This window comes from Triplophysa dalaica, chromosome 21 (assembly GCF_015846415.1).
Source record: "Triplophysa dalaica isolate WHDGS20190420 chromosome 21, ASM1584641v1, whole genome shotgun sequence".
NCBI classification, from domain to species: Eukaryota; Metazoa; Chordata; class Actinopteri; order Cypriniformes; family Nemacheilidae; genus Triplophysa; species Triplophysa dalaica.
In genome coordinates, this window is record NC_079562.1 from 13,511,423 (window position 1) to 13,644,419 (window position 132,997).

At 37.6% G+C, this 132,997-nt stretch overlaps 3 protein-coding genes across 3 annotated transcripts; 1 reads left to right on the forward strand and 2 right to left on the reverse strand.

The window, feature by feature from the left end:
* Positions 1-1,709: 1,709 nt before the first annotated feature.
* On the forward strand, positions 1,710-5,667 carry LOC130410390 (adenosine receptor A1). The gene is made up of 2 exons (XM_056735032.1): positions 1,710-2,534; positions 4,032-5,667. The coding sequence occupies exons 1-2, from the start codon at positions 2,206-2,208 to the stop codon at positions 4,699-4,701; spliced, it is 999 nt and encodes a 332-aa protein (XP_056591010.1). The 5' UTR covers positions 1,710-2,205; the 3' UTR covers positions 4,702-5,667.
* A 3,450-nt stretch (positions 5,668-9,117) lies between these two features.
* LOC130410392 (bcl-2-like protein 15) lies at positions 9,118-12,362 on the reverse strand. The gene is made up of 4 exons (XM_056735034.1): positions 12,033-12,362; positions 11,392-11,525; positions 10,824-11,042; positions 9,118-9,622 (listed from the first exon to the last, which is right to left on the reverse strand). Exons 1-4 carry the CDS (start codon positions 12,127-12,129, stop codon positions 9,593-9,595), a joined length of 480 nt encoding a protein of 159 aa, XP_056591012.1. The 5' UTR covers positions 12,130-12,362; the 3' UTR covers positions 9,118-9,592.
* Positions 12,363-15,580: 3,218 nt separating this feature from the next.
* cpne5b (copine Vb) lies at positions 15,581-121,314 on the reverse strand. Its single transcript, XM_056735150.1, has 20 exons — positions 120,915-121,314; positions 93,551-93,591; positions 92,929-92,975; positions 86,845-86,948; positions 86,112-86,151; positions 84,485-84,561; positions 65,834-65,897; positions 54,917-55,020; positions 53,571-53,675; positions 48,131-48,172; positions 47,732-47,807; positions 45,664-45,717; positions 42,998-43,059; positions 35,571-35,617; positions 33,781-33,962; positions 33,279-33,406; positions 31,132-31,234; positions 23,209-23,266; positions 21,171-21,244; positions 15,581-19,886 (listed from the first exon to the last, which is right to left on the reverse strand). The coding sequence occupies exons 1-20, from the start codon at positions 121,022-121,024 to the stop codon at positions 19,698-19,700; spliced, it is 1,707 nt and encodes a 568-aa protein (XP_056591128.1). The 5' UTR covers positions 121,025-121,314; the 3' UTR covers positions 15,581-19,697.
* Positions 121,315-132,997: the final 11,683 nt, after the last annotated feature.

The following is a 132,997-nucleotide window of genomic DNA, read 5'->3' on the forward strand; positions in this document are numbered from 1 at the left end:
CTGTGAAAATCGCCTTTCGCTCATATAATGAATTCCCTTCAAAATTCAAAAGACTGGCATATGCAGCAGACAAACATCATTTTGGGTTATTTTTTGGAGAGAAATGACTGGTATTATTGTAGTCTTTATAGATGGCACACACAACCAGGAATTCACAAATTGATCTGTGCTGTTGTCTCATTGCCTTCATTGAGTTCATTCCAACAGTCTTTTGCAAATGCACTGGGAATAAACATAAAATATAGGAGAGAAGTAAGATCACAAAAACAATGAGCTAAAGTTATTCCATCATGGACAATAAATTATAAATCCTAAAATGGTAGTAACACAGCTGCTATGACAATATGGCTAAATAGTATTAATATGCTCTTTAAAGTCCCCATGAAATCAAGCTGAGATTGTATGGCTTTAACATGAGTATAGTGTGCTTTAAACAATGATAACATTTACATATCGAAAGTAATGAGCATTCAAAACTTACAATGTTCCTTTGGTGACATCATTCACACTTTTCATCAAACCATTCCAATGAAATGCTCTCTAGAATCTAAAGTGTCCCCTTCATAATAACAGATGCTAAAGCTGCATCTGAAATCTGCCACTCTTTCATGAATTTACTACTTCCGATGATGAATGGCACACAGTGAATAGGGAATGAAATATGAATTTAAATATGCTTTCCATTAGGGTAAATGAAGTCTGGACTGCACACAGTGTTCTGCGGACCAAAGAACTGCTTTGAATGAATTGTATGCACAAATCAGTGCAAAATAAAAAACAACACAAATCCGATCCACTTAGAGAAGTGTCCACACAAAATGTTGACTTTTAATGCGCGACAGAGGAGACCAAACATTGCAAATGGTTAAGACAGCCTCGACATTATAAACATCACTGCAAGTGGAAGAGGAGACTAACACTGTGTCATGCTTACATCAACAGTCATTCTTGAGAGAATAATGCAGTCGGAGTTATAATACCACGTATCCTTTTCCTTCCAAGCAGTTGAATGGGAGTGAATGGGGGGCATTTTTGTAAGCTCCAAAAAGTGCATTCATCGATCAAAGAATGGCAAACTACAGCTCCGTGGTCTTAACAAAGGTCTTGTGAAGCGACATTATCGTTAAAAGCGTTGCCAATATAAACATTTCCCTTAAACAAACGCCTCGATTCACTTCAGAAGACCTTTGTCCAGACCAGAGAGCCGTGTTGAGCCGTGCATGCCCACTTTGGACATTGCAGAAAAAAAATGTGTTTTGACCTTGCATTTAAATGGTGATAAACAAAATAAGTTGAGCTGTCTGTACGATTTTGCAGATTTCAGTCAGTTTAAACTTTAATGTCTTTAAACTACATAACACAACCAACACAGATATTTAAAGTAATCTACAATTTTATGTTTCAGACTGGGATGGTGTTATAGAAACATAAAGGCTACGCAAAATTACGCATTGCACCTTTAACGTCAAACTTATTATACCTTTAAAATACTTTTAGATTTAACTTTTAAATGCATCCGTTTAAAAACGGCCGCATTCCCTCAAGTTAACAGTACTGTTTCCTCAATGTACAGAAAACGTGGCAAGTTCGCAAAAAGTGTCAGAATGCGACTCGTTGGTTGATAAGGTGTTAGTGCGCGCGCCCGTCGCTTCCTCTCACCTTCACTCCCAGTGCGCGCAGCATCTGTTGGTGAAACTAGCGTCGGACGCGGCTACATTAACACACACTGTTCATGTGGATCACTTCTTCAGAGGGATGCGATGCGTTATGGCGCTCTTTAAAAGTTAAAGCGAACGTAAACGCTCATTGCACTTATCGACTGACATTTTCATTGACTTAATTTGTATTCATCCGGACGTGTATTGATTACAACTCGTGCACAAGTGTTGAGGCACGCGCATACAGCTTCCGACAAACTGACAGCGTCGATGTGCGGAGGGTCCGAAGTGACTCATGCTGGTTCCTGTGGGCCACTAGACACGCGGACCTCACGATGGTGATGGTTGTCGACGATGCATTTCGGAGAGGGCGCGTGCATTCTCAAAACTTATGTGTACGTCCTGCTTAATGCAACTTTGCCACAGACATGTAAGGCAGAATAAAGGGCCACTTTGGGGCGGACACGTCGTCTTTTAAAGGATCATACAAGACTCGTTTCACAGGAGAATATTTTATCAAGCAGACCCGTTAGTAACCCGCGCAAGGATGACTGATGTACTGTCTGTGTACATTGGGATGGAGGTGCTCATTGCGCTTTCCTCTGTCACTGGGAATGTGATGGTGGTCTGGGCTGTGAGGATAAACCGAACACTACGGGACACGACCATCTATTTTATCGTCAGCCTGGCTCTGGCGGACATCGCGGTCGGGGCTCTTGTCATTCCTCTGGCTATAACCATAAGCATCGGACTGACGACTCATTTCTACAGCTGTCTGCTCGTGGCGTGTACAGTGCTGGTACTAACGCAAAGTTCAATACTCGCACTCCTGGCTATTGCTATTGACCGCTATCTGAGGGTCAAGATACCGATGAGGTAAAGTCAATATGTTTAGTCTTTTATTTTGTTGAATTTTGTCAAATGGATGACCTCCGTGTTTTCCTCTCATGGATGTGGATGCGTTATTAAAGTTGAAATGCTTAAAGGGACAGTTCACCCAAAATACAATTATTTCATCATTTACTCACCCTCATGTCATATGTCCAAAGCTGTATGACTTTCTTCTGAAGAAAACTGAAACAACATTTCCCCTTTGACACAAAACTTAGCCGTTTTTGTGTCATGCAAACGTTGTGAACGACATGAGGGTGAATAAGTGACGACAGAATTTTTATGTTTTTATATATTTTTAGGTACTAACCCTTTTAGAAAAACCTCATATTTCATGATAGAATAGAATCCTTTATTGTTACTGTATACACTTCAACGAAATCGGATGCAAATCCTTTGGTGAAACATAACATTATAATAATTAATAATTGGAAGTATTAAGTTACGAAAAAAGATGATTGTTGTGTTATCCTTGGATTTTTGGATTGAAATCACAAGAGAAATTTCCCACCACAATTTTCCCACATGACATGTTTAATGTGTCCATGAGAAATGTTGTAGTCTTATTTCTTTCAAAGTCACCTTCAAACCATGAAACTATGTCCCTAACTCTTGTCCTGCCTATGGTTTCTTTCATCTCATTTGTAGCATGCTAATGATCTTGCATGACAGTTTCAAAACATTTAAACAATAAACATGTTTAAACTTATATGAACATTATCCTTACAAGCAGATATGTTTTAGACGCCCCCTAATACTCAATGCATTATTAAATGATATCCCACCACAACAATATCAATACATTCCACTTCATTTTTTTTAATGATGCCATAAGAACCGAATTAAAACATTATTTGCTGAGTCTGAGTTCTTGTGAGGTGATTACATCAAACAAATACGTAGTTAGTTACTTGTTTGACTAGTGCCAATTTGCCAGCTGAGTGGATGGCATGCTTCGCTAGCCTCATTTGTGTTGTCTGAAAAGACCTGCTGCTTTCTACAGAGAAGGGATTGTGACTGAATCTCAATGTCATTCTTCCCAGCAGAGTTTGTGGACCGCTGCCCTTTCATTTTGATTTCTATACTATTCTCCGCGGGCACTTCTTTATTTTAGGTTAGCGGCGGTCAAACATGCATTTGAAGTTACGAAACAGATTCTTGAGTAAAGTCAGACCAATGACTTACTTTCCTCTGCAGAACACAAAAGGAGATATTTTGAAGAATGCTCGTGACCAAACAACACTGACCCCCATTGACTTCCATTGAATGGACACAAAACCATCGAGACATTGATCAAAATATCTTCTTTTCTGTTCCACTGAGTCAGGTTTTAAATGACTTGAGGGTGTATAAATGATGACCACATTGTATTTTGGGGTGAACTTTGTTTGTTGTTCCATACAAATAGACTTTATCTTAGTTTTTGTTAAATTTTTCAGCATTTCTAAATTGTCAGTTTTAAAAAGCATTTCTTTCCCACAGCTATAAAAGAGTGGTGACCCCGAGGCGTGCCGGCACTGCGGTGGTGCTGTGCTGGATGGTAGCCATCATAGTCGGCCTCACGCCCATGCTAGGTTGGAACAACCTCGAGAAGCTACGCAAAGCCAACGAGACCCTTGGCACCAATCTTCTCATAATCTGCAAGTTTGAGAACGTCATCAGTATGGAGTACATGGTCTACTTCAACTTCTTCGGCTGGGTGCTGCCACCCCTGGTCTTCATGTTGCTCATCTACGCCGAGATCTTCTACATGATTCACAGGCAGCTCAATAAGAAGGTCACGGCCAACCAGAGAGACCCCACGCGATATTACGGAAAGGAGCTGAAGCTGGCCAAATCCCTGGCGCTGGTGCTTTTCTTGTTCGCCGTTGGCTGGCTGCCTCTGCATGTGCTGAACTGCATCACTCTCTTCTGCCCGACCTGTGGCCAATCAACACATTTGCTCTATATTGCTATCCTGCTCAGTCACGGCAACTCCGTCGTCAATCCCATCGTTTACGCGTTCCGAATTGAGAAGTTCAGGAACGCTTTCGTTAAGATCTGGAAACAGTACTTGTGCTGTGCCGAGAGGTCGCATCTAAAGGATCGGCCCGGCCTTCAGCGAGATAGCAAAGAGAAAAGAGTCAAAAGACTGAGGCACAATGACACCTGACGTAGCTTTTTAAAAACTCGTTTTAAAAATATTATTTTAGACGAAGTCGTTGATCGTCTGTTAGACGTCAGAAGACGTACGCCACTGAAATGGATTAGATCGGGTTTAACGTGAAAGTGTTTCTGTGAACTGGATCAATGGTGCATTGGATGAGTTGCGCCACCATTAAATAAATGAAAAGAGCCTCTTGTAGAGGAATAGCCACACTGTTCAACTGGCATTAACATCTGTGGGAAAATATGTATCAGTATTTACCATTGTGCCATGATTTGCACATTTTAAAGTGGTCACCACAGAAGGGCTTTGTGCAGAAGTGTTAAATACTGCTTTTGGTTAAACTAAGTAACTTAACCACACTTGCTGCTTAGTTTTTAAATTGAAAGAGGGTGGTAAGATTGTGTCGTGAGAAAAGTTTGCTGATAAGTTCCTCTTTTAAGAAAGAAGAGATATGGTAGATTTGTTTGTCCTTTGAATTCCATTTGTTTATATTCACAGCAAGCGAAAGTTGTCAAATGTACAGAAGGGCAGCTAGGTCCATTTGGTTTTAGACAATACATTGTTAGCACGAGAAACGTGACAGGGCTGTTTTTGGTAATATTTGATTTCTTTGTTTTGCTATAAATAGTTGCTGTCATATATACTACACATAGTTGTAACACAATAACAGCTGGCGACTTTGCGAATACATGTCTTTGTTTGTTTGCATGCAGCCGTCCATCCACGTAGCTGCAGACATTTGCATTTGAAGTCACGAAAAGCAGGAAGGAACTGTGAATAAATCTAGATTGAATGATACTGCCGGAGGTCTGATGTGTTTTTCTCCTTAATATTGAGGTCCATCATAACATAAATGATGCATAACCAGTTGAATAGCTCAAATGTTCAGGCCTCTTTCAATTTTAATATGGGAAATAACATTGTGAGATTTTTCTGAAACTGTCACACAAACTGCACTGTTACTCTTGATTGTGAATCACTCCATTTCACTGTCATTTTGCGACTGATGTCCTTGAAATAAGGTGACGGTGCACTAAACGTGTATCCTGAACCACATTGTTTTAATCTATTAAATGAGTTGAGAAGCAAGGACAGAGAAGCAAGGACAAGTCAATCTTTCAGGGTACGCAAAACCAAATCAATTCACTATAGAAAGACGATGTCTTGTGCGGCACTTCCTGGTAAATGACTATTCACAAACTTCCTGGATAGGTCTTGAGGAAGCCATCAAAGAGTACAAGGACTCTGTGTTTAGTATAATAGTATTCAAACCTGACAGCTGACCCCTGTTTCCCCTTAACTTGTGCCAACCTGTCCGGAGCATTTCTCTTTGTAACAAAACTCCACTGAACACCAACGTAAGGGCATTAAAACGTTAAAGAAACTTTTCACCCAAAAGATTAAATTACTCCTATACACCTAAGATGGCTTGAGAGTAAGTAAGATTGAGAGTAAGGTAATATTTTTTTTCCAATGGACAATTCCATCAAAATAAATCATTCAGGAGTTTCATGCCATCCTTTATAACGCGAGATTATAATTTAAATGAATTATTTTTTTCTCTCGCTTTCTAGATTAAATAAACATTTATTTTTCATCCTGCTAAGAGATAATGACCAGATTTACTAATGCAAAAACTGCAATATAATCACTCAATATAAACAGTTTGTCTGCCTATAAAAATACGACATGTAAAACTATTTTAATGTATACTCATAATTACAATACCAAAATGTACTGCTATATACATATGGGAATCACTGGGGTTGAGTTCTTGTTTGTGTCTTTTTATCATTTATGTTTAATGTATAATTTGCACTTTAAATGAAATTCATCTTACATTATGTGACATTGGTGTAAATATGGCACATTTATGTAAGGGATAATGAACAGGCAGCCGGATGTTATTGCAGAAATAAGCCCCGACAGTTATATCACACTGAAGGGGCTTATTTCGGCGGGAACAACTGGCTGCCTGTTCATTATCCCTTACTTAATGCTCAAATGTGCCTTATTTACACCAATATTACAGCTATATTTTTTAATCATTTCAAAATATGTCACATGTTATTAAGATATATTTAAATTGTAAAAACAACCTGTCAATAGTTTTTTAGAGTTGTTATCTGGGAATAAGGAACCTGCCAATGTCGCAACTGGCCAATCAGAATCAAGAATTCCAACGAGCCGTGTAATAAACAGTAATAAACCATGCATCTGCTGTTTAATGGCTTTGTTGATAACATTTTACTGTCTACAGTTTGTCATTATTATTATTGATTAAATATAAGTATTTGACGACAATGCCTTTAAAATACAATGCACATTTAATGCTTTACCTCAACTTTGGCTACCTACAACTTAGAAAAGTATGCCCACTAGAGATCTCAGCTATGCTAAGATTCTATCTCTCAAAGCAGAGCACTCCTGTTAACATTTCAGTAATGCTATACACACACAGCTGGTCAAACATGGTCAGGACAATTTCAACAATCCTGCAGCTGTATGATACATGTACATTGAGCACTGCTTGTTTGAGGCCAAATTTCTTTTTTTTTTACATAATTTAACATAAAGCTATTTATTTTATTTAAATTCTTTTTTCTTTCTTTTATCAGATTTTTTTATTTGTGCAGGTCAATTATTACAATAGTAAAATTGAACTGCTAGAAAACCTTGAGAGAATTTGGTGGGGCTGAGGGGCGGCTGCTGAAACTTTGAGTGGCTCCTCTCCTAACAGATTTGATCTCACTCCAATCATTTTATTAAACTTAAGAGCCCTGGTTAATGTGAGTTTACTTTCTATACGTGAAAAGAGCCAATAACAACCAGTCACCAGACAGTGGTTGTGATAATAGAAGAAACAGAAGTGTATCCAGCAAAATTGTTATCATAATGGCTTGTACACACCGGTACGATAATCGATCGCATGTAACGCCTCGTGACTAAACAAAGGCCGTTTTGTTTGCCACGCCGCATTAAAAACTGGCTGACCAATGAGATCGGCGCTTTTGTTCACGTGTCTTGAGCTGCATAGGTTACAGTAAAACACGACTTGGTGGCGCTCAAGCACACAAACTAACGAAGAGGAAGCTAGATGAATTCTTCTTCTGTGTGACAAAGGAGTGTCAGAAGCATGAAGCTGCGCACCGGGGTATTTCTGTTTTTCATTGACCTTCATCTATGTCAGGGAGTGAATTTGTACGTTCACTTGGCTCATATGCGAATATCGTCACGTGTGGACAGACCTGAGATCAATATAATTTGTTTATACATCAGTTCTCTCTGGTTCACTGACTGTTTGTATCACTCCGCCACTAAAACAATTTGGACTAAACTGTCCTCACAACTGTGCTCCTCTAAAGAAGTAAGATTGCTAGCGAACAAACACACTAAGCAGTTTATTCTTTCTAGAATGTTTTTTTGTTGTAAAACTGGTATACAATAAACAAGATATGAAATTACTAACTGCACATTAATTGGTTTGGGCGATAGGATTTTCTTTCGTTATCATTATATCGATCACAGTTTAACTTCCAAGAATCAATATGATGTTAGCACATAATATGAACGCTAACAGATAGTAAATAAACTTACAGGCATACCTTTCTCCAAGCAAAGATTGTTCACGTTGTGAACCGAGACTAGGCTACTACTGTACGATGAATGAGATCTAAATCTCAACACTGCGCAAACTTCAATACTGATAAATGACCACTAGGTGGAGCACATACACCGTGATAATTGGAACGTTGTCAATTTTAGCGGTGTCCCTAGCAATTTATTCACAGTGCTCTGCACTCATTGTTTAAAAATGTTACAGCGTGGGACCCGAGGGTCTCGATCAAGATAATAGAAATGGGATTAACACATTCTCGGTGAGTTGTCCTTTAAAAGTCTCTCTCAGACAGCGCAAATTTAAAAGAAGTGATTGTTTGGACTCGGTAGCAGAGGTATGCTGGGCTTGGATTCGTGGCAGAAGAAAGTAGTTCCCCATTTCCTTTAAAACCGGAGGGGTTTAAAGACACTCCGACATTGTTTCTAGTTCTTATCATTTTTCTTATTGTTTAGACATTCTTATCTACACACTTGTGCCATCGAATTTATGCATATATGCAATATCGCTCTTGTAGTCGTGTATGGAGTGTTCTTATATCTGCATGACTGCAATTGCCTCGTGTCTCTGGCCTTATTACAGCCATGAAGATATAAGAACACTACATACACTCCTATTAAAGCAAAAGTGCATTATTAATATACAATAACTAAAGGAACTTTTTTCATTGGTTGGGTTTTATGAGGTCACAAATTAGTGACCTGTAACACTATTGATGTGGGAATTTACAGAGGGTAAGAACAAAAAATAGCTTCTTCCTCTTTTTAATGCAAATTAATTTGATATTTTAATTAACCACAATCTGGTGCTTCACAATTTTTTTATTTCCAATAGTGTCTAGTATATAAAGATCTCCAAATGATTGTTTACTATCACACATAATGTAAAGTTGTTCACAGAGGCTTAATTTAATGGGTTTGACAAAGCTTTTCAGCATATGGTTATTCTATACAGGCCATAATTTAGAATTACACATTTATGTAAATGACATAACCAGATCACATAACAAGAAAAAGAAATCATTCTATGGCTAAGACTTAAAAAATGCACCATTGGCTGTGATTCCCTGAAACAATTGAATATTGACGCTAACTAACTAAATAAGATGTTTAGAGTAAACGTGCATAACAGGCAGCTGATAAATGGCTGAATAAATAGCTCCTTAGTTTGCTGGTCATGTGATTGTCTGTAAAAGAGCTTCTTGGCACCTTAGATGTTCAGCCTGCATTTCAAATCAAAAGTCCAGAGAAACAGTCTCACGTTATGATCTCCAGTCATTTACAATGTGCTGCTTTTAGTAACTGACACCTGGAAAAGAACAAAAAATATTGGTTAGTTAATACTCAAACACAGATCAGTCCTTATACACAGACATGATGGAGTCATGTTGCTTTTATGCAACAAACACAATATCAACATTGTACACTGTAAAGGTTCTCATAGTATTGTGTTAATAGATAATCTGATGGAATAATAGGAAACAGTAACATCCAAGTTTACGTGTAGCATAATTTGCAACAAGTTTAGTGTTGCTTCTTTAAACTTGATAATTGTACAATAATTATACTAATGCTTATAGTTACTTCTGGAGTAAAGGTCGGAATAAAATGCATCACATTGATAAAAAAAGTGGTGCAAAGTACGTGAGATTTTAATTAAATAAGATGGTGACATTTAAACATGCTTAAATTGTACAAGAACAGCACAAAACATTTTTTTTGTCAACACCTCTACAACAACATCAAAATCTAAAAGTGAAATAAAATTTCTAGTTTACTGCATAGTTTAACAGTTAAACAATAATATTTAGACACTATATATCAGCCAATATATCGATTATCGGTTTGCAGTGTTAAATAATTATCGGCCAAAATTTACATATCTGTACATCCCTATTTAACACCATACAAACAGGCGGCATTGCTCATTAAACGCTTTTTGTCCAATTATAGTCTGCATTTTTATATAATTCTCTGCTGCCCTTCTAAAACCTTGTATCTCCAGATTTCATAATTCTTTATTTTTGACCAAGGTCATTATTATTAGTCACCCTTTATGTTCGTCACTAGGTTTTGCAAATATCTAACATAAAAAGTTTTATAAAGGGACAGTGTTTTTTCCATTTCCAGAAAAATTTGCACAATGTTTCAGAAAGAAAGTGACGATATCAAAGATAACAGAAAATCTACAATTTAAAGTAGATTTTTTACCTTTTTTGAAAGTGTCAAATACAAAAAACAAATACAAGATTATAACTACAGTTTTATATTTCTTAGGAAATAAGTCTCCATCACTATGATGCTACACTGGGATGCCAATACCACTTTCACTAAGTGTACAAAGAATTTCTTGAATACAGCAGGTATGTATTGTACTTAACCACATCAACATACCTGCTTCATTCCTGAAATTCCTTGTACACATTATGTTGGTGTGGTAAAAGAACAGAATGAAAAAAGTTCATTTGATCAAAGGAAACTTAATCAGACAAAAAGAGTACTGTTCTTACCCAACCACCCTGCTGAGCAATCCAGCTGGTTAGACGGTTGTTGACAAATCTCGCCATGGCTGCCTCGATGACGATGGTCATATCAGGGCAATTCTTCTTAAAAGCAAGTCCCACTGTGACAGCAGCCTTGAGGAGCTGCTTCTCTGAAGCCACTTCTGCTCGCTCTACAACCCACATCTTACACAGACTGTCCACGCTATCAGAGAACACGCTCACCATCTAGAGGATACGCAGAGTGTGCACTTGTCAGTATTATGCCCTTGAACTTTGACTTGGAAATATTCTATGTTGGCTTAGTCTAGTCACGTGTTTACCATGAAATTCGTTGCAAGAATATCAATCAGGTTCAAACAGGAATTTCTGCATGCATGTGCATGTTTATCAAGTTTCACTTTTGCCAGGAAATGAAACGAATAACAACAGCAATGACACACACTTGTACAGGTCTTCGTAATTATGGTTCATTCGGGAACAATATAACATTGATTGTATGAGTCACTGTTCATTTGATTGTTTAGCTGGAAACATGACATATTTAGCACATATTCAGTTTCTATAGGAGTCTCACCTGATCAGCTGCCGCCCTCTGCACATTTTTGATCAGGGGCTGAATGAATTTCTCATCATAATCGTCACCCAGTTTCCTCAGTTTAGAGGCAATCTTCACTGCGTCAAAGTCATTTTCTGCGTCAAAGTCATTTTCTGGGGAGAAAGTTAGTTGGAGCAAAATTAATAGAAAGTATGACACATATGAGGGGAAGAATATTAGGAAAAGTGAAGGTCCTGTATAAGTTTAATTTTCATTTTTTCTACCTTTTTTTAACATTTTGTGAGATTTTATATCACCAATTCACAATATTGCGAGTCCAAAAGTGAGTATTTAGGAAAGAATACTCATAATAAGTAGAAATGTTAAATAGAAAATGATTTTGCCTTACAAAAATGAACAATGTTTTACGACAGTAACCACAGTTTACATTTAGCAGACGCTTTTATCAAATACGACTTACAATGTATTATTAACTATCATATGTTAAGGAAAACCCTGGCAACCACAAATTTGACCGTGATTGAACTGATAACTTTGTAGAAAAACTATCCACCAAATAATTGGTTTACTACAGTGTTTCCTGTAATAAATCCTCGTAGATTTTCTTTAGGGTGGAAAACAGCTGTATGACAATGAGATCACAGAGATCGGGCACTTACCATCCTCTCTATCACCATCTACATCAATCAAATTGTCTTCATTTAAGAGGCAGTGCACGATAGTGAACGTTTCATTACGAATATCTGTGGGCGCCATCACCGGTCAACAGGACAACGTTATTGTCACAGAAACGTAAACGTCGAGGCCGCGTCTTTGAGCGACGGAGTCAGAGTGAATGTAAACGTCAAATAACCAGTGAGTGTCTGGCTTCCTGAATCTAAAGTCATAAAATTATGCGTTTTTTCCTTCGAGGACGCTTGTCAGTCTGTCATTACAGCTACTACTGACTTTCGGTTTCATAAATGGCGTCTATCCGCCCATAAAAACGTGTAACTTTACCGACGTAACGAGACGCTTGTTTCTCACAGCGCTGCGCAGACAAACAATATTGAAGTCCCGCGAGAGCTATTTGAAAGCTGTGCTTTGTAGTCGTTCTCGCGGTGCTCTGATATCATGCGCCAATCGGTCTGCGCAGCTCTGCATGTAATCGAACGCACCTATTATTGCGACTGTGTCTCAAACGTCCAGCAGATAGCGCTGTTGTATTAAACTAGACATACATCAGAACATATCGTGCGGTATCAGGGCCACCACGCCCATCTGAAATGCAGAGAATACATTTGAAATGGGAGACTGCATTCATTCATTTATTTATTTATAAATTAGATATTATTTATTAGAATGATCTTACTCGTTGTATAAACACCATGCACTGTGCTGTGTTCTAACTTATCTGTTTTTCCTGTTTGCCCCTGTAAAGCTGCTTTGAAACAATACACATTGTGAAAAGCGCTATATAAATAAACTTGAATTGAAATTGAATTGAATTGAATACATGAATTTGTGGCGTACATAGTAGTTTACACATAAAACAAGCAATGCTGTGCAATGAGCACGTGTGCAGCATTTGAGAAAGGCTGCTCTGGTTTTCATTATTCTTTCTCTCAATATTTTTGGGTACCATCTTACATATTTATGTATGTATAAGACTGGATATTCAGTGAATATGAAGAGTTTGGTTCCAAAATGAGAGAACTTATTTAAAATAGATAAAACAATCACGTTATTTATTATGTTGTCTTGTTTTTATTGTTTAAATTAGCTGTATTTTTTATTATGGCTTAAATAAAAACAAACCAACTGCATTATGATTGATATTAATTGGAATGCGCAATAAAAAAACGGAGTTATCTCATCTCCCATAAGTCACTGCGGCACGTCCATCCAAGTTCGTTCTTTCGAGGCTGCGTCGCAAGATGTGTGTCCACAAGAACACAAGTCTGTTCTTTGCGTGCTTAGAATTGAGAAATGGCCTTTATGTTTTATAACGTGTTTTGTAGTCACATGACATTTCATGTAGTCACAAAATCTCAAAAATAATGCAACACGAAACGAATCACGTAAAAAGGTAATGGCAGATGGTTTTGGGTAAACTGTTTTTTTATGACACAATAACCGCGCTGATTATCTTTTATCTTATCTTTAATCATCTTTTTTACTTCTGTTTCACAGCATAACATGCTTTTTAAGGAAATGAGACACTGCCAGGTTTTCACAACATGCTTTTTCAGCATCAATGTGTGCCCTGCTTTGATGTACTGCATAAAAGCCAAAGATCAAAATAACAGCAAATAAATGCCCATTGACAGCAGAGGTAAATTCTTCGAAAGCGATGGCGAGACACATTTTGCTTGGCTTCTTTAGAAACTTCAAAACAAAGCTCTTTCATCTGACTGTGGAGCTATGATGTCTTCAATGCAGCTATCATCATTTACCACACACCATACCAGAGAGAGACATTTCTCAGCTTTAATTTAGCCTACCCCTCAGTTACATCACAGGACGAGTCCCAGGGGTCCCCATGCAGCTTTGCAAGAAAGAGAACTCTATGTATAATCACAACCTGGATTAATTAGAGGATGACAAAAATAGATCAACTGCACTACAGTATATCTGCAGTGAGGTAAGAGAAACTCATGCAGGCCTCATGAGCAAACATGCGCTTATTGCAGCAGTGGTCTGGATACACGTGTCAGCTCTGACACAACCCCATGCCACCAAGCTTAAGTTCAGTGCGATGTCTTATAAGAATGTGTTTCTAATTGTGTGGGTGCAGAATAGGCCACCAGGTGCCTGGTCTCAGATCAGATTTGAGGCACTGACAGCTGCTCGACTCCCCCAGATGGCACGAAGGCAAAGCCTCTCATTAAAGACAGTATACGTGCGTGCGCACGAGACCGAGAAGAGATATGACAACGCGTTCATTGCGAGCCCGTTGCCTCATTGATTGAGACGTCAATTATGAGCCGGGTCATGGTTTGTATTCAAATTGTGATGCTGACCTTTAACTTTAATCAGTGCCAATAACGTTGAAGGCTGTGATCCTCACATGGGAGTGAGTCTAATATCTAACAGTTAAATTCTCCATTGAAATTGGGAAGAAATGAAACAATACAAGAGTGGTGTTAGGACAATGCATTTCAAAGTTCCGCCCGACTACATACAATCAGATCATGGGCCTCATTTATAAAGCGTGCGTCAAGCACTTTTCCACTTCAAAGATTGTTTCTATAAAAATGAACGTTGCAGTGGATTTTTGCTCACGCAGACTCTACGATCAAATTCGTGCGGATGCACGTACCGTAACGTTCATATTTATAAAACGACCTTTGAAAACGAGACTTTTTCTATTCGTAAAGTGAAATTTATTGTGGTTTCTACGCAACATTTTATAAATGAGGCCCCCTAGACCCCTTATTTCATGGGGCCAATTAATTTATGTGTCTTTTTAGCTTTGTAGATTAAAGACATTATATGTTCTTCAACCGGTACCACTTGTCAATAGTAATGTAAAGGTTGCAAGAAACACATGATTTGATGAAGCATGTATAGAGTGATACAAAACACAGGCTATAGCTTGAATGTACTTTGCTTTAGAAACCAACCTACTTGTATTGTTAAATTGAATAAATACGAGTTTCATGGACGTTGTTGTGTTAGCCTATATGTTTTGTATAAAATTATGGCTTTTTTCTGTTCTTGGGACATACATGCAAGAAATATTTTCAGTATTTCTGAATTAGCATGAACTGAATATTCCATTCAAAACAACACATTCTGTTGATACCTAATTATTAAATTATCTTTTGTTGCTTCACTTTTTCACTCCAGCCTCAATATCTCTTTTTAATTAAAGTCATTCACCAAATAAAAAGAAACATGGAAATATTATTCACTCATTATATTCTCAAAACAGAGTCTGATGGTTATCAGTAGTCATGAATGTGGCTCTTGTTGCCTCCTGAAAGTCTTATTTACCTTGTTCTGCTCATTATCATTGAAGCAGTGAATATGTCACAGGTTTCCGGTATGAGTCAACGGCGGTGCAGTGCAGCGGGTCTTCACATTGGGGAGCGTAGTCTACCATAGAGCATGTGATAATGGTCTGTTGTTGACCTATTCAATACACAATCCACGGCATACCTCACCATCTGTGCTATATATACACTCCGGAGAAAACAAGAGGTTGTAAAAGACTGGAATTTATTAATATTTAGTTAAGGCAGTTCAATACAAAGCATTTCACAACCCACCGTATGACAAAGATCATTTACAATAGAATTTATTGGGAGCAAACATGCAAAAGAAATCATAATAACAACAACCATAAAAGTAAAACAAAAAATACAAATGTTATAAGAAATAAAACATAATCCCAAGAAAACATTCATAATTTGTATTTTATAATTGTGTTATTTTTTTAATAATAAGTGTATTATTACTATTCATAGAATTATTATTATTATTGACAATTATTACATATTACTATAAATAATAGAGACAACTAATAATGATACTAACATTATTATTATTATTATTAAAAAACAATAACTAAATAATAATAATATTATTATTAAAAGCTCTGGCCATGATATGCTGGTTATATTCCAATTTCCCATCTGACCATAAATAACAAAAATTAAACCAATAAGGGAGAAAAGTCCCAACAGAACCACAAAAACAGCAAGAGCAAAACAAACTCAATCAATCCACTAAACATCAGGCCATACATGCACAATTATTCCAACAAAATCATTCTCTACAGTATATGTTACACGTGGACAATGCTCATTATATGCAGTACAGAGCATGTGTCATACACTTCCTGTGATACAGGTATCATTCTCATGAAGTGATTCAGTCCTCCTGGATGCTGGTCATCTTGTTTTCTATGCCGAGGACTGTATTAATGGCTTATCGTACATTCCAGACAGAAATAAAAATAAATATATATTCTCATAACATCATCTCAAGGAGGGAAAACATTAATATATACTACAAGTACGCCTATGACTTCCTTGTAGTAGAGTGCTCCCTTAAAACATCTCGGAGGAATGGTAATTGCTCATCGAATTAGTAGACTGTAAACTCTTGACGCTATATTAAAGATGAAAGACATCAAACCAGTATAGTTTCCAGAAGTTATTTTATACTCTGAGTAAACACTTTTTCAATATATATATATATATATATATAATATTTAGCACTGCAGTGATCAGTATCTAAGGTAAATGGTGAAACATTTGTTGTTGTTATTGTTTATGGTCCTTTACACCAACACAGTGATGATGCTTACAATGATGTCAGGGAGGAATATGTAAACAGCTTGTTTCTACCTAATGTTTTTTGGTGGAAATTTCGTCTGTGCTAATTCTTTATAACCATGATTATAGAATTAGCATGGCTAATGATATTACACACAATGGCTACCCTGCTAGTTAAAGCCATCAATGTCTCTCACTTTGCAAATAACAAAGAACCGATGAACAGCGTTTGAATAGCGTGAGGTTGTTACTGAATCAAGGTCATTAATTTGAAGGCATCGAAATGGACAAACAGAATAACTGTTTTAACTGGTGACTGGATTGGAGAAAGCGCATACCAATCGCTTCCCAGATCCTCAATATCCGTATAAACATTGTAGCTTTTGATTGTAAATCATTCCGGTTGTGCACAACAACAACAACAGGCAGATAAACTCTGTATTATATTTGTTTAACAGTTTTGTAATTACAAAGTTTGTGTCTGCTTTAAAATATTCTAGAAGAATAGATAGGAAATCTTCAGCCCAGATTGGATTGATCTCACCTGCTTGGTTTCTGTGTTATGAAAGCTTATCGAGCTTTTGCGTATTAAATTATTAGATGATATGCATAGTTAAATTGGTTTTAATTATCTCACTGGCATTTACATTTAATAATTTGGGATAAAGGTTTAGCAGCTGGTTTTTGTATTTCATTAAAAGTATAAGTTGATTATCGTAACGGCAGGATATAGTATTCACACAAGTGGCAGTTAATGGTTTTGTGTTCGATATAAAGAAAAAACAACAACAAGTAAACTGTGCCCCACATGAACGTGTATGTATAAAAAATAATTGTAAGTTTAATTAAAAAATAATTAATCTCGCTGCCTAAAAATTTTGAATAAAGTCAATTTAAAGAATAGTTAAAGGCGCAGTTTGTAATAATTTTGCAGTAAAATATAAAAAAACCACTAGGCTATTTTGTTCAGCTGAGTACTTACAATATCTCAAATGTTTCCAAATACTTGTAAATCGTGAGAAAATCGCCATTCTAAACAATGACATGGGGCTGTGCAGTCGCCTGTCAATGGCGTCATATCCACGTTCTCCTTTGTTACCGTCTTTAATGAAGTAGAAACCGCACGACGTCTTGCATCTAGGAACACTAGCTTGTTTCGAGCAGTCACTTATTTATGGACCACAATAATTCACAACATTCATAAATCTTAACCTCATCCGCTAACATGATTTCTCGTTCCCGTCTGATTGATGACCATCAGCGGTGGATTTGAAGTCAACAGAACCCATCATTCCACGCTCCTTCACACTGCCATCAAGCTACGGCACTGTTGTTGGTTTGATCGTGCGCCCTAGCGGCGGTTTTTACAAATACATAACGAGTTTGCATTACATTTATTAGTAAACCAATTTTTTTAAGTTGAATGAACTCAACATAAGGCAGCCAGGTTACTAATTTTTAAGTATTTTTTTTTCTATAATATGCAATCCGAAGAACGAATCAGAAGCAAAAGAGGACATTTAAAAACACTAGACTTACGTTATCTGAAGAAACAACAAAAATACACAAACAGGAACGTAAAATTATCAAAAAAAACCTATTTTTTATATTATCAAAAATCAACTTTTTTATGGTGGATTCCAATCAATCAAACTGCAAACAAAATACAAATACAGCTAACTAACACAATAAAACACACTAAAACTTAACTTAATTAACAGTTATCTTTTTCTGCAAATAAACTCTTCAAGCACACAAACAGTAGAATCAAAAAACATTGTATTAAAAAAAACACCTTTTTATAAAATATGTAATCCGAACAAACAATCAGAACAAAGTGAAGAAATCTAAAAACAAAATAACATTTGGATTTTGGCTGATAAACGTAACAATTTCAATGCATTGTTATGTTATGAGCTAATGCATCATAATGCTTTTCATTCTTCATGTGAGCGAACACTTTATATAGCACAAAGCCTCATGGGTTGGCGGCAGCACATCTCACCTTTTAGCGGCCTGGGTAGGTAATTAATGCCCCATACACAATCACAGGGATAAATGCTGATGGTTATTATACTCGGACAGGACAGTAATGTGCTCCATTACAAGAGCTCCTCCATTCAGCCCTGTACTGGCAGTGTGCAGATACATCAGACACTCTAATTTGATTAAAAGCCTCTTGACAAAATTGAATTGGTGAATGAACTGAGAGCGCTCTGAGCACACTCCATTATTGCCCAAGAGAGAGAGGGAGACTTATTTAGGATCGACTGATGCAGAACGACCCTTCTGCATTTCCACAGATATATGTACGTGTGAAGATCATGAGTAAAAAATCTGAAATCAGGCAAGTTGGTTTGGCGATCATATTCGGCATGCTGATTTTTGAAGCACTGAAGACCAAAAACATGCTTCCTGTAACTGTGTCCTGTGTGGAACTGTTGGAAAAAATCTGCACTCCTCATTCTCTCAACACTCACCCATGCTTTCATAAACCATAATGGAATTGAAAAACTATTTTTTAGACATAATTAAAGGAATTCACACTTGAAACAAAGTGTTACAGATCTAAAAGTATCACTGTAACAAAAACACACACACTCACACACACACACACACACAAACTAGTATACTGATGTGAAATAAGGTCAAATGTCAGAATAGGGCACATGTGTCCGGTATGACACAGTCACAGACAGGCACAAGTTGAAACCACAAACATCTCCTCCAGGTTCTTGTCCCCTCGTCAATCCATCCAAGAAATAAGAAACAGTCACAGGCCAAAATATTTATATATTATATTTTCCAAATAAAACAAAACAAAAAGCTGCCCTTGGGTCACATTCTTGGATCACACTGTCCTACCCAAGGAAAACAGGCATAAATATATATTAAAAAGAAACACAAAAAGAAACGCCACTGTACCTCGGAGTGTCTTGGAGAGTTCAAACACACGGAAACCTCGGGAGCTAAAGCTCCAAAGGTCCTGTATAGCTACCCCATAATTCCAGGGAGAAGAGGGCTGCTGTTTCAGACTAGCTTTCAAAGCCCAGGGTGTGCTCAGATCTGTGTGTGGTGCGTGTGTCCTGGGGGTGTGTAAGGGGGCGGTGCTGGATTGGGTTTGATTCCCCGGCTCTTCATGTAGGAAATGAACTGGTCAGGAATCTCAGCCAAAACGTCTTTGGCCAGACGGGCCATACTCAACACGTGGTTACCCGTCCGGTCCATGTAATCCCGAAACGGCACAAACTGTGAGGAGGGGAAAACATCTGTTCAGTTACTGATTGGTTCAGATACTCATTCCCCCATTCATTCGGAATCCATCCATCTAACATCCATTATCCTCAATCATTCAATTTTAACCACATTTACCGATCTAGTCACCGCTACTAATTCAGTAATTCATTCTTTCCACTTTTTCAGCATTTGTTCGTTCATTCATTCATTTACTTCTTTCTCACCACATTTATTCACCCATATTTATTGATAACATATTTTCTCTTTCTTTCGTTCATTTATTCATTGCTTGCCTTACTTATTCATTCTTTCATTTTCCTTCAATTCACTTGGATATATTAATCGATTCATTCTTCTATTTTTACATCATTCATTTATAAATACATCTACTGTTTGTTTGTTCATTCATTGTTCCATTGTTCATTCATTCATCCATCCATAGACACATCCATTCATTTCTCACTTGTTTGTTCATTCTTTCATTCCATCCTTACCCCATTTATCCATCTAGTCCTCTATATATTCATTGATTCATTTTTACATAATTCATTCATTCAAAAATGCATCTTTTATTTCTTCAGTAGTTTTTCCACTATTCATTCATTCATCCATCCATCCATCCATTCATTCATAAATGCATCCATCATTTATTCATCCATTTCTCCCTTCTCATTTGCAAGCAACTATCTCATCATCTAGTTACACCTAATCATTACTGATTCACTGAATCACTGATTCATTCTTCCATTTTTGCATCATCTGTTTTTACGTTCATTCATTCATTCCATCCTCACCACATTAATCCACCCAGTCACCCATATTTATTGCTTCTCTCATCCAAACTAAATTGATTCTTTCATTCATTCTTCACACATCATTCATTCATTTATACCACATTTACGATTTATGCATTCGATAATTTGTATACATCCACCAAACAAACCATTCTTTTCCTGCATAAAAAGAGATAACCTTTGCTCACAGGTTAATTAAGGCTGTGACTCATTAGCCTTAGATATTCTTATTATTACTAATGACAGGTTGCAGTCACAGGGGACCTGCATAATGAATTGCTTATAATAGTGTGGATTACTGCGTAAAGCTGCTACATGAGAGCTCAGCTCAGTGATTGTAATAATTAAAAATGTCCTGCTTAATGGATTTGATTGCTAAAGAAGGAGACTCGGGGCACAAGTCACAGCTGCTTAAAACCAAAAGGTTAACATAACATGCATGCATGCATTTCAGACAAGATGGGTACTGATTAAAAAAAAAGGAGAAGACTCCTGGTGTCACCTGGACAATGTCTCGCTCTGCAAGTTTCCCTCGTGAAGAGATTCTTATGTCATCACCATCCAACTCAACCATAGCTTTGAGAAAAGACAAGGAGGAAAATTGAGGAACATTTAATGCGTCTACTGTTGCTTACATCAGCAATTTTCATTCCAAAGCTACATGTTTCATATGTTTTTACGTGTGGCTTTTCTGTAAGGGCTCATACCTGATTTCTCTTTCCACCGAACGCGATTGAAGCGTTAAGTGCAAGGGATTTACATGTTAAGTCAATCTAAAAACATGATAGGACATCCTGCGGTGCGATTCGCGCGAATGAGGCAGCGCGAATTGAGCGTTTCGGACGCTTAATGACACGTGAACCGCGCAAGTTGAAAAATCGTAACTTTTGCGAAAATTCGCTGCACTAGCCAATCAGGAGTTTGTTCTAGTAGTGACGTGATAGCGAGCGGAGGCAGAAATCCAAAGCAAAAATGGAGGACAAAATCATCTTTGCTGTATGTATATACCCAGAGCTGTACGATACATCTTACTTTTATCGAAACAGGAATAAAACTGATCTTGCTTGGAAGAAAGTGAGTGAGGAGGTTGGACAATCTGGTAAATTGTAAAAACGCTATTTACACAATTTAATCTATATATATGTACGAGATGGGAGCCGCCTGGTAGGAGTCCCTCCCATGATGCGAATTCGCGTCTGTAGTGAAGAGAATTTCACGCGGGAATGAAGCGAGTAAACTCAAAATGTTCAAGCATCAAACTACGCGTCAAAAGTGTGATGCACTCGTGCAAGTCGCTTTCATTGGGAACTCTCTATTACACATTTCAACAAAAAGTTCACCCAAAATGAAAATTCTTTCATCATTTACTCATGGTCATGTAATTCCATACCTGTAGAAATTACATGAGCGTGAGTAAATAAAACTTTGTTCCGATGAACACAAAGAAAGATATTTGGAAGAATTTTTGTAATTTTAAATTGCGGGACCTCATTGTGTACCACAGTAGGAAGAAATAAATGGTAGTCAAAGGTGCCCGAGAACTCTTTGTTTTCCTAAATTCTTCAAAATATCTCATTATGTGTTCAACAGAACAAACACCTACACTATTCTTTTCCTACTATGGTACTGGATGATGTCAAAGAACTGAAAATTGCTAACATTCTTCCAAATATCTTTCTCTGTGTTCCTTGGAACAAAGAAATTCATACAGATTTGAAACAACCTGAGGGTGAGTAAATGATTACAGTTTTTTCATTTTTGGATGAACTATCCCTTTTAATACCCTACCATAATGCACACTTCTTTAATTGTATTCCTAGTGATGAAGTCATTTACAAAAGTCTACCTAAGGCTGTCATTTCCCTAATCATCTCTTACAGCCTTGGCACCAGTCATAAGTAACCTGTAATTGGTGTCTGAATCAGGAGTGCTCACAGTAAATTTTATTATTGAGTCTTCAAATAACAAGCCCTCTCCACATGACCTGCTAACCATTTAATAGGAGCTCATCATCCACCTCCACGTGTGGAGGATGTGTTGTTATTCTTGGACTCTTTATTCAAATATTGATTGAGGTCTCTCTTGACCTGGCTCGACCTCCCGGTCTGATCTACTGCTTACAACTGTGCATGCCGTGACATGACGGTATGTACTTGTTACCCAACACAGTTTGCTGATAATTACATCTCGCTCTGTGATTAGCCCAGACCAAGCCTTTAAAAATGATCCATGGAATTGTGACCATGAAAAACAACCTTTATACAGTATTTCTAATAAAATATTAGTATTGTAATAAAAAGTCACTGTTATAAATAGCTCAATTAAAAATAAAGAAATGTGTTCCATATGTTTTGGTGGCTGTCTGTTAATGATGCATGATGTATTATGTCAAATCTTTACTCAGAATAGTAATTTTGAGATGTGCTGGGTTGGGAGTTGATCAGCAATCGAATTAATGTTTTTATTAACAAAGCACTAGAATGTGTTACGTGCTTTTTTTCATTTAGATTGCAGTTATTGAAAAGGGTTGAAACACTTACCATCAAATTCAGCCTGGCCGACTCCAACAATAATGATGGACATGGGCAGCTTGGCAGCCTAATGGCAAAGCAAGAGCATTTATATTTTTAATGTAAAACCATCAACAAGTTTTCTAAGGTAAAGAATGAATCTTAAGGTTCTGATGAACAACAACTCAAGTACAGTCTCAGCAATAAAACAAACAAGTCTCATATCAGCTTGTAGGTTGTCAAACAGAACGCTTTTCAAGTGGTTGAGAATATAAATATTTAAGGGAACTCTGTGAAGATGTTGATGAGCGAATGTGTATGTGAATGATTCAGACAATCTTTTCAGACAAAATACTGACTCATACATTCACCTAAAAACATACTTAAAGAGAATTTTTCATCACTTATTGACTCTTATGCCATTCTTAACCTGCATGACTGTTTTCTGCAGAACACCAAAGATTTTGAAAGATGTTGGCAACCAAACAACATTGATCCCCATTGACTTCCATTGAATGGACTCAAAATATTGTCTTATGGTTCCAGAAGAAAGAGTCATATGAGTGTTTTCAATGGCGTGAGGACAGTAATATTTTATGTCATGTTGTGAATGACAATTGATTTTTCCTAAGTGTCAAGGTCTTGTTCAAATAATGGATACATTGACATTGTGTTTATCAATGTGGCTGTCCTGTTACTTGATAGAAACCAAATGTTCTACTGTAAAGGCTTCTGCTCTTGTAAGTTCCTCTTACGGTTGGGTTTTACTCAAAATGCTAAACATTTACAATGACAAATGTCAGGAACTACCAAAATACAATGTCAATGAATGCTCAACATCACATGTGAACACATATTACGTGTCTAGAACAGAGGTGTATAACACTTTGCAATGGCATAACGGCTTGATTTTGAAAGTTCTAGAGGGTGTGCTGAAGGAGAGAGAGATAGGGCCAGTATTATCATCACAGAACCTGTATCTTCAACCCACTCAGCAACTCACCCTCCAGACACTTAACCCCAGATCGGCCTATTTAAGACAATGAAAACAACTCAACGTTCCTCACATAGCACTCATAGCATTCTCACTCATTTACCACAAATGGGTATTTTGCATCATGTAGGGTATCTATTCAATAATGGTTAATAGGCCTCTGGTTAAAGATAGGTGTATAAATAGCACTGGCCACACATCCCACCTATTTGCATTAGTTGGCCGTAATAGCTTTGCACAAACAACATTTTAATGCAGTTGAGTGTGTAAAATTGGACAAGTAGACAAACTTTTCAAGGCACTTATGGTGGTGACACTATGACTAATTACTGAGTTAAGCATGCGTTAGCTAACATTAGCAAGAAGAGATATTAGCTAGTTAATATGTGCTGACTGGAGTTCGCTATTGTGAAGTAAAGCTAGCGTGCTAATGCTGATGTCTTTTGGGTGCAAACAACTTGAATTAATGTTTACACCTGTGTGAATACATGTATTTTTACTACAGTTAAAAGGAGGACAGACAGCTGAATACACACAAATGCACATATGCTACATTGACTATACACCAGGGTGCAACTAGCATAAGTCCAATACTTTCAACATTCATAAATTTGTGTAAGTGGCATTTAATAGCATGGACTGTAGTGAATACTAAATGAATCAGGACTAAACTTTATGTCCCGTCAGCAGAGTAAAATTTAAAGGTCCAGTGTATGATTTTTTGGAGGATATATTCACAGAAATGTAATAAAATATGTGTTCAGAGGTGTATAAAGACCTTACAAAACGAGACGTAATGTTTTTATTACCTCAGAATGAGCTATTTCTATCTACACCGTGGGTCGCCTTATATGGAATTCTCCATGTTGTTTCTTCATTAGCCCTCAACGAACAAACTGCTTTACAGAGCATGCTTCATAAATACGTTATCTCCTCCTGCAAAGACGTGAAAACGTGACGACATCGAATGGGAGGGGTGGAATGAGCTGGCTGCAGTTTGCAACCCTGCGATAGATGTTGCTAAATTTCATACACTGGACCTTTAAAGTCGACAAACAACATTGTAAAAACAAACAACTTATCAATGGAAGCAATTTTTTTGGTGTAAGTGTAAATAAATGAAGCACACACAAACTCATGTTCATCACTTCACTTTCTCTACACCTTTTAACAAGCTTTGGTCTTTTTGTGATGGAAGCCCACAATATTAACACCACCTCCTCCTTTCGTGATCTCCTACAATAGAGTTTAAGAAAGCGAACCATTTTTATGGTCAAAGAATATAACAGCACGTAGATTTCTACCGACGGGGATTGTAAGTCATATCCACCTCAAACCTCAATCCTGAACTATCAGTACACAGCCGCATCCATGACAGTCCATGTCACAAGAGAGAGGCAGGGCACCATGAATAATTGATGCCGGTTGTCCAATTTGTGCCATCATAACCTGTCAATGATTGACATCCGATATTGAAAGTAACGAGAAAACCAAAGTCTGTTAGTTCAACACTGTTTCCTTGACAACAATTGAAAAACAGCTCTTTAACCATACTCATATATGAATGCAGACGCATTCACGCAAAAAACAACTCAATTCTGGGAACCCAAAGTACCAGCATTTGTTACAAACGCCACAGGATCACATGCTGGCTGGGTAATTATTTGGTCTGAAGAGAACATTAATGTAATGTCTTCCGTAGCCAGCTGCCGATTCTGAAGAATTAAATTGGCTTTTGGACAACAAGCAGAGCTTTTGAGCTTAATGTATGAATCTACAAGCACAAGTAATGAAAACACACGGCACTATTTCTTTAAACGAGGGTAAAAAGCATGATGGAGGCGAAAACAACACGCAATGCTGTCAGGGTGTGACTGAGGACAGGAACTTCTATTACAGCTATCATCAGTCACGCAGCGAGCAGTCGCAGCGAGTCAGTTAAGCTGACAAAGAGCTGTCTTATTGATTACGCCTGTCGCATGTCATCTCTGATTGGCTGATGACGGACCACTGCGACCATTCCAGCACCCTGACTGGCTTATCTTTTGAGGTCCGCCCACGTCCAACATGACAAATGAATGCGCTCCCAATGTTGTTGTTTCTCATTATCATTCTCAGATTAGCCCTTACCCGTGACTATTGTTATTCGCAATTACCATGTCAAATAAAAATGCTGCGTGTCTTTTTGTGATGGATGGGAGGATTCGAACCTTCACTGCTAATTATCTAAGACAGAAAATGAATATGCATGCTTCATTAGAGTCTGTCAGAGACCAACAACTGCACTTTATTAGATTTAAAGCAATAGTTCACCCAAAAATGAGCATTCTGTCATTTTCCACTCGATTTGGCTTGGACTGCTCCTATATAAACACGTTGTAGTTGCACACAGCCAATATAAGTAACTTGGAAAAGCCATATTCTATTGTGAAAACCTCTGAATATATCTGCCATGTGACATATGCACATTTCGCCTCAACAACTCCTTTATAAATATATTTCTATACACATGTATATACACTATATACACGCCACATGTCTACATTCACATATCCGTTGAAACGTAATGAGACAGGTAAGCGGTAGGATGTTGTCAGCGGTTGTGGGAAGTGAAGGGATGTTGTCGAAACACCCTCAGATCAAGATGGCCCTCTGTGGGCGAATGTCCGTTCCCCTATGACCTGTTTTTAACCGACAGCATCAAGAATGAGGATGAGATGCAAACCGTTGCTTGGTGGAACAGCTTTTCTCATGAATGATACATGCTTCTGTCCAACTGAATCAGAGGAGAGAAGTGGGTCAGTGTTCCTCTAAGGTTTTCCGTGAAAGGTCCATGCTGCTTTGAAACAGTATTTGAACATAATGCATGTGGCCCCCTCAGGACCTTCCAACAGGGAGGAGATTTGGTTAGAAAAATGACTTAGTTAGTGGTCCATCTGGATGTGCTCATGGAATGTCTGAGTTATATAATAATGAGGTGATTTGCATAAGAAGATGTTTTGATTCTATACGACCGTATAGGTTGTTTTTTACTTCTCTCAAATACAACCCACAGGTGGGTTTAAAAAATCAATGTATGTACCGGCAGCGGTTTTGTGGGGTTTAATCGGAAATTCCCATAGCTTAGTTGGTAAAGCCTCATGTGAGCAGCACGATAATAACTGTTTAAGGGAGCACACACAATAATAAAATCTCTGTCTTGAATGCATAATAAGTTCATCCAAAGCGTCTGCCAAATGTGAACGAATATATGTGAACATATTATGTATAAACAAACCCGCATTTGACTATGATTTTGTTAATGCAAATTGTTAATACATGAGCACATTGTCTACGCTGTAGATTTAACAGCAAAGTACTGTAAAACTTACTGTTTAATATCACATTTCTACTTTACAGTAAGAAAACTTGTGTTGCACTCTGGGTAATTTTGATTGAGCCAGTGTAAACATATATCAACAATATCTTTAAATGAAATGGAGTGATGGACCTATACCTCTATGCCCTCAACAAATATCACAAATCTAAGTGAAATTTACTAATTTTGGAGAATTAGGCCCTTTACACACGAACATGGGCAATTTCAAAACCACAGTTTATTCTATGCGGATTGGCCATTTGTCCAAATGCATACAAAGTACTCGTACAAAGAAACCAAACCTTTTTTGAAAACTCCTGCCAGGGTGAAGATTTTTAGAAACTTTACGTTTTGTAGTGTAGATGGTGAAACCCGAGATTTGGTGTATGATATTGGAATGCATGCCGCTATCTCCTTTGTGTGACATCAGATTCCAGGCTTCTGATAGGCCAACACGCCTCGCCTTTTTAAGGAAGTGTTTGCAACGTTAAATCTGGCTGTATTAGTTAGCATTAATAGTTCTTTAGCAAACTGAGTGGTTCCATCGAGTTTTAAACATGCAGTGGTCCACCCTCTGCTGAAGAAACCTAATCTAGACCCTTCTATTCTCAGTAATTTAAGACCCATTTCGAAGCTGCCTTTTATCTCCGAACTTTAGAGTGAGTCGTCTTTTCCCAGTTAAATCCTGTCAACTTGTCTAATACGTTACATACTTTTCATTCGGGTTTTAGATCGATGCACAGTGCAGAAACCGCATTGTTGAAAGTCAGTAATGATCTTTTGCAACTTCTCGATACTGGCTCATGTGTGGTGCTAGTACTATTGGACTTAAGCGCTGACTTCAATACAATCGACTATAGCATTTTGTTACATAGGCTTGAAAAGGTGGTGGGATGCAGGCAATCGCGTTGCGGTTGTTGGCGCCTTTCTGAAGGATATAACCATCTCAATGAAGTTGGGAAGTTCTCTTCTCGGCCAGTTCCATTGTCATGCGGTGTTCCCCAAGGGTCGATTTTAGTCCCTTTACTCTTCTCACTGTACATGTTGCCCCAGTGTGCCATTTTTAAGAAATTTAAGAACTCGTACCACTGCTATGCAGACCATATGCAGTTTTATATTCCAGGAATGATCAATAATAGCGACTCCTGGGACAAGCTCTCTGACTGTTTTGAAGAGATAGAATGCTGGATGGCTAATCATTTCTTGCAATTAAATGAAGGCAAAAGAGTAATTCAGATTTTAGGCCAAGCTAGGCCTATAACCGTTTCTGGTTTAGGTTCTCCCTCTGCTAGTGTTCAAACTCATGTAAGAAATCTCAGGATTGTATTTGATTCATTGTTGAATTTTGAGAAACAGATTAGCAATGTAGTGAATGGAAGATTCTTACATTTTAGATCAATTGCGAAATTAAAACAGCTCCTGTCCCATAAAGATTCAAAGACTGTAATCCGCGCATTCATAACATCGCGTTTGGACTACTGCAACTCCCTTTATAACGGCTTTATAAAATCTTGCCTAAAATTGCCATCAATCTACCGTTTGCAAATTGTTCAAAATGCTGCAGCGAGGCTTCTCAGTGTTACAAAAAAGAAGGATCATATCACTCCAATTGTAGCACCCTTACATCGGCTCCCAGTACAGTTCAGGATCGGTTTCAAAATTACTGCTCTTGTATACAAGGCTTTGTCGGGTAAGGCACCAAAATATATCTGTGATCTTCTGATTCCATCCTCTCCTCAAAGGGCTCTCAGATCTGGTAATCGGTCTCTTTCAAATGTCCCTCGTTGTAGCTGCAAAACAAAAGGTGGTCGTGCCTTCTCTGCTACAGCTCCCAGGCTCTGGAATAGCTTGCTTATTAATTTGAAGCCAGTCCCTTCCCTAGCAAGTTTTAAATCTGCTCTTTCATTTTATTTATTTTATTTAGCATTTGATTAAGATCTGTTGTTGTGATGTTAGATATGCTGTATGCTCTGTTTTAAATGCACTGCACTTTGGCGCAACTCTGTTGCTTTTAAATGTGCTATAGAAATAAAAGTGTCTTGACTGAATGTTTAGGGTTATATCACTACCTGTTGGTTTGGTATTCTTTTGACAGTGCTTTATAGCGTGTTTTTTCGTTTTGGTGTAAAGTTTTTTTTTTAACGAAAATACCCGTGTGACTAGTCCTAGATTGTTTGGAAGTCACATGACATCTTTGAGTGAAGAATAGACTAACATTAAATGCGGCAGTTGGAAAAAATCTAACGTACCAAATTTGAATGATACCTTGATTTTTATGGTGTCTTAAAAAGAATTTGGACACCTCCGTTTGCCATGTATGGTAGTTATTGGAATGTTACAGATCGCATGGCTAATCACATACCAAGATCCTGATATGACCTTTTCACTTTATTAAGAGATGCACAGCCCTTCTAGATAACAGTAATCTTTTCTGTTCCAGATTCAACACCTTCAGAAATTATTCATTAGATCGTGCGATGCTCTACATTTAACATAGCGGAATGAAATTCATCTTCTTCAATTTTTCAATCACATTTTGATGCAAACACCATGTTTCAAATTCAAACATGTATTTGTAATCACTTAGATAAAAATGAGGAGTATGCTAGGATGTGCAAACACCTTCAAAAAGACAAACAAAAACGTTGTGCAGTGTAATCCTCTGTTTTTACCTTCTGTTCAATGTCATACTGTGGAAATGTGGCAGAAATGTGGATCTTCTTGGCAGGTGCAGGCCGTGGGGAAAGAGCAGCAGGCAAGATCTTAAAAGGAAGGTGTGGCTGTTCTACAAATCAGTCGCAAACAGTCGCAAATTCCCTTTAAATCCAGTCTGCTGGGATATCAGGCCTGTTCATTGGGTAGATAAAAGACATGCTCCGCTGGAGACGAAATTGAGCTTTTGTACTGAAATAGTGACCTCAATACAATGCGTGTCACCCATGTTGCATATTTCAATAATGTAGAAAGATCATACAAACTCAGATCAACTAAATTGAGTTGATGTTCAGCCCATGCTTGAATTGATGTTTGAAAGAGAAGACGGTAGTCAGTGTTTAAAGGCACCGTGGGCGTTCATCTAACACAAAGGCTAATTATAACTATGCAACCTCTTGAAAAACCTCATTTTGGACGAATTCTTAGGCAAAATTACATGTACCCTTTTCAATGAAAGCTATTCCAGAATGCACTGCAACCAGCTCTATCTTATTTATTCTGTTAATTACTATCCTGTCCACATTTTTATGCCTGACTCGCACACATTTTATTTCATGCATATATCACATGCAGTATAGTCGCCACTGATGTAGGTCGCTCCAAATCAGTCCCTTATGAGGTTCTATTTGAGTTAGTATGCTTCCTTAGTATGCAGTTGACAGTGCATTAGAAAAGAGCAGCAGTCTGCACCCTCTTCATCTTAACGTAATGAGACACATCTCTTTTTATAGTGGTCCCTTCTGCTCACTCAACAAGCTGGTTGTTTTAACCCTTAAATCAGTCATTCATAATAACAAAGGGAGCTGGTGAACTTGAAAGAACAAGCTATCAATATGATGATGCCCATTGTATGCATTTTTCTTCTGTGATATAAACTCATACTCACATTCACAATGGCCTCTTTGGTCTGTGACATGTCTGATATGACACCATCTGTGATGATGAGGAGGATGAAGTACTGGGAGCCATCCTGGACGGCAGCTGCGTAACTTCAGGAAGAAGAAAAATACAACACAACAGTTAAATGTGTAGTTTTGTTGTGGTTTTATTCATGTTTTAAAACTTATTTTTTTGTCAAAAGATAAACTCATCTTACTTAAGTTTATTCACTTAAATATAAGGCAATTTTGTTATGCATTTTTTTTGCTTATTATTTATTTGTATGTATTAATTTATTTTTTATTTATGAATTTTTTTTAGTTTCTGTTCTGATAATTTAAGTGTCTCAACTTATTTTACTTTATTGCTAAGGCAACATTTTAGTTTCTGTTAATAATTAAAGTGTCTCAACGAACATTTTCTGATATTTATTTAAGATTTGCCAAAAATATTTAGCCAATTTATTTGATTTCAATTACCAGAAATGTTTTTATAGTTTGGGTTTTACTATTATTTTCCTGCAGACAATTACTGAATAGATCATGATTTTGTTTTCAGTCCAGGAGTAGAAAATTGAATTGGTAAAGCCCAATGGGATGTTGAATTGGAATTTGGAAAGAAGGAACTTACTGGATTTAGGAATTTAGGAATTGTGTAGAGAACTTAAAAAAATACATTAATATGTCAATTTCATGACGTTCTCATGCAATCCAAATTAAAGGAAAATTGTATCATTATATACACATGCCCTCTTGTCATTTCAGACCTGTATGACTTTCTTTCTTCTTCAGAACACAGCAAAAAAATGTTGGTGGCAGAAAATCGTTGGTCCCCATTGACTTTCATTGGATTTGGGTCCATACGATAGAAGTCAATGGAGACCAGTGGTTTTTGGCGAACTATTTTTTTTCTAGATATCCTCTAGTGTTTTGTAGGTTTAAAATGACAAGAGGTTGAGTGAAAGAATTTTCATGAAGGTGAACTATTTCTTTAAATGTAGTCAGACAGTTACTACACAGTACTGTGTATCTTTCTATTTTCCTGTATGATCAAATGTCTCAAATTTATTCTACCCACGTTCTTTTGTGCTTGCTTAATATTTCTTTGTCCGCATCAGCTCTGAGCCCGAGGAGCTGTATTGTGCTTCAATTTAGAAAGTCTAATTCAGATCTGTGGAGATGACATTTTTAATTACAACAGTGGATGCTGTGTAATCAGATGGAAAATGACTTGGTTGTGATGCTGATATATGAGGAAGGGGGTGGAGATCTCTTCACACGACTACTTTGTCTTTTTCCTTTTCTGGAAACACACCCACTCCCCTTGATCACATGACAATTAAAAACTAGCTGCAGTCAGTACTGTTTCAGTCTGGCATGACACCTACTGTATGTTGTGAGCTTTACAAGGATAACAAGCCTGCTTCGTGTAAGCAGCGCACGTCAGAAGCTTTGTGTTCCAAACTTTGCATTCAAACTTGAACTTTTCACTTTCATGGACAGATAAAGATGGAACATCAGAGAGTCAGAGCAATCTGAAGCCAAGGTAATTATTTCAAGTGTTTTGAGCGCATGGGCGGCAAAAACAAAAGAACTCAGCCAGTTATTAAGAATCCGACCTAATTCTGATTCATAAAGCATTGTTCGTAAACGCTATGCACAAATACTCAAACATCTCAACAAAGATCGATTTCGCTATTCATGCAGGAAATGGCATTTACGTCGCACTCCGTGACAAATCTCGGCAATCTATCATTTGTATGCAAAGTGCAAATGTGCTGACATTTTACACGTCAACGAAAACAAGAGAAGTCTCTTTAAATGGCAAATTAAAGGGGGGCAAATTTTTAAATGATGCACAAACAGTCAAAGTCAAGGTTAGCTAGAGAAACAGCTCCAAATAAATATCAGTATTATAAAAATATGCAGCACTGAAGATGAAACATCTAACACAATTTAAATTTGAACGTTTTCACAAAATTTCCAATTGGTGATGTAAATTATTTCTTAATGAATATTTTATTATTGGCAAATATTTAAACAAACAATAACGTCAGGCTTATTTGAAAGCATAAAAAATATTTGTAAGAATGTTGTGAAAATCTTGTCTTTTTATACAGACAATCTTAAAAAAGTGTTTTTTCCGAAGACCCACCTGGCCACATGATTTACAACAGGGGCAAAGTTGGTGGGTCCGTAGAGCTGGACGGTCTTTAAACTTTGATGGTATGCCTCCAATATCCCCTCAATGCCGTTACAGTATGGATTTTCAATATTGCCGTTCTGAAAGACAGAAATCGAAGGTTACATATGCACCACCATTTTAGCCAACTGCATTCTAGTGTAACGACAATGCCGAAGCAAGAACATGGATTATGTCAATCAATATGACAGCGGGCATTTCCTCTCCCATGGAGTCTCTCCTCAGCAGCACTGAACTGCTTTCACAGCACCAATAAAACAAAAGCAAAGCAATCTAGCCAGGTTTCGGAAACTGTTGTATTTCTAACTCGGCTCCCAGATCTATCAAGGCATGTGGAGGCTATAATGTTGTCCCAATGTATCATACAGAGAGCAAAAACACATTTCCTCTGTTTAGAGGGAGCATAACAGAAGGATAGAGGCTCAGGGATCAACAAACTCTCCTGCTGACTCACTAGAGGAAATTCATGAGACACCCGTCCATCAGGGGGCAGTTTGGCTCCGAAGCCCAGTGCTGGAAACATCTTGTCACTGTCATAGTCCTGGATGATTTCGCCCACAGCCTTCAGCGCCAGAGCGTAGGCGTTCATCTGGTAGGGGTTCATGTAATGGAGAGATGTGGATTGGGATGGGTTACCTGGAATAGAAACAGCAAACCTGGATAATTTAGTGATATAGTTCAACTATACATCTTGGTAGACTTTGCATACATGAAAAAAATTGATTTCATCAGCACTCTTAAAGGGACAGTTCACCGAAAACAGAAATTCTGTCATAATTGACTCGCCCACGAGTAAACAAATTGATTAAAAAAATGCTTGTTGCCAAACCTTTCCAGGCCACCGTTGACTACCATAGTAAGAAAAATGACAATGGTTGTTAAAAGTGCAGAACGAAGACAATTATAAAGCTAGTTTTCTTACTTCCATTACAATGCCATGAGAGTGGAGTCAAACTTAGTTTTAGAGATATAGGATAGAAAGAGAGAAAATAAATGGATGGTTTACCAAAAAAAATCATTTATTCAGCCTGATGTTGTTCCAAACCCGTTTCTTTCTTCCATGGAATGCATTCTGTAAGGCATGATGAGTGCAGCCTTAGTTCACATTTACTTTTATACAGAAAAAAGAAAAGACATTGTTCGAAATGTCTCTTCTTATGTTCCAGATGACTGATCAAAATAGTTTGAAATACCATAAGCTTTAAATAACAAGCCGTTTGGTGGACTGTCCCTTATCTCGAGGCTACCATCAGATGCTGTAATGGCTTTGAAGGGTCACCCCAAAATTTCATTTCTGTCATCATTTACTCCAAACCTGTGTACTTTTTTTGTTCTGATGAACACAAAGGAAGATATTCGGAAGAATGTTTGTAACCGACTAGATCTCATCCCCCATTTACTGCCATAGTAGGGAAATAAATACTATGGGAGTGTAAGAGGGATCAGATTTTTAGGTTACTGACATTCTTCCAAATATCATTCTTTGTGTTCATAATAACAAAGAAATGTATACAATCTTATGCAATGTTTGGAACAATCTGAGGGTGAGTAAATATTTTCAGAATTTTCATATTTGGGTGAACTGTACCTTTCATGAAAAAAACTTGTGTGCTAATTATTCTCTAAAGTCTTTATCTGGAACACGTTGTGTCCGCCAAGCATACACAAACTAGAGCTCTGTTGTCAAGCTATTGATGTTTTTTGGGGCTTGAAGCATTTGGGATCTAAACAGTCTGTGAGAGATGGCAAAACTCACAGTTAATGCTGCAATTCAGTTCTTTTTCTCCACAGACAGCCACAATAAATCTCTCAAAACCCAGACACATGTAGTTTTTTTTCCAACCTCTCGCTATACTCTGTTCTGAACAAATCCTACTAATATACTGAATAATTCAAAGAACTTTGCAAGCATTTATTCGTAAAAGAACAGTGATTATTTGAACTAGGCAGCAAGTGCTGAAAACAACGTGGCGTCCTATTCACAAGTGGATGAAGTGGCCAGGTCATTTTAAACCATTACATGCGACCGGCTCACCTCTCAGCATGGACTGAACCCCTACGTAGTTCTCCAGTCTGCGCAAAGCACAGGGGGCCGCCCATTGACCGCTAATAGGGATGTATCGAGCGACAAAGCCATTGGCCCTAAACATTCAAGCCTCACTCTCAAAGAAAGATGAATGATTTGGTTCGGATTTCCCAACCTTTTCAGAGGTCACACTGCGTTTTCTTCACTTAATTACTTACCATTAGAAGCAGTGAAATCAATGGCCACAGTGAAATTGATCTGGGTCCTGGGAAAAGAAGCAGAAATGAGAAAACAAAGAGTAAGCAAAAACAATCTCCGCAGCGGTTTCAAAGCAATCAAGTTGACAGGTAGATACAGTAAATGTGTGTGTTAAAACATGTGCAAGTACACACAGGTACAGTACATTTTGATGGCTGTGTGTAGTGAACCCCAGCCGCACAGTTTAATTGGCAAAATCAAATTGCAACATATCTCTGCGTTCCCATGATCAGTTTTACATCAGGCCACCGTGGTTTCTACAGGTTTATCTGTAGGTTCATGATCTCTGCAGGTCTCTCATCGGAAAATCATTTTAAAAGCCACTGAAACAATGTAGCTCGCCCGCTAAACGAGTCTCACACAGCCCATAAAAGATTTGTAAAGTTTAAAATGGTTTGATGAGCACAGTTTTCTTTCTGTGTCGAAATATTTAGAAATGACAAGCAATATGTTTATATGAGGCCAATGTTATTTATTACGTCTCAACCATGAACTATAGACCACTTTGGGAAACCTAAGCAATGCTGATTCAATGCTGATCCAACGCTGGTCCAGAAGAATTTCTGTAACACTTTAGTACAGGAACCAAGTCTCACTAACTAGTTGCTTATTAGATGCCTATTTTAGCATAATGGCTGTTTATTAGTACTTATAAAGCACATATTTAACATATTTTCGAAAATATGAGATTCAGTCTTTTATGTAAGATGAAACCAGAAGTGCTTCTGGATCAGTGTAACATTTTTGGAGAATTGGTCTATAATTTGCTATTTGGTTGGATATGTGCAGTGCAATATGAGTCATTGATATTTTTTATAATTCACAAAAGAGACCTTACATTTGAAATGTGTTTATCTGCTAAAATTGTCAGAAAGTACAAATTATAGGAAAGGAAAAAGGAACGGACTAAAAGCCACAAAACTCTCATTTGGATTTAATGGGCTCAAGTAGCTAATAAACAGATAATAGAAGCATATACAGCCAATTGACCACACATAAGCTATTATTGTCAGATCTGTCTCCAGATTTAATGCATAATGACATTAGCATAACACAAAAATTCAGACATGCACAGAAGCCAAATTATAATTTTAATTGAGCACTTCAAAATGTTTTTTCTTCAATTACATGAAAACGCGTGCCACAGTCAACAGTCTATCAGACCGCATCCAACCTCTGGGAAAAAAGACAGAGTGTCATTGGGGATTTAGTTTAGAAAGAGGGAAAATTATCAAACTATGAAAAAGAGAGAAAATGACATTAACCTTTAGAGTCCCAGGCTAATATGTCACGCCTCTGTGTAGCTCAGAGAGCAGTTATCCTCTTTATTAATTCATTAAAAGCCATTTACTCTCGCCTCCCATTATGCATCCAAAAAAGTATTTTTTTTGTAATCTAAGTGACTGTTGACCAGAACGAACCTTCTGTAAGGCTGAATAAATTTTCCATGAACACGCTATCACATTTTAATGAAATTATCACTGTTTAATTTTACATCCATGAGGAGCAAAATGAAACCAACAAGTTTTCATTTTGATTTTTTTTCATGAGCGTGACATTTCAAATGGTAGTGGTGTGTGTGGAATCTTAAGCTACTCACAGCAGTGCATTTGTGCCAAATCAGCATGTGGCACTACTGGGCATTTCCACGTCCCAGAAACTTAATGGGCTGTAGAAAGGATCCCCTGCATTTGGGGTTAGTGCAGAGCGCTACACTGGAGGTCTCTTGGGAGGAGGTAAACACAGGGACAAAAATCGATCTTAGGCAATGGCCTTGTCACTTTGTGTCACCCTCTCATTTGTCAGGTGTAGTGCTGACAGCTCTGTGGCGCTAAGGAAGGCAGGAAAGCCCTGCATAGTAAAAGAAAATGCCCTGGCAGTGCTGGAGAAGCTAATAGATCCCTCTATTTTATGCAAAACAACATATCATCCTTTAAAAAACTGGAGGCCCAAGATGGATCCAGGGGGGGCACAGATTTTGATGCATTATATGAAATTGACCATACGTTTTATGCAATCAAACATACAAGACCACCAACCAAAGGTATTGACGTTCCAGCATTGTATTACAGAATTTGTTTTGGGTTTAATAAAAATTATAAGTTTAAGATGATACGTTTTTTTTAGGGGTCCACAAAGTGATGCACTCTACACAAAGGGGGCCTTACAACGAACCAATGCTTTAAATAAAGTTAATCTTTTCGGTCAATCCCACAATCCATAAATCAGTTTGGCCAAACATATCCAGTATTTTCCAATGTTATTTCCTACACAAGGCTGGTTGTAGCACTAGGTGGTCTTATTCACATAATAACTCAAATCAATATTTCACATGCATTTATTTAGTTATTTTGAAGCCGCATAATAAGCTGAATGTACAGTCATCTGGCTATTACTGTAAAATATAACCCTTAAGGATGATTAGGAATCACTCAGGGTTTCATTTTGTGATAATCACTGCTGACTGTACATTGTTCTTTTCTGATGATCAACCGTAATCTGAAAAACAGCTTCTGAATGCCACCGCATGTACATCGCTCCACTTTATTGATACTGTGTTCGATGCGCACACCTGATGTATTCCCTTTAAACGCTTCCAACACTGTAATTACTTTGTGTATTTGTCAGAGGCTGTGTTCATCACCTATTGTGGTTTCTGCTAATGTTACGGTACATTAATTCAGGGCACTTACCCGTAATAGATTTGACCGCAATGTGATGCCTGGTCAGTTGTATATATGTGTTCTTCTATGATCTATTTCTTAGATGATAAACCTTACAAGCATAATGGGCTTCACAACTGAACAGCAGTGATGATGCTAAAGGGGTCATGCCTTATGTTGTATAACCCATTATGATCCATTATATATTTCAACTTTTAAACCTTCATGGTTTGCGATTTAATTAATTGCCAACATTCGCAGGTCTAGTGGATGCATTATACTATTGTCACAATAGAAATGCTGTTATTCCTACACATTCGAAATGTGAAAATTGTAAGCAAAGATGTTAGCATTTTGAGGTATAAGGTTTTGCAGACTCATATCATGTATTGAGAAATCAAGTGACACATTCTAAGATAACCAACGGTCAAATAACAGCTTCAATGACGTTAACAGCGGCTGTGAAAGCTGTTCTGTGTAACACACTGATATTGTGTGTGTGTGCGTGCATACCTCTAAAACACCACTAAACCTCCTTTGAAGTCCTGCTTACAAATGTCTCCTGGTCAATCTGCTTGTTTTATTATCCAACTCAGGTCCAATATAAAACAGCAAAACTAACGCTTCTGTTATTTGTGTCAATTAATATACCCAATCTGACGCCCTTCGGTCTGGTGTCATTTCCCTCACCATAGTAGGAAAAAAGACTAGTGATCTATAGACAAAGATTGACGTTTGCACATGCACTAGGAGACCTCCGTTACACTTCGATCAATCCGCATGTTTTTAATTCTAATTTAAAATATTAATAAAACTAAATTAAACCTATATATCAAAATTATGACTGCGTCTACAATACAATCATAACGATGTAAAAATACTTTTCACAATTTATTTACCATATCAAAATTACAACCAACACAAATGCATAAAAAAGGTGCAATTCATTTTCTTAAATCATTTTTTTTGGGGGGGGTAAACATGTTTTACTCAAATAACTGTAAAAAAGTGTGTAGTAGAGTAGGCGGGGCGAGACCGTGGTTCGAGTCCGGTGAGTAATTGTGAATGAGCGCCAGTAGTGCGCACACCGGGCTCGAATCACGTAGGAGATAGGGAGCATATAAAAGGAACGAGCGACCGGACCGTCGAGGAGAGAGGACCGGGCCCGAACATGTTTTACGTTTGTAGTTATGTTCTTGTGTTTAGTATTTATGTTTTGTTCCCGGGCAGTCGTCCGTGAGGGGCCGCCGGCTGTTATATTACTTTATTAAATGTTTAAAATGTCTTCCGGTTCCCGACTCCTTCCTTCCTTTTAATGAATCGTATTACAAAGTGTAAGGATGAAAAATTGAATAATCAACCAATTTGTAAATCAACATTTTTATAAACAGGTCCCACTGACCCAAACACCAAACAATGGTTTAAAAAAAAAAAATCCTGACTCTATACTACTCATATATACATATTGCCCCCAAAATAGCATTTGTGAAACCTTCAAAATTCATCTTTCTTACACATATACGATAGTCTCTCACCCTGGTGGAGCGCAATCTCATTTTCTTTAATAGAACTCTCAAAAATGTCCTCTGCGTGGGATGCACAGGCGGGCCGGAGACTCAAAGCACATTATAACAGGTTATCTGCCACTCAGCCATGAGAGCGTCCACACAGGTAAAGGTCAGCGCTTAATAAGTACGCACACTCTCTGCGATGAAGACCAAACCAATATGCTCTCTATCGAATGGGGCCAAATAAGTATCACCAACGCTCTTATGATTAATAGACTACCATTTTCTGATCTTTCATCCTTTTCTGCTTGACTTCTGAATGGGCTTTAATGGAATACTATCATTGGTCAGTTTAGGAAGCTTGGCCAGGGCCTGTAATTTGATTGGTTCTCTTCACAGCAGCCCTGAGCTGCTTGGTTGGGTTTGATGTTCTGCACTTCACTTCATCCTCAACACTTCATCTCTATTGCAGCTTCATACTCGCTCACTTAGGCAGTAATATTTGTCAATAATGAGGTGTGCTGCTTCTTCTAAGTGGCAATTTCATGTTTTAATTTAAGTGAGCACTTAATCAATTTATAATCTGTCAGACCACCGAAGAATCCAACATGCTGGATGCCATGTACACTCTGAAACATTGCAGTTCTCTGAATATGCATGCACACACAAATATGCTTAATACATATTTCACTGTGTTCTCTGTGCTGAGTATGAACCTGCGGGAGGTCTGAAGATGTTTACGTTACCCAAAGAATCTAAACCTTCTAACCCTATCAGGATTGAGCTTGTTTGGGCACTGAAGTCATGAGAACAAGAACATCTCTCTTTGTGACGCATCTCTCATCACCTTTATCTTGTTCAGTATGGACAAACAAATTGACTATCGCAGGAACCTTATCGCATCGTTTGGTTAGGATGCGGATGTGGTGTTAGGCTCTAAACAATCGATAATGTTTTATTTATCTGAAACCTTGTATCTCCATATTTAATTTATTTTTCCATAAACCGTTATTATTAGTCACCATTCATATTTTTCTTTGGGTTTTGCAAATATCTATAACTTATAAAAAGTATTAAAAAGTGCCTGTCAACTTTGATGACACATTATGTAATCATTTAAAAACTACAGTGTTTTTTTCATTTCTGAAATAAAACAGCCAATTTAGACAAGGTTTCCGAAGGACAGTGACGATATATTTTTTACTCTTAGGTGAATAAAAGAAGTCAATGCCTAGACCATCTGCGGAAAGTGTCAGGCACAAAGCCGTGAAATGAGAATGCTTTAAAGAACAGCATGCACTTATGTCAGTCAAACTAAATGAAAGGCAACATTTTTGAAAGAAAAGTCTGTTCATACGAACATACTATTTAAGAAACAGTTCACCCAAAAAGGAAGTTTCTGTCATCATTTAATACATTCCTACTTTAGTAGTAAATAGTGGCCACTGTATATGGGAACTGTTTGGTTACAAGCATTCATCCAAATATCTTTCACTGTTTTCATCAGAACTAAGACATTTCTACAGATTTGTATGACTGAATTATTCGTTTCGGGTGAACTGTCATTTCAAGGCCAAGTAAAACAAGCTCCCATCCACTTTATATAACTGTACATGACTTAAACAAAATAACTACAATAATTCAGTAGCAAGCAAATGGTAACTATTATTATTATGAGTCACCTTCATTTGAACCATTTATCATTACATCCCTTATAAACATAACAAAGGTCATACTCGCTGAAAAACGACTGACTCACAACATTTTGATTCCTACATGTCTGAAAGGTATTTTATTCTCTGTATTGTACATTATTAAGCAGTGCTGCCTCCTTCGCCGCCTCTTTATAAAGAGCCCTGATGTGTGTTACACTTTTACATGTACAGTAATAAATTACAGTATTACTCATATGACGCATTAAAGTTTATTACAGTGTGTATATAGAAGGTAAACAACAAATCCATATACCGTTAAGCGTCGAAAAAGGAAAACATTAATAAGGCCTAATGGCCTGCAGAATGTATTGCTTTAAATATATATTTATATAGTGAAACATGCTCACATTAGTCTTGGCTGATATTACAGAAACATTTTTCTAAGGGTAAAAGTCGAGCATGAGCGAGAGTTCCCGCTGTAGTGACTGACAGCATAGCTACAGCAGTATTTGGAAAAACCCACCATCATTTCAAACATACAACCGCCAAGGTCGAGAAGGTTCTTCACATATAAATCTCATTTCGATTGGAAGTGTGACATTCAGTCAAACTAATTTGGATAGCTTTAAGCAGATTGATGCGAAGACATGACCCCCGTCCTTTAAGTGAAATGTCAGAAAGTTTAACCAAACAGCCAATCACTACACGCAGTCGTGTGTTAGAGCAATGCTCTGATCGTCATATCATCCGAGAAATAATGAGAAAATATATATGCACATTGTAATATAATTAAAATAAATGAGGAAATTACAAAATTATGCATATGGCATTTTCAGACAAAACTTGAAATATAGATTCTATTAAATGTATTTATTACTAATATATTGCACCACCTATTTATATGTTACTAATCCTCTGATGATAGAGTCCAGACATCAGAAAAGTATCGGTTTATACACTAGTTTTATATTTTAAAATAGAGAAAAATTGTCATATGGATGTCAAAAAGGGAGAGACTAAGTAGGATTTCTGTGAAATGTGCAAATTGTGCAAACCAGATGGAAAAATACCCAACAAATTGAGAAGGGATGCCTTTTCACACAAAAACATTAAAATGTTATTTTATTAAAATGTTCATGTGTCCATTGATCAGGAATATGGACCGTTGTGGATGTGACAATTGAGTTATGGATGTGACAAAACTATGCTTTAATAACAAAAAATGCTTTTCAAACTTAAAGAGAGACTGGGTATGAGTATTTAAACCATCAAATATTGACATCTGACCTATCAGTATGTAAAAACTTTAGTAAAAATGTTTTTTCATCTTAAGCTTGACATTTGCATGAAATTGGCCTTTAAATTTCCGAACCCCCACAAACATCACTCTACGGTCCTCCATCCAGACCATCATTCGGATGATTCCATAAAGCCCTCTTTACAATCTTTCTTTTTATGCATTTTTATTGCATTTTTATTGCAAACTACCGAATATGAAATTACTGTGATAAAAGAGATGGACATGCACGTCACCTGTGAGAGCGATTTTCTCTCTACTCACCCTCCTTTGATGTAATCGAGGAAAGTCGACTCAGATTCCACGGAAAATGAGAGCAGTGTCACCTGCGTGAAAAACAGATCGAAAGAGACAACTGATTTACTGCAACACAAAAGTATGAGCACATTCTTTATTGCACATGTCACGTGATGCTGGAAGTCGACAATTCTGTTATGTCAGTAATTGTCTTAATATAAGTCTCCGTTGCTGGTGGTACTGATGAGGCAGTGAAGGATGGGAGCGCTGGACCCTCGGGGAGGCGATGTTTTCAGCCTGATCTTGTAATACGGTGCAATAAAGCAAGGTTTGGCACAGACATCAATCAAAGCGGGATGTTGATATCACTTTATCGCTGTTGCACTACAAATTCCTGCATTCATATTCTCTTCCCACCCACTTACGCGCCTACAGTATACAAACCCAGAGAACATTTTTATTGCTCAGATGTTACTCTTTCATTGCTAAGGAGAATTAATGGAGTTTATGGTTATGTTTAATTTTAAATCAACAACGTTGTCTCTCGCGCTTCTCATAAAATAGGCTGATTGTTAACGCGCTGCAGGATAAGGTCATTAGAGAAATACTTTTGATAGCGGACATCAGTACAAAGCTGAGTTTTGAGACATTCCCTTACAAAATATGCTGTAAGTTTACCTTAAGTATAATTTAGGTATATTCATTTTATTTTTATATTTGAAAGTATAGTTGGGTGAAGAATATTTTTACACTTTCTAGAAAATTCAGTATACTAATATTAATGTAGTAGTATGCATGTAAGTGTACTAGCTCGATAACACTTTGGACTAAATTGCCACCCATTTCACTTCGTACTGCAAGTATACTGAAGGTGAATTTAATAAACTCATAGTTTACGAGTTTAATAGCATATCTTTTAGTTTATGAACACTTTAAGTACACTTTGACGTATACTCTCAGTATACTACTAGTTCTACTAGAACTACTAATTTATTCAATATGTCACCCAAAAAACGATCCCTGTTGACTTTCCACAATACGAATGAGAATGTCTATGGTCAAGTCAATGGGGCTCATTTGGGATGAACCAAAAAGTAGATTTGAAGTAGGAGATCAGCTTTAGGTTCACACAGGTTTTATTTCTTAGACTCCACTAAAAGTGTTGTTTTACGTATATTTCAGACTAAAAGTGTACTTTCTTGCTTTTAGATTAAAGTTGTGTTCACATATGGCTTGTTTGGTTCGATTAAAACTAACTCTGGTGTGTTTGCTCTATTATTGTGGTTTATTTTAGGAAATGTGAAGGCTGCCATCCAAACCCTGGTGCGCACCAAACAAGCGGATCGAGACCTCTAAAAAGTTCTCGGTCCACTTCGAAAAGAACTTTGTTACAGTATGGTTCGATTAAAATGTGAACACAACATGGACCAGAGGCATCTAAACGAACGAAAAACAGGAAGAGGTAACAAGACGTGAACCTGAAAATCAAGTGATTTAGTAATGTAAAAAATTGTGTTTAGTAGATCTGTGTTTTTGTGTTTAACAAGGAATTCATGGCGCTGTTTGGACCGCTTTAAACACTTCACGAGGTCTTCGCAAGTGTAGGCTTGGTAAAATTTAAAATCATTGAAACCAAATAAATACTGACTTAAAAATGATTGGAAAAACTTAACTCAATGATAAATTTAAACGTTGGCTCAAAATTAAACGGAAGTAGGTTTAAAGCAGTACAATTATAATAATAAACAAAAACTAATATAAAACTAAAATAAAAATTAATTAATCATATATAGCAACATTAAAAATCAACCATAAATTATAAAATGACCAAAACATACACCAAAATTGCTAAAACTTTAACTAAAATGAACACAAAAACTAATCATCTAAAAATAACAGCGAATTTGAAATATTAATAAAACCAAACAAAACTAAAATCAAAACTGTAATGACTCTGCCCATCACACAGCATTGTTTTGGATGTCCAATAAGTCCAGAAACAAAATATACAACATACAAGCTGTCCAGTCACGTTGGGACATTATTCTCATGCTCTTGGGTTCGGTATCTTTAGGTTCGCTGCTAAATTGCCAGTGTAAACGCTAACCAAACCAGGACTGAGTCGTTCTTTTTTTTGTCCGAACCGAAACGACCAAGAGAATCAAACTACACATTTGGACACAAATAGCACTTTATTTTTGTAGGGATGGTTGAGCTGAAACTGTACAGCAGACCAACATATTCAAATCTAGTTTCTCTGTAGGAATTTCTGCGATGCAAAAGACTATTGGAATGTTCGCAGCTGCGCTACTTCTGGTTAACGTTTGCGCCTTGGCTGGGTTATTTTCCCAATTTAAACGTCAAGCTCTGTTATTTCTTGATTACAATGAGCACGAGGGCTTAAACACAAGGTTTATAAAGACCTGTCAAAGGAAACCAGTGTGTCCGAGCAGCTACAAAGAATAGCTCTCTCTTGTGTTTTTAGCACATGTTTTAATTAGCAAGTGTATAAGAGGAGATACTCATCACTGCAGGAAGACAGCTGAAAGCCACTGTGCATGTCTTCGCTTTACCCATCACATAATTAAACACAGGAAACAAGTGTAATTAAAGCTTCTGCATGCATGCGAGCGCATTCTCAGATACACGCTCACATCTGTAAAGCATGTTTACAAAGCTTATCTTCCACTCACCGTGCCTGAATTGACGTATTTCTTCTTCTTCATCTTCTTCTTCGGATTCACCACCTAAAAAACAGGCGAGGAAAGCCCCAGAAAATTGTATCACAATGTCCAAATAAACATGATTGTTATATTTAATGTGCTTGCCCTTTGCTTTTCTCTGCCCCAACACATGTCGGGCGATACATTGCTTCAAGTGACATTTTTCACACTGCACATGAGTCTGGTTTGGTTTTTAACTTTGATCTTTATTCGATGTGTGTACAGTAGTTGGTATAGTAATAATATGAGCATCCTCACAATGCTAGGAGACTTACTCATATAGCGGCTGTCAGAGTGAAATGGGCGGACAGGAAACTCTGAATTTTGCCTCGGCTCACGTCTATCATGACTCGATCCAACTCGATGGATGAGAGAACATAAGCCAAGCAGACACGTCATGCACTCATGCGTATATTGCGTCCAAAACCACTGACTCTCATTCACTACTCACAATGAAGTGAATGTCACACAGTTCACTAGGAGGCATTCTGACAGCTACATTCTGACAGTTCAGATTTTATCAGATTTTAATCCCCTATATCAGATTTTAATACTGAATGGATGTGGTTTGTGTTGTTTAGTGATTTGGCATGCATTTGAATTTTTGCCGTCACAGTCTATTACATCCTAATGCATATAGCTCGGGTCCCTTCTTGAATCCATTTCATCATCCGCCAGGCAAAAATAATAAATTGGTCAGAAAACGAATCTGTCTCACACGATTGAAAGTATCACTCATGCACGGTGTGGTAACAGATATGCATTTAATATTCAGGATCCGAGGTTACTGTTTAAATGTATAACCCAGTGTATGAGAAGGTAAAATGGATGTTTGCCTAAGCAAACCATTCGGATGGGAGCTGGGTAGAGAGATGCGGTCAAGATCATTGGCTCTATGATACAGAACAACAGTGGGAGAGTATCCGCACGAGGAAGAGAAAGACAGATAATGATGCTTAGATCAACTCAAATGAAAGTGGACCCATTCAGATGACCCCGTAATTCTACAGGGTGAAGTACAGAAGAAAGAGACAGCAGACCCCTGGTCGCCCCCATTCATCTCCAAACACAAAGCAATCAATGACTCAAATAGACCCTTGCTGCTGAGATGGATGCAGGGATCTGGAGATGAAAGAGTTTGAGAAAACATTCAGTGTGGTCTCAAGACCAACCACCCCAGGTTGTAAAAGAGTAAGAATGTATAAGATGTAAATGTCAGAGCTGTTTAAAGTATTTTAAAGGTCATGTACTGTAATAAAACGTTTATTACACTGTAATTACACTATTTCCGACAAACACTAAGAACTCAACTGCATGTTTTTTCCGGAAACATCTTCAAACTAAATTTCATCCAAGGTCACTTAACAGGCTTGGTGTTTTTGAAGCATCTACTACCGTATCCTTCCATAGAGACAAAATGAATGTATCATCAGCCCTGAACGCACAGCTCCCAACAAACATCATTGTGCTACGCTACATCTGCTAATTTGTTGGTGAACATCAACACGTTCATAATAGGAGCCGAAGGAAAATCAGTGTAAATATTCGCATTCCTACAAATGCTCTTAAAGTAATCCCTATTTGCATGTCCAACTTTACTGTCAAGACAATTTCTTTGTGAGAAAACAAAGAGATGTTTGTATACCAATAACACTGCATGGGGATTGGAGCGAATGTTGGCAGCAAGATTACAGACTTGTAATAAGCAATAAAAAGAATCTTAAAGAAACAATAGAATCTTTAATACAAAGAGGATTTTTAAGGCATCTGAATGATAAATCACTTTTATGTTGAACGAAAACACTGAAGGTGGAAAAGATTGTGCATCGTGGTTCATGTTTTAGCAGAAAAACAAAATATGGCATATGTCACATAGTGCCTTTTTGTTCAATTTGGAGCTTGGAAGCCTTTGCTACTCTTTACTTACATTATGTTTAAAAGCAGGCAGGAGATTCTGTAAAATAACTTCATATGTGAGTTAAGGAGAGAATTTTTTACCGCAGTGAGGATACAGGAAAAACATGTAGCATTATCTCACCTCGTATATATTGAACTGGCTCTGACCTCGGGCAAGTTCTCTGTAGCTGGTGGTGAATTCACCGATGAAATCGTGGCTAAAAGATGAGAAGATTCACAGGTGAGACAATACCTTCTTCATTTTTTTATATTAAAATGACAATCTGTCCAAAAATGAGAAGTCTGTCATCATTTACTCACCCTCAAGTTGTTCCAAAAGAATAAATATCTTTGTTCTGATGAACACAGTGAAAGATTCTTGGAAGAATGCTTGAAACCAAACAGTTCCTGGACCCCACTGACTACTATATATACAGATTTGGAACAACTGGGGGGTGAGTAAATGATGACAGATTTTTTATTTTGGGGGAACTGTCCCTTCCACATTTAGACAAATCATTTAAAGAACCGGTTGTCTTACCTGCCATCACGGTCCCAATCGTACACTTCCACTTTGATTGTTCTGCAAAAGAGCAACAAAGAAACGGGGTGTGTTTGACTAACCATTTTAGTATTTAGCATTTTGAAACACAGTAACTTTGACTCAATAAATCAAATTGGTTTAACTTTTATTGAACGTTGTTTTTTGTTGATTCAGAGGAATTTCTTCAGCTATTTGTTTAAAACATTGAAGCTTGTTCGACTGGCTTTGATTGGTCTCTTGCTGCTAGCGGTTTAATTGAGTCATCAGTCACAATTAAAACAGAAGCAGTGCCGGTCGGTGAGCGCGTCCTGTGGCAGGTGTTTGCTCAACGGCTTAAAACAACAAAATTGAGGGAAAAATGCTTGCTACTGCCCATATTAATGAGGATGAAGCGCACGCTCCTGAAGCTAACTCATTAGCACAACTTGTGTTTGTGCACTGAGACGCATTTCAGAAAGCTATGCAGTTCTGCTAGCACAAATGTGTTCGTGTATCCACCCATCTAGAACTCCCACACAAATCATTACAGCAATTTATGAGAAAAAGTCAATAATTCTTATGACAGCCAGAGTGTTTCCAGAATAAAAGTACAATAAATGTTCTGGAGTGCCCGCATTGGTATTGCTGAGCTGTCTTCGTGTTGACTAATGGAGAAGCTAAACACTGGGCTAAGTTATCCCATGATACCATTCATTTGTGCAGTAAGATGTTGAAACCATTTCACTGAATCAGCAAAACAAACCCTTTTTTAAATGCAAATAATAAAGTGTGATAAAACAATTCACAATTTTGCATTGTTGCAGAGGAGCTTTGAATGTATTTTAATAGAGAACGCGGTGACAGGCAGTTATGTGTATAATACACAAATTAAAAGTGCAAATTCTTTCAATAAGATCTACATTGTTTTACAACCCTATGTTTTTTTGTTGTCGTTTGTTTGTTTGTTTTGTGTTTCTTTTCTATCTCTTTTGTTTAGGTCTGTCAGTGGTGTGTCCAGCAGGTGATTGGCTCCTGGCAGATGATCGGTATTGTGTCCTGATTGGTGCAGCCCAACCCAACAAGGTTATTAAAGGCGTGTCATCATTTCCTTCAGAGAGAGATCTTGGCGGTTTGAGAAAGCTTTGCATGTGTTGTTTGCAACTGTTGATTTCGGGTTAAGATTTGAGAAAAGGGTTTGTGCTTGACCTGTTATTCTGACACTGAGTTTGGATTGCCCTGGTAAAGTAACACATAACTTTGTAAATACAATTATTTATATCTCAGCCAATAGACACCAACCCAAAACTAGAGCTGAAAGGGACACAGAGAGACAAGAGAGCGAGAAACAATACAATGTACCCAAAACATACACGGAACGTAACATTGTTGTTCAAACTTCAATATTGGGAAAGTCTTCAATATCTCTTTATTGTAAACACTTTGCTGAACTCTGTTTGGGTTTTCTGCTTTTGAATTTCTTGTTTTCCGTAGTCTTACATGTTACTTTCTGTACAATTGATCAAACTAACTGAAACAATGTTCTATATATTTATAAGGACTGTTATCTTTTCTGTGTATAAATTGTTTCTCTAAATATAAATTAGCAATATTAAGGATGTACAATATTTATCTGTAACATTACAATCATTTTATTAATTAAAAAGATGGGTTTAGCTTAGAAAACCCGACTCATTATTTCCTATGAGTCATTTTATAATAAGGGGTACATGTCATGTCCATGGACTCTACTATCAGTTTTACTGATTTGGCATTTATACGTCAGGCAATGGTCACTTTTATATTCAGGGATATTTTGAATTATTTTAATACAAAAATCCAACAAATGCCCATCTTTAATCATGCAAAAAGGGTATATTCTATACCAGAATTTGCAGTTTTTGTGCTGTCAGGTCAATATGAGATTCTGCTCTTCAGATTAACTCTGTATACATGTCTCTTTATATATTTCTTATAATCGTTTGTCCAAAATAATCATCAAGTTATGAGAAAGGTGTTTAAAAAATATTTTAATCATGCATATAAATCCCCCATTCTGTGTATTAAAGTGAAATCATTTTCAACCGTGTTACTCCCTATTAAACCCACTATAAATCGCCGATGGTTTATTAGACAGTCACATTTCCAACTTCACTCGATGTTATTTCGTTTTCGTTTGGAGGGAAATTTGATGACAGTGTGGTAAGTCATAACTTCTCTTTAATAATTTATCCATATTATTGTCTGCACATATAGTAGATTAATTGACCGTCAACTGTGTTATACTTATAAATATGTAGAGAAATAATATGAAAACATCAAGGTCAGGTACTTGGCTGACCTTAAATGTGTCCCTAAATATAGAATTACTCATGTAAGGAAATGTTTTATGATATATATTTGCATTTTCAACACAAATTTAACCCCCTGTCCAATTCACCTATACTGAATGGGAAGCAACTCCTTTAAAATTTTGTAAAAGTAAGAAGTAAGAAACTTTAATTCCCCACAAAATCCCCACAGCTCAACTTACAAATCATTTTCATAAGCGTATAATTGTGAATTGGGTTATGGTAAGAAAACATTTTGGTGTACTTTCTCAATAACATTTTTTGGGGTTGTTTAATTGGGCCTTTTTAAAAGGTAGCCTTGTTAATAAATGCTTTTAAAATATCATCACTATGTGAGTGCCTGGACGTTGAATCTTTTTTCATTTACTAGGAAAAATCCACTATTTCTGGACTCTTATCCCTTCTGGGGCACACACAGTTATTCCAAAAAACTATTTGAGTACCAAATGTGCTCTCTAAATGGTTTCCTTTTCTCAAAAATACTAAAGGATACAGTACAATGAGCATAAGCGCAGCATTGTTACAGCAAAACCTGACCCATTTGTCAACGCTTTGAAGCCGGCACAAAAAGTGCTGGTTGTTTCTAGAACTTTCTTTCACCAACACACACTCCTAGGCAAAAAGTTCAGATAACCTCACCAGTTAAAATGCACACCCTTCTACAAAATATCACACAATCTCCTGTAGTTGAGGAAGTAAGGCATCATTCCGCACTCTCTTCACGGGATTGTAGGCGGTTGCGTCTTCTGACGTTCGTTATCTTCAAAGAATTGAGTCAGAACCTCTCCGTGCGTCTATCACCTGTGTGTCATGTTCTTTGACGGTAAGAGAGTGCATCTGCCGCAACGGATCCCTAGGCATCTGTCTATCAAACCTCACAACAGAAGAGAAGAAAATAGATTGCGCTCTGAGCCCAAACAGCGAGGAGATGCAGGCTGGAGATTCAATCCAGGGCTGTTTTTTTATTCCCATGCACTGACCTCAAACCAGACTGTTGATTTTGAGTTTCTGCTTGCTGCGGGCGCTAACATTTGAGGGCGTGAAAAACCAGTTGTGTGGGATTGGAAATCCACGGCAAATGTCAACATCGCCGTTTATTGCAAAACTGTTGCAGACTCTTGGTGAAATATTCATATATTTCGACTTCTGCTCTTCAAGTCTGCATGGCAGCCGGCGTATGACGGAGAAAGATTTCAAGCGAAAATCTGAATCCTCTTGCAATTTCGAAACTTTTGCCGTACGTTTTACTAAGATAAAACAAAGCATGTTGCTTCCCTGCAGTTTATTCTTAGTCTAAAAGAAGTACATCTGTGATTCATTTCATTAGTCACACATATTAATAGAGATGAAAATAAAGCCACAGCGATGCTTGGGGGAGTGTTGCCTATCTTTCCTCTTTAGTCTTGGAATGAAATGGATGCACGCTGACATCTATTTTAATGGCCTCGGGAGCTGTAATTTGTCACCCTCTTAATAAAAGACACGGGCGATGAATTAAGGGTGTTCTCTTTGGAAACTTTGACATGAGGTATTGCCCTGATCTCTTTGTATAAAGTCCACATCCACCTGCAGTGCTATCACAGCTTATAACATTCAATCAGAATGTATCCTGTATATACCCAAACTATCCTGTTATTTAGTCCCTGCTGATGCCTCGTGATGCATCTGGTCTATCAAAAGTATTGCCCCATTTGACAGGCAGAGTAGGAGGAGCCAGAAAAGAGAATAAGAAGAGCTTACAGCATTTGAATGTTTATAAGCACAATGGTCTGTCTAAAGGTATGGAGTTTCAGAATGCTATTCTAGTTTAAAAGTCAAATTTGTCACTTGTGAAAAACGAATGGGTTGCTTAAACCAACAGAACAATGTTTGACTGAGCTATATGCACAGAGCCGTATGCATTCCTTATTCATATCTATACATTAAACAGCACACCGCCTCTTTAAGAATCCGCCCTAGAATACAAGACAAAAATAGGGTAAATTGCAGATGTAGTCCACGTCTCTTGAATGCAGGCACCATGAAATGTTGTCAAAGGCTTCATGCTTCTTGATTTTGCATGGCATGCACCGCATCTCTGTAGCGTATTGCAGCGTGGTGCCTGTCATGAAAGATTAACCCTGGAGATCAGCCGGAGCGCACATAGGCAGGACTATTCCAAGAATAAAAAAATGTTGAAACGCGGTTCTGGTTCCCCAAGCTGACTGGTAACGACAGGGAGGCGAATCATGCTATCAGATGTGAGAGGGGATGGGCAGATCACACATACAGTCCCCTACAAAATTGAAAACGTTTACATGCACCTTCCTAATGCGGTTAGAATGAGATATTGGCAATATTGCCTTCAAACTTGATTTAAACTTGACCCATGTTTCCGTCTAAATAATGTGATTAACCTAGGAAGAATAATCGTAGTGGCGCATCCCGATTTTAATCGATGTAAAAAGGCACGTAAACACGTTAAATGCATCTCTTTGATTCTGATCAAAGTGCGTATGTGTTTGTATCTCGCGCCTTGAGCGAAAATTCATAGAGAACATGACATTTTGATATAAGTTTACTGTATTATTTTATACATTTACTTGCAGAAAATGAAAACAGGTCAAGTAACTCAAATACTGCAAAAAAATTACTTTATGCAATGCAAGTAGTGTTTCTACATTAGAAAGGTTAAAATATTTTTTTATGTTATTACCAGGATTTTTATCAGTTTTCATGTGTTTTCTTTCAGGCTGTCCGTCTATTGTATTGCTGTTATATGACTTTATGTCACATCTTAGGGTTGATTTTATCGAAATTTAACAGCCAGTTGACCTGAATGGAAACAATACATCTAGAAATACAGAGTAAATTAAATTCAGAATGGTCTTCCACGGCTGTACACGTAGAAGACATTCAAGTATCTAAATAATTAGAGGAAGAGAATGAAAAACGGTTTTAATTTCACATTAAAAAAAACTAAGTTTTAAAATCTGGGCCAACATCCCTGGGACATACCTAGACGTGCCTATATGTACAAATACACCCATATAGAAATAATGTGTTCAGAGCCCTAAAGCGGTTTAATTTAAGAATGACAGGTGGTACAGTATGTGCGTGGTATGTGTTACCTGTCAAAGTCGCCGTTGCAGAGAGCTCTGACTGGGATGGTAAATGGCTGCCAAACAGGGTTTAATGTGTTCTTCACCACTTCTGTCTTATGGCAGATTGTAAACCTTCACGTTGAGAGAAGAAAGACACACAGGGAAGACGTGAAGATGAGACACAACTCAGATCAGACACAACTGACTTCAGCCACCTGTTCCGCTCATCACATGACTGTCAAACTGACTGACAACTCATATGGACTGTACATTCAAAGCGCTCTTTTATTATCTGCCTGGTTAGTTAAGTATAAGATAGTTTATTACTAAACTGTCAGTAATTTTTTAAAATCACATTGGCTTTCTATTTATATGCCACTGTTATATGCTGTACAGTACAGAACTCTCTCGACTTTGTCCTGAGTTGTAAAAACTTTTAAAACAAAATAAACCCACAGCGTTTCGCCCACGGAGGAGCAAAAGTCTACAGATCTTTCGAAGTTTAAAATTGCATTTAAGCTTAATTATCTCACTACAAACAGTAACATCCTTCCCTTTTACAAACACAAATTATTTAACGTCTGCTAATGAGCGCCTTCATCGGAGCCTGAGAGCATCATTAAAGCACTCCAAACCTGTTTTTAAGCAACATCTGACTCATCCGAAGCCTATACAGAGACTTTTCAGCTGCTGAGTATTTTTACTCTCGAAAATGGAAAAAAGTACATCACAGCTCTTGAGAGCATGAATCCATGGTCACTTAAGTAAAGAAGCTTTCATGGGGTATTCTGGGTAATACCAAGATAAAAGGTATTTTTCCGTTCCTCTGGACACACACACAGAACCATAAGTTTCCTTCTCATGAAGAGCCAATCGGAGCACAGCAATTGATAACGCTTATGGAAAACAGATTATGACTAAAAGAAAAACAATGTGATTTTGTATTTACGTGAAAATCTAAGTGATTTAATTATCACTGCAATTTTTTTGCTATTTATGGCTTGTTTTCCGGTAGCTACAAAGGCATTAAAATTCTAAAAACATCTTATGTCAAATAGTATCTTGATTTAAGTCAGGTTTAGTGAGTTTATGTTTAAACAAAAAAAAGATTTTAGAGAAACAAAAAACTGAATTAAGTACTTACGTTTTCTTACCATATTCTCATACTTTTTTCTTGTTTTAACCATCCACTCAATAAACTCAGATTTTTTAGCAAACAACCTAATATGTTTTGCTTTCCAAGTAAATATATCTAAATAAATAAAAAAGATATTTGTACTGGAAAACAAGACAAAAAAATAGAAAACAATCATGTTTCGCGGTGAACGCAATACTATATTTCACATTATTTACATAAGACACGAGACACTTACGTGCCGTCTTCATTACTCCTGTAGAAGACCATGAATGGATCGGATTTCCCGAAAAAGTCCTTTTTGTCCAGTTTATTGGCACAAAACTGCATTGTCGCACTGTCCTACAAAGAAACAACAAAAAGTCATGAATCTTTTTTGGGGGGATGAACACAAAAACTGCAATGCATGGAGCATTTTAATAACAATGCAGAGAGAGAACAGATCCAAACACTTTCATCTAATTCGTTGGGGAAAACAGGAGGCTCATTAAAACTAGATCTTGTAGATACAAAACCGCAAAAAAAAAGAAAACAAGTAATGAAGTCTGCACAAAGACTCGAGGATTAGATTTCTGTTCAGAGCAGCAGCTGAAAAAAGCCGATGTAGGAAAATGTCAAGAATCAATCTGAACCTCAAAGGTTATATCTTTGAGATAACTTTGAATGAGAGTGCTGGCCTGAGATCAGCTCCTGCAAAACTGTCATGATGGGTATACGAAGCAATTGTAGATCAGACGTTTCATGCTGTATGTGATTGTCATTTTGGACATGAATCAGATTCACTCCTGTACATTCAGTTTGGAAAATGTGCTAAATTCACCCATGCAGGATTTTAGATTTTTATTATGTAATGACTTTTTTTATTAGATTTGAACGCTATGTAAGTTATACAGTGCATTGCAAAGATATTTATAATGGTTAGTCATGTAGACACTGGCTGGAAATATAAGGGCTGTTATTTAGACTCAGTACAAGCCGCTGGTGCAACAGTTCAGTTTCTAAATGCTCCTGTGAGTACAACAAGCTCCAGATATAAATTTCTGTTCTCCTCATCACAGTGGTGTTGCAAGTTGTGCCCCAGAGGTGTGGCAATGCAGTTTGATGTGTTACTCACTGACAGTCACATGCTTGCACGCTTTAAATGCTCATGCATTTCTAGAAGAGACAGCTGAAAGTCATTGCAACCATGAAATGCAGAAAAGGTGAACAAACATAACATAAAGGTTCCTAACAGGTTCTTTGATGCACTGTATTTTTTGTATATGACAACACATACTGTACGTTTCCTCAGGAGAGAGCTTCTCTTCTCTTTCATTACACCAATTGTCGCATCATCATTGTAAGCAACCAATGGCCCCTTTAATTGATTCTGTCTGTATTTCAGCCAATCACATGCAGTTTAAGAACAGTTCACCCAAAACTGAAAACTCATCAAACCTGTATGACTTTCTTTCTTCTGCAGAACACAAAAGAAGACATTAAGAAGAATGTACAATGGAGGTACCATGCATTGGTTTTTTGTCCATAAAAATGAATTTTCGTTTTTGGATAAACCACTCCTTTAAGTTTCCCTTCCATTTAAATAACACACTAAAGCCTCTTGGTTTGACAGCATCTGTGAGCTTCTCTGTTCTACCTGTGATGATTGACACTCTGCAAATGAAGACATTTCAGTTCTCTTATACTCTCCGGCTATCCGTTCGAAGTGCTCCCTGGAAATCAATTGTTCCTTCCCTTGGTAAAAATATTCCCTGTACTCTTCCTCTGCCAAAATATTAATGTTTTTTCCTTGTCTTCATAGTGTCGATTTAAGAGCACAATTTGTCATTGTTTCTTACATATGCCAGTTTTATGAAACATTGTGACTAGAGGGCGGATTAGCATCAAATGTTTGCAAAGGCGAAGAAGAGACCTACACCACATTATGTGAGCTTCATGCACACTCACAAATGAGACAAATAACTAAAGAACTCCTGGACGCCCACAGCGAGTGGACTCAAGAGAGATAGCGGTCAATAAGGCAATACAGCAAAGATCAAGAAAGCACAACAAACAAACATTTTTTTTACTGCTTTCAAACAGTTCGAACAGTAAAAACAGTGAAATTATTCAGTGGGAATACGTGTGGATGGGGTTTTTATATTACCCAGCAGGATTTGATTGGATGTTATATGAAGTAATGTCATGGGTTACAATTATTGTTCTTATTCTGTGGTTTTATCCATAGGAAAGTAATTTCAGGGGTGCAGGAAGTTATTGCATTTTGATAAAGGATTAAAAAGACAAACATCCTTTATTCTTCAGAAAAATGTGTGCTGATAAATAAGCTGCAATAAGACCAGGAATTTCCCAATAAGACTGAATTGAATGTGTGTAGAGGTTTTTGCATAAATCCTTCTCAGATTGTTCTCCTGAGAATTAAATCCCAGCTCGTTTAAATCAGAAAAAAAATTGTTAGAATTTTAATCATTTTGCGTGCATAATATAAACGGAGTGTCTATTTACACTGAGTACAAATAGGCCGGCTTTTTTGCAGAGACTATTTGTACTAGCTCCGCCCACCAATATGTGAGTGGAATGGAGAAAGTGTTAGAACGAAATCATTATAAATAGCGACCCAATTGGTATAAGGTGTAAAGTTTGTATAGGTTGGCATTTGAGACCAGAGTTCTTATCCATCTCTCACTGAAAGCGCTCTTTTACCTCATTCTATCACATAACTGATCATAAAGACATTTGTTAATGGATTTAAGACAAAAAAGTAAATTTAGGTTTATGGTAAGGTTAGGGGTAGCTGTAGGGCATTAATATCTCAAAAAGTTACCATCATTTTAATACCATTTCATAAATATTAAGATTTACACTGTTATTATTGCATAATGTTTCATGCACAACAATACTGAGGTACAAATATAATGTTATCTGCCACTATTTATAAGTAGCCCAACAATAACATCTTACTACTATTTAATTAAAAGAAAATACAGTTATTTTCAGTTAGTGTAGATAGCATATTTACTTGGCGTAAACAGAACCTATACTGCTATTTTCACTAAATGCAAAGAGCCGCTGCCTAATTTAAAATATCAAATTTATAAGTGATTACAACTCAATTTTATCATCTACAACTAACTTAAATTTTAAACTATAAAAATATGTTTTTTGTGTAAACAAATTTTTGTTGTTGATATGTTAAAAGATGATAAATTAAAATCAAACACACTCCATGCAAACCCCATTAAGTCGCTGTGCAATAACTTCTGAGCAACAACAATTCCTTCTGCTTCTGTAGACAGTCAACATGTTTAAAAAGTGTTCGACAAAAATCCTAATCAAGTTCTTTAAAGTACAGTTGTGATTACATCATCTGAAATGGCCGGACTCACGCATGTCTAATCTAACCCCACATGTTCATGGGTCCTGTTATCTGTAGAGCTCTGGTGTCCATAGATATCTCTCTTAGTAAACACACTTTGCTGTTGAAGTCCTGCGGCCCTCTGAATTCTGATGACATGCTAATACACTTCTACTGCTGATGAATACGCTTTTACATTTATTATACCTAAAAATGCTATGCACTGCTGTTAAATCTTATTTTCCGCCATATCAACAAATTCAGAGCTTGGAAAGACTGACATTTCCTCGTGTGCTTTGAACTATCATCTAAAGTCAACCATTTTGGTAACTGTACCCCCACCTAATTCAACCAGAGGTTAAGATGTGGTGTGGCATGGCAGATGAGAGCTATCTAGTCCTCTTTTATACCCTCCCGGTGGCGAATGACGCCCTGGTGACTTCTCGTGACAGCTTTGTAGCAGGGTTATCTGCCATGCAGCTTTCTAGAGATCATCCCTGACACCAGTTTAAATGAGGTGGTTGAATATCCGCCCGAGGTGTGCATTCTCTAATTGGACACACTTTACGAGAACCGCATATGGGTGGAAGGTTCAAGATGTGCAAGGATTAAAATGCGAATGTTACCCACACACAACACCACAGCTGCAAAATTATGCAGCTCAATCTCTAGAATTCCCTAAAGCCTCATAAACACACATGTTCCTAGATATTAACGCTGTAAAGGAAACAAGAGCCAGACATTTCATCTCTCCCTCACTATGTGAAACTACATTCCTGGATATTTTTGGTTTACATTTACATTTTGGATTAAGGCTACAATCTTTAACTTTTAACTCTATATCGCTATCTCTGTTTTAGATGTTTAAAATTGAGCTGCGTGAGCGGTTATTTTAAAGGGGTGAAAACGACTGATACGAATGTACTTAGTTGATAACCAAACCACAACTGAGGGAAATTGTCCTACAGTGATGACAAAAAGATCATGTGAGGCAATACAGCATCTGGAGAGCATCAGCTTTCACGGGATGTAAAACACCCTCTGGTTTCAGTGTCAGAAATTCAATGAACCAACATTGGGAAGTAAAATCTCTAAAATAGAGGTCATAGTAGCTAAAACACAAACAAAGGATAAAATAAGCACTGAAACACAAAAAAAAACTAATTTAAGACTGAGACACCAACTCCTTAAAGTATGGGTAAAACTTAGAATCATTCATAAGCAAGTGATATAATTGAATTCAACTATCATATGTCAGCAGATGGCTTTGAAGGGTCAGTCAGATAATAAGGTTATCTACTTATATGTCAAACTAGATCTTCAACCTATTATTTGCAGATTCTCAATAGAGACCATCACCATATGCTTACGCTTAAAAGAGGCAGATCAATATCATCAGTGTCCAATCAATTTCTCTATTTAACATCTTGTGTGGTAGCATATCATAATCTGTGATACTTCATATTGATAAATATTGACAAATAAATGCCAAATGTGTTGTTAAATTTTCCATCTACCGCTCTTCAGCGACTCACATTAACAGATGGTACAGATGTGTAGGGGGACGGATGCTGTTATCCTGTTGGCACAGCCTCAACGTTACAGTGGAACACATCTCATTTAGCTTGCTTCAAATCAGTTTTTTTTACTTGTTTGTTCTTGATAATGATTCTACAAAACCTATAGGGGAATTAGCAAAAGAGTCATTAGCAGGAAACAGAATTTAAGATTGATTTTCCCAAGCTTACTCATACTGTGCTGATCAATCATTACAGGAACTTTTTCTCACGGTTGCTACGGTACATCACACAAGAAACAATGCTGAGTGTGTCCTTGCTTCTCAGGAGCAGTGTCTCAGTTACATACTCAACTAAAAAAGGTCAGTTTGGGAGTGAAATGATAGTAGTGCAGAGTTTGTCATGATTCTGTCTTCCTTGTCATGAGTTTTCTAGTTCTGTGGACAGAGTCGCGTCAGTAACATGTCGTTGGTGCTTCTTGTGTTCTGTGTGGAGACACGTGGCCTTTGTTATGACTTTGCGCCATGTGTCCTCCGGTTGCGTCTTTTAGCCACGCCCCGCCCCGTTATTTCCCCGTTTATCTCACCCTTACTGTTGATTCCCGTCACCTGCCCGTCACCTGCCCTATGTTATAATACTTTGATAGTTTCCACTACTTAAAGCTCTCTTGTTTTTTGTCCCGTGCTGGTTCGTTTTGTTAGTTATCTTCCCCAATCACCTTGTTTGTCAATTTCCTGCCCAGTCCCTGAAAATAAGCCTTGTTCCTTTCAGTTTTTGGTTCTTGTTTTTCCTCCTTGCAGGGAAGTGTTTGTTTTGCTGTTAAATGCTACCTTTGGTTCCTTGTTTATTTTCCAGTTTGCCCCCTCGTGGGTTTTTGTTTTAATTTTAGTTTTAAATAATATTTTAAATTAGCTTTTATTTTTAGCTTTTAATTTTTATGTTAATTTTAGTTAAATATTTAGCAACTTTGTTATATGCTTTTGATATTTCATTACTTATTTGTTTATTTTTTATGTTGCTATATAAGATTCATCAGTTTTGGTTTTGTTTATTATAATTTTAGTGCTTTAAACTTATTTCAGTTAATTACTGAGGCTACATTTCGTTACATTTTTGTTAGTTTCGTTTTTTTTAGGCCAATATATCATTTTATTTCAATAAAAAAAACTTTCAAGCTTTTAATTATAGAAAACTAAAATATTCTTGGTGCAATAATGATAGTTAAAAATGCAGCGCAAAAGTAACTCTGATTTCAGATATTTGTGTGGTCTTGACAACTTTTCCACCATGTACTAAAATAAATATTCAAACAATAATTAAAATCCCAACACTCTAATAATATAATTTGAAGTGAGTGCAGTATGTCATTTTAGTGCTACTATTGACACCAAACTGAACTCCAAAATTCTGTTAACCAAAAAATGTCCTAACACTCTAACTGCTTTCTTTCCTCCGCCCCCTCTCGTCTACTGTTAGCGCTTGCCTTACATATTAATTTTATATTGAATATATTTTTACAACATGTTTTCAAAATGGCTGGTAAAACTATTTTACACCAAAGAACTGTGAAAGATTTACAACTATCCCTATAGATGCACACCTTTGTTCAATGCGATGACAGTTTCCACTGAATCCAGGACATATTGATTGGGCCCAACCCTTTTTAAAATATACAAAACTACTTTAGTTTTTCACGTTTGGTTTCTTTTTCGACTGGAACATCAGCTAACACTTTACAATAAGATGCTATTAGTTAACTGGTAAATGCATTAGCTAGCTAACAATGAACAATTTAGTTTTTTACCATTTATTAATCCTTGTTAATGTGTATACTATAAAGCAATAAAGTGAATTTTTCATTGTGCTTTAACTAATGTTAATGTTTATTTTAATAGTGTATTTGTAAATGCTGAAATTAACATGAAATTAATGCTGTAGAAGTATATTGTTCATTGTTAGTTTATGTTAGCCAAACCATAAACTAATTGTGAAAAAATAGCACCTTATTGTAAAGTGTTACTGAACATCCTTAAACAAGATTAACTTAATATGAGATTTATTTTATTTACTTGAAAAGCGAAATGATTCTATGTCTTGGTTTTTGTGATGTTTATGCTTAAGAAATGTTTGCTTGATGCAGTTTGCCAGTGGGTTAATACAAATAATCCAATTCAAAAGGTGAAACAAGATTATTTTTCTTATCCCATTGGCAAACAGCTTTTTCTTGTTTTAAGCAAAAACATCACAAATGTTTTAAGGCCTTAATGATTTCTCAAGTGAATATATCTGTTTTCCAAGACAATTATCTAAACCTCAGTAAACCAAGACCAAAAACTTCCAATCCACTTCTCAACTAAAAAATGATAAAATGATAAAAATACACGGTTTTACCTTCTGTACAAAGTACATTACAACAGGAGCAGAAAAACAATTTCAACATTGAAATAATAAGACACTTCAACGTAACCGTTGCACTTTGAGGTCTAAACCCAGGGGGCAAAGATGGGTTTTAGTTACAACAAGACCTTGCTGAAATGTAGCCCTCTTATCAATTTTACGTTTTCAGAGGGCTTGTAAACATTAAAAGCTTCATTTTAATACCACCTTACACTTTTTCTTTAATGAGGAAGGAAGGACCTGAAATGGATTAGGTTTTGAAAGGCTCTTGACTTAGAGCCCACAGGAGAGATCTAGGCTGGAGGCATGACAACAAGAGTCCACCCTGTCGTGATAATGTTACCTTGAGCGCAAACGAAAGCTTTGGTGTGTAAAATACGGGCAGCGGTGCAAAAAGAACTACAAATGAACCCTTCCATTGATCCAGAGAGGGACAGCGATAGAAAATCCTTTTGAAATTGTAATGAAGGTGCTTCACAGAACACAGTCGGGTCACCGTCCTAACAAGAGAGCAGTGTGCGTGATGCAGAACGCACACAAATGCTTCACAATGAACTCTCATATTGCTCATATCGCAAGACACTTACTCCTCCAATGGTTCTATTGTAATGAAGGTGAAATACGCTCTTTCGTATTGACAATATGCCATGCTCTGCAAAATCACACTGTGAATTGATCTCTGTAAAAGAAGACATTCTTCAGTGGCCCGATGTAGGATTATGTTTTGGTTGTTTAGTTTAAAGGTTATAATCAGGGAACTGAAAGGGCATGGACAGATATACAGCCATGAAAACAATGAAAATAAATTATTTAATTTACTATTTATAAGTAGGTCCTCCATAGGTCTTCAGGTAAAATGATTCGCATTGTTTCATTTTGTGAACTACAACCAATGTTTCTCCCAAATGTCAAATTAAAATGAAAATGAACATTTTCAGAAAATGAAAACTGGAGAAACAGGTCAAAGTAACAAAATTTGCTCTGTAATTCTTTCAGACCTCAGATACTGCTAAGAACACAAGTTCACCTAATTCTTATCACAGTTTTCATGTGTCTTGTCGTGTTGTATTTCACATTGCTGTTTGATGACTTTATGTTACCCCGAGGTTGAAATTCAAAAGACACCGGACAGAAATAGTCACAATACATCTGGAAATGACGATAAAATGAACATTTAGAATGGTTATTTCAGTTATTTGGAATGGTTAATGCTTACATTATTTTTCCCGCAGGACTTGCACTAGGCTAAAAAGATTCTGAGCAGTTATGCACAGCACAGTGAGATATGCAATTTGAATAACTGGAAGAATGTAATAATCAAGGGCGTCAATTTGGGTAGAGACGGTATGGACGTGTCGATACCAATAATCAAGGAACTCTAAATTTCGACCAAATTAATCTATATTTTTACATAACACTTATTACTTATTTTATTCAACATTTATTTCTCCAGTAATCTTTTAATTGAAATTAAAAAAATATTTTACAACCACGTTAAGAAAAAGTAGCGCAGTTTGTGGTACCCAAATGGTTAAGTTTCGCTTTCTGCAATGAGTCACGCCTCTGTAGTTCACGTCGCTTATAGGGTTGGCTTTGCCTTTCTTGAGTCCAGACCTCTCTAACCCATGTCGCTTTATGAATGGTTTTGCCTTCTCTCACTAATATGTGACATAGGCTGCACCAAAGCTGAACTCAACTCACTTTTATTGTCAAATCACCACGTGTGGCGAGTGAAAGTCTAGGACGCGTAATCCATACAAAGTAGAATGCAGTTGGACAGACAATTCTATGACTTTACAGACTTAAGTGACAGTATGTAGTGCAGACAAACAGTGCAAAGTATAAATAGACAGACTGTGCAAAAAAGACAATATACATTATACACGTATGGACACTATATACACATGATATGCACATTAGACATTGAAGATACACATTAAATATGCAGGTTTACACATGAACGTGTATGTATAATGGATCTATCATATAGTGCACAGAGTACAAATATAGGTATGTAAGTTTGGTAATGGATGGTTATTCCATTATGTGCAAAGCATGATGCATTATAGTCCATGATACTGTAGTGCATGGTAAAAAAAAATGTCAGCTTGTGGAGTGTTTCAACAAGCTATATGTCAACAAGTCGTGATGAGCATGATTATGCAGGTTACCAAGTAGGAAAACATTCTTACCATGAGTTTATTGACAAAAATACGGGACAAGTTGCGTCACATAATGATTCAGGAACAGTGTCAGTGTCACGTAAACGTTAGTTTGTGTCTGTGCTTATTTATATCTACGAGGTTAACAACATATAGTTGAATATCATGACACTCGTTTCGTATGCATTTATTTGCTAAAATGCTTATTTTTAATAAGCATTTTTCCAAATTATGATCCAAATTATGTTTCTGTCTATCTGTTAGTGACTCGTTTTTCTGTGTGAGGGTTATGTTTTGGGCAGTATAAAATGTATATCATGAACTTCATATTAATATAAAACAAACCAAAGTAAGCCACTTAAACTTTTTTTAATTGCTTTTGTTTATGGCATTTGTAATGATTATAGAAAGCTATAGATATCTAAGCCATAAATGTGCTATTTTGTCAGGTCAGGTGACAGAAACAGTCCAGTCATGTTGTGGAGAGGCCGGGTCACAGGTGAGGTCAAATAATGACATAGTAGTATGTTAGTTGTGAAATTCGGTACAGTGACAAATGTTAGGTTGACAATCAATCTACAGTTTTAAAAACTATAAAAACTAATTAAACTATTATAAGCATTGTTCAATTATTATATTGTTTAAATAAGTCAAGTAAACGGCTCTAAACTTTAGTGACAATGTGGCTCTGCAGACCAATTGCATATCCCTACCAGTCAAAATCAAACTTACGCCCTTGGTAATTATGAATAAATAAATATAATGAGGAAACAATTTGTCAATAAAGCAGTCAATTAAAACAAAACTGCATGAACACATATTCATCAGTGACTATTTAAAGAAGTTAAAGTTTATTTTAAAGACCTTCACAGACAAGAGCTTTAATGTGACAAACTCTTTTTAATCACAGGTCAGAGAAAAAATGCTGGCATCTGTTTTAAACACGTTTTGCCTTTTCTAAAGCGTCCGTGCAACGGTGTTTCATGCATTCTGACTTCTTTACAATATTAAACGTGCTGTCTTCTCATGCTTAACATACGTATTACGTAGTATTTCTGTGCTCGATACACTCCCCCAGTGATTGTACAGGTTAAGGAAAGTTTTTTTTGAACATATAAAACTGTTTTGCAAAAACTTTTCCAAGTCCCTTATTGGACATTTCTGCCAGAAAAGCACAAGACACGACCGCAGGAGAACAGGAGAAGGAGCATGCGCAGACGTCACTTTCATTTGTGTGCAGGAGAGAGAGAGAGAGAGAGAGAGAGAGAGAGAGCATACGTTTGGGAAGTTCTGGTGTTTGTTTGTTCACTGCATTTGGGTGATGACTGTTATATAAACTGTGGATATAACGCTGGATTTGGAGATCGTTTGAAACTTATATATAGAGCCGTCCCAGCACTTAAAGATGCCGGACATACGGTGAGTGAAACTGATGTCTGTGTTTTGTTGACAATGGGTGCCCACGTGCTTTGGTTCAGCCTACCCCTCCCCCCCGCACGCGCCGTTTGTTTTTGTTAAAAAAAGGGAAAAGCTGTCTCTATATTTATAAATGTGATCAAACTAAATACTCTTCGAAGATACAAAGTATGCAATACTACTCTATAGGTATTCAAGATTAATATGAGATTGGCAGAAACCCTGTTTGTTACGCCCGCTTTAACCTTTTCAGAATGAGATAAAACACATTAGCAGTACTTCTCGAGATACACTTTAGACAGACTCACCCTGCAGTTCCCAAGTTCCTCAGCAGTTAAGATGATAGTACCGCAGCTCTTCCCAGCTATTCCCCTAAAAACAGAAATGAGATGAAATCACACAATTGTCGTTTATATTTACACTATATTAATTCATTTGCAGATCCAATCATTTTGCATTTGTTTATTTTGGTCTTCATAGCAAAACACATCTAAACCATAATATGTGTAGGCTGAAGCCTTGCCTTAAAGGACTAGACTGTGATTTATAGCGGCCATTAGCGGTGAGTTTGAGAATTGCAACCAATCTCTCAGTTCTCCGCTGACCCCTTCCTTTTTGAAACACGATGGTGGACACCACAGTACAAAAAAAGATGTCGTCGGGTGAGACAGCGCGTCTTTTCATGTTGACGCAGGGAAGAGATCATGCGGGCATTAGAAAGACTGTAGAAAGAGCGATTACATGAATTACATGAAATTAAAGGTCTGTGGATTTTAAGTTTAAATAGAAGGATAAAAGTCAGGCTAGGACCCGCGCTAATTTTATATAGACTTTTCAGCAGACACATGTTAGGACCCGCGGTACTAAGGCTTTTAGTGGAGATACTCATAGATATCTATGGAGATACTTTCCAGCAGAGAGACGTTGGAGAGAAAGACCGTCTAAAAATCACCCCCGAGGAGGTTGCTTTGATTCGGATCGGTATGTGAGTAACATTGGTTTGTTTGTAGAGCCAAGATATGTTGTTGTTATAATATAGCTGTGTAACGGAGCAGTTTTGAGTGTCATTGTTTATCTGGAACCAGTGTGCTGCTTATTCTCATGTTGCCTTCGCATATTTTATTCATTTGCATTTTTATTTGCATGGTCTGAGCTATGATAAAGCTAAGCATTGAATGCTTGCATTGCACAGCACGTTTGAGGGCAGAGCTAGCTAACAGTTAATAGCAACGCTGTAAAGGTGTTTGATCTGAAATCAAGATAGCATTTAGGATTAAGTTAGTAGACGTTTTTCCCACCTTTGTAAAGTCAGGTAGAGGCAGGGTAGAGGGAGAGGAAGTGGAAACTCGTTCTGTATAGCTGTTTGTCCGTTTAGGGCTACTGTAAAAACGTGGCGGAGAATTCAATGTATTTAGGCCGCTCTGGATGAAGATATAAATAGTTTGTTCTAAGGTAATACAAACATAATGGTTCATTACGTAAGGTCTATATACACCTCTAAAGAAATAGTTTTGTATATTATATTGCCTCCCAATAGATTCTGCTAAAAATCCCACATTGCTCATTTAAAAAAATCAAGGCTTTTTAAAGAGATATAGCCCATGTAAAGGGACAGATCACCAAAAATAAATAAATTAAATCATGATGTTCAAGACATAGGTTTGGTATTTTGGTTCAAGAAGATATTTTGAGAAATGTGTTTGTTTTGTGTCCACACATTGGAAGTCAAGTGGTCAGATTTTAACATTCTTTAAAATATCTTCTTTGGTACGACGGCGTTTTAGTGCCATGTTAAAAATAAAGAAAATCCAAGATTTTGAGAATAAAGTCTAAATGTTAGAGAATAAAGTAGGAGCAGTACGAGAATTAAGTCTAAATGTTATGAGAATTAAGTCGAAATGTTCTGAGAATAAACTCGATTTTGATTTTATTCTCGTAACATTCCGACTTTATTCTCGTAACATTTCAACTTTGTTCTCGTAACATTTCGACTTTATTCTCGTAACATTTCAACTTTATTCTCGTAACATTTTGACTTTATTCTCGAAAAACATTTCGACTTTATTCTCGTAACATTTCAACTTTATTCTCGTAACATTTCAACTTTATTCTCGTAACATTTTGACTTTATTCTCGAAAAACATTTCGACTTTATTCTCGTAACATTTCGACTTTATTTTCGTAACATTTTGACTTTATTCTCGAAACATTTTTACTTTATTCTCGAAACATTTCGACTTTATTCTCGTAACATTTTGACTTTATTCTCGAAACATTTTTACTTTATTCTCGAAACATTTCGACTTTATTCTCGTAACATTTTGACTTTATTCTCGAAACATTTTTACTTTATTCTTGAAACATTTCGACTTTATTCTCGTAACATTTCGACATTATTCTCGTGACATTCCGACTTTATTCTCGTTACATTTCGACTTTATTCTCGTAACATTTCTACTTTATTCTCAAAACATTTCAACTTTTTTCTCATAATCTTGGATTTTTTTTATTTTAACGTGGCACTACAACGCCGTTGTATCTTTGGTGTTTCTGCAGAAGAAAGAAAGTGAATGAGTGATGCAAGAATTTTCCTTGTAGTTAGATCATTTTTGCCAACACAGCTTGTACTTCTGGTGTACTTGTATTTACAGGCAGAAATTATATTTATAGCCTAAAATACATCAACCCTGAAAAGAAGGTTGTTTAATCTGTCTTTCATCAAATGAAGCTCTATCACAATAGATGCACATCCACTTGAGGCCACTTCAATTAGGAAATCAAAAACACTTCCTGAAGGGCCTTAACTGAATCTCATTAGCATTGCTGTTGTCCACATGGTTAAATTCTCCTGTAGGATTCATCATTTGCAATAGAGACAGATGTAGGCAATCTGTGTTCGCTCATTGGACATGTGTTCACTATTGAAAAGCATTTTGTTGACTTCTTTTTCTAGCTGTGAACCATAATGGCTCAACATGAGTACTGTCGACAAACATCCCGCACACTGGGACTGGATTGTTGTACAACAAAGTTCTGTTCTCACCAGATGGACAGTCTGCTTTTGTCTCGAGGGCTGGGACTTATGCCATGAGAGGAAGACAAAACAATCTACCACAACATCCGTCTCTACTCATGAAATGGACATCACAGTGCTGTAGGCGATCACTTATATTACAACTTTTTGTTTCGGCTGAAATTGGCACTATTTATTGGCACACTTCCTTCAATTGTTCATGTTATATTTTATTAATCTATGAGTTATGTATTATTCATTAATATTATTTAATGTGTTTTAAAACAATCAAAAAGCGGTGTAGAAAATCAATCCCTCTAATACTGCAATGTGCATATCTGAGAGCAAGATTTGTTTGGCAATATCTCCAGAATTTTAATATCATTCCATCAAAAAAATGTGCAAACTGAATTGCATTTTATTATCCTTTTAAAGTGCAGGCTGCATGAGGTGAGAAAATGCCATTTCATCTCTTCTGTTTGGACAGGGGTCCCACAGGTGCTTGCTCAAACTCAAGTGTTTGTTAATTGGTTCATTACTCAGTCTTAATCCTCCCACTGGAACAGCAAGAGTCTCCGTTTATGCTGTTGTATGATTTCAAAAGAACAGGAAAATATGTCTTGATGACAACATCCAGTAAAGTAACCTTAAGGCGGGGTAACCGATTTCCGAATTACGCTTAAGACAACTCGGGCCGAGTACCAAAACAACCTTGTAGCAAATCAGCAGTAAGGTGCAAAGTGCACAGGACGGACTTTAACCGAGCCGAGATCTGACGAAAGGCAAAGATGTGGGTAGGGGTTTGTTTGTTTTGGTTTTGGACCAACAACGGAAATCGAACACACTGCCTTTAATATTGTAGCTCCAACCTGTTCTGTTGAATATTCATAACCATTATACTAAGTGGCTAATTCGTATGATTTCGTACAATGTAAATTAAAAAAAAATTATACTGAAGCCCCTCCCCTTAGCTCACCCCTAAACCTATCATCATTGTCGAGCAGGCAAATCGTATTAAAATATACAAATAAGTACAAATTCATATGAATTAGACACCTCGTAACACAGTCACAAATTCCAGTGATAGTTTGTTTGTCAGTTCTCGGTTGTGTTTTATTTAAGTGGGCTATAAACTTTGCCTCAGATGTTTCTCCTTAAATAGCTTAAGAGACAAAGAAGCCAACAGTTAATATAAGGGGTGAGGGTTAGGATGATTTTAAGGGCCCAAACACTTTTGGGGGTGTACCCTGAAATATGATCATTCTTTTCATGAAACCGGAACGTGATTGCGAACAGACAAAGGAGGAACTCCCCAGAACGGGATCTCGGACTGATTAAATGGGAACCTCTTCTAAACATGAACGTGAATAGACGGTGGTCCAATCTAAATATCATTCTAAAAATGAAATAAATTAAAAGTGTGGAACAGTAAAATGAATGTAGAATTGTATTGGTAAATTGTTCACAAATCATTTATATTGACTTGTAAACTTGGCACATTTCAGATCAGTTTCTGAAATTGAGATCCTATTGCCAGGAGAAAATATGAGAAGCTTGAGACTTAAGAAAAAGTTTCCATTTGTTGAGGAATTGAGAATAAAAAGAACTGATCCTGAGATTTTTCTTATGAAAAAAGTCATATTTGGTGTCAAAATGTTTCCTCTACTGGCAAACTCTTGAACTCTTAAATCGCAGGCAGCTAATAGTGTGCATTTCTCATGAAGAGTTCAAAAGAAAAGAAGCCTAATGGAATCTTTCAAAAGGAAAAACAATTCAACTGATAAAGCCAGCAAACCCTATTATATACGGTAGGCAGGAAGCCATTTAGCAGATGTTTTATCCAAAGTGACTTTTAGCGCAGGGATAATCCCCCAGGAGCAACCTGAGGCTAAGTGGCCCTCTCAACAGGAGCGTGTTAATGCCACATGTTTCTTTTCTCATGGTGCTCGAACCAGAACATCCTTTTCAGGATTTTGAAATGCATATTAACCCAACAGTCTAAAAAATAAGGGTGCCTTAATGCTTCTTCACACGGATGCCATAACAGGACCATTTTTGGATCCACTAAGAACCATTCTTTACCACAAAGAACATTTTTGTGAAACAAACATCGTCTATAACAATGTGAAGCATCTTTATTTTTAAGAGTGTATAGATCCTTGAATGAAACATTACTACAAAAATCCAGCTGTCCTTTTTGTAATCTAGAGCAACACACTAGAAGTAGAGGATTGTTAAATGAACATGTTTTAGTGCTTCAGACAGCCCATAAAGGCAAATCTATAAAATGAGAATCCAATCTATCAACAGTGTGCTTCTGAATGCATATATGGTATTACACCACCCGGAGACTAAAGAGAGCAAGCAGATAATATAAGTAAGCGAGTTTGCCTAATTAAAGTTTTCAAACACATAATGAAGCCAACTCAAATTGTAATGCTTCTGATGGTTGAATAAAGTGCATTTACTTCCCCCCCTTAACACAGCGAGTTTAAAGTAATACAGCTTATTACACGGCTCATTGCAATGCTTGATTCTGATTGGCCAGTCGTGACATTTGCAGGTTCGTTATTCCCAGATAACAACCGCTCAAAACATGCGGTAACCCAGATGCAGCTAAACTTTTTGACAGGTTTTTTTGATCAAATGAAATATAAATATGTCTTTTAATAACATGTGACTTATACTTACAATTGATTAAACCGAATAGCTTGATCGTGACTTTTGAACGTCATTTCTTACCTTAAAACCAAATCCTCACGGAAGGTCTGCATTCGCTAAAAATGAGCTAATCAAACATTTCCAATTCACATTTCATATCCAGTTTTCTCATGTGGCCATGTAATAAGCGGGATAATGTACAAGCAGCCGGCTGTTATCGCGAAATAAGCCCCATCAGTCTGAAACAAGACCCTCTCCCCTCTCACTCAAGATCACACTGTCGGGGGTTATTTATGCGTTAACAACCGGTCGTACATTATCCCTAACATATATTTATATCTTCTCCTTCAAGTTCTACAAGAAGCTGAAAGCAGATCCATTTTCTGCGCGATTTGTCACCTTGAACTGACATACATTTCATGACGGAATAAATGACGAATGATTTTGTGATTCATGGCAAGAAAATGTAAGCTCTCTTATATGTCAGCCCAGTTTATTTAAAAAGCAAGTCATATTTCAAAACGATCAATAACTTGACTCTCATTTAACACAAAGCGCATCGGGATTGTAGATTTGTTGATCGTTCGGTTTGACTGCAGAACACCTTGATCTTCTAAAGCTCCATGTAGTGGAAGATTTTATTGTAAATCTTCCACTACATCAGGTTCCAGTGTGTCCTATTATAAGTACCATGCCATTTAAATACATTCATGGTTACAAAGATATAAAAGGGGTTTTGATGGAACAATGTCATTATTAACACACTAACATTGCAATCTGTATTCAGTTGCAAACCTTTTTAGTTTAGTTTTAAAGCTCGACTAAGTCTGATCATAAACTTGTGTGGCATCAAAAAAGTCACACTTAAAAAAGCAAAAAAAAACATTTTCCACAGGGAAAACAACAGCATACAAGTTTGAAATGACATGAGGGTGATTAAATAATGAAAGAATATCCTTTTAATTGCAACGTGCCGTGTATCCCGCACATTCATCTCCTGGCTCCCAGAGGAGCAGAGATGCTCTGTGCACACCATCCATTTTCAAACTTGACTTCTATATTCGTGAAGCTGCGCTCTGGGATGGGAAGCGAGTTCTAATCAAATAGACGTGGACTTCTGTACTCGCCCGAAAGCCCAAAGCATTCACATTTGCCGACTGGATCATGACTCCCTGGTTTCCTGCCTTTGTTCTCTGCGGCAACCAGAGCTGGTAATTACAAACCCAACAGAGAGAAAACTAACAAAAGGAGAAATGTAATAATGGAGGCAGCACTTTACATATTCATCTCATATTTGCCTTGGGAACCGCAGAGATTTGTGTGGGGGTGAATGCGCCGAAACTTTCTCCAGGCAGCACGAGAGAGAGAGGTAATTTGAATTTCCTGTAGTTATCCGAGCATTTCATCAGATTTTTTCCGGGACGTGCATATGGCGCAATGAAGAAGATGGCAGTTGATGATGTAGTGGAGACAGTTAGCTGTGTCACAATCGTGTTTTCATCACAGCGGGTAAAATCAGGGAGGGGGTTTCCAGTGCTGCTCCATGGAAATACTGAAAAGCTTGCATTTCCTTTGGTAATAAGTGTAGTTTTAAAGGGATGCTTTAGCAAAAATTCAAATTGTGTGATCATTTTTTTCACCCTCACATTATTCAAAACAGTATACGACTTTTAAGAAGATATTTCGAGAAATGTATCCGTGGTCTTGTGTCCATACATGGAAGTCAATGGAGGGCAGTGTTGTTTGGTTACCAACATTCTTCAAAATACATTTTTTGTTGTTCTGCTGAAGAAAGTCATACAGTACATGTTTGGAAGGACATGAAGGTGAATAAATGATGATAGAATTGTGACATATTAAAGCCTTGCTACCACTATTATCTTGTACCAATCTCAGACTAGTTTAAGTTTACAAAAGGACAGCTGTTGCATCTTCATTTCCTCACCGTTCAGTATATCAAGCTCCATCATACAAACAGCTGCCTTCTGTTTATCAGTTCGCACTTCTCAGCAGTGGCTACAGCCTCTAAAGGCATCCAAATGTACAATAAGTCACAGTAATGGGTTTCTAATGTTGTGCCGTGGCCGCTCTGTCGGCAAGCTTGCTACGAATGAAGCGAATAATGCCAAAGGCTACTTCTGTTGGCAGTAACGCGACAGAGTTAACAGCTGTAATCTGGGTTTTACGGAAGACTTCTGCGGTCCTCGGTCTGACAAATAAGCCCCCGGCATCTCTCAGCACCCCGCCGGTCGAATATCTACACAGCCGGCCCGCGTCCAACCCGAAAGGCTCGTAAAAAACAGCAATGACTTTTATAAACTCACAGGAGTAGATCATGCATCATTCCACACACCGCAAAAAGAAACAGCGGAGGTCTGGAAGCGCCATACATTTACGGATGTAAAGGATGGATGATGCTTGAAACAGCAGGTGCTGTAGCCCTTCAAGTCGGACACTAATGTCTGTGAAAAACGATGAGGGAGAGCTGTAACGTACTCACGGCGGTATCTGATCGGGATGCTGTGATTCATTTTTGGAACTCGCTCTCGGCGAGCGCACCTGTGCAAGACAAGCATATGCGTGTGGGTTCTCGCAGCTGAGCAGAAAAAAAACAATGGAGGGGGAAACGGTACTTCCCACACAAATAGATTATCAACCTGGGATTTTGGCGACAAATGCGGCCCGGCGCAATTAAGACGGCACGGCGGAGAACGTGGCTGCATGAGAGAGGGTGCGAGGAAGGATTTGAGATTCATCCACTGAGTGAGGCGATGGGAGATTATCATCCCTGTGTCCCCGACGGCCAAGAGGAAACATGGTTGTGAGCCTGTAATTTCATGGGTGTTTGCGAAATGATTCGCGCTGATGCACACTCTCTCTGACATGATTAGATTAGCCAGTACATATAACATATAATGAGATGTCTTGGCAGTGGTCGTAGAGTCACCAGTTATTTCTATTGACGGCAATTATTTGATTCGAGCACAGTGATGACCGTCCATCCCTTCAAAACGAATTAGCAAGATAACCCGTAGCATTCCAAGCAGATTTGGAGGTTGAAATCTTTGAGTGTTATCTCTCATACTTACTGTGTGAATAGCATTGTTAAATTTCTTATTTATTGCATTGAATTAAAGTGATAGTTGACCCCAAAATGAAATTTCTGTCATTATTTACTCAGCCTCTTGTCGTCTCAAACCTTTATGAATTTCTTTCTTCCGCAGAACACAAAAGAAGATGTTTTGAAGAATGTCGGTTAAATGAACAGCACTGGCCCCCATTCACTTCTATTGTATGGACATAAAACCAATGCAAGTGAATGGGGGCAAGTTAAAAACATTCTTCAAAATATCTTCTTTTGTGCTATGCAGTTAACATCAAACTATTTTTGCAACATATTTGTGGAGTATTAAATGGTGCATCGGAAAGCTTTTCGTTTTTTATTGTTGTATGAAGGATGTCTTTTTTGATGTGACACAAATACAGCACTCCCAGTTTAGCATCTCGGCAGCTACATTTTGTTGCTTATGTGACAAACGCTTATGTGACAAATCTATTAATGACGCTATAAAGAAAAAGTTTACTTTTCTAATTAGCAGGGTGTGGAGAGTGAGTTTCTGTGCAGTCATCTATAATGAAGACAGGAGGTCTCAGAACTGCCGTGCCATCGTTCAAACGCCAGGATTAATGAGTTGCGGCTGAATTAGGCTGTCGAGAGAATCTGCCTAAAACCTGCGCTCGTAAGTGCCAGGTTCCAAGAGAAACACCTTCACATCTCACCAGGAAGTCCAACCTTCTGTTTACACACTTACTTAAGTGCTTTTTTTGCACGCAATAGACAGTCAAAGTCAGAATTCCATTACAGAACATTACAAATTCTCCTGGGTGTACCAGTTATCATGTGTATCTGAAAGTATCGACCCAGCGTTGAGTGCTGGTTTGGTAAAAGTAAATGGGATGCAGGTATTTCATGGGTAGTGGGTAAAAAACAATTCTACATAACTGCAACTTTCAAATTTTTCATTCTGATTGATCAAAGTCATCGTGATGTATTAAATACAGTTCAATTACATAGTATCTGCACAAATCTGACAACAAATAACTGCAAAAACATTTTGTGTGCGTGAGCTCCAGTTCTATTGACAATTGAAATGTATGGCGTAAATGCATTGTGAATTGCAGTGTATGTAAATTGAAGATTGTTTTAGATCAATTTCATGCTTGTCGTCCAGTGTGCGAAACTCACCTTAAAGGTCTTAGGGATACACAATAAATTATCGCCCAATACTGATAACATTAAAAATGACCATTTATCGGCCGATACCGATATGGCCAGTAATTTATATAACGGCTCCACCGTACATTCATAAGGATCAGTTGGCTTACCCTAAATTGTGTCTAAGCATCCAATTCTATGATAATTTTGGTATCGCACATCAGCTTTATTTCAGCCGACATGTGGAAGAAACAGATAAGGTGGCTTTCATGCGCAAAACAAACATTTTGATGAAACTATTCTTGCTGCAACACTCTCGTGGCAAGCTGACTCATTGGCACAGCTGGGGGAAAAACTCTTTCATCTTCCATGTTTCATCTTCCTTGATTATCCAATTTTTCCCGCAAAAAGTCTTACGAAATCTCACAGCTGAAGGTTTAATATATTTCTGTCCACAGAATTTTCGACAACGTAGAGACTGTATTAATACTAGGAATCAGAGTTCCATTCTGACAATGCATTCTTCAACTTACGTTATGTGTTTATTCATGTCACACACCTAACCAAGGCCGCAAGTATACTACACTAAAATGTTTTGCTACTAATGGGAAAATATAAATCACAGACACCACTCTTCTTTATTGTGTTCATTGCAAGGTGACAGTGTGTTGTTTTTATTCTGTTAAATTGATGTTTGCACCCTGTAGTGCACCTACAACAGCTAGCTATTAGTACATAATATTGATACTATATACATTTGTTTATAACTTAAAGTTTGTCTATTGTTAGCGCTCTGTTTTCAGCTAACTACATTAATGTTCTGTTTTAGCTTTAATCTAGTGAACAAAAAGGATTATGGATTTTTAAACTCATGGCTGAAAGTTTTTGCATCTCTACAGTTCTAGTGACCTGATCTTGGGGGAATTCGCAACTTTTTTCCAAAATTAGCCACGTTGGGAAATCTTTACGATTTTACTTCATATATCTATACTTAAATGATACATAATAGGTTTTTTTAAACTGAAGCCCCATGCAGACCTAACCCCGCCCCTAAATCTGATGTTACTGGCGAGAAAGCAAATCATACTAAACTTTAAGAATGAGATTGTACGAATTGATACGAATTTTCCACGTTGGGAAATAGTTACGATTTTGCCGAGTTGGTTCTGGACATGTACCTTAAATGTGTCATGTCTCTAAATTGCTGCATCTCAACAGTTTTTTTTTTAAACACTGCAATGTATTTGAAGAGATGTTTGCGTAAATCAATCTTCAGAAACACCAGCAACATTAGCAGCATCTCACAGAAAACAATCAAGCAAATAAACTGAGAGCGTTTACCGTTCCAACACTAACCAACCCATTGCCCATGTGTGACCATTTATTACACTGTCACTTAATGGTGTTAGTGCTGAAAGAGATGTGTTTGTTTAAGAAATAAAAGCGCGCTGAAAAAAGAATTACTGCATATGTGCGGTCATTATTCTTCAGCGGCACTGCAGAGCAACAGAACAACCATCACACTTGGCCTTTATGTCCATGGATCTTTCTTCCTTACATGTTGAGTCTGTCATCAGTACCTTAACAGCAGAACAATCAAAGAGCCACAGGTGATAAAAATCATATCTTTCATCAGACGCCTGAAAATAGCTCGCCCCCTCGCTCCCAGAGGGCCGATGGATAAATGGGAACTGAAGTTAACTCGACTCTAACAGTGCGGATCTCTAGTTAGAAGAGTCTGGAAAACAAGAAATAAGGAGTGCAGGGGAATGTGCGATGTCTTAATGAAGACACGTTAAAGAAGGTCACATGACCAGTGTCTCAGCTGTTAACAACCAAGTGCCAGCGGGAGGGATGACTGTTATCTATAGGGGGACATTGCAGGTGTGCAGGAAAACTGTCACTTTTGCTGTTTTTTTCTGTCTGTACTGTAAAGCTGGCCAGCTTATTTTGTATATGGGAAAATAACAGCATTTAACAGCATAGGGAGGAAAAGTTAAAGTCAAAATAATGTCATATTAATGTAGCCGTGTTTCCGGAGGATTGTTAACTCGCCACACTGTCAGATTTCTTTTTACAATCGCTGTCACTGGTGCGGTACCCTTTCAAAAAGTATAGCTTTGCATCTAAAGAATGCATATGAGTACCTCAAATATACTTTATATTGATACGGCGTAAAAAATGTTTTTACAAAATTTTACTGTTTGATTTAAATGTGAAACAAAACTATAAGCTGGGTGTAAAATAACATGGGAAACATGCAAACACAAACAAGGTATAGGTTGGAATATAAATGATTTTTTACTCCACATATCTATACTTAAATGATACACATTAGGGTTTTTTAAAAGGTTCGCTCCAGTGACAGATTTTGGACACAATTGCATCAACATGCAGGAGTAACAAGTAATAAAATGAATAAATTGGTTTGGAAAAAAAGATGATAGAGAGTTCATAATATCTACAGATATGCACAGATTAAGATCACACAGTTAAGATTCAGAATCAGTTTTGATTCGTTAATATATACAGGAAAACACATCATATATTTTCAACAGCAGAACCAAAAAAACAAGCTCCAAACAAACTGTCATTTCTAAAAATATTCTGCTTATCAAACCCAAACGGCAGGCTGGTAACATAACATGCATTTTCCTTTGAGAACATCTGCAATTTTCAGATTCACAGTAACAAACTCAAACGACTCATGCTGTAGGTGAGCTTCTAAAATAGGTGGTCACCATACCAACAACCATAAGATGTAGTTTGGTGACAGTAAGACAATTTTGATCGAAAGTAGGGAAGTTATGTACATTGCACATTTTGTTTATCTCCCTTATGTTACACACCCTGTTCAGTTTTGCTAACAAGCTGATAATTCGAATGAGATGTAATAAATAAGAGAGAAATACACAATGTGCACTGCTGTGGGTCTGCAAGACCTGTGAATAACTGTTGTAAATGCTGAAATAACTGCTTCACCCAGAGAAAGAAGCAAAGCTTCAAATACCACACCTAATGGCACTTTAAAAAAGATCATTCCAAATCTTACGTTTGTATGCTTTCATTCAAACTGCTTGGAAATGCAAAGCAGAAATGAAAAAGGCTTCTACGGATATTACTTTGCGCTGACGAAAGCCAAATCAGACGGCTAATTTCAGATAAAGGTCTTTTCTTATTTCCGCATGCCTGGACTATTTGCTCGGCTTATTATGTAAGGGATAATGTACAGGCAGCCAGTTGTTATCGCAGAAATAAGCACCGACAGTACAATCAGGACCCAGCGCGAACCGGAGGGTCTTGTGTAACACTGTTTGTACATTATCCTGCTTATTACATGGCTACTTGCCACATGAGAAAAACTGGACGTGAAATGTGTGCTCATCGCACTCATAGTGATTGGTGTAACGTGTAACGTCTCTTACCTTATGTGGAACATCAGGTTCCGAAGCAATTGTACTGACAGGTACGCCCACCTTACTTGGTTATACATTTGGGCAGTCTTAGTCACATCATACCACGGCACGAACTGACGAGAGATTTGTGGGGGTGTGGGGGGCGTTTCAGTCAGGTCGGGGTGAGCATTCGCTTTAAGATAGAGTGCATCTTTTGTTCTGACACTTTAATTTTTGCAATTTTACGAGTCTAATACATGCATGGGCAGCATATTACACACTAAAGAAACAGAAAAACACGTGTTCACGCCATATGACCCCTTTAAGAAATACATTTTCAAAAATATTGCCTGCCAATGCTGTTTCATAATGGCCTGAGACATTCATGTCTGATATCATTAGAAAACATGGTCATAAACAGTTTTCATAGAAATTAAGGATGTGGCAAAGCAAACACGAATTCAGTATCTAAACACAAAGCTGAAAAGAGTGAGATATTATAGCAGAAAGCTTGCAGTTACATATCACAAATGACCTCCAGCTATAGAGAAGAGAACAAGTGTAAAGGGATGAGATTGAAAAGCCAACCAATAGCATGTGAAGCCTTATATTCAACTCGAGAGAAGAACATTCACATCCACAATTGCTGCAGTGATATAAAGCAATTGAATTTCCCTAAGTATTCAACACTTTTAGGGGAATTTGATATTCCAAAAAGAAACACAATGTTAAGAGTGGTGAACACTCCTGCCCTACTGCAGTGCACTCATTTTAACTGTACATTTGATAGATTTACGCCTGAACTAAGCTAGATTCAGGTCGAGAGATGTTAATTGCTCTCATATTACTGCAGATTAATACTCAACTCAGTCCTCTGCACTTGTGAATTTCAATCAGTGGTTTGTATGTACGGGATGTGCACCATTATAGGTCACATATAAGACGCACAATTGCTAAAATACATTTTTATTATACTGTAAGTATGTTATCAATTTGGAAAATGAAAGGTGCTATGTGTAATATTTAGGAGGATCTAAAGACAGAAATGCAATATAATGACACAACTTGTCTTCATAGATGCATAAAGTCCTTAAAAAATGAAGCTTTACGTATTTATTACATCAGCTGAGTTACTTCTATCTACATACATTGCGAGTCCCCATACATGGAATTGACGATGTTGTTTCTACAGTAGGCCTAAACCGACAGACTGCTCTACACAGTGTGTTTCATAAATACGTTATCTCCTTCAGCAAAGAAGCAAAAACGTGACGGAATCTAATCCTGTGTCATCAACCGTAGTGCTTCGAAAGGGAGGGGTGGAGTGAGCCATTGGTTGCAATTCGCAACTTCACCACTAGATGCCGCTAAAATCTCCCAATTCACATTAACATTGCTCCTTTAAGATTGCTGAACCATCTACTTATAGAAAGCCCCCATTTAAGGAATAAAAGAGAGAAGACAAACATTCGGGGTCCGACTCTCAGATAAGAGCCTCGGTTATAACAGCATTTCAATAGTGTGTTGTCGGTGGATCTCAATCTGACTGTCTACACATCTCATTTTCTCCTTATCTAAAGAGACCTTGATCTTTCTTGTATAAGAGCAGATTAAAGTGCATCGACTCACTTCAGTTTCTCTATAGCCATTTAAAGTTAGAGCGTTTTAAGATACTTCGTGCCACACACAACTTAAGGGACAGTTCACCCAAAAACCCTCATGTCACCCTTGTATGACGTTGCTTTGTTCTACAGAAGTCAAAAGAAGATATGTCAAAGAATGTTGGAAACCAAACAACATTGACTTCCATTGTACATATATACAAACTCACTGAGGCATTACACAAAATATCTTCAATGGTGTTCTACGGGTTTTGAATGAGAGATTTTTATATCCTTTTAAATTGAGCCATTTACATAATTTCCTGAAACCTATCTTTTTGCATGAAACTGTTAAACTGTTTTCAATCGATCTCTAATAGATGTACAAGAAAGAAACATCCAGCAGGCTGTAATGCAGATATTTTTGTGAAGAAAAGCTCACGTTGTGTTCTGTTCATCTAATATTTACTCAATAGCTGACAAAACCGATGAAATTCTAAAAATCATCAAACAAATCCAGTGACTTGAGGTGCTTAATGTGGTGCAACCACAGAATTGTCGCCTTCTCATTGCTTGTTACTTTTACACTAGCTCATTATTCATCTTCCAGACAAGCGCTCAAACACACACACACATACACTTAGTCCGTGGTGCTTTTTCCATTAAATATGCTCAGTGTTTTCCTCGCCTTTCCTCTCACAGATGCCTCTTTCATCATCAAAACCAGACCTGTTCCTCATAATTAATGTGAATTTCCTGAAGATTAAAGGCAAAACAATTAAACGCAGAAGACACAGGGGTTGGAAATGGAAGACAAAATGCAGATAGAGGCTTTTGTTTGCCTGTTTGGAGAAGTGCATTGAGGTGGTCTTGAAAAATATGTCCTCAAAAACAAGAGACAGTGGAAATGAAGTGCTTTATTTTTGGAAAGATATGTGACAGGTCGCCTGTGCTGGTTCCACACTTCTAAGGGGTGGTTGCTAATGAGTTTAAAGAAATAAAATTCTGTCATTATTTCTCACCCACAAGTTGTTCCAAACCTGTATACATTTCTTAGTTTTGTCAAACACAGAAGTAGATACTTCTTAGTTAGATAGTTCTGGGGCACTGTTGACAAAAAAAAAAGAAAACTACTATGGTGGTCAATGGTGCCCCAGAGCTTTTTGTGTACCCACATTCATCCAAATATTATGCGTTCAATGGAAAAAGGAAATCTATACCCACTTGAGCGTGAGTAAATTAAATTTCATTATTGTGTGAACAGTGCCTTTAGAAGCCTTCTTTCAAAGCCATCTTTCAGAGTCTCTATGGTGTTTTGGCATATGGTTTGGCTCCCTTTCATGTCCAAAATCCTAAATCAGATAATCTAGCACAAAAATAAGTACTGAATGCAATACTTATGGTACGTTTTTTTTTATATACAGTATATACGAGAACCGTAGACATGGTTAGAGTCTGGTGGAGACTCTTCTTAAGACTCTTAATTTGGCTCTTCCTTAACACACAGCAGAAACATGCTTTAGTTGAGCTTATTAAACCTTGAAAACAGATTGTCGGCTGGGCTTGAGCTCTCCCCCGAGACTCGCCATATGTGCGATGAGAGCGCCGGGAATGGCCGAGTTCAAGAAGGTGGGAAACATCTCATTCCACTCTTGCTTCTTCTCCATTTATTTTTTAATTGACATTTACATCTGCTTCAACACGTCATAGACCTCAACACGGGGAAGGGGTTTGAACTTTAGCTTCTTGCCATTTGCGAATGTTGCTCATGCAAAGAGAGTTAAATTACGCTAATTGCAATACTTGCGGGATACACGGAAGCCCGCTGTGGGACAGGCCATATGTAAAACCTTGGGCGAGGTTCCAAGGAAATATGTTATGCTAAAAAATGATAAAATATTGATGAAAAGGCTGAAATATGTTTCCATGAAAATGGAAGGTTTTCAGTCCTCGCCAACTTTAGACTGTTTCCGTTTCGTGGCCCAAACTTAACTTCCAGAAGACCTCCGCAAAGAATCAATGTTGAGTAGTTTTGATTCAATTGAATACAATTAATATACAATAAAATATTCAGATAAATTAATAATAATTAGCGATGTAACAAAATCAAAAGTCCCATAAGCATCCTCTTTTCTTTATCCTCTTTATCCTCTTATATGTTAGAGGTATGAGGTATAGTATAAGTAAAATGCCTAAAAATTCCTTTTATTTAATAAAATAAGTGCACCAGATTGAACTTTCCAAAGGTAACATCCATTATTTTTTCTAACAATCTCTATGTTAGGCCCAGAAGACCCTATTGGGATAACACAATATCGATAATTTTGTTACATCCCTAATAATAATTGAATTAAATTTACATTTAATTGTTATTTTATAACCAAACACAAACTTCTGGTCAGGCGCATCGATACATTTTCCATTAACGTGTTGTATATAAATGTTTCAACTAGCTCAGTTAAAGTTTTGTAAAGACTGGTGCCACAAGAGACAAATTTATGAAACCTCAACAGAGCCAATTGAGAGTCGCTAGAAAATTCTGAGTTGAGCTGTTTTACAGTGTACAAATAAGACCTGGAACAATTTTTTTATAAAAGTATTAATCAGAGATCTTTTTATGATAAGTAATGTGCCATTTTCTGTTCATTGGGTTTGCTGTTTTACGCTTTTGCCCTATTTGTGGGAAGTTGAGATCTGTTGATCTGTTGTTGCTGTAAACTGGGTCCTGCAGACCAACTACAACAAACTTTAACCTTCACTTTTCTCCGATCTTTCTCCTCAATGTCAGAACTGCTTCCCTCAGTCCCTAAGTCCCTCAGTCAGCATGTCCTCAGATGTCTAATGGAGAAATGTAGGCTTAATGCACATTACACTAGAGGGCAAACTGAATTTCTCATGAAAACATACGTCACAGTGCTCTCTTCGTCTGTAAAGCACACTGTGTTATCCCATTCACTTTGTTAAATGGTCAACAAGCCTGGAGGAGGCAATTCAGCCTGTGCTTCATGGACTTTATGAGCTTTTCCCTAAAGAAACGTACAATTTTGTTGTACTTTAATAAATGGGAAACTCAGTTTACCACACATCACAATAAGCCGTGTCATTCTACTTGACTTTGAGAGAAAACCAGAGAGAACATCTAGAATACATAAGGGCCCTGAATCAATAAAGACAATTTTTCCGAACAATGTAATTTACATGAATGCATCCTCATGTAAATGTTTTCCCAACTCACTGATTAGATTCTGATACTGAACAGCTTGAGAGGCACTGCTTTCTCTTTTACACCGCTAATTTAAAGTTACACCTCCCTCGGGACTTCCTTGAATTTGTGATTTTGCTACGGTTAGATGTACCGCCGAACAAACGCTTACAAAAACTAAGCATGTAAAAATGCATGTGTCAACATTTCTACATCAAGGACCACGTCTCCTCAAACAAGTTTACCCACAATGCACTCCTGTAGCTAATGAGGAAAAGCAGCTAAGCCTTGAAATCTGTTGATGTCACACATGGCGGTGGCGCTCTAATTAAAGAGGTTCTGGGCCAGAAATATTGTGCTCCACAATCAGCCTCCATCTGGAAGGACCTACAACATTGGGGCCGATGACAGGGAACCGAAAAGACCAACAATGCTTTCGAAAAAATGGGCTACGGATGACTGCTTTTGCTAGCGTGTCATCTGCCAACAATAAAACAGCCAAGAGAAACAAGCAGGTTCCAAGGAGCGCTCGCCAAGTGGCAAATGCGATGAATCTCTGAAAATGGATTAAACCGAATGAAATACTTGCCAGTAACTCTATTAAGGACGGAAACATAATACATGTCAAGGAACAAATGGTAGGAATGATAATCTGACCCTCGCTGATGTAAAGCACCTACCTACGCAGTCAAGTTTTACACAGTTTTCCGAGTTTTCTTAGAGACTTGCTTATGAAATGAACCAATAAAAATGTTGTTTTATGTCACTGTTTTTGGAAGGTGTGAGAAAAAGTTAATTTTGGACTTTACAAACAAGCCGACAGATAAACAACCATCTATCATTTTGGTTTCCAACAGTCATATCTACTCACCCAAGAGGTTTCTCTAGTCGACTGGCTGGTGAGCCCACAATCTCGCCTAGCGTGCAGAACATCTGACCAAGAAAGTCCTACAGTAGATGGGGAGGGGGATCAAGTACAAGATGGAGTAAGAGCTTATCATGTTCCCCAAAATCCACTCTCTTTATAGTAATGAATTCGTAGGCAAAGACGTACGTTTAGTTCAAAGGACTTCTGGGAAGGAGGACGGCCATGTTTACATAAGAGCACAGCGTGTAACAGAAAGCACAAGACACAAATACAATACCAGACACACACGGATGACGTCACACACGGCAGGAAGGGTTGAATAGTGAGGTCTACAGTATCCGAGTGCTTTGCATGCACTGAGGTGTGATGAAAATCATGGGGACGGGAATAACATGCCAATAAAAAATATCCAAATATATAATCACATGATCATATTGGTTTTCTTCTATGGATGGTTTCACTTTTTGCGTCCACATGAGAATATGCGACAAAGACTTAAAGCGGGATTTTAAAGGTAAAGTTATTAGCTAAAAATTAGCTATATTGAGCAAAAGCTTTATTGTCGATATTATTAAATGTGGATTCAAAAAGCTGTGACAAAAATAGCTGTAAATATAATTCTACATGAGATCCGTTTCATGACGAATACATCTACCTCAAATCCGGCTCCAACTGCGAGAAAGATGAATTGAAATATCTAAGGCAATTTAACTTTTGTCAATGCAACATACTGAAATTTTGGTCGAACAGTGTAGTATGACTTTAAAGTCTTTATCTCTAAAGAGGTGAGCACATTCTAAAATATATTTGGATACTTTTTTAAGAAACTGACTTGCATACAAATGTTTCATTACAGGTAACATCAGTAGCGAACCCTCAGGGCCCTCTAGGCCCTCTGTGATGACCTAAACTATCATAAAATATTATTTTCAATAAAAGTTGTCAGATTTTCCCTATTAGGTATGTAAATTTGACTTCCTGGATCGATGCAGACTCTATCCACGGAACATTTCCAAGTCTCACGAGCGTAATTGAAGATCACGGAGCTGTCGCTGTCTGCGCATGCTGCAAGTCGAACGCATGCTTACATCGGGCCTTCAACTAGGCTACTGCTGACAGTACAATAGTAAATCCATGAGAGAGACTCATTTTGAGTGACAGTAAATCATATAGAATCATATCATCTTTCTAAATGGGCATGCTTTGGTTTTTGCTAACTTTCCGGCATCTGAGGGTTTGTTCACCAGCAGTCTCGTAAAGCAAGGTGGATCTCGGTTTACAGTCTGCTAGTGTAGTCATCGTTTTTTCCCCGCTGAGAGCGCTCTCATGAGGTGTCGCTTTTTAAACTAGTATTGTGTACGTTAGTCTGTGTTGGTTTTATGATCAGACTGGGAGGCCGTGTCGGTCATGTGGTCCATTATTCCGTTGAAGGGCACATACACGCACATACATGCCAATCATAATGCATGCGCGAATAATGAGTTGTATTTGTACTGTGTGTAATTTTGGTCAGAACCTTACTGTGCTTTGATAAGTGTGTGTGTGTTGGGGGGGTGTTGCGCGTGCACAGAGGGTCGAGGCTCAAACATCAGGGTTTGCTACTGGGTTACATACAATTCATCCTACTTACATGTTTGGAGAGGTCAGGACTTTTCGAATCCACATCATACCTGAAAACAGTCAAAAACAACAAAAATTACACATACAACAATTGAAAAAGACAAAATGTCTAGATTCACATTGAGGAATTGATGATGTTAAGTCTCTTAAAGGAACAGTTCACCCAAAAATCTAAATTCTGCCTTCATTTTCTCACCCTTTAGTTGTTCTAAATCTGTATAAATGTTTTTGTTCTGATGAAAATAGAGAAGGATATTTGGAAGAATGCTTATAACCAGACAGTTCTTGGCCACTATTAACTACCATAGTAGGAAATAAATGTTTTTAGATATTTTGAGAATTCTAGGAGAGTAAACAGCTCTGGGGCACTTTGGACCACCATTGTCATTTTTCCTACATGGTAGTCAAGAGTCATTTTTAAGTGAACTGTCCCTTTGAGAAGTCATTTTAATGTCACCACTCAAAAATACAGTATAGCTTCTTGTTGAATTTAACGAATTAAAATAATCCACTTCAACACAATTCAAATAATTTTGTCACAACATCATTCAATCGTGTGCAAATACTAAAATAAATTATTTTGAAAGTCCCACTACATGAGTCATTTCCATTTTCAATAACCGAATGTAGACACACAAACACTTAAAAAAAATGATTTGAGCATTTAATTGGGTTTGCAAATGAACAGTGATATAAATATCATGTGTTAGTCCTCATGACGTGAGTCTGAAGAAACAACTCACAAATCAAAGCGCATGTTCTGCTTTTCCTCAAAGAAGTAGTCCAAGATGTACTTCCTGACAAAGTCTGGATTTAGCGTGTTGTCGATCACCTCCGTTCTCCCGAACTAGAAAGTGTATGAGGGACAGGAGTGGGGGAAAAGGGTCGGGCATAAGGAAAATGAGATTAGTTACAAGGAACAGCATGACTTCAAGAGTATCAGAAGACAAAAAATGGGAAACAGAAAAGTTCTCTCGGATAAAGTGTAATTCCCTCCCGATTTTTTCTTTGATGCTGTATTCTGCCTCTACTATCAGAACTATTTTACAGAGACTCATCTGAAGTTGGGGGAAATTTGGCATGCTGAGGTGCGGGCTCTTGCGGAGAGAGAAGCGATTAGGATGAACCGCGAGTCATTCGTACAGCACTAATTACAGCAGTGAGGCCACTCATCAAGCTGGAGAGCTCTGAAGACCGGTGACAATTACATCGGCTTAATTAGGGGGGGCTTGAGCCTATCGCTGCACTAGATCCCCCCGAAACCCAGCTAACAGCGCACTACTCCATCATTAACCCCCCTTACCCCTGTTATAACAAGACAAAATAATTGGACAGGTCCCCTCCTCTCCATCTTCAGCTAAACATGTTATAAATGAAATGCACCTTTAACACTAAATCACAGCCCAATATTTACATAAATTAATACATAATATGCAAACCAAGTCTGTTTTTAATGATGTGATGTTTACTGTACGTTTATATTGTTGATTAAGTAAAAAACAGAAAAGTTTTTCTTTGGGCAATTTTTTGGCCAAGGTCCATGTAGACACGACACATTGTTAAGATGATCTGCATTACACGGATCTGCAAAAATAAGTAAATAGTTTGCAATATAGCGGAAAACTTTAAGGCGGAGGTCCGTTTTTAATGTAAGTGCCAATAAATTTAAATTCTCGTGAATTAATTATGTTTTTATCAACGCTCACGTGTAGGTTGTTGTTAATACGTCATGTCACGGAGGATACGGGTCACATGACCATAAAACATGGCGGAGGCAGTATGTACGAAATGTATTCATACTACTCCCACTCATACTATATAGAACCTACTGTTTTAACGGCCGATAGCTAGAAACTTATACAAATTCAGTACGTACTGTCACAGTATGCGATTCCAGACGAGTTAATTGCGCGAATATGATGCTCACCATGATTTTTTTAGCCACTTTAGTTTTTGACATCGCCAACTACAGGCCGGGCATGCATATAACAGCATTTTTACTTGTTTTACCTGAGATTGTTGGATTCTTCCAAAAGAGGTTTTAAATTATGCGTGTGATGCGAAAACAAATAATACCGCATGAAATATTAAGCAAGGAAAACTCTGCTACGCGATAGACATGTTAGAGATTTGTTTGGGTTACATTTAAAGCATTTTAAGCATTTTCAGCACGTAAACGTTTTACAATGAATACAAATAATGAAAAGTGCTTTAAGAAGGATAATGTGATGACTACCAAAATATGAAATTACGTTTTTTTTTAATGATCATTTGGCTAAATATACCCTACACTAATATAAATCCTCCAAAACATGTCAAGTTGTAAAAGTTTTGCACTTAGCACTTATATTATTGTGTAGAGTAGACATTTTGCAGAGGGTTTTGCACATGTAGTCAGGTTAGGTTGCATGTACTGTACACACTCATATTTCTCAACTGCAATAAAACAAACCTGCATTTTTCTTAAATGAGTTAATTCACAGCATAATATTGCAAAAACCTGTTAAACTCTTATGCAAGAATTAGGTAACAACCATAATTGCAATATCCACAAAAAGCTTTCAACTATCTAATGAATAAAAGCTCATTAGAATTAAGCTGTGTGCTGGTGCGCTGGTAAAAATGAACCCTTCAAACTGCTATAATTATTTCAAATCAACAAGCTAAAAGCTTTATAATAAGCGCCTTAGTTATTATCAATTATTAGTTAATGTGTCCAACTGCTATAATCAATCCTGGTCTACAATCAGACTCACTGGCTGGAAATTAACATATTATGTTTTATTTTACTTTTCTTTTGAACAGGAAGAGCTAAAAAGTCTACCCAGACTATGAAATAAATGAGCAATTATTTTGTCAGGATTGACAGCAGTGAAAAACAATAATTAAAATGCTTGTTGTTTGAACATGACAAGCTGTTTTTAGTTTGCTTCACTGTAAAAAAACAACTGTAATTTTACAGATTTTTCACGTAAAATGTAATAAAACTAGTTTCTAATGTTTTTTTAATACGGTCAAAAACAGCAAAATTACAGCAAAAGACAAAAAATTACAATAAAAACAGGTGGAAAATATAATTTTACAGGGAAACCCGGTACTTTACAGTTTATTTCTGATGACCCAGCTGCTGCTGCCAGAATTTGTTTTAAACAAGATTTCTTTTTTTGCAGTTTATTTTTTAAATACAGTCAACAACTATAAAATTACAGAACAAAACAACACATTTACAAGAAAATGGGGGAAACAATTTAATATATATCCTTATATCCTATGATTTTACAGGAAATGTTTTTCCAGTTTACAGAAAATTTCAGGATCTTTTTTACAGTCTGGGCTCTTAAGACTTTACAGGTTTAATCGACAATCGATTTAATAAAAAAGTTGAAATCGGATTTTGTTTAATACAGTGATGTATAATAATGATTTTTCGGATGCTTATTATTGTTGTACAGTAGATAATATCTATGAGATGAACCGATAAAAGCATTTCTTCACACTATCTGCCGATAGTTTCAAAACAGCCAATGACCAGGGCTTATATTTCTTGTCAATCAAAAGAGAACAAGAAATCTAATGAATTTGTGCTCTGTAGATAGGAAATGTTAAGAAACATCACCATTTTGATTTTCAATATTAAAAGTCATAATAACAATGTATAACATTCAGAAAGTTAAGAAATATTTATTTAATCATTGGAATCGGTGGAGATAGTTATCGGTGGTGCATCTCTAGTATCTATAGATATCTATAGTTATTCAACATTTTTCTAAACATAGGCCCTTCAGACCATGACACTAGGTTCTTTGTAAGTGGCTTTCTTAAAAAACACATTTTGATTTTAAACCCAAAAGTAACAAAAATAAAATAAGACAGGTTCAACCGAAAAATATGAGCCTCTGGCCCACAATCTGGGAAATATCACAATCCAAGATTATTATATTGACAGCACAAACAAAAACATCTGCGAATGAAAGTCAGTGACCCATATTGGTCGGTGCTGTCAAATCTTCAGACTGAACGCGTCTTATGAGAACTCAACGCAGTGTTTCATAACTAGTTCCTTAGACTAAAGGTCTTTGCAGATATTGTCCTACATTTTCGAATGCGTTTTTTCGCTTTTTGGATCTCGTTTGTACAGTGTCAAATTGTCAAAACACCTTACAAAATCCTTGCAACGGATGCGAAAAATACAGAAAATGGAAAAAAATTAAACTTTTTTTGACGGACAAAAATATCGGAAGCAGTGTGTAAATGTGGTTAACACAACGTGAGGTTGTATTTATTTTTTAACTAACAAAAATTGATATGGCAAATTTCGGATTCTATGTGCAAAGGGTACTTGAGCTTTGAAGGGGTTATGTGGACCCCCAAACCAAAAACTATAGAGACAAAAATGTTTTAAATATTTCATTAGAAATTTTTTGTTGTTCTTGTTGTTTCAGTAAAACAAACTTGTTTCACAGCTTTAACAGCTATGTCTGACACTGCATCACACTACCATCGAGCAATCCAAACACTTCATGCAATTTGCTTCTAGGACTTGACATCCTGAGGTGAGGGTTCTGTCAGAGATTGTCTCTTTCTCAGCGATTGCATGGACAGTGGGCAAGATTTTGTGAAGTTTAAGAGCATGTGCAATAACCTTTACACAAAATGAGTCAGGCGCTGCACAGAAAATGGAGGACAATCTGAGCACATCAGCTTAGCACATCTGTGTACTTACAGAGACAGTTAACAGAACCAGAACAAATCACATCCTGCTGTTCTGAATGCATCTGTGTGTGTGTGTGTGTGTGTGCGTGTGTGTGTGTGTGTGTGTGTGTGTGTGAGTGCGTGCGTGCATGCATGCGTGCGTGTGTGTGTTATTGAGTGTTAAATGGCAAAATTGCCCTTTCATCAGACCGGAAGAATGAACTTTACCCTGACGTTGAACACGTCTGCCATTTGGATAATATTGGGAAACAACAACAAATGAAAGCTTCTAAACAAAAACAATAATTCGCAAACAATAACTGTTAATTCAGATAGCTTGACTTTAATAGCATGTGTCTTCTGTTCACATTAAATCAGAGCAGACTGCATACAAAAATAGACAGCTGCGAAGTGAAGCATGCCAGAATTTATTGCTGTGGCGAGCTGTCATCGCCTACACACAGATCTACAAACATTGCGCAGGTGAGTAGGCCTCCAGCTTCAGGTCTTATATGTAACAGCAAGATAAGACCGTTTTATTCGACTTGTGATGTTTTGTTTATTGTTTTAGTTCACCCAGAAATAATAGATTCTGTCATTCGCTCACCATGTCAATGTATAAAATCACATTCACACATGCAGCATTTTTGAAGAACGTTCATGCTGCGGTTTGCTACCTGTACATATTGAAATCATCAAACATGCTGAAAAAGGCGAAAATGGTGATCTAAAATATACCATATAAGAAGTCTGTGCAACATAAGCATTATATTTATTCTATATTTCTATAAGTGTTCTTACACTGTATGATTACTTGTGTGTAGCTAAATGTAAGTATGTGCAGATGCTACGTTGGTTTCTGGTTGGAATTGACTCTCTTGGGGCAACACACTTTGTTGGACATTTTTCTGGAAAAAGCCTACACCCAATCCAAACCTTAACCATAATTTATCCCTAAAATCATAGGGAAATGATAGATTAAAAGAGTAGAAGAACCTTACCCTGGTTGTATGCTAAAACGTCAAATGAACTGTACATGTATTCCTCAAATTTGATTGACTGACTAAATGTTGCCCAAGGTCAACAATTGTGTCGACCCAATAGCATCTCTCACTTGCAAAAGCAGAAAAGCCTGTTTTTCTGTGTGTTTTTAACATTTCTATGCCAGCTTAAAAAAACACAGAAGTGCAAATGACATTTGAGAGGTCTGGTGGAGGGCAAGATTTCAATTTTTGCATAATTTTGTGCAAAATTGGGGGAAAAAAAGTCAATTGAACAGCAAGAAATTTGTAGAGTGGCAGAATTTTAACCTCTCGATGTAGTTTTCATTCATTTTATTGTTTAAGTTATGATACCTTGGTAGGATTCCAATTATAAAATAGGTTTTAAAAATATACATTTATAGGTCCTCCATGTATATCTGCTCCTTATATGAGTTGTACTTCCAAACATTTAAAGGGTAAAATAAAAATGAAACTCATCTAAAGTATAATTAAAGAGTAAGTAACATATGATTTTAAGGTCCTACTTTGGTTTATGGAGTGTCCAACAACAAGTCTATGTACATAGATGGTGTAAAAACACAATTATGTCGTAATAATAGGCAGTTATTCTCACCTTACTTCTTGACTGACTCTCAAATGATTCAGAGTTGACTCCGTTTTTTACATGTCAATAACTTTAATATTCATTCACCTTCGGACTTACAACTTGGCAGACTACTTTAAAACATGGCGACATAAAACACTGCATGAAATTTTCATGATCTAATGTCAGTTACTCTTTAAAAAAAAGACTACTAGTGAAAAAACAATATGTTAGCAATGACACCCAACAGGAGAATCCTATGCTGATTCATTTGCTTGAACGGGAAAGTCCCAGAAACTGACTTTATGCTTTATAAGGAAACTGTTGGAGAACTAGCACTCGCTCAGTATGATGGCTTGAGTCCGAACACAGAGCTGCCGCACGGATGCTGAGTTTGGTGTTGCTTGTTAGTGATAAGACGTGTTGATGGTGTACAACAGACAGCGGTTTGACCGCATGTGGCTATAGGGAGGGATGACACTCATGATTGGACAACAACGCCGGAGATGAAACCATAGCATAGTGTGTGCGTGAGTGTGTTAGCATACCTCTCTCCACTGCTTGGTCTCCACTCCTTGAGTGTACATGACACACACTGTGAAAGGGGAGAGAAATAAAAAATAGGGCTTTATTGTTGAAATAAAAAAAGAAAATCATGAGCTACTTGATTACTATTTTCATCCCCTTCCTCATTCTTTTTATGCAATACATTGTGCACATATGATGGCCGATTATGTCTTAATATACTTTATTGGACAAAATCTTCATTTTCTTTCATTACAATAGCGTAATCAAGGAACGCGATGTGAATTTCAAGTTTTTTCATTATTTTCCACTACACGATGAGCTTTTAAGAAACACTGCGCTTTCTAAGAGCGAGGGTATGAAACTCTCTTCAAATCTATATGTTCTACCCGTTACATATTTTTCTCAATTTTTCTGTCTCAGATTTTTTTAAAGTGTCTCTCTGAATCCTGCCGGAATTGCACATTTGAGTTCAGCTTTTCTGAAAACAGCCATTGAGCCACAATATAAGAAGAACTCATCGGATGCATGCTGCTATTTGATGAGAGATTACAGAAAGAAAGAGCGGGGGGTCTCATTAATGCAGAAAGACTGTAAAAAAAGGGGATAGAAAGCTCAGTTTCATCCTCCGTTGCCCATACTCACTTGGATCAGATTTGGAGAACGTGTCTCTGTCTAACAAACTCCTGGGGAGGGAGAAAAAAAAGAGATCAGCAATTTTGACAGCTCGATTAAAGCTATCAGTGACACGTTGACGTTTGAAGCTTTATGGAGAAATCCTTCCGGCGAATTCATTAAAGTGTCTTATTAGAATTCCACAAAGCATCAGAATATCAGGATTAACATCTATTAGGGTTTAGCGTAGATTTCTCCCAAAACATTAAGGGGGTTTTTACACCAAGTTTAATCTGGGGTTATTGTTTTTTTAATCCTAATTTTAAGGGATATATCATTCAAAAATGCACATTTCCTCACCTTCATATCATTCTAAACCTGTCCAAGTTTCTATCTTCTGCAGAACATATTAGAAGATATTTTGGAGAATGCTGGTAACAGAACATCATCGAATGCCATTGACTTCCATTGACATTTCTCAAAATATCTTCTTTTGTGTTCCACAGAAGAATGAGTCATATACAGATTTTGAATAGCATAAGAAAAAAATTACAGAATTATTATCCTTGCTTGAAATATCCATTTAATGACATTTTTACCCTAAGTAAAATAATAACGCATGAAAATATAAAAATAAATAACCCAAGATTAAGATCAATAGATATTTTCAAAATTGCTTAAAGCCCATAAAAAATAAGATTACACTATACAAGATTACATTCAAATCATGATGTTCTATGAGTACCATGTAAGTAATAAGCTACATACATATCATCACCATTCAGTAGCATAGTATTCCCTTAAGATACCATTATGGTATTGTTACCACCGTATTGTTTAAATGCAATGGACATTGCCATTGTGGAGAAGAAAAACAGCCTCAAGCTTTCACTTTTACATGTGTTAATACAGTTGACATAGTGACTGATGCATGTCATTATAAAATCAAACACCCTCTGCTTGTAATCCAAACACAAGCTACCACAAGAGACTCACTTTCTCAGGTTTAAACTGTAATGTGTCTCACCTGACCACTGGTAATCGAATCACCTCAACTGCATCTCAACACCACATGTAAACAGGGCTATCATGTTTAATGTTACGGCATTATGACATATCACATGTTCATTGTTTTCAAACAGCGGGGATGCACAAATATTCAGTGTTTCTGAAATGTTAACCCAAAAACCAAGTATTCTGTTAAACTGAGCTTCACGCATGTCAGGACACTTGATCTGCCAAAGTAAACTCGGATATTGATTCCAGAGCCGGAGTTTCACTTCTGTTTATATGAGCCTGATGGCTCTTCCTCGCCTCCAACGGCTGTCATCACACCACTACGTCTAAATCAGAGATGGCATTTCTATTATGAGGGTTTGCACGCACACACACCATCTGAAGGACCCATGCAGAATAGGTGATCAGAGTGAAATGAGGGGGTTCTGGAATCATCAACAAAGGTGATGTGATTGCAGGTTTACATCAGCGTGAGTTTGTGAAATGACACTAAAAGTGTCTGCTTCAACTCGTCCTTTGGGTCTAGAGGAACCTGTGTGCTCCTGATTCTGCCATGTGGCTTCGTCAACTGTGATTATATCCCTGCACATGATAATTACAGGCTCGGCCAGAGATATAACGCTTGTGACAAGACGTTATGTGGTCTCGCGCTGGTTTCTTAGTTGAATTTTTCCACATTCAGCAGTGGAAATTTGCATTATAGAAGAAACTAGTTTTCTTTTCTTGCTATTTTTGATAATAATATTTTTTATTTCCGTTTCTAGTTGTATCCATGAAGATGATGCGAGCTGTGTTTTGGAGTTAAAATGGTTTCATAGAAATAGCGGACTCCCCTGTGTCTTGCTAAAAGTATTATCATAGATAACATTTTGTGTATCATTATAAAAAACAGTTGTGTTAAAAACAACATAGTTTGTCCTTAACTTAACACATCTCTGTGTCTACCCTGCTAAAACAAGTCTAAGAACAGAAAATGTATGGATTCTATGGTTATAATAGGAAATGTAATGGTTTTAATGGAAACGATAATGGTGTCTACCGGTACATGTATGTCATGTATTTTTTCTTTCTTCAACTATTTAAGCATTTTTTTTGTCTACATACTAGAGATTCACCGATAAGAAATTTTCACAGATTCCAATAGACAACTATTCAGAAATTATTCAGATTATTTAGAAATACTTATGAAATGCTGATACCGGTATATCGGTGCTGATCATCAGTTGTATAAAAAGTATCAGACGTTAGATGATTCCTTCCATCGTTAACATCATTTGTCGCTTTGGATAAAAGCATCTGCTAAATGACTAAATGTAAATGTAGCAGTTACTCTGCCAAATCCCTTTTAACGACCAAATCCGATTATTGGCCGATATAACGGTGCATCTCTATAATATAGTGATCTCTACGCATGTAAGAAACAATACCATTCCTGAAATCTGTCATTCATGTGCAGTGAATCTCGGTGGGGTGCATACTGATTCATGCATATTTGGACATAATAATTTGACAAGCTGCTTCTTGCATACTATGAAAGTAAACACATTTGGACATACTGAAGGGTATGCGCTGATTCCCATGTGCACCTGAGAGAAAAACAGAACCCATGCACTTTATCACTATTTTATCACCGCCTTAACACCGATTTTCCTTCAGGAAATGCAAATTAACTTTCGCTTTCTTCTTTTATCAGTCCCTCTGTATTCTAGATTTCAAAATGGAAATGAATCTTTGAGCTTCTCATAAATGTTTTCTCAGAGGCCAAATGTCACTGAGGTTATTACTTTCCTTGCATGCGGAATAAATCATATATAGTATAGGGACCAATCCTCACTATTAACAAGAATAAAATATTAGAATATTGGTTGTTTATTAGCACTTACATAGCACATATTCTGCATGACCATATTCTTCATCCCTAATCCTTCCCAATACCTAAACCTAACAACTATAATTCTAACTATAAATAAGCACCAAAGTAGGAGTTTATTGAGGAAAAAGTCATAGTCGTAGCGAGAATTGGTCCTTAAAATAAAGCGTAACCTAAATTACTCTATTTTATTTGATCAATTTGAGTTGTTTATTAAAATAAATGTATAGCATTTGAATTTGAAAAACTTTAACTCTGCCATCATCTGACAATCGTAAACTTTATTTGTTTAGACAAAGAATGAATCGATCCATTTACATGAGCATGCACAAAGCCTTCATGGCTCAACAAAAAAGGCAGCGTGATTTGAATGAATTTGGATGATAATGTCTGAAATGTTGTGGCTGCAGTCCAGAGAGCCTTTCAGAAGCAGCGGGAAGCAGGTGTGCGTGATTACGTTCATAAATTACACCCTTTGCTTGGCGAATTTAATTTCGGTTACTCGTCCACTTTCAACGACCCGAAATTTAATTAACTTTATACACTGTCCTCTGCATATCAAAGAGCAAATAATCAGCCAGATCTTCTCTGTCACGCTTGTTGAAAGACGAGTGCCAAGAAGTAACAAACCCAACCCTGCGATTTCACTTCTGAAGCGAAAAATCCCATTTTAATATCTGGTATAGAAATCTCAACTATAGTAAAGAAAAGCATTAAAGATACTTTTGACCAGTGCCCTACCCAAGACGATCTGCGACCCCATTACATTGTGAAGGCTCGACAGGGGTACCAGTCGTTCTGAATTAATTCCTTACACTATGACAGCAAGTGGCCTCATTAAATTCTATTCATGTCCTTATCATCACACCTATTGAAAATCTGAATATCTTGTCCAACGCAAGCTCCCGAGTTCCCCTCTCTCTCCCGGCTCTGAGGAATCCTACAGGGGGTTTAATTATAGCCCTCGAGAGCTGAATCTGAAACCCGTCTGAATGTAACTGTGAGCCCCTGTGTCTCCAAAGCAAGAAACAAGGCCGTCCTCTACCCTTTTGCCTCAACGTATCTTTGTGTGTTGCTTGTTCCTCATGAAATTTATATATCCCTCACAAGGGCCAGTTCGATACTCTGTGACCCTGAGAAATGTACCTTTGAGGTCAACAGAGAATTCATTAAAGATTAATCAAAAATGTTGTTTCATTTCTGAAAGGTTATTTGAGAGATGTGTGGGTGGTCGTGTGCGACTTGGCCACTCTTGGGCAGCGATTAATATGAGTTCTTGGGGCGAAGGGAAGAATTGTATTTTTGGTGAGTGTGACACACACTGATCATGTCACAATTCCATAAAGGTTAAGGAGCTTTGGGTTATTGTGACTTGAAAGATCAATGAACGGTTTCATTTTTGCAGTCTAGGGCTGAAGTAATGTTTCCAAGATCTATGTGTGGTTGCATCTTGTCTATTAGTAAAGACAGCAATTTTGGCATATTTATAAAAAATAAGAATGCTATCAGGATTTCAAGTTTTTCACCTAAGACCAAGTAAATAAATCAGTAAATCTTTTGACATAATACCATATAGTTTTGATCAGAAATGGTCTATTATTGAGAGATACAAAGCCCCACTCAGCTACATCAACTAAATGTAACGGTCAACTTGGATCACACAAGTTACTTCAGCTAATTAAAGTGAAACATAAGGGCAAAGAAAATATCAATATTAAAAAAATTGACAATATATAGAACATTATTACAGTGTATTACACAGTATTACACAGTTCCAACTAGGGTATGGTTTTCAATTCAAACAGACAGGATAATTGTATTTGCATTAGCCTGCAGTGTTCAGTTATTTTGAGGAAGTAATGCTTCATATTTATTCATTATATAATATAAAACACATGACACAAAACAAAACTTTTTTCAAAACCTAAAAATATTTCATGCGACCCAGGTCAAATGATCCATTTGTAGGAGTAACGGACGCAAAAGCGGTCCCAAGCCTGAAGAAGGACTACCTCAGCTAGATTGGCTCTCATGTATCTCATGGCCGATTGTGTCATTTTGTCAGCTTTGAATGTGAAGTATCATTAACTCTAAAATATCATAGAAATCATAAGTATAAAAACCATTAAACGTATGTCTAAAACCATTTACGTATGTCTTTACAAACACAAAGCAATTAATGAGCCTTGAACTGATATGTAAGCTGAACAACCTAAAAGCAATACAGTATTTTGAAAACTGACACTAAAACTGTGCACTAAAAAGTGATGCGGAGGGGTGCTGACCAAAGCTAAAATTTGACGATTTGGGAGTAAGAATAGGTTTTTATTTTGAAGGTCCACTTTAGACATTTTACTAACTATCTAACTGTCTGATAGGTTATGTCTAGGGTATAGGTTTAGGAAAATAAGTTGACGTGTAGGCTACTTGCAAAGTTACTTATAGTCAGTACGTTTTGGGGGAAGCATACTGTCTACTACTCAGTTTACTTGAAGTTGACAAGAAGTTAAAATGTTACTTATAGTATATCGAAATATATAGAAAAAGTGTTACCAAGTACTTTTAATCAAATTGTTTTTAGTAAGTAGTCCAAGATAAGTGATACTTGGATCCGCCTAAGTGTGACATCACACACCTCCTCTTCCGGGTCCAAATACTTAAAAAGGTCATATTAACACTATTTTCACGATCTAAGTGCAACGTCTAAAGCGCACGGCGCAAGTGCACTCAGGACATGTCCGAATCCACTTTTGGTAGTTTAACAACAGTAAAACGGTAGGCGCGCCCAAGCGCCTGGTCTAAACTCGTTGCCCTGATTCTCTCAATGAGTAATGGGTGTTTTTTGGACCTAACGTGCAATAAACCTATCAGAGTGTCATCTCTCATTCCCTTTCAAAGCCAGTTGCGCTTGCGCCATGTCAGATTCGCTATATTCACGGCGGAATTTGCAAGAGCAAAGACTGGACGCTTCTCCAAAGAGGAAACACATCTGCTGGTGCAAAGCGCGCGAGCAGATCATCTACATGACAAGCCGGATATTTACGTTTGTGTACACAATAATAATCTTTTACATTGCAATACATTAACTTTTATATTTGGCATGTTTGTGTGCTGCTGCGCTTCCCTCTGTGTAAAAAGTATAAAGTGAAAGGGTCTTTTGGACCCAACGAGAGGCGCATTTTCTACTAATTCGCTTTGTTTTTAAACAAAAAAAAATTGCGGCGTTGACTTTAGACATTAGACCAGGTTAGAGTTGGTCTATGGGGGAGTCTATTTTTAGTTCGTCAAAATAGCAATGCCCCAAAACTGCACCTTAAAAGGCCTCTTTTTTAGACCAGCATGTCATGGGCGCACAAATGAGCGCAAGTGCATTTGCTATTTAAACAATTTAAACAACACGGCGCAGGACAGGAATATGAGAACTGCGTCGGGCTGAAACTAGAGAAAGCCCTCGCGCCATGTGTACCATAGGGCCCTCACAATGTATATATAATCCACACTCTCATTGTGTATATTATAGATACACTGTGAGAGTTCATTTTACCTTTTTTAACACTGATGATAGTGCTATGAGAGAAACAGCAAAAATGTTAATATAAACTCATGACATTTACATTTATGCATTTGGCAGACACTTTTGTCCAATGCGACTAACATTGCATTATCTATACATTTTGTTTCTAAGTATGTGCAATCCCCTGGGATCAAACCCACAACCTTGCATTGTTAACTCAATGCTCTTACCACTGAGCTACAGGAAAGCAGGATGACATGCTGTAAAACTACTGAAATCCCGCATTTCTAATTTTTATCATAACCACGAACCAGATTGCCATATAGTGATACATTATTGAAAAGATCATTAAAATATTGATGCCGGAGATTGTGAGTCTGGAGATAAATATTTTGCTTAAATGTGTGATATGAATAAACAGTGCCTCACTTGAAATGAATGAAGGACCTGGAATATGTATTCCTTACGTCACGGCTTAACAATTGGATTATGTTACTGCTAACATTTTACATGAATGGTTGCAGAACACACTTTTAATGTAACCCAACCCTGTTGATAATGTTGTTTAAATCTCTGCTGTAAGATTGATAAAAATGTTATTCCAGAGGTTTCCTGCTTTGTGAAAAGTGAAAAAAAGAACACACAACGGGCACCTAGCAGGAAAGAGTGCCTGATGGTTTCATCTAAGCAGCAATATTCTATAGGAAGCTGAGCTTCTGGATGTGTGCTACCGAGTTCCTGTGAGCACACTTTTCAGAACATCAACAAAGGTGGGCGGTCACGCTTACGTGGTTAAAAATAGTGTTTCTTTTCAACACATACTCATAGTTTTATCATCGCTCCAGGACATTTCTGTCTCCAGGGATCATTTAAAAGATTCCTGGGTTCAGCATAAGAAAGTCGAAGTGGCAACGTTATGCGGCGTGCCACAAACTTGCGACGGGCGGCAGATTGTGCGCGAATCCCGAGAGAAGCGGCTACGCCAGAACAGCGGACGAGCAGCTGAACCGTCAACAAAATAAAAAAGATGTTCTACAAGCGTCTCCTCACAAGAGAAGATGCTGACTGCTTCAGAGAAGATGCCAGCTCTGTTTTCTTCAACCTTCTGCTTAATTTCACATATTTTATCTTATCTGTTCCTCCCGTCGATTTCTCTCTCTCTCTCTCTCTCTCTCTTGCTCGCTCTGACTCCGTCGCTCTCTCTTTCTGGCATCAAACTCCTGTCACTACGAGCGCCAAGGCTTTCATCTTTAGAAGACAGCGCTCGCCTCTCAGTAAATCAATGCCCTGGAGTCACAGTCCTCTGTGTGTGCATGTGTGTGTGCGTATAAGCGGGCATTGACACTTGCATGAGAAGTAGACCACAACTGTGGGTTCCGGAAGTAAAATCGTATTCATTTACTCTATAACGGAATCGATTTTTATTCTAACTTTAAAACCTTTAAAGACAGACCAACCGTCAGCTACGAGGTTTTTAATCGATGATACATGCCATCAGTCCATGTTATATCCAATTAGCTTTAGGTATGAACTGTCTGATGTTACACCTGACATAACTTTTAAATGCCATAAAGACCGGATGAAGGAAGTCAAGTTCGCAAAGGAAAGTTACGTTGACAAAGGAAACTATGGAGCGTAATGAGGCATCCTCAATGCAGACCTGATCAAAGATCTGCATCACAAACCTTTACGAAAAAAATGTATTATTAAAATGCACTTTGTGTCACCGTCCCAAATCTTTTTCGAATCTCCTATTAGCGAAACTTTGATGTTGTGTAGAACTAGCTGCAGGCAAGCCCGTTCCCAGAAGCACAGAGGCCGTGATGTAATGCGCTTCAGAATATCATGAATGATGTATCAGTTTGACAACAGGATCTCCATATAGGAAAAACCTTCAGGGGAAGCTTGCACATGATGTGTTACTATCCAGGGACCAGCTAACATACAAACAAGGCATCTGGTAACAAAGGCACCACAGATTTATGGTGGTCCTGTTCATTTGGCTTTGAATCAAATTATGGTGACAGACCATTTACGCTAATAAGATTAATAGGTACAAAAAGGAAAAAAGGTGTGGTCTTATTGCTTTACCAACATCTACAGTGTGTATGTGTTACAAAAACGTTCCTATTATTATTTGCCATTTATGAGGATTGTTGTAACCATGAAAAATATACTGATATCACTATCCTATCTTAGATGTCAATATTTGGTGGTTTTAATACCTATCCTTGTTGAAAAACAGCATATGCTGGGTAAGTTATGTTTTGATGCTGGTTTGATCAGCTTAAACCAGCTATGGACCAGCACATGACCAGCTAAGGACCATCTTAAACCAGCACGTGACCAGCTTAAACTAGCACAAACCAGCATCAGCTGTTATGTCTCTCCTAAACTTTGTCATATAATGTCAAGAAAAGTGAAATTACTTTTGCTACTTGTCGGTTATTGTTGCTTATTTCTTAACTAGTGTATCGAATTTAATGGACTGGTTGCAAGATTGACAATGTATGGGCGTGGCTCGCCGTGGAAGTAGGAGTGAAACAGGACAGTTGTATGTGCATGCGCTTTTGAAGGATGAACCTGTCCATGCAAGTCCATGGAAAAGTTTACTGTCGGTCAGACATGAGAAATGCTTGTGATTGTGTTAAGTTAGTTCAAGGACACTATAAAGTATAAGAGACAGAAGAACCGACAAAAACCCGTTTGTATTTCCCTCATCATAAATGGAACATGTGCGTATAGGCTGATATTTTTCTGATCAGGGGTTTAGTAAAATATGCGTTATTCAATATATTGGTAATAAATACATTCTCTGAGAGATTCAAGTGTTGACTGAAAATGTAGCATCCACAACTCTGGAACTGACCTCACAAACAAGTACGAGGCTGTTAAAGCAATTTTACTCCTGCAATGTTTTATTTTTCACTTTAAGAATTTTTCCTGTAAGCCAAAGATCTAAACACAAACAGGGTTTTACAGAATCTGCCAAAAGAAGATCCAAGGATAAGTAAGGCTTTAGAAAATCCTAAGAAACAGGTTTCAAACGTTCCCTGGATGTTTTGGTGCTGGATGGATAAACGCGTGTAAAAATCTCAAGTTGTTCGCGAGAGCTCACAGAACAATGTCACTTTCGACTACAGATATTGTGGGAGGAAATGTGTCCAAGAGTAATGTTTCTCCATGTTGACCTCATTATAAATGTGAAAAATGAGAATTCAGCTTTCAATTCCAGAACAAACGCACATACAATCTCTGAACATAACGTCTTTCTGTTTTTGTGTAGAAGCGCAGTGTAAGTGTGAATCTGGAGGGATGGGTGTGATGGTGTTTTATGTACACCGTTGAAATGAACTGTGGGAGGCCATGGTTGTTTTGTTCCCTCTGTTATCTTCCTGTTTAAATTGTATTTTTATGCCTCTTTTTCTCTGTAATGTTCCCTTTAGGGAGTTAAGCATGTAATAAGCAATGATTAACTAGATGTCTAATGTGCATGTAATGACTTAAAGTTATCAAAAAATGACAGTGAATTATCACATGCTTAATGGTTTCCTATAGACGGTTCCGAACCATGAGGAATGTGCGCTCGTAATGTTATTTCGCAAGCTCGTTGCTTTCAACAATCAAGTTTTGCACTTCAGGATTCATCCATGATGAACTGACTCAATTAAAAAAATCACCCATGACAATACTTTTTGCGGTCATCTTTTCTTCGCAAATTTGTTCAGCTACTTGAGCAGTCCATCTACATACACTAGGCTACTGAGTCTGTGATGTGATCTCACTTTACATTTGCCGAAACGTTGGTTGTTAAGAGGTATTTGCGTTTTTTTCACTATTTTATCAGTCACTGAAACACCGGAAAGATCTTATTTTCTTTAACAAGTTTTAGACTGGGACATAAAATAGGCTGAAATGTTCAGCGCAAAGAACTTGCCTTCGCCAAAGTCCCTTTGGGAGAGACTTGGCGGCCATATTAGCATCGCTTTCAGGCAGCTATTTTTATCATAGAAGACATATCTATCATCTCTTTTTTTGGCCAATAAACCACACAAAATACAATTGTAGGGAGGCAGAAGAAGAACATGTCAATCATTGTGGCTTTTGAAGGTCCTGTGTGTAAATTTTAGCGGCATCTAGCTGTGAGGTGGCAAACTGCAAGCAATGGCTCACACCACCCCTCCCTTTCATAGCACTATGGTGGCTGATACCGGACAAAGATATAGTCACATTTTCACATCTTTGCTGAAGGAGTCAGCGTATTCACTCTGTAGAGCAGTTCGTCAGTTAAGGGCTACTGTAGAAACAACATGGTGAATGCGACGTATGTACAGTAGATAGAAATAGCTCATTCTAAGATAATAAAAACGCTACATTATGTAATGTCTTTATACACCTCTGAACACTTGGCTATGTATATTATATTGCATTTCTGTCAAAAGATCCTCCTAAATATAACACTTTGCACCTTTAAGGCAAATGTGTTAGTTTCATAGTCCTTTCCTGGCACTAGTCCATTATACATCAAGTCCGAAATTTGCGTCAGGAATTTCCGCACGTTAAAATAAATAAGTACGACCTAACGTTGTGTCAATAACATTTACATAGTGCCGCCGATATTTTCATCCGTCATAAAAAATTCAGACTGGGTCCGATTTTTGAGTTTTTCGAATCAAGCATTTTGAGAGGCATTTGGTGAATTTAGAGAAACAGTACAAACGAGCACCAAATACGAAAAATACTCTATTTGACTGTAGTTGCAAAGACCTTATGAGTCCCTGTCTTGCTCCCTTTGAGTTTATACAAACACCAAGTACAGAAAATACACTGGTGACACATCACCTACTGAGACAGTGTCACTGGTACACGGAAGAGTAGCACCCATTCCTGCCCCTAAAGTGTCTCGAATCAGCTCTGTCACTCCTCTTCTCAATGGCACCTATGCAGCGAAGTTAGCAAGTACTCAGAAAGAGAGGACAGAGCTCCATTTGCTCCATTAGCAGGCTATTTTAGTCCAAGCTCTGGAGATAATGCCCACGGTTAAGGCTGTTGAGGGGAAAGACGAGTGATATCTCTGAGATAAAGGGACGGATATTTGAGATTTGTCCCCAAGTATTGTACTATAGAGCTGATTATAAAGCTCTCTGAATAAAAGTCACATTCGGTGACCTGGTTGTTGACTCGCTGGCCCCAATTCAACATGTTTCCTTGTCTCCTCCTGTATCTATCCAGCATCTTTCCGAGAACCACATGCCACTTCCTTTCATGCAAGTGCACTCTGTTTCACGCACCGGAAGATCACGTACACCTTCACATGCACTACGCAGTGTGTTTTCCACTCCGTTGCTTTGAAGGAGATTACCAACACAGGACGATTTCTTCAACTCGTACGCCATTGTCAGCCATTCCACAAGGTCGTTGTAAAAACTTCAGACAGATGAAGCGTTCCAAAATGGGTTCAGTGTTTGTTGTGAGCTTGTTACAGGAACATGTTGTTCTAGGGCTCGGCAGAAACATGAGAGATAATTTGACCCAGGTCTTGTCACACATTATAAAAGAGTCCTGGAACAGCTGGAGTATCCGTTGAGAGAACAAACAGAATTGTTTAAAAGCATGAAATGGGACGAAAAACTGTGTGGTCTCAATTTATATGAACAAAACCAACTGCAATAAACTTGAAGCAACCATCGTCATAACCTTACACGGTGTACTAAGCAAGCGCAAATAGACAGCGGCGAGTTACTTTCCTCTTCATACTCATGTGATAAAGGACACGATGTAATGAAATGAATCAGATTATGTCTAATGTTTAAAGTCAACATGAAATGGCATGGACAACTAACACATTCTTATAGAAATTCACAACTATTTAGAGGGGAAATAAAGCAACAAGGATAGTTTTTGTGCGCAACACACAAAAATAACAAATATATTCCTATTTCCTGACTTCCGTGGTAGTTTCCAACACGCATTAACATGAGCATCTAGGGTCAGCACCGTCATCTCGTCATGGTGCTCCCATGAACACATGTTGGAAACCAACAAGCAAGTCAGGAAATTGTTGAAAATACTGTAGTTATTTTTGTTTGTTTGTTGAACGACTTGAGGGTGAGAAATTCATGACAGAATTACTGTCACATACATGTTCACATATGACTTATTTTTTGACAAGAAGAAGTTGACAATGGCGTGTTTTTTTGTAAAAAAACGCTGGCTGTGTTGGTGTTACAAAAAGCAGACAGCAATGTTCAAAGATAGCATTTCTGCACAAAGCTATCTTAGAGTGACAGGCTTCATAGGCAGCATGACAAAATTATATTGGAATTACAAAACAGAGAGCGTCTTTGCTATAACCAATCACATATTTAAAAACTACAATATTCATTTTGGTTAATTAAATTATTGAGATTATTGAAAGTGAAAATTAAACTCGCATTTATACAAAACTACTCTCCAGCGGGTGTTTCGACCTCCATTTAATTTTTTAACCAATCACCTTCCTTGCATGTTTTCATGGAAACGACAGGTCGATAGTTAGCTGTGAAAAGGGTGCTTGACGTAAGGCGTTTTTTTTTAAGAACGTTTAACTTTTTTCATCCTCAAAAGACACTCTGAGTTGCAGAAAAAGACACAGCAGTTTAAAAAACAGTCAGGACTTTTTGAAAACACGGCTTACTTCAAAGAATTATAATGTGAACAGACGCTAATAGTTTCAAAAAGGATGTCAAGTGTGAAGTGTTATTTAAACCTATTAGTATGATTTGCTTTCGTGGCAGTGATAGTTAGGTTTTGGGTGGGGCTTCAGTATTGATTCTTTTCTCATAATCAAACTTTTTTTGTACAATTCTCACCATACTAATACATAAGAATTATCCACCTCATCAAATATTTTGCCAATTCCCAGATCACATTGTCACAACAAATTCTGCAACTTCTGAAATGAAATCTCTAAATTAACTTCCATCAACTGTTCAATTACTATATTACCTTATGGCAAGAGTTTAAAAGGCATTACCCACAAAAACAGCCCAAAACAGTAAGTGGCCATATCTGATGGCACCACACAACCTCAGAAAAAGAAAAGTCATTTTAGAGCCATTTTACATTTGGATAAAACATAACAAAGACTTTTTCGCATAACACAGCACAATAAACCATAAATCTGTTTGTAAGAAAGTAAATATGGTCCATTGTGTGGGTCGGTTTGGACGAATGAGATATTACTGTTGTCCAGGTAAGCAAAAATACCGTGAAGCCTTACTGCTTGTCTGCAAAACTGATTTAGTGTTCAGTCCAATAGCTCTCACGGGCAACACTTTATGATGCTTCTTATTCTGAGTGTCTCCATGAATGTCAATAAAAGTATTCTTTCAAATGTAAAATGTACTGATAAATGTCCCTTGCACTGACAAGAACTGCGAAACATAACCAGCAGAAGCGCCAGCTTCCTCACATAAAACAACACACAAAGTGTACCGCAACGGGTTGCCATGACAGCCTCAAACCTAATGTTATTAACGGACCGTTGGACCTGTCAGGACCACGTCAGACCTCAAATTGAGAGGCAGAGTACCATATGTTAGGTAATGGATGAAAATGCAGACTATGTGAATTGTTTGCTTTTCAAATAGATGGATTGACTGAGTCTCGTACTCATCAGACAAATAAAACACAAAAGAGCGGAGAGCAATAAAGTCAACATCACAACAAACAGGCTGTCCGAAGAGATGCCATCAGCACAGTTAGCGCCGCCAACACCCTGTTTGATGGGCTTAACATAAATAACGCTTGAACAACTTTCATCGCAACTCATTCGGATGCACTCGCTGAGCTCGTACACCCACACGCCTCAATGTAGTTCTTGAGTTCAGCCTCAGATCTGACCTATCTGTGATGTTCCCCGGATATCAGCTAATGATATGCATATACAGAGGCGTGTTATATCTTGACAAGCAGCATATGGCGACGTTTGATTATGGCTTTCTCTCAAGGGTGTGATGCATCGTTTGAGAAAGTATCTAGCAACTCACTTATGTTTCCCGAAAACATAGTAACTTTGTCGCACATCTGTCGTTTGAACAATGTTGGTTCAACAACCTAGTTGATGACGTCACATTGGTGATGGAGAAATACCTCTTGTAATTAATCCGTTTAGATCGATTTAATGTTGTATTATTTACTGTAAATAATGTAAACTGCATCTGAAAACTATTTTTGTGATCGTATGTTGTTTATTTCACGATATTGAACTCATTCATCAGTTTCCTACTACGTAACTCCGCCCAGGGATTCCCCAGGGTCCTAGAGCACCTTGCTACTTGCGATTGATCGATGGAACAAGGGTTTCGGGAAACACTTGAATCGTTGAACTTTGCTGCAACGACGAAACTTGCGACAATAGTTGGCTAACTATGCTTTTGGGAAACGCACCCCAGAATGATCTCCTTATTATCATTGAGAATTAGAATTGATATCCGAGGCCATGGTGCATGACTGATTATGTGTCTCAAGAACAGGTTTCCAGTCACGGGCAGCCTATTATGATAGATACGGCATGGTTACAATTTGCTCCGACGACAACAAAACCCCTTCAATCCCTGAAGCAATTATGCCACTGGACTCAGGAGAGACCCGTGCTGTTATATCCCGTAGTTCGGAACATTTCAGTTCAAATGATTTTGAGAGAATAGAGCTACTTCAAGTCACCCAATCTTCTCCTCAAGTCCAGTCATGTCTCCTCTGTTCTGGAAATCCTCCGGAGTCTGAAAGCTTTCGGTTGCTCTGGGCTTGGGAATTCTCGCTCTCTCTCGTTCCGCATGCTAATGTGGAGTTTTCCCCCACTCCGTAACCCAGATCAGAACGATCAATCCCATGGTGCGATCCGTGGTGGCCGGGGCCGTGTTGCCGCAAGGCCTAATTGGCTTTCATCCTTTTGATAAAAAACTCGATGTGCAATGCAAACCAACCCGGGATCGATCTGGATGCCCACACAGTATGCTGTTCCCACCGTCTATTTAATTATTCAATCCGGCCAGCTGCCCCTTCAGGGCTTTTCCATGCGGTGTGTGCAATGGTAGAGGTAGGGATGTAGAGGAGAGCTTGGTTTTTGCCGGGTGTATTACTCGAAACTGTGACAGTCTCTCTCTCCAGGGGTAGAAAGTGATACCGCAGTGCCAATATGGGACAATAACAGGAAGCAACATTAAATCTGTGTTATTTTGACGCTGAAATACTTGTTCTTATTTTAATAAGCGGAGGCAATTGATAGATACGCAAGACTAACAAAAACCTGTTTATGACTCTTCTGTGGAACACAAAAGAAGTTATTTTGAGAAATGTCTATTTTGCTTTTCTGTCATCCCTGATGGTTTTGTTCAGGTAACACAACCTTGTCTCAACGCTGCAGTTCTGTGTGTCTAAAAGTGATGAACGTATCCCAGAAGAACAAAAGTGCCCGATACATGTGGAGGATGTGTCTCAATGTTCAGGTTCAGCTCTCTGTAGAATGGTTGTATTGTCTTCCGAGGTTTCCTTTCAATGAATATGCTTTGATGATATTGCTATCCTTCTCTCTCTATAACCCCTGCTCCTGTCTAATGTCACAACTCCTATCTTGGCTCTACAACCCATTTCTTTTGCCTCTATGTCTTTCTCTCCCCTCAGTATCCCACTTTTGCACACACGACTCCTTGTCACATATCTCTGGCCTACAAGTTTCATTTATAAAACATTCCTAGAAAGGTTCTTCTTAATTAAAATGTGATAAAAGATCTGTAGCTACAAATGCTTTAATCTGAACAATCTTTAGTAAATGTTTTAAACTTTGCTTTGGAGAATGGTATTGGCATTTCCCTGCGACCATGACAGGTCTGACACATTCAGTGGAACTTATTGGCAATGTAATTCTCCACAAAGAGATCAGATTTATCCACGTACTTAAAGCCAAGACATGCGCCAAACCCACTCACTGGCTCTCTAAAGGAAAACTGAAGATGCTATTTTGATGATCATTTTGTTCCCAAAAGAAATCATCTTAAAGGTGCAATCTGTAACAATTGCCTCTGTATCTTCATTTTTATCGGAAACATAAAATTCAGGTTATTTACTTCACTTATGTTTTAGTGGGTTAAAGTCAAGTGACATCAAACTTATGTTCAACTTAAAAATTATATTATAAACTTACTGTTGCAAATTGGGATAAGGAGAAGAAACCGTTTTCAACTTTTTCCATCACCTCTAGCTGAAAAAAACATGACTTGAAAAAAACAAGCACACTTGTTCATGTAATGCTGTTAACATGAGCAGAATACATGTCTCTTTTTTTGCTAAATAAACTAATAAAAAAAATGATGTGCTTAAAAAGGAAGTCAACAAAGCACAGCACTACTGTGGGATTGCCAATAAAATATTTTGAAAGCTATTTTTATAGCCTCAAGACGTGATTTTAGCCAGGGTTAGCAAAAAACTATTTTAATTACGTTGCTAGGCAACCTTAACCGTCGTCTATATTTAATATTTTATGACATGCAGATATTTAAACACTTAAAATTTTCACATGATGACAAGAAAACCATGAAAGACACTGAAATGAATTTGGAATGTCTAAATTATTTTCTGTGGTAAACAACAGCATTATATAGTTTTGACACATGCACACGTTTTTTTGTTTAAAAAAGTGAAAGCCACACCCCTGCATGGTGATTGGTCAGAAGCTGTGCTTTCTTTCCTATCGCAGAGATGATGTATTTTTAGATGCAAACCCAAGCGTGTTAGCATCTTAGCACTTCCGGTTTCATTGTTCCAAAGTCAATAGCTGTGTCCCGTTTCGTAAGGCTGCGTCCTTGTGTCCTCCATAGGTATCATCCTCAAAAGGATGCGGTATACGGAGGATTCTCAACTTAGAATTAAAAGAGACGTCCTTCGAAGGACATACTGGCAGAAAAAGGAAAAAAGAAAGTACCGCGTTGCTATGACAACACTTTGCACTGGCACACCTGTCAAATTAATTAAAATGATTTCTACGTGATTTACGAGGTAAAATGTTGGTTACTTTAGACCCTAAACAATACGAAAACAACTACAGCAACTACATATGCTTGCTTAGATTCGTGACACAAACTGTATACTGTTAGCATTAAAACACCACATATTTGATTGAATGTGCAGCAGCTGCTGCCATTTATTCAAATAACAGACGTTTGCTGACGCCGCAAAGAATTGTGGGTTATCTCTAGCAGCGAAGGTTACACCTCATGTCTCCTCCGAATTCTCGTGAAAGGAGGTCATATCAGTAGGGTGCATACGGTGTGTCCTACCTGCTTTTATGGAACGAGACCGCCTCGATGACGTAGCAGGCTTCAAATGAGACCTCCGGAGGATGGTCACAGCTAAAGAGACCCATTTTTTTAATGGGTTTTTGTTAAATGTCTAAAATAAGACTTTAGATTAGATATTTTCACGTTTTATTCTATGACACACAGCACACCAGTTATAATAACCCACTCATGATTATTTAAAGTTTTATTGTGTCTTAAAACCGGCAGTTGTCAACAAGTTGCTAAAAGCGAGTACATCCTTTGGCAGGGACATTAAATGCGCATACAAATCTCACAATAAATGCAAAATGGCCCCAAATCGCTAAAATGAGGAAGTGGATTAATACGCAGAGTAATTACTTACCAGGGAACACGTTTTTAAATAAAGTTTGAAAAAGTTGTCGGAGGCTTGGTGGGGGTGACAGTAATTGAGCGACCGTAGAATTTATAAACCTCATGTAAGCTTTTTACTTCTGGCGATTGTATTTTGGCTTCAAAAATTGCAAATTGTTTGAATTTTTATTAGCTTGATAGACAAAACGTGTAAGTATCATAAACCTTTTTTAAACACAAATCTTATTTTTTGCAATCTTCCAGACGTTTATGGAAAATCCATAGTCATCTCTGCGCCTAATAGCATAGCAACAGTCATTTACTGCTTACATGTACAAGATTATTGCTTCTAATGGCAGGGTGTTGTGAAATGATTATCCTATATACTGTTTATCTTTTTGATGTGTGTTAACCATTAAAAAAGCACTAAGGCACTTAAGGACATGCTGCATGTGTGAAAAAAAGTCATGGCTGAAGGGTCTGAGTCATGAGGACAAACAATGCCTTTCAAGTGTGAATTGATTCATAATATCCTTTCTTGTTGTTATACTTCACAGCTTAAATAACCAAAGTGACCCTAAGTTCATCACGCTCCTTCCAAGCACATCATTCATTTATATGCATTGAGACTTGAATTGGACCTTTGATAAAGAGATTGGATTTACTCCTACACGCTCTGCACGCTATTTTTCTAGTTTGGGTAAAAAGGCGTCGAATGAAGAAATGAAGCACTCCGAATGAATCACTTGAAGGGCTGATCTCGAAGGGACAGAATATCAGCTCAAGCCTTTAATAAACAGCTTGTTTGGGATCTTTCACCCCACACACCAATGTTGCTGAAACAGACCTGTGGCCTCAGGCACACAGCGACAGCGACAGCTGAATCCTCACCGCAGAATTTCATATAATGTTATCTGGCCTGGCTCCTACTCTCAAGCTCCAACATAAAAACAGAAGTTATCTATGAAAACCCTCTTTAAAATTCTCAGCATCCCAAAGAAAGTAACCACACGATGGTCCACAAAAAGAACATTAAACGGACCAGTTAAAGCAAATGATGGTGTATAAAATCCAAGCAACTCGATCAAAGGAACAGAAATTTCAACATGTCCCAAACCTCGCTGGTGTTGAACAGCTGTACCCAGCATGCTCTGTCTTGGCAAGTGAATTCCCTCTAATAAAAAAAGCCTAATGCTACTTATTCATCATCAAGCTGTGAGAAACAGTGCAGTGTTCATGCGATGAGCCCTGTCAGAGAACATATGTTGGCAAAATGAGCACCACCACCGGTGAACATCATTCAGACAGCCAAACTGACACGTCTCTATAAGCGGATTACACAATCAGCCAATCACAGGCACAATCACAACTGGCAATTCTCAACCTCAAACAAATAACAATAAATTGTGGGAAAACAAAGCTAATGAACCATGCCACATTAATAAATTGTGGGGATCATTGACAACTCAGTCCCAGATTCAATTAGTATATAACATCTGGATTAATATCAGTATTACTTTGATAGGATTAATATAAATGGCAGGATATACGCAACGCAGGGGAACAGTTTGATGAAACTTTGTGAGCCTTATAGACCACTATGGAAGACGTTACCAACGCTGGTTCAGAAGGTCCAGAAGAACTTCCTGTTTCAGTTTTTATTCCCTAAACATTTGAACAGAATAAAACCCACACCCTTTATTACCAAATTAAAATGTTAAACGTTGACTGTTGAAGATTTAATTATACATGTAAGATTAAATCAAATAAGAAATTGAAACCGGAAGTGACTCTGGAGTCTGGGCCTATATTTAAATATTGCAAAGTGGTCTATATGATCAAACAAGACTTTCATTGTCATTTTTTTAAACACTTTTAAACTTTAAACAAATAGTTTTGACGGGAAATAATTATTTTGTTCTTTATTTTTTCATTTTTTATGTCTTTCAATCTGATCAATCCAATTTCAAATCCAGTTATTTAGGTCCAACTGTGCAGTAATTTATGATATTTGATCTACCGTGATGTTTTCTTATTACTGTTACTTAAAACAAATATTTTTTTCCTGTCTACCTTAGAAAAAAAGCCTTATCTTAAAATGCATATAGGCTTATGTTTTTTTTCAATACAAACCAAATCTGCCAATGGAACAAGTCTAAATAACCTTTTAAAATGAGTGAACAAATTCAGAAACTGTAAGTTGTGTCAACATAAAACACTATTTTAAAACAACTAAACTGTGAACTTACATAAGATGTACATTTATAATATACATTAAATATTTTTGTTCGAAGTATATTATTTTAATATATTTTTACTGGAAAACAAGACTAACTCTAAAAGCATTATTGAAGTGTGAATGATCATGCTGAACCAGAATAGTTACATTTAGCCATCTAACCTATATGCTCATTAACTCCCAAACCTTGTTAAATAAAAAACTTTATAAACTTTATGAAATACTTTAATAACTTTTTTTAATAAGTTGAATCCCATCATTGCTTTATGGTGTCAAAGTTCTGTCATCCACTAGTAATTTAATAATAGCATCTGAGACTCATTACCGGACTCTCTCTCTCTTGTATTCTAAACCGGACTTGTTTCTCTGGTGGTCTTGAGACAGCAGCCACATATAACCGGGTTTCGAACTGTTATCCGGAGCCTTTCAACCAGGTGTGTGGGTGCAGGCATGATAAGACTGATGAAGGGCACTGGGGCGTCCCGCTGCCCCGCACACATCAATTCTGCCACCGTAATCGCATTCTTTGGTGTTTCATGCTCCTCGCTTTAAGCTAAGGGTGTTTATCTGCTCAAGAAAGGATCCACGTGGCCTGTCGTGTCTGGTCAATTTAGTCATGGAGAAAAGGAGGCAGATCCTTTCTCTGAAAGGGGCAATGGATGCCAATGCCAGATGGAAAAGGAGGAAGTGGATTAAAAGGCAATTGAATACTGACAGCTTCGGCCATTAGCATAAATCCTAGTGCCCTTTAAAGTTCTTATTGGACAAGAATTGAAACATTGTTAGACATTGTTAGATCCACAAACAAATAATCCCAGTTCATTTTGGATGAACACAAGACCTCTCATATATACACACACTGGAGAGCACCGATGGCCACCATAAGTTGACTTTATGTAAATTCTTCAATATTAAAGGTCCAGTGTGTAGTTTATCTATTGACAGAAATGCAACATAATATACATAACTATGTCTTCAGAGGCATATAAAGACCTTACATAATGAAGTATTTTGTTTTAATTAATATTAGGATGAGCTATTTCTATGTACGTGCACTGCGGATCCACTAACATGGAATTCACCATGTTGTTTCTACAGAAGCCCTAAATGGACAAACTGCTCCACAGAGCACGACTCATAAATACGTTCATAAATATCTCCTTCAGCAAAGAATTGAAAACGTGACATCATCTTAATTTTGTATCAGACACCATAGTGCTTCGAAAGGGAGGGATGAAATCCTCCATTGGTTGCAATTTACAACCTCACCCTAGAGGACGCTAAATTTCATACACTGGACCTTTTCGGTTGCTTTTGGCCAAACGAAAGCACTTGGAAATGTATACATTTACATATCAAGTGAGCGCATTTGCTAAATAATTTTACTGAAATTTCAAAGACATCAGAAAAGCTCTTCTGCTTCAAATAAAGTTGGTTTCCCCACACACACGGTGACAATTACAGAGAAGATGAAAAAGTGTGTGTTATTTACAGCATCTCTGCCTGCGTCCGTCAGAAAAACTAATAAAAAGCTACGGTCAGCCACACCAAAGAGCTGTTTGTGAGAGCTTGAGTCCAGATTGACAATTGGCATGTGTCTGCACTATACAGGGAACACAGGTCAAACCTCAGAGGATTAGAAAAATCAATGTTCGTGGTGATCAAACAGACCAGGTTCTTCTAGTTGTCCATTGGGGATTTCGTAGCAGTCGCCATGTCTGTCTTAAACAGCAATCTCTACGTGATCCTTATATAAGAGGCCAAGACACCGGCAACTGACCAGAATTCCTGTTGGTTTAAATCATCTCAGGTAATTGGACTTTTGGGTCTCTTGGGCTAGAAATTGATCGAAATGTTTAATCATGATTAATCTAAAATAAATTCTAGTTAACTTGTTAATGCATTAAGATGATTTGAAAATAAATAACAGACAAGGATTTGTATAATTATTATAGGTTTGGTGATTTGGACTCACTGTCATGTATACTATGCGTTGGTGTTACAGTATTTATCAAATTCACACAAAAAAATGACAGGATTTAATTGCAAATCTACAAAGATTCAATAAAATAAATACATTTTACACTCATAGGTATAATTATGGACTTTTGCGTCTCCTGGGATGTAAATTGGTCAGAACTTTTTTGTTTGTTTTTTGCTTATTTTGAAGGACTGAATAACAAATAACAGACCAGGATTGGAGTAATTACTCTAGGTTTGGTCATTTGCAGGAGGCTCCTCCATCATAAACATGTCATGCATTGATGCTATTTATCTAAAATCTGCACAGATTTAAAAATAGACATAAATTCACACTTTTCCCTGCTGTGATCTAGTATGTGTAATGATGTTTGCCACTGGTCTGCTCAACAATCGCTCCTTCGTTATCATTTCTATGAAGGGTGCCATTTGCTGACCAATATTTTACTTGTCAAGCTTAGATGATAACAGCATTTAACCACACAAAAAATAGCAAATAACTTCTTTTGTTAAATGCCCCATCTGGATTTTATTTACACATTATCCATTAACGAATGAATGGCTGCTTTTGTGGGGACATTTATTTGTGTGTGTGTGTGTGACATTTCAATTAACTGTAGCTGCAAATTATGAAATCGCACAAACCGGTTCTAACGTCAAAGTGAATAAATGAATTAACAGCTTTTGAAAATCGCAATCTCTGAGTTAAACATAATGAATTAATTGCATGCATTAACTACCAGCCCTACGGTATGCGTCAAATGTTTTCTTGTTTAAATCCTCATCGCTTCAGCGGACTGATGGTGTATTGTCTCCTGAATGTAGTGTTTTTCATTAGAGCGACTGCTTAATGTGGGCAGAGTGTCGACACTGCTCACCTCCAAGACACAATCTTTGTATTACAGCTTCAAGTTCCATCCCTACAAATCAGAAGATCTGCAGAAAGACTCGAAAGCCACCCACCCTGTGCAGTATTTAACGGAGGCCAGCACAAATCGAAGACGATTTGAGGGGTTACAAATGAGAGAATTGGAGCACAAGCGATGTCACCTGCCCCACAGTGCACAATTGTCCAGCATTCGGCAGCCTGCAGAGAGAGCGTTTAATGTAGCAGAAAATAAAGGCACAGTTCATGAAGCTCTCAGGGGACCGTGAAGTGCAGCAGCTTTCAAGGATTACTTCATAATATGAAGTCCTGGGAGATGCAAGAATATAGTGTCAGAATTTGATCACTTGCAGTTCTGCTGAACGGCAGCGGGGGATAGTCAGTGAGTTAGTGGAGCTCTGGAATGAAACCAGATGGTTGTTGAATCATACAAATGGGAGAAATAGGGCATCCAATGGTAAACTGTAAGGAAAGTCTATGAGAGAAGTGTGGTCGACTGCGGTTTCTCTCCCGCCCGGGGCAGATCTCTGTTGTCTGACAGCAACGTGTCCGATAAAGGAAAGATCTTCGACATCGGCATTGTCACCAGCGCTTGAGAACTCTCGATCTGCGTGTGGTGTAATGCGTCTTCCTTTTTATCCAGCTACAGTAATCCCATTCTTATCTCACACGCCCCGAACAGCAGAAAATGCGTCACCAGGGCTTTTCTGCGACAGTTTTTTGACGGCGTATCATCGTGACAGGGATTTCAACAAGAGAACAAGTAATTGCTCAAAAATCACAGTAATTACATAGTAAAAGACCATAAATTACATATAAAAGGCCGTCATTTTTATTTTCCCCTCAAGCCAGCGAAGAACAGTGAATCACCATATCTGATAGTTTGAGAAGACAGGAGGGGTCTGTGAGATCTGTCCCCAGGTACATGCTGACATTTAACAGTAAGGATTGTCTATATTGTGATTGGCTGTTTGAAGCGATCAATTATCTTTTCAGCCCGTCCCACACAACGCACACGGAATAATCAAACAGGGAGGAATCTGTGCATATTGAACCATAACTATTGAACCATACCTAGGCCTACTTTGTGTTTGTGTTCTAACAACCTCATTGTAAAAACAGATTTTCCAGAATTGTTCTGTTATTTCTTACAGATTTTCAATGTATTATGTCAAAAAATGTCTTTTTTTTTAAAGATTATTCATGTATTTTTGAAATACAATCAAAAATGTAAAATTACAGAAAGACCACAAATTTACAAGAAAAACAGGGAAAAACTGTTCTTTTACGGGTCTTTTTACCAGTGATGTTTTAGGGTCGCTGATGATGAGCTGTGGCATTCTGTCTCATAAGAGAAATATTAATGTTCAAATCAGTATAGAGATAAGGTACAAATCTTATATTTTATAATCAATATTCTCGTAAAAATAAAGGTGCATCAAATGTTTTTCACCACCTCTTTATAATCTGAAAGTCTTTTTCACCAAAAAGAGAGGTTCTTCAAATGTTAAAGGTTCTTTATGGGACCATTTTGACAAAAAATGGTTCTTCTATGGCATCGTGAAGCACCTTTATTTTTAAGAGTGCAAGAACAGAGAAGGCACACCTGAAAACATCAAAAGCACAATTCTATTAAAACAAACCACCCAAGTTTGATTGATCCTCGCCAACATCCCTTTCAAGTTTATAGCTTAGCTGTTGAATAATTTCATCGCTGCAATTAGATTGAAACTAGGACATTTCTCGTTACAGTAGAGGGAAAAAGGAAGCAATGCAAACCTTCCTGATATGAGGTTAAAGTGGTTTACGGTGATAAAAACACCTTAATTAAAGATTTTGTAATATTGTCTAAACAGCAATGGGTTGAGTGGTTTACATTATGACGAACAGTAATATTTACACTTATAGAAGCGACTGTATGAATTCTTAATGTGATATAAATGTTGCATGAACAGATTGGAACACGCTCCTGTTTGCATAGAAATAGGTTTATGGTAGAAGTACACATGGGTAAAAGTTGCAATATTATTATGGCATATGCGCACAAAGAGTAAAGCAAATGTCATTGATAATACAAGAGATTCAATTGGGGTCCCCCTGTGATTCAAAACCACATAACTGTCAGAAGACGGCTGTAAGTCAGATGGAAGAAAGTCTATTGGCCGGACGGCTACAAATTTGGTGAAATCCATTATAGATTTAATCTACTGATCTCTTTGTTTGTCACTCTATGACAACGCCTCTCAGTCAAGCCATGTGTGACAAGAATGTCTATTCAAGTCACCATTGTAAATGAATGTCCTGCAAATAGAATCACATGTATGACTTTCACCTCTTTTGCTCATCTGCGGCCTGAGGTCACATTCGAACAAACAACTGCAGTATAAAATCAATATCTATGCCTCATTTCCATGACATACAGTATATGTGCATAAACCTATGCATGTTTTTTTTAATAATATATGTGAATATTTAAGAATGTCAGTATCCAAACCAATCTCATCTCCCATTAACTACCATAGTATTTATATTCCCTATGGGAGTCATTGGTGGATGCGATCTGTTTGGTAACTGACATCCTTCCAAATATCTTCATTTGTGTTCATCACAACAAAATACATTAGTACAGGTATTAGTACACTGAGGGCGAGTAAATGACGGCAGAATGTTCATTTTGCGGTGAAGTGTCCCTTTAAGTCAGTGAGAATTATTTTCATGTGAACTTAACAAACTAATAATGCGGTTCCTGTTGATATGTATGAGGACTTTCAAAATAAGCGCACTTGAGTTTCGCCAATGGATTTCACACTTATTATTCATTGGTTTTTGACCGAGGTGTATCCTCAAAGGGAGCTACGAATCAATACTGTCCACTATTTATTAATGATGTGTTAGCAATAAATGCAAGGTGGGAGAGAAAGGGAACAAACGGTCCACAAGTGTAGACAGCCATAAATCACCACGTACAAAAGTGTTCTTTCTCTTCCTTTATCTGAAAGTAACTTCAAATCAAGACAAATCACAACGGCATGAAATAACTGCACTTATCCACAGAGATTCTTTTGCATTTAGATGCAATTAATCACCTCTCGGGAAACTAACTCAGATGCATCATCAGCACTGTAGACATGAATTCGTTTTAAAAATGGAACGTCTTAACAGAAGCATTTAACCAAGCACTACCAATTCCATCATGCCACTTGATTTCATGAATATGCATATCAATCCATACTGGGAAATTCTTGAAGTGAGTCACATTTATAAGGCTGGTGTGCTCTGTGTTTCAAACTTTCTCTTATGGGGATGTTGAGATTTTAGGTTAGGAGGAAATTTTACTGTTCTGTTAATGATAACGGCTGAAAATGTCAAATCATAAAGGTTACTGTTAAATTGAAAACGCATTTTGCACAGCAAAGATATAAAACTGCGCATCGAATTTACATGAATCTTAATAATAATTAAGATTTTATGTGTTTATATAGACAAAATAACTCAATGGAGACAATACAGATGCACCGAGCTTTTCCAAAATACATAATCTGTAGCCTTGAGTGTACTCGTAATAAATAATGAATGCACGAGCAACGCAAACAACAGTTTATAATGCATGCCCCACATATGTTAGCAACACAAAAGCACAAGCACACTCCCACATTCAATTCAATAAATACTTTCACTTTAACATAAATAAATCCATAATATTAGATTAAATAAATCTTATGCATCCGTAAGAGAGAGCTCCACTAGGAAAATCAATGCGAAAGAGTTGGTCGAAACACTTGCTTGTGCATATAATCTCCATACTTGTCATCATGTGTATGTTAGACTGAATTACAGTGAGGAATTGTGTAATTGTTGTCATACTTTGAACAAGAAGCATCATCTATTATTCATGCATACCTTTTTTTGCGTGCAGTCGCAACTGTCCCCACCCATAACCAAACTCGCGATAGAAAATATACGTAAATTATCACTTACATCATAAACAAAAGTAACCAAATCGATATAAGCTGTTGCCTTTATAGCGTTATATTTTAGTGTTACGCGTGTCTTTTTTCTTAAAAAAATGTTACATGTAACATTTAATATGTTATTTTATTACAGCCATTCTCACAAAAATATAGGCAAGCTAAAGTTGTATGAGAACTTTCGTGCGTAAATCATCAGAAATTAGACTGCACCTCAGGAAACGAGCGTATTGTGATGCGCGCGCTGTCAGATCAGACATGAATCGTCTTACCTGCACGAAACCGTGATCTCCACTTTGGTGGCGGGGATGTTTCCCGTTAACGGGTCGAACTCGTAGACCGAAGCCATGTCGTCCAGTTTGTCCATGATGTCTCCCTCCATGAGCGCGCGGGGCTCGGGGCAGTTCCACGGCTCGCGCAGCCTGGCCCCGCTGACGCTTTCACGGTCCCTCTCGGACCAACTCGGAGTTAACACGGCCAGGGTATTAATGAAGAGTCCGCACTACAACTCAAGAAACTTGACAGGGGTGCAAAGTCGGTGGAAAGTCTATCGCAACTGCGGTAGGAAATCACGCTGGTGGCTGGGTGGTAAGATGCAGTTCATCACGAGAGAGAACGAGAGGAATCTAGTGTGCACATCAAGTGGTCTACATGTGCGCACATTAAAGAGAATCCTGCGCTCTCCAGCCCTTCCCTCTTTATAACACGCCCATGCGTACTATTGCTCTCTCCAGTTGCACTAAATATAGGAGAGTTGAAAATAGCGCTGGGTGTGGAACAACAAATAAGAGGTGAATCGAGATGTTGTCACAAAACGGCATTTTAATGCGAGATAAGAAAATCATAAACCTAAAAGACAGCGAGTGACAGATGTATGGGAACATATGCAAAGTAAGTGCCATCAGAAACCATGGACGCGTTGGTTTTTTTAAATGGCTTAAACTGAAAAACAGTGATTCTGAATGAATGATAACATTGAATCATTATTATAAGTCCTGTAAGGCAATATAGAGGATTAGCCATATTGTTGACTCTTAACTTACCAAACAACAAACCTAAAATGATTCTTTTTATCGACCTCTTTACACGCTTTACAGTGGGAACTAACCCCATTAAAACCTAAAACAGATTTCATCTGTTGAATTTAATTGAAAATTGAGCTAGGAGTGATGATATTTCATAGAAGCACCTGTTTGTTATCTCATTCTCTTGCGATAATTCATATATTGCCTTTACGCGTCATTGCTAATGAACAATTAATGCATTAACATAACTCTGCATTACCTCAATAATAAAATGTGATGGCATCCTTATAAAACAATCTAAAAAACATTGATTGGTCCAGTTTTCATTGTGTATCCACACAACGTTAATAAAACGTTTTTAGCACTTACCTTGAAGTGTAGTGACGTCCGTGCGATTTTCAGCACCACGTCGCGTGGACAGCACCACAGAGCCGAGCGTCAATAAGTTCAGCGAGTCACTTACTTGTTGAATAACTGTTCAACTACAACTCTTCAACACTTTTTTCTGTTCCTTGACAAGCCTAAATTGTTCCAACCCATGTCTTTATTTAACAATCTTGTTAAAATAACTGTACCAGTATTAATGATCATTTCAGTTTAGTTAATTTTGTATGGTGACGCAACTCGTTTACTGAATTTGTTCATTGACCACTTAAATGACGAAGTCAGCTACTGCAAGTTGGATGAATTCAAAAAGCTTCATTAAAACAACTTAACTGTGGAACATTTGCATACCTTTTAGAAATCTTTTTCTATTGGGAAAACATAATGTCTTTTTTATTAAAAAGGCTGTGGACAGTATTTTCCACTGCACCACTTTTCGAAGCCAGAAAAAACATTTCCAAGAACCCAACTACTGCACACAAGACTGAATCCGTGGCCAATGCGGTACATTCACACAAAGTTGTGTTATTCTACATTTGTCTCCACGGGTAGTTCCTGGTCCTCCGTTTCTTGAAGCCACATTTCATTCTCCCCCAGGATGTGAGTCTATTAAAAGCAAAGCGATTGTTTTCATCCCTTTTTCCTTGGATGACTTAAGTAGAATGGTCTCAGCTCCTGGGGGAAAGGCAGGCGCCACTTTGGAGATCAATGGGGAAGGAAGCACTGGCACGAAGACCACATTTTCCCACACCCCGATCCCCCTCGAAAGTGAGTCATTATTTTAAAGGTCACAGAGAGCATGTGGGCATCTGGATGGGCATGTGGGTGGATACAAGGACGTGCAGATGTGTTCCTGATGAGGGGTTGGTTCACCAAATGAGAAAACACGGGTCAATGGGGGGCTGACTTTTGGGTTTAATTGAACCTCATGCGTTGCCTTCAACACTAAACCAACAGAGGATCAGAACCTATACTCAACTTCGACCCCTGACAATGAATAATTACTGGCCACTGCTGATGAAACAGCATCCCATTGTATCTGTGACGTAGGTGATCTGACGGAGATAGAAATGGTGGATCTCTGGCCCGATAACCAAGAGCCGTAAAAGCACCAGATGGGAAGACCAAGCTGCCACAAAGAACAAAGAGATGGAAAAAAAGAATGTTTTCCATAATGTCAGCCAAACAGCACTATTCACTGTGATTTTGGGGCTTTAATTACTGTGTTTCTCCCGCATTGCGTCAAAGGGGCCAGAAATAGGACTATTTTGCGTGCAATTAAACGCAGCGAATTGAAGGGGGTTAGGTCCAAATGAGGACCCTCGAATGTCTTGATAGGATGATTATTATGGGTGAAAAAAGGTCTAGGGGTCAAACACATAAAGGCACGTACATACCCATCCTGCTGGGCGCATAAGGCCGTATTTGTGTGACATCATATTTATTGTATCACCAGTTTTTAAATATAGCCTGAGACAACAATCTAACAGTGATAACAGCTTACAGGTGTTCCAAAGCCTGTCAGCTGCTGTCAAAGTCTGCCAAACGCTCATGAATAAATTACATATCCACAACAATGCAATTTTTGCAACCCACCCGTTTCCAAAAAAATGGAGGTGGAAGAGGACTTTTTCAAAGGAGTCCGTTCCTAGGTCCTAATCTCTAGCAAGCACAGCGCACCAGTCTAATCCAAGCATGTGTTGGAAGGCTGGGGTCTCTAGGCTGTATCCTTTCATGTGTTTGATGCTTATACTAGCAGCCCCGCAGGCGGCTGTTGGCTCACTCTTAAACTCCATTAGGGAGTAAAGGTCACTCTTTGGGAGCCTTCTGACGCTGAGCGAGGAACTTGTACTTCACTCTTTGATAACACGCCCGTGCACGCTATCTCGGCAAGAAGGTAATGTTTTACCTAGACGGCAGATGAAAGGTCATGGGAAGTGGCATCAACATTGCATTCCCCAGCTCTTGACACGTTTATTCTTGAAACTTGTTGGCGATCATGGTGGAGCTAGCGTTTTACCCAGCCGTGGCGCTCATTTATTTTTTCGGGGTGTTTCAGGCCAGCAAGGAGGCCCGCGTGGAGCTTCCCGACAGCGCTTCGGTCAATGTGTTCTGCTTGTTTGTACTGATCCAGCCGCTGTGTTTGATAATAGGAGGATACACCGGGATGACCACGTATTTGATTTCTGCGCTGGTTTCCTACAACTTCCTGCCTTGGAAAGAGTCACCAGATGGACGGCAGGAGGATAAAGATAAAAAGAAGAAGAGGAAGACTAATTAAGACACTGTTAATTAAGGCTGGAAAAATACTTCAAACAACAGCTTTGCGTGGGAGGGAACAAAGTGCAAATGTGAACAGAAGTGCTGGATCTCAAAAGCGTCTTATGAGATCGCTCTACGTCTTTATAGAATGGAAGGATGGTTCATATTCTCCAAAGAAAAGGCGTAACATTCTTCACAGTGATGTGTGTCTGAAAATCATGTTCAGTAGGATGTCCCAGGTTCTTGTCAGTTCAACCTTTACAACCTCGACGAATCTCATCATAAGGACATACAGAAAGAAGATATCCATATGCACAGCCTAGTTGATCGACAGCTGTGGATCAATGAAATGACTGCGTCTTAAATGTCACCTTCAGTCTATAGACACTGCAATTTTTCCACCCCTATTCTGAGCTAAATATATTAATCACACTATATGCTATATATCACTTTTGTTCATATATGAAACGTGACAGATTGTTGCAGTATAAATACAGTATATGTGCTTTGAGGATCTGTATAAAATCAGTTTGTTTTTTGTTTTTATTGTCTATGAATCTTGGAATGTGCCAGAAACAACTAGATTAGCCTGATCTGTTTGGGATTGTAAACTGAATTAAAAGAATGAATTGGATTATCTATATATTGCTGTTGGAATTATTTCCTCAAAGGGGTCTGTCCATATGGGCAGCGAGTGTTTGGTTTGGATGGGAGTTTAGACGTCCGCCCATCCCTCATGCTGCCAATCACAGCAGTGTTGGCATCCTGGCACAATAAACTTCAATTTCGGTTTCATGGGAAGGAAAGATTTTATTCTCTAGCCATCGCACATTATTTATCCTTTACTTTCTAAAAGCGATTCTGCAAAAGCTTTGACAAAGCTGAAAAGGTATTAACATGGCATAGCAGGAATGATCCAATGCACCCGCATAAATTGTCTGATATATTATATTTTACATTATTACAATTTTTTGATACTGTCAGAAGCACTAGCGAGAACGGACAACTGAAGACATTTTTTGTCATGTGATGCAAGTCTGACGGGAAGGATTGGTTGATGTTTTTCCAGCACAATGCGCTGCCTTTACTGTAACTTAGTTTATTTTATCAATATAATGCAGGACAAAACCATACAGACATAAAGAATTCAATTAGACAGAGAACACCATCACTGGCTTTGTTGTATGCAGTACAGTAGTTAAAATCTGTCCCATAAACAAGACAATAACAGACAATAACAGCTCCCTCTGAGTTGCGGGATGTTTGTAAATTAAGATCTTAACATTAAACAGGCGGTAATAAGGTATTAAGCTCGTTTACATTATTTATACAAAGGCATTTAATGCATTGTCTTGTTAGACTTAATACTGCTGTAATCGGAACATCGTTTATTCCGGTTGAACGATATGGAAGTCAAAAACCCGGAAATGTGAAAAGGCCCAGTGAGTGGACTGCGAAGTGGACTTCACAGGGTGATCCGACAAAGAGAGATTACAACCCAAAGGCAGCGAACATGTTTAGTTCGAAGGCACTGCAGACAGTGTATGGAATAGAGTAACATCGAGACATCACTTCGCCGGAAGTGGAAAGGGAAAATCACCCATCTGCCATTGCGCGCCGAGTTAATGTATGCCTTTAGTAGCCTACATTGTGAAAGTTTATTTAATTATTGTTAATTATATAAACTACTGTGGTTTGCTTCATTTAAATAAGTTGTTTAACTTTGTGTAGCAATGTTATTATAAAGGCTACACACTTGAGATGCTGAATGTATTTATTTGAATTTACAGTATATTGTATTGTGCAATTAATAAAGGATTCATCCATTTTGTTATTATTATACAAACTCATGTAAAAGTGGTAAGAAGGAGCAGATCTTTTTATAATATTAAGTTATTTAATGAGACCGACTTGACCCTGGATTAAGAACACATCTTCACATGGTTGACCAAATTAAAATGTATTTTTTTATTGCATAACAGTAGAGTTTCAAACAATCAAAGCTGCATCAGTCAAATAATGAATACAAGCATGAACACAAAATTCTATTGATTAGATACATATTGCGTGTAAAGATGATGCATATTTCTTTTCAATTTAAAAGTAAATTTCTTTGTCAGCGTTGAAGGGCATTCCGATTTTTTGTCCACTTTTTGTCCACTTCAGCGGATATCCCGAGCTCAGGTAGTAGGGAGCAGTGAACACTGCGTAGGAACCCTATATAATGGAACACAGTCTTTTTTATCCCACTTTTTCATTATTTGAACTTTCTTAATTGCAGTTTAATTTGATGCATTGCCATTGGAATAGCTTGCTTTATCAATTTTAAAATATATTTAAATCGTTGAACAGTGTTGGGTGTAACTAGTTACTGTATTTTAATTACTTTTCCCTTGAAAAAGTAAAGTAAGGGATTACTCATATGTTTTCTGTAATTTAATTACAGTTACTTTTGATGTACTTAAACTAAATACTTTGTGAAATATATGCGTGTGCAATAGTGTAATTGACATCAAAATTCGAAGTCTTACTTTAAAATCTGTGCTCACATTTGTATTACTTTGGTCAGTTAATAATATTATTTATTTGAATTAATTAAATAAGCCATTTCTTGTCTATCCTTGAATCACTTAACTAATCAAGGTCGATGTAGGATATAGAAAGTAATTAGTAATGAGTAACTAAATACTTTTTGGACAGAGTAATTTGGACAGTACTCTTATTACACTATTGAATATGTAATGAGTAACTAGTAATTAATTACTTTTTCAGAGTAACTTACCCAAAACTGTCGTTGAATTAAAGCGTTGTTTACTGACTGCAATTGCAAAAACATTTTGGACTGTTAAGTTCACATAGCTGGTAAATGTTATTAGGCTATGACTACACATGATAGGGCTTGGGAATCTACGTCATTGTGCATTGCATTCTGGGCGGTCCCCGCCATGTTTTGGAAACGCTCAGCAGCATACGATGAAAGCAAATCGAAATCACCAGAGTTAAATATGACTAAATTTACATTAAAACAAATTAAGAGCTGCTTGCGCTTGCACTTGCACAAAGAATAAATGGGCTTATATTTGAATTCAAATATATTGAATTGGAGCACTCCTTGTTAATTCAAAGGAGTGCTCCATTGTGGACACGGAGTGATCGCAAAGAGCTACATCACAAAACAATAACATTTCGAAACGTATATATTCAAGCGGATTTAGGAATTATGAAGTTGTAATAATAAATACAAATGACAAAGTCACATTTGACAAAGTTATTTATTTTCATTAAATTGAACTTTCACCATTGAGTTGTTTCTAAGCCACAAAGCCGAACATTGCGCTTCTTTTCGTTTCCCCCTCCGGTCCTGACAGAAGATATGGCAGTTCATAACACAGCAAGCGTTCTACATTCTAATGTGTTTTAAACTGTATAATCTCAATTTAAACATCCACCTCCACTATTTCCAAGTCTCTACAGTGTCGATGTCCCCAAGTTACGGGATGCTTTGCGCTGCTGACGTCACGTTCCCTTAATCTGTCAGGGTTTTTTATTAAGCTTTAGAAATACAAATACAATAAGGCATTTCAAAATTAAATAAGAGGTTCTGAGAAAAACAGGGCACATATGAAATATACTAAATTAAGAACAGAACAAACAAAAGAGCGGAGAAAAATACAAAGAGAAAATGAATAAAACAAATAAAGATAAGAAAACAATAAATAACTACAAAACATCGGGTCTTCAAGTAGTTCAAATTCTTCAACCAATCTAAACAATTTTCTTCCAAATTTCGATTTAATTGTCCTTAAAGTTTACATTAAATCCGAAATAATGTTTTAAAGGGTTGATTAAACGCTGTTTCATGCCTTCTGACATCTTATAACTGTTAAACGTGCTTTCTTCTAATGCTTGACATGTGCAACTTGTCAAAAAACAAGTTGGACGTATCATGCAATATGTCTGTGCTCGAGTCACTCGAGTCCACAACTTTTCTAAGTCCCTTATTGGGCAATTCTCCCCCGGAAACACGCCCAAGGCAAGGCGAAAGAAAAAGCTCGTCCACGCGTCAAGCGATAGGAAGACCCGCTTGCAATCATAAACCGCACGCGGTAAGTGAAACTAAATCAAATGTCTGCGTTTTGTTGGAAAACAGTGCATACACTTATAGCGAATCAATGGGATGATGTATTGTGTGTTCGTAACGGTCCAGTCCACCGTTCTAATCATATCCGAATCTCACCCTACCTCTTATAATTCTGTCCCTTTTCCTCTCAGTCTCCCTCTCTGATTGGTCCACTTAAACCAAAATTGGTCTCTCTAGCTTCCAGCTTGTTTTCGGTAGCGAAGTCTCTTGCAAACGGAGTAAAAGCAGGTCATAAGCGAGCACGCAGAGTGGAGACAACGGCCTCCCGCAGTGCACTCAGTGAGCTCTTGCCTCTCCACACCCACTGATCGCAGAGCAGCCACGGCACCGTCCTCCATCTCTCCCACACAATCTCTCACTTATCACCCCTCAGCAGACTCGTCGGAAAGCAGCGGTGGCCACCGTGAGCACGAGGAGCGAAGACTGTCGCGGCCACCCGGCTCGAGAGGCTCAGATACGCGGCCAAAGGAACGCCGCCGCCAAAAAACGGCAGATGTGTCTCGGCAAGATACACGGAGATGAATGAGGGGTTTGTGCTAATGCTTGTGTAACGTGTCCCTCGAAGCATAGTAAGCATTTCATGCGAAGTCTAATAGTCCTACACTATGCAGTTCAAGACAGTGATGTCCCTTATGACAGTAATTGACATGTCCAGAAGAACTCAACGGCAATAACACAAAAAACTTTAAGTGGCCCAAACTTAACTTCCGGTACACCTCCATAAAGAATCAATAACTGTTGAGTTTTAATGAATATTAACATTATACACAATCAAATATTAATATTAATCAATATTTAAATATAAATTAAATATAAAATGAATTGTTATATCATAACAAAATACAGACTGGAAGTTAACTTCGGGCCAGGCATGTGCGCCCAATAAAAACAATCAAACAAAACGATGAAGAATGTACTTACCCACGCTTATAAAAAGTAAAGTAAAAAGGGACTCGAGCTGTCGAGCTCCTAAATGACAAAAAAAGTAGTTTGTAACGGTCGGTGGAGTCCATCATTTTTGATTAAACAAATGCTTAAAATATTGAAAGTGTTATGGTCTGCTCATATCGTGCTGTTTGTCATTTTGGTTCTCAATAACTTGAATCCCCATTCACCTCAATTAGCTTAATGGAATAAAACGACCATACATTTTTTATTAGAAGTCATAAGGGTTTGGACTGACATGAGGGTGAACTATTCTTTTAAATTGAAGATGAAATAACATGAGAGAGAGAGTGAGAGAGAGCGATGGATGGAGAGAGAAAGGATCAGACAGAGGATAGCAAATAGTCTAGAGGAGCGTGAGCTGTATTGTCACAATCACATGTTGATGCCAGTCGTCCATCATCTCCCCACAGTCCTCCCGAATAACAGATGACAAGCACACCCACGCTAGTTAATGACCACGATTTACACACAGAACGAAGATGTATGACTGCCGTTTAAATCGCACTGGTCTTTCCGCAACGCTCCATCAACTTTTGTGAGAACAGACTTCAGCCTCTGATGTTTTTACAGTCAATTACAGATTTTGTTGTTGTTTTTTGTTACGAATTGTTTCTGCAGGTCTAAAGTTTCTGCATTTTCACAGTCATCCGACAGGAAAAGAAAGCATGATCAATACCAGCTAGAAATGTCCCACTCAAGACCTTTTGTCACCATTAGTCAGGAAAGTATCAGTTTTCTGTTGGGAATAACGGCTCAAGGGTTTTCCATGTTGTATAATTTGTATTATCTGTCGTAAACACATCAAATTCATACTTCACCCAAAAACATACAATATGTTTTTTTTCCTTGGAGTCCCAAGAGGCTTATTTTAGGACAACTCAGATTTTTTACATTGTGACATTCTCATGGCAAATCCATAGCAGTCAGAACGTTCTTACAGTACCATTTTCTAAACGGGTGAAAAATTCTAACAGTCTTCATTCATCAAGTATGTGAAACGTTATCTTTTCCATCAAAACCATGACAAAATTCCTTTTTTGTAGTGTGTTTTGGGCATCGTTCCAATAGGAGTAATAGATAACACCCCACCAAAATAATTCATCACATACCAGTAAACACCATTATAGTTTCAATTATTCTGTTGTGTTTTGGGTGGGGTTCTATTGGGGTCTTAAACAAAAAAATCGTAGTAAACACAAATCGAATTAAAGCTGCAAGCAGCCTTTAAGCGGGTTTCGAGTATTTATGCCAGTCAATGGAGCAGTGCATCCACGAACAGTGTAAGGGGTCAGACCCCAACGAACCCACGACGGATCAAACTCCCACCAACACAGAAAAATTATAGAAATTATCAGTATCAGCTCAAAGAAGCGTTGCATGCTTACACACTCATGACTAGCTGTTTTCTCTCAATCAAACAACAAAATAAACTAATTCAAAGTTGGTTGGTGTCAGGTAATGGTATCATAAAATACTGCCTGCAGGCATAGCCTTTATCCCCTAGCAGGATTCCATCATAGTCACCTATATAATAGAAAAATGCAGTTCTGTTAGGCCCAAAATTAGTAATCCAGTTAGTTTGTAAAGTCTATTTGACTTGCCACGTCCAAATAATGTGCATAACTCTCCGATACTTGAGTCGTGAACAGAGCCTGGCCATTTCGCCACCAGATTTATAATGTGGAACATAGTCACACACCATCTAAGAGATGTGTTGTATAATTGAATACATTCCCTTGAATAATTATCAAACTAAATGTTATGAATGTTTACTGGCATGGTCATTTCATAATCTTTATGATCAATTATAATGTACCTGCAATAGAGAATTTAGAAATTGCTTAAAAAAATCAAAGAACTAGTTAGCAAAAGTCAGTTTTAAACACCATCACCGATAACTCGTGAACCGTTTGTGTGACATCAATGGATCAAGAGGCAAAGTTGTTCAGAATGAAGAGGAGGACTATTAAATGATATCATTAGTTTGTGTAACTGTCAAATGTCATGTGATACACAATTGTTTAAGATATGAGATACACGTCAATTTTGCCATTTTTACTGTTTTAGCGCCACCTAGTGTCCAAACGCTACCTCCTTTTTTTACGTGACCTCGGAGTGATGGTCTACACATATCAACTGAGCCCCATGATGATATGTTAAGCCCTTCTGGATTTATGGCCATTTTAATGTGATAGGATCTGCCCATTTTAAGTTTTGGCGTCCCTAAGCAACGGTGAAAAGAAATTTCAACTTTTTTTCAATGATTATTTACATTCACACTCCACAGAAGTCATCTGCATTGGTTTGGTTCCGATCGGTTGAAAAACCAGGAACTAGTTCGCGAAAGTAGGTTTTTGACATCATCAGCGATAACTCACGAACCGTTTGATCGACAGAAGCATGTCCAGAGGCAAAGTTGTTCAGAATGAGAAGAGCAATCTTATGATACCAATAGTTTCTGTATATGTCAAATGTCACGTGATACAGAATTGTTTATGCACTCCAAAAGCGCTATTTCGCCCCCCGGTGGCCAAATGAGTTCACATTTCTTACAGACCTTAAAGACCGTGAGACGAATAAGCCCAGCGAGTGTCGTTTTGATCGGCCTCCGTTTACCCGGTATAATGAGTGCTCACATTTAATTGACCGATGGCAGACTTGTTTTTTGAGATACGCAGAAGTCCTTTTATACAGTCAAGGTTCATGACACAAAGACACACCATACCAAATAATTAGTCGATCGGGCAAACGGTTGCTTAGTTATAGCCCTTTTCGAGTTCTTTGCTATTATAGCGCCACCTAGTGGCCAAACACCGAGTTTTTTTTATTGTGACCCCAGACTGAGGGTCTACACATATGGTCTAAGCCCCGTGAAGATATCTCAAACCGTTCTCTAGGTATAGCCATTTTAATGAAATAGGCTACTTCCGGGTTTGACGTTTTGATGCCCCCTAGCGACCCTGAATCGAAATTTCAACTTTTTTTCAATGAATATTTACATTCACACTCCACAGAATTTATCAGCGTTGGTTTGGTTCCGATCGGGCAAAAATCCAGGGACTAGTTCATTTTTTTTTTTTTTCCTAAAATGCAAATTAGCGGGAAAATTTGCATACCGGAAATGAAATCGGGGATATACGTTTTTTAGGTTTTGAGCCAATGATTACAATGATATAAAACACTTGGGTGTGCGACAAACGGTTTAGGAGTAACGAGCGTTAACGTGCGCAAACACGCTTTTCATCGCTGTAGCGCCACCTATGGGCCGATTTGGCTGGGTCACTGTATCTGAGTAGCCTGCACAGATACAACCAAATGACCAAGTGTCGAGTTTCTACGACTTACGGTTTGGGCTGGGCGACCGGTTTTATGGCGGAAAAATAATAATAATAATAAAAATCCTTACAAAAACAATAGGTTTTCAGCACTTCGTGCTCGAAACCCTAATTAAGACGGGCAGAGTACTCTTATTTTATTTGCATTATCGAAGGTCGGTATAGACATGTACACACCTTAATCGCATTACCAGCGTGTAGGAACTTTCGCGGCATTTTACGACAGGTTACACACATGCACGGCAGTGGACAGCAGTTTC

Bases quoted from the DNA above. Each gene is read 5' to 3' on its own strand.
- cpne5b (XM_056735150.1), bottom strand. From the start codon at position 121,024: ATGGAGGGAGACATCATGGACAAACTGGACGACATGGCTTCGGTCTAC. The intron at 84,562-86,111 runs GTAAGTAGGATG...CATCTACTGTAG, and splicing joins GTCCTGACCTCTCCAAACAT to GACTTTCTTGGTCAGATGTT. The intron at 53,676-54,916 runs GTAAGTGTCTCG...CTCAACGTGAAG, and splicing joins AGGAGTAATGAAGACGGCAC to GTTTACAATCTGCCATAAGA.
- LOC130410390 (XM_056735032.1), top strand. From the start codon at position 2,206: ATGACTGATGTACTGTCTGTGTACATTGGGATGGAGGTGCTCATTGCG. The intron at 2,535-4,031 runs GTAAAGTCAATA...TCTTTCCCACAG, and splicing joins AGGGTCAAGATACCGATGAG to CTATAAAAGAGTGGTGACCC.
- LOC130410392 (XM_056735034.1), bottom strand. From the start codon at position 12,129: ATGGCGCCCACAGATATTCGTAATGAAACGTTCACTATCGTGCACTGC. The intron at 11,043-11,391 runs GTGAGACTCCTA...CGTATCCTCTAG, and splicing joins AGAGGGCGGCAGCTGATCAG to ATGGTGAGCGTGTTCTCTGA. The intron at 9,623-10,823 runs GTAAGAACAGTA...GTTCTTTTCCAG, and splicing joins TTGCTCAGCAGGGTGGTTGG to GTGTCAGTTACTAAAAGCAG.